The 120,797-nt window shown below is 40.1% G+C and overlaps 2 protein-coding genes and 1 long non-coding RNA gene across 8 annotated transcripts; 1 reads left to right on the top strand and 2 right to left on the bottom strand.

Annotated features, from left to right (window-relative positions):
* Positions 1-4,396: 4,396 nt before the first annotated feature.
* Positions 4,397-6,545, bottom strand: LOC114108665 (growth-regulated alpha protein). The gene is made up of 4 exons (XM_027971073.3): positions 6,388-6,545; positions 6,181-6,304; positions 5,984-6,067; positions 4,397-5,126 (listed from the first exon to the last, which is right to left on the bottom strand). Exons 1-4 carry the CDS (start codon positions 6,473-6,475, stop codon positions 5,111-5,113), a joined length of 312 nt encoding a protein of 103 aa, XP_027826874.1. The 5' UTR covers positions 6,476-6,545; the 3' UTR covers positions 4,397-5,110.
* A 10,294-nt stretch (positions 6,546-16,839) lies between these two features.
* Positions 16,840-18,861, bottom strand: LOC101104661 (growth-regulated protein homolog gamma). 2 transcript variants are annotated; one of them, XM_004009907.5, is made up of 4 exons: positions 18,704-18,861; positions 18,489-18,612; positions 18,296-18,379; positions 16,840-17,512 (listed from the first exon to the last, which is right to left on the bottom strand). In XM_004009907.5, the coding sequence occupies exons 1-4, from the start codon at positions 18,789-18,791 to the stop codon at positions 17,497-17,499; spliced, it is 312 nt and encodes a 103-aa protein (XP_004009956.1). In that variant the 5' UTR covers positions 18,792-18,861; the 3' UTR covers positions 16,840-17,496. The 2 variants fall into 2 exon arrangements, with proteins under 2 accessions (XP_004009956.1, XP_012035535.1); XM_012180145.4 differs by having other exon boundaries at positions 16,840-17,434.
* LOC105615523 (uncharacterized) lies at positions 17,499-89,084 on the top strand. Of its 5 annotated transcripts, XR_009601075.1 has the most exons (7): positions 17,499-17,714; positions 43,278-61,077; positions 63,233-72,921; positions 75,873-75,956; positions 77,356-83,751; positions 86,804-86,886; positions 87,850-89,084. It is a non-coding gene; the product is annotated as an uncharacterized LOC105615523 (long non-coding RNA). The 5 variants fall into 5 exon arrangements; XR_009601072.1 differs by lacking the exon at positions 63,233-72,921 and having other exon boundaries at positions 43,278-43,730; positions 77,356-77,467; XR_009601074.1 differs by lacking the exons at positions 63,233-72,921; positions 77,356-83,751.
* The last annotated feature ends 31,713 nt before the right edge of the window (positions 89,085-120,797 follow it).

Genomic DNA, 120,797 nt, shown 5'->3' with positions numbered 1-120,797 from the left:
GAGGGACTCTTTCTGGAGATTTTATGTCTCAGCATACCACAGAATCTGAGTGCAACCAGGGTGGAGCTGGCCTCACTAAGGCAGATGTAGTGAAAGAAAAGGAAGAGGATGATCCTGGCATGATGTTTTTGCTCTGCCCTTAACAGGCTTTGTAATCTTGGGCAATTCAGTTGATTTCCCTTTTCCTCACTTCTTATCGCTAGCAAAGCAATGTGAAAATAAAATGATAGGCATTGGAACACTTCATTAGCTCATTAACACTTGGAGGGCTCAGGAAGAACCTCCTCCAGGAGGTGATTTCTACACTAAGAGCTGAAAAAAACAAGTAAAAATTAAGCAACTGAATGAGCGAGGAGGTGGGGAGAAGCTGAAAGATGTTCCAGTTAGAGAGAACAGTATTTGTAAGACCCTGAGCCAAAACAGAAGTGGTGTTTTCAGAGAACCAAGAAGTGATCTGGTACATGAGAGCACAGAGTTTCACAGAGATGAAGTGAGAAAATCTAGACTCTAAGCAGTTAAGTAATGTGCTCAAGGTCACATAGCTAGTAAGAGTCTGATCTCTGAATTGAGCATGTTTGCACCAGGACTTGCATTTAAACTACAAATTGTGTACAGGCTCCCTATAGCACCATGCAAACAGAAGACCATAATCAATGGTAATACATGTCTAACATTTCCTGGTGTGTCTGCTGCTGCTGCTGCTGCTGCTAAGTCACTTCAGTCGTGTCCGACTCTGTGTGACCCCTTAGATGGCAGCCCACCAGGCTCCTCGTCCCTGGGATTCTCCAGGCAAGAACACTGGAGTAGGTTGCCATTTCCTTCTCCAGTGCATGAAAGTGAAATGTGAAAGTGAAGTCGCTCAGTCACATCTGACTTTTTGCGACCCCATGGACTGCAGCCTACCAGGCTCCTCTGTCCATGAGATTTTCCAGGCAAGAGTACTGGAGTGAATTGCCATTGCCTTCTCCCGGTGTGTCTAGGAGGTGATAAAATGAATACTCACATGAGCTTAGGTAGAAAAATAAAGATGAGAATGTTAGAATGAAAGTCATTAAGTGTATAAAATTTAGATCACAAAAGTAAGGAAGTAAAATTTAGTCAAATAATTCAACAGATAATCTACCTAACCTTTGTTTCCACTGTAGTCCTCTGAAAATAAAGAAATCATCTCAAAGCAAATTTTGTGACTAACACAAAGCAAAATTTTATTTTTATATTTTAAATTTTATTATTTATTTTTAATTTATAATGTATTAAGTTCTGCTATACAGCAAAGTGATTTAGTTATACATGCATATACATTCTTTCTAAAATTCTTTTCTGTTACACTTTAACACAGAATATTGAATATAGTTCCCTGTACTATACAGTCCTGTATATAGTCCCTGTACTATACTATAGGTTCCTGTAGGACCTTGTTGTTTATCCATTCTATTATAATGGTTTGCATCTGCTGACTCCAAACTTCCATTGGAAGGACTGATGCTGAAGCTGAAACTCCAATACTTTGGCCACCTGATGTGAAGAACTGACTCAATGGAAAGAACCCTGATGCTGGGAAAGATTGAAGGCAGGAAGAGAAGGGGATGACAGAGGATGAGATAGTTGGATGGCATCACTGACTTGATGGATAGGAGTATGAGCAAGCTCCAGGAGTTGGTGATGGACAGGGAAGCCTGGTGTGCTGCAGTCCATGGGGTCACAAAGAGTCAGACAAGACTGAGCAACTGAACTGAAATGATCTATTTTACACATGGTAATGTATATGTTTTAATGATACTCTCTCAATGTGTCCCACTCTCTCCTTCCCCCACTGTATAAGGAGGTGGATGAACCTGAAGCCTGTAATACAGAGTGAAGTAACTCAGAAAGAGAAAAACTAATATAGTATATTAACACATATATAAATGGAATCTAGAAAGATGGTACTGATGAACCTATTTGAGGACAGCAATGGAGATGCAGACATAGAGAACATACTTATGTTATGATCTACATAAGACAACTTATAGCCATTGTAATCATTTACATGTTTAGTAGGCATAACAGACCCCAGACTACATAAAAAGTATAGCAGAGCTTTTGTTTAAATGCCAATCTGTTTAAGAAGGAAAAAATTTTGCTTCAAGATACCTTGGCATGTACTGTACCTCTCTTTTTGATAAAAATCATCACCCATACATTCTCAGGAGCCAAGCAAATTTCCTGTCTTTCACTGTGACTCTTTCTGACTTACTTCACTCTGTATAACTTACTTCAGGTTCATCCACCTCCTTATACAGTGGGGGAAGGAGAGAGTGGGACACATTGAGAGAGTATCATTAAAACATATACATTACCATGTGTAAAATAGATCATTTCAGTTCAGTTGCTCAGTCTTTACACTGATACTATCTGGAGGTAAATACGGAAGCAACAGTATATGTAAGGCTTCCCAGGTGGTACGAGTGGTAAAGAATCCGCTTGCAGTGCAGGAGATGTAGGTTTGATCCCTGGGTCAGGAAGATTACCTGGAGAAGGAAATGGCTACCCACTCCAGTATTCTTGCCTGGAAAATTCCATGAACAGAGGAACCTGGTATGCTCCATGGGGTCACAAAAGTCAGACAGGACTTAGTAACTAAACCCCCCCCCCACCCCCGACCACCACCAAAGATATCCTTGTACTACCAGAACCTGTGAGTATGTTACCTTGCATTGCAAAAGGAACTTTGCAGATAGGATTAAGTTAAGGGTCTTGCAAGGAAAGATCGTCTTGCTTTATCCTGGGTGGCCTGATATAATCACAAAGATTCTCATAAAAAAGGAAGTAGGAGAAGTCAGAATCAGACAGAAGGCAATGTGGCAGAGCAGAAGGACCAAAAGAAACCATCTCGAAACCATCTCAGAGAAAGAAATGTTCCTCTATCTAAGTTTTCCTGACTGGTTTAATAGTTAAATTGACATGAGACAGATTAGCAGGAGTAAATCAAACAAAAGCTTAATAATATATGTACATGGGAGAGACCCAGGAAAACTGAGTAACTCACCAAAGTAGCCAAAGCCCTCACTTTAAATACCATCCTAAGCTAAAGACAAAAGATGTTGGGAGCAATGGTTATGGGACTTTCGGGGAGAGAAGCAATTTGCCTCTGAATAGAAAAGCCAGTGTTTGATAAACAATATTTGCTGCACCATGCAGAGATAATGGGACACGAAGTGGACCCTGATTCTTAGATCCTGCTTAGAGTTTGCCTCACCACCCCTGGCCCATATGCTTTGCAGAGATCTCCTCTAAGTCTATTCTGAAAACAGGTTATTTATCTAAATTCTCTTAGGCAGTTAAGGTTCAGTTCAGTTCAGTCGCTCAGTCGTGTCCGACTCTTTCCGACCCCATGAATTGCAGCACACCAGGCCTCCCTGTCCATCACCAGCTCCCGGAGTTCACTCAGACTCACGTCCATCGAGTCAGTGATGCCATCCAGCCATCTCATTCTCGGTCGTCCCCTTCTCCTCCTGCCCCAAATTTCTCCCAGCATCAGTCTTTTCCAATGAGTCAACTCTTCGCATGAGGTGGCCAAAGTACTGGAGTTTCAGCTTTAGCATCATTCCTTCCAAAGAAATCCCAGGGCTGATCTCCTTCAGAATGGACTGGTTGGATCTCCTTGCAGTCCAAGGGACTCTCAAGAGTCTTCTCCAATACCACAGTTCAAAAGCATCAATTCTTCGGTGCTCAGCCTTCTTCGCAGACCAACTCTCACATCCATACATGACCACAGGAAAAACCATAGCCTTGACTAGACAGACCTTAGTCGGCAAAGTAATGTCTCTGCTTTTGAATATACTGTCTAGATTGGTCATAACTTTTCTTCCAAGGAGTAAGCGTCTTTTAATTTCATGGCTGCAGTCACCATCTGCAGTGATTTTGGAGCCTCCAAAAATAAAGTCTGACACTGTTTCCACTGTTTCCCCATCACAGTTAAGGTAGAGGTTACAAAAAACACCTTTCTGACCCTTCTGCTTATTAAAAATAACCAACAAAGAGACACATTTGGTGGGAGGCAAATTTTGGTGCCCCAGGGAAAGAGATTTGAAGAGGCCATGTTGATGGCTTTAAGATACAGGAAGATGATCATAAGCTACAAAACACAGATGACCTCTGGAAGCTAAAAAGACCAAGGGGATGGATTTTCCCCTAGTGCCTCCAGAATGAGGCAGCAATGCAGACACCTTGGCCTTAGTCCAGTGGAACTAATTTTGGTCTTCTGACTTCCAGAATTGTAAAAGAATAAGAATATTCTTTTAAACTACTGAATTTGTAATAATTTTTTACAACAGCAATAGAAAACCTAAGTGCTGGGTAATCAAGAGGGAGGATAAAAGAGGTCAAGAAATAAAAAAGAAACTTAAGTAAGAAATTTGTGTAAAAAGCTTTATTTTCATGTTATTTATAAAAATACATCAATAAATACTTAAACTTCTCTATTCCAAGACATAGAGAAACATTTAGATAACTCACACTAAACAAGGCATTATGCCTTACAAGGAAGACATAAAATGTCCAAGGGATATTTAGATCATTGTCATTTGTAAAGGTTCAACATCAGAAATGTTGACTACAGACTGTGAAATGTTTCAATAAATAACAACTGACAATTTCTCTATAAAAAGTAAACGTACACACACATTCCCTACATTAACAGTGATCGTGATCTATCTGTTTGCTTGAACCCTCCACTACTGTCTCTAGTCTTTACTATAATGGATAGTACAGTGTGGAATACCCTCTCCCCCAAAATAGTTTAATAAGTGAAGAACACTTAAAACACAAAATCTTCAAATTAAACAGTCAGGATTGAACTAACTTTGAGTTAACATAAAAATAAACTTTGAAACTAACAGTACCGAGAACTGCCAAACACATTCACACCTTTAAATATTAGAATATCAATACACAGGCTTTGAAAAATAAATAAATAAATACAGATGTAAATAAATAGAACTCTCATAAGAAACAGCCAAATACATTAAACACAGTCCAGATGGCCCTGGGAGCCATTTGTTTCTCTTCTTTTACTTCAATTCCACTGAGGCTGCTGCAATAGTCAAGAAGCTCCTTCCATCTCTCTTGATCAGTTGGCACTAGCCCTGCAATAAGAAAATGGTTACTGTTAGTAGGACTCCAAAAACTGACCTCACAGCCCTGCACTATGTGGTTGCTACCTAGACCAGTGCTGCACTGTATGACAGAAAATGCCAGGCTCCTAAATGCTATTTAATTAGGAACATGGAGTCTGTGCTAGCAATCTTACTATTTTCAAAAATCGAGAACATAATGCCACCTTGAGCTAAAAAAAGTACATGCATGACATCACTTAAGCCACATGGTAAACTCCATTAAATACCTATTACTATTATTCCCCATGTTACTGAGACTTAAAGAGATTAAGTACTTTCCCTGGGGTTACAGGAATAGTAAAGGGTGGAATCTAGGCTTGCACTGTGTTGGCAGAGGCCAGGGGGAGGGACGTTCCCCTGAAAAGTCCCTGGCTTCACCACCAAGCCTGAGTTCCAAGGCTCAAGAGTTCCAAGCCCAAGAGTTTTACCTCTCAGGTCTGAAGCTCATGAAAAACTCGAGGTAAAGGGTATTTGTTCCTTAAGAGATAGGAAGCATTTTAGCATCATTGGCTAACTCTGCTTCACCTTTTGGGCTCCTTGGTGGCTCAGATGGTAAAGAATCTGCCTACAATACAGGAGACAGGGATTCAATCCCTGGGGCTTCATCTTTTAGAAACATACATTTACCCACACTCCAATAGCGAGCAGGCCAGGAGGCAGTGGAAGTGTCCTTCTGACACCAGAGCAGATTAATGACCCTAATGGCAAATTTAATTCTGAAATAATGATTTTTTTTCATTCTTTCAGCTTAATCCTAGGTTTCTCTGACATAACTTTCAGCAGGCAGAATGACTCTAGTCACACGATGAATAAAAACCACAACTCACTGGTTTAGCATCTTATCGATGATTTTCTTAACCATGGGGGCGGCGGGGTTGAGACACACTTCCTGACCAGTCTTGAGAGTGGCTCTGCAGAGAGAAGGAAGAATCTACGTGAGGCGGGGGGTCCATTTGAGGGGTGGGGTGGGGGCATCGGCACGGTGGGTGGTGATGACGAGGACAGCAACAGAGGTGACACTTACATGACTTCGGTTTGGCCGCAGTGGGGGCCCGGGGGCGTCACCTTCACGCTCTGCATGTTCTTGAGGTGAATCCCCTGCACGGTCTGCAGGCACTGGCAGCGCAGTTCGTTGACCACGGGCGCCCCTGCGGGAAGGACAGAGTGGGTTAGGGGCTGTCCTCACGGGCACCCGCCCGTCCCCGTCCCGCCCTGGGGATCCGGGTCTCACCTGCTGCGCGCCGGCCGGCGGCCACCAGCAGCAGGAGCAGCATCGCGGCGCCGAGGAGCCGGGGGGCGGGGTTCGCGGCTCGGGCCATGGGTCTCAGCTCTGAGGGTCTGTGTCTGCCGCGGGAAGGCTGGCGGGAGCGCTGGCTGAGCGGACTCTGTGGCTTCCCGAGCCGGGTGAACCCCTTTTATCCTGATCAGAAGGGAGTTGCCAGCCCCGGGGCCAGGGAAATTCCCTGTCCGGAAGGAAGGGGGCCCCGCCCGCCTCACGCGTAATCTGCGCACTCAGAGTGTCATCCACGTACCCAAATCCCCACCGGAGGGTGAGTCGCCTTGCAAGAAGTGTTGTCACATCTTAGAGGAGACAGGCATAGTGACAAACGTTAGTTATTAAGATTGAGGGAATTAAGGCCAGGGAGGAGGGACGGAGAGAGAACTGATTTTCCACGTGTTACTTACACTTAAGTGTCTTGGGACTTGATTTTATCCACGTCTGCATAAATACACTCTTAAAGCACAGGTCATCTCAAATTATGCGTGAGAATGTTCTCTTACTTCCCGGTATTTTACGAGCACAAATAAATCACACCTCATGTCATATTATCCCCGCAGTAGTGAGGGGATGACCAGTATCAGAAGTTTAATTTTGTGTTTACATTGCAACTAAAGTGTCGCAATCCTACAAAGCTTCCTTCCCCGGTGAAATTCTGGAACTTCCAGAGCTCGAGTAGATTCATGAATACCAGCTTTTTTTGCGTAGACTGTGTTGATTAATCCGTGAACTAAGGGAAAAGTGGTCATTTGGACCTATTCCAGGGAGAGAAAGGTGTGTCCCGGTTCAGTTTCTAGTTTTGTTCAAGAACAAAATAAGTCACAGGAATTGGAGTTAGGGGGGGGCGAGGAATGCCTAGTGCCAGTAGTGAGGGTAGCACCCTTCACTCTTCTAACCAAAAAAACAGGTGTTCCTGTGAAGTATCTAAGAGCTAAAATCATGAATGTCATACCATTTACTTGTCTGATGGTCACAAATCTCATTTTATCTTCATCTTATATGGACTATTCTGCTTCCAGTGATTTGATTTCCTTCCAGAGAAATAATTGTTGTCATATTTTATTTGTACTGATTTCTAAAAAGACACTTCAAGCAGTTGATTGAAGACATCATAATTGTGTAGTTTATTTTTCACCCTTAGTTTTAATGTCCTTTGTTGGATTATGCTCAGGTAGGTTTCAGATATTTAGGAGTGATTCTGGATGCAGATCTCTTAAAAGTGAGGGGATAAGCAAGTGGTAAGCAAGAGAGGGGAGGGGAGGTTGGAAGGGTGGGTAAAGACACAGAGCAGGTCTCTGATCCAGGCTGCAAAGCAGGAATTTCAGCTCTCGGAAATACTGATCCATGGCATTTAATTGTCCGTGCCTTAGTTTCTCATCTGTAAAATAGAGATGAACTGTAATATCTACTTTAACCAGCGTTACCGTGAATAAATGTATTAGCATTTGAAAACACCTGTACATATTAAATGCTATAAATAATTTTTTAAAAACTAAAATGGAAATTGCTTTTTCCATATTACTAAGCTGAAATTAATCAGGATAAAATCTTTGCACAAAGAGAAAAGAATTATTGAGAAAAAAACAAAGTAAAAATAAAAACTCTTCCAACATAAAATGTTTGCATATTTTTTAAGAGAAAACAGAGTACATTTTTTGGTATCTAGTTTGTTGAGTAATCTTATAATTCTAGTTTTAGTCATTTCAACTACAAAATGTGAAAAGTGAAGATCTCTCATTTTGATTATTAGAAAAGATTAAGAATAACTAGACTATAATAAAGATTTGTCTTTACATTTTTTTGGTCAGTATAGTCCTAAGATAAAGAACAGGAAATTTAATTTTTTTAAAAAAGAGTAGGGAATGAAAGATGACCTAAAGCTTACTAAATATGAGTCACTTAGCAATAATTGAGAATTTGCGTAGATACTGTTGTTATTTTTATTTTTCTGGGATTCTTAATTGGAAATATACTTGACACTTGACTCAACGAACATGAGTTTGTGCAAACTCTGAGAGATCGTGAAGGACAGGGAAGGGTGTCATGCTGCAGTCCATGGGGCTGCAAAGAGTCAGACATGAGAGCAACCGAACAACAACAATACTTAACACTTGGACAACATGGGCTCAAACTGCATAGGTCCACTTATACACAGACTTGTTTCAATAAACATATTGGAAAAAATTTTGGAGATTTGTGGCAATTTGAAAAAAAAAAACTTGCAGGCTAACCATGTAGCCTAGAAATGTCAAAAAAAACCTAGGAAAAAGTTGCTATGTCATGAATGGATAGAATCCATGTAAATACTAGTCTGTTCTTACATAGATATAAGGTGAGTGATATTTAATATAAACTTAATGTGGTAGCTTTCTTCCTGTTTTATGCATGCCTCTCTATTTCACAATTGGAGAAACTATCATCACAGGTAAATTTTTTAAAAAATGTAACCATGTTTCTAATACTATGTTATGAATATGACTATAATACTGTTGGCCATAAGGTTTTTATAGTGGTTCATTCATTAGAATATAGGCTAAGCTACTGTGAAGCAATTGTATCAATTATACTAAGCTACCACAAAGCAATCATATTGCTTCCTTGTTATCAATGCATTAATCATTATATCTGTAATTAAATATGAATTTTACATTATCTTTCATTTTTGATGAGTCATGTTATTAGTGCATATAACATCTATAGTGTTTTGTATTAAATAAGACCATGTTGGTGGAGATACTGACAGATGATTCATCTTATAAGCATATGACAAACTTAAAGTATCAATAAATACAGTACAGTAATGTAAATGGATTTTTTCTGTTAAAATTTTCCTAATAAAAGTGCCCTAATTTTCTTTACTCTAGCTTTCTTTATTTTAAGAATAAAATATATAATACATATGGGCTTCTCTGGTGACTCAGCGGTATAAAGAGTCCTCCTGCCAACACAGGAGATGCGAGTTCTCTCCCTGAGTTGGGAAGATCCCCTGGAGAAGGAAATAGCCGCCCACTCCAGTATTCTTGCCTGGAAAATCCCCACAGACGAGGAGCCCGGTGGGCTACAGTCCATGAGGTCTCAAGAGTCAGACACAATGTAGTGACTAAATGAGATACGTATTAATTGACTGTTTATGCCATTGGTAAGGCTTCCAGTCAACAGTAGGTGATTAGTAGTTAAGTTTTTGGAAAGTCAAAACTGATACTTGGATTTTCAAACTGTACCCATAACCCCCATGTTTTCAAGGGTCAACTGTATTAGGTTTTCTTGAGATAATCAGTGGCTCAGAGACATAATATCTATTCTTTAAAGGGTAAAAAAATTTTGATTTTATTTTTCTGATTAAAATGTATATCTGCTTATTATAGAAAAAAGTATAAAGGACAGAAAACATGAGATTGTTATTAAGACTTTTAAACTTCTGTTCAAGAAACAAACTTCTGCAGATCTTTCCTTTTTTCTTCAACATCCTAGTAACTGACATGTTTTATGTGTTTATGAGATGCTAAGTAAACAGGAAGTGCTATCATAAATAACACTTTGATGTAATAGGCAATATTCTAAATCTTTTACATATATGTACAACCCACTTAGTCTTAACTGCCTCATGAAATAGTCACCAGTTTATTTTCTTCACAATTTTTCCCCCACAGGGAAACTATTAATAAGTTGCCAAGATCTCAGAGTTAAGATAATTCAGAATTTGAGCTTCAGGTAGTGTAGCTTTAGCCACTCCACAATAAAAAAATTACTTATTTTTCCTGAAACAAATGACACTTAACTTCACAAGGGCAGTTTGTTTTGTTATTCTCATGGTTGAATAGTTCAACTTCGCCTTTCCTAAAACTTGAAAATAGCCAACTACTCGAGTCTCCAGTGTTTTATTTCACTGACAACAAGAATTTTCTTTTGTGTCATGAATATTATATACTTGAATTTAATAAAATCCATATCTATTCATCTAGCAATTTGATTTTCCAAATCAGTGGACTTCAACTCAAAAATCAGGTCAGGAATAATGCCTCCACCCTGAGAGTTTCCCAGAAGCGAACTGAGCAATACCATCAGCTCTTATTTGCTGAAATAAGGATCACAGTTTTCTACTGACTTTGTTTGAGCACTTTGTCATATTTTATTACCTAAAATATTTTGCCTTCAGCATTAATTGGAGACTACCCAGACATTTATTCTCTTTATAACTTAAGAAACCAGAGAATCTTTGCTCTAATGCTTTCCAGATCCAAACCAAAGTATTGGCATAAGCCAATACTCAGGGTGAATGAATAAAGAATCAAAACTGTAGTAGCCAAAAGGATAAACCATATCAAGAAGCAGCATTGTATTTGTAGAATTATCTTCAACTTTATGCCTAAGAATTTGTATATTGTCTTAATAAACATTGCTTAATGAACATTTATTTCTTACAAAATAAAGTGCAAAAGATTTTTTCTACTTTAATATATCAATTCTCAAAATCTAATCCTTAATGGCACTATATTATTTTTCAAATCATTTAAAATGCAATAATGTGGGAATTCCCTGATGGTCTAGTGGTCCACACTTTCATTATGGAGGGTCTGAGTTCCGTCACTGGTTGGGGAAAAAAGATTCTGCAAGCCTCACAACATGGCCAAAAACAAAAGAAAAAAATTAAAAAATAAAAAGCAATAGTATTCTGAAACCTACTAAAGTAACCCAGTTCTTCCCTTCTTGTTTTAAAAAACATCTTCCCTAACTAATTACTCATTTTATGAGCTGAATCACAAATGTATATACACAAACTTTCAACTAAGGCAATCACCAGTTTTAAAAGTATAGAGCCAACCCTATATTAAAAGAATTAGTAGCTAAATTTCATTTTGAGCTACCATATTTACAGCATTATGCAGGTTTGATTGACATTATCTAATCTGCCTTTAAAATCCAGAGTTGTGGGACTTCCCTGGTGTCCAGTGGTTAACACTCCAGGCTCCCAATGCAGGGGGCCTGGGTTCAGTACCTGGTCAGGGAACTAGATCCCACATGCAGCACTTTAAGCCTGGTGCAGCCAAATAAATAAAGATTTTAAAAGTCCAGAGTTGGTGCTGTATCCCCAGATGATGGAGCTTCAGAAATGGTCTGTGCCCTGCTGCTCTCCTCATGCTGGCCTTGGGAAGTTGTGCCCACAATTGCCAACCCTGTCTTGCCACAATGATTACTTTGGGTAGAATGATTCTGGCACAGAGAGGAGAAGAATGAAGATGTTGGAAGCAATAAATGCCTGGATCCATCCACTTCTTCAGTCCAGAGCATTCATCCAGGGTCAGGGTCGGGGTCATGCCCCTGGTCCAGTCTCTAGTATATTTGTCATTTCTGCCTGCCTTGAGCCCTTTCCTCCTGCTTCTGGAGGAGGTTTTGGTGGAGGAAAACCTTGGTTTTCCTGTGGGAAGCATCTTTTCTTTCTCCCAATCTGCGTAGCTCAGGTAGAGTGACCCTGCTTTAAAGCTCCAGGAGTGAAGTGAGGACTGAAGGTGATGTTGGTCAGTCCTTCCAGTCTGGGTCCAACCACAAGCCATTCTATAGGTGCAGGAGTGAATGAGTGACCTAAGCCTAGCCAAGTCAGAAAAAAATCCCTGGAGTCTTTTTGTCAAGAAATGCTCAGAAAAACAAAAAAGCCCTTGCTTCCTGTTGGGTTATATCTAGTAGAACAGAAATTTAAAACTTTGCCTGCGCTTGAGAAGAGCTTGCCTAAAATGAAGCCAGCACAGAGAAAAGCAGCCTGATCCAGAGTGAGACTGTTCTGAAGTTTTGAACTAAGCTTTATTGCATCTACTCATCAGTCTTTTAGTTTCGTAGGTCAAATGAGTCCCTCTTCATTAACCCAATTCGAATTAGGTTTTTTGTTACTGACTCTACTTACTGCTAGAATTATCTCATGAAAAAGGAGGGTGTTTCAACTCAAATGTGATGCCCTTCTCCATTTGTTTCTTCATTTTCAATGGTTATTTTTTCAGCTTTTATAAGGTGGGAATGAAGTTTGGTGCTGGGGATATAAAGAGGAATAAGAGACTCTGCTACCATCTAACCCTCAATGCAGTAGGAAATGAATGTAAAAAAGAAAAGTTTCGGAAAAGCTACCATGGCAAACCATTCCCAAGGTATTGGGAATGAGAAGGGAGACTTGCTGCAACTCTTATAGAGGGTTTATGAGAATTGTCAGACTGAAAGAAGGGCTCACTCATGTGAATCTTAAGGGGCTTTGCAAGTAAATGGGGAACACAGAGGGGTGGAAAACATTCCAGGAGAGGATCAAGTGGGCAAAGACATGGTTATTGAAAAGAGCATGTGAGTACTGAGAGAGCAAGTGTCTTGCATTTAGAGCTCACTCTATGAGCAGGAAGAGGGGGAAAGAGGCTGGAAGAGGTGGCAGGGCTGGGACATTGGAGGCCATGTGCTCATAGGATCCTGCTTCTCCATCAAGACCCAGTTTGGATGTTACCTCCATTGGGAAGTGTCACCTCAAGGTGTTTCTATAGCCTTCTTGCACAGACTACATTGTGACCTTTCTCGGCTGTCTACCATGGGGAGGAGGAAAGGCTAGGGTAACCTAAGATTCACAGTGTGTGCAGAAAAGGAAGGGTGGTAGATATTGTAAAACTAACAATAATAAATAATAATAAGCAGAAACTTCATAGAAACCCAGATAGAACAGAATGACCAGAAGGGGGAGCTCTCACACTCTGGGACAAGAACTGAGCCCAGCAGGAGGAAGACTCCTTTCCTTGCAAAGACTCAATGAAAATCCTTGGACTTTTTGCTTACTGTAGCCCTCCCAACTTCTTGTTCCTTTCTATAAAAATGTTCTTCTTCCCTTACCGCTTGGGGACTTGGATGGAGCTTGCCATGGCTGCAGACTTCAAATTGCAATTCTTTGCTGGTCTTAAATAAACCCCTCTTTACTGGAGAAATACCTGACAATCTATCAGTTTTAGGTCAGAAATATTAAGTCAAAGGGCATTTATAAAGCACATACAATATATTGATGCAAGAGATTGTGGTCAGTTTTGCAAAAGATATGTAGTGGAAAAAGCTGAAACATAAAGTGCTTCTTCATGCGTACTTTCTTCTGCAGTAGAGTTAGTCTTACCTTCTGTTGCTGTTGTAAAGACAGCCTGACAACTTCAAAATCTCTCAATATTTAAATTCATTTCAATTATCTCTGAATACCAAGTAATATGTTAAGTTTGGGCATTATTCCAAGTCTTCTAAAGAATAGATTTCAGTGTAAACTTTGACTTTCCATTTTTTTATGATTGTTTTTTAAACTTTTGCAGAGGTAATTAAAGTACATCACATATGTATAAGCCAAAAAAATACAGAAATGCCAAAATTACCAAAGAATATGTCAAGAAATAGATATAGGAAGTGAGGAAATGTCTCTGTGGAAATATTTTTTATCACTCTTGGCTATAATGGGCATGAAAGCAGCATGATGACTCTGTTTTGATGCTTTCTGTATTGCGGAAGCAAAATTTAGGAAGTTGAGAGATGAGTTATAAATCACAGCAAACATATCACGCACAGTGATATGTTATTACATAGTTCAGCTAGGAAAGTTATAATCATCATAAAAATCTTGATGATCAGAGAATATCCTCTGTAACTTTTCAAGGTTTTAAAATTTGTTGATACATTCTTTATGACTCATATATAATCTTTTTTAGAAAATGTTATCTGTGTGCTGGAAAACCAAACGTGGTTTATGCAGTTGTTAGGTGAAACATGCCCATGTGTTTTTTTCAAGCCAGATTGGTCGGTCATGTTGTTTAACTCTTCTATACTGTTATGATTTTTTTACTGCTTTGTCTATTAAGTATTGAGAGAAGTTTGTTAGAACCTTTAACTGACTGTGGTTTCATATATTGCACCTTTTAGTTTCTCTCCATTTTGCTTTATATATTTTGATAATGTTATTAAGTTCGCTAAGTATTTTTGTCCCTTGTAAAATTGCCACTTTTTAATTTTAAATCAGCCTTCTTTATATCTCAAGTCTTAATGTATTATTTGGTTGTAACTAATATATCAATCAGGGACTTCCCAGGTGGTGCTAGTGGTACAGGACCCACCTGCCAATGCAGAAGAAGTAAGAGATGCAAGTTCAATCCCTGGGTCAGAAAGATCCCCTGGAGGAGGGCCTGGCAACCCACTTCAGTATTCTTGCCTGGAGAATCCCAGAGGAGCCTGGCGGGCTAAAGTCCGTAGGCTCACAAGGAGTTGCAAAGAGATGACAGAAGTCACTTAGCATGCATGCACAATATATCAACCATTAACAAGTATATCAATAATTTATACTAATAATAAATTAATAAGTAATTAATACATCAATATATCCATGCCAGGTTTCTTTCAATTGTTTTTTGCATGATATCATGTTTTAATTCTTTTCATTTCAAATGATCTAGGTCCTAATGTTTAAAGTGTGCCTTTTTTAAGCAACATTAATTCTTTTTGTCTTAATTACACAGCCTAATGGTCTTTGACTTTTGAGTTTTCATCCCATTTCAATATACTATAATTTCTAATATATTTGGATTTAATGTCTTATCTTTTGAAAAATGGACTTTCAATTTGGAATAATTTTCAAAGTTAATTAACTTACCTTTTTTTTTTTTTTTTTTTTGGCTGAGCTGGGTCTTCATTTCTGCTCAGTCTTTTCTCTGGTTGCAGGGAGCGGGGTTACTCTCTAGTCACAGTGCATGGGCTTTTCTTTGCAGTGGCTTCTCTTGTTTCAGAGCACAGACCCTATGCTGAGTGGGTTTCAGGAGCTGCAGCATGGAGTTTGTCGTTGTGGCTCCCAGGCTGGAGAACACAGGCTCCGTAATTGTTGCACATGGGTTTACTTGCTCTGTGGCATGTGGGATCTTCTTGGACCAGGGATCAAAACCACGTCTCCTGTATTGGCAAACATGTTCTTTACCACTGAGCCACCAGGAAAGCCCCAGAATAATTTTAGATTTACTAAACACTTGTATAACACAGCACAAGGAGTTCCTGTGGACCTTGGCCCAGTATCTCCTCTTGTTGATATCCTACATATTTATAATCACTTGTCAAAACTAAGAAATTAGCATTGGCACATTGCTGTTAACTAAACTCCAGCCTCCATTTGGGTCTCACCACTTTCCATTAATGTCTTTTTTCTATTCCTGGATCCAATCCAGCATACCACATGGCATTAAATCATGTGTCTTTTGTCTCCTTAGAGCTGTGACAGATTCTCAGTTTTGTCTTTCATGAATTTGACAGTTTTAAAGCATGCTCATGAGTTATTTTGTAGAATGTTCCTCCATGTGGATTTTTAGGATGATTTTCTGATGATTACACTGGGATTATTGATTTGGGGTAAGAATATCATGAAGATGAAGTGTCCTTCTTATCACATTATATGAGTACATGATGCTCACATGATATCAAGTGATATCAAGTAGTGATAATAACCTTAATCACTTGGTTAAGTGACAGATTCTCTACTGTAAGTTTATTGTTTTTCCTTTTTCCTTACCTCTTTTTTGGAAGTAAGTCACTAAGTCCAGCCCAAACTCAGGTGTGTGTGAGAGGGTTGGAATTAAACCCCACCTTCAAGAGGCTCTACTTATATTATTAGAAATCCTTCCGAAAGGAAGCCATTTCTCCCTGTGCCATCTGTTGTTTTGTCTCTTTATTCTTTAATTTTTGTCTACTTATGTATTATACAGGTATTTTCTTTTATTCCATTTTCTCCCCTTTTTAAATTTTTAAATCTAAAATTTAGCATTTTCTTTTTATTGGTCATCCTAAAAGTTACTATGTTCTTGCCACATTGCAATTTTCTTTAAAGCTTTCTCTAACAATGTATTATATTTTATGATACATTGTATTATAAATCTATTTATCTCCCTATCATTTGTGTTACTTTTGTCATATATTTTACTGTACAGTATGTACTTATTTCTACTGACCATTATTATTGTCATTTTAAACAACACAAACTGCTCCTGTTCTTAGGAATAATCTACTTTTCTATCTTTTTCTCCCAGCTTCATTAAAAGGAAAAGAATGGCATAGCTGTTTGAAAACCATTAATCAAAACAATTTAATAGGAGCCCTTATTAAAATATTAATAAAAATTCAACAGTTTATAAAGAACTAATTTTGAATAACAAATTGGTCAGTGTGAAAAAAATAGGGATTTTTAAAAATAAAACTAGAATTCTCAAAGTGGTTGAGGAGGGTAGTATATCAAATATTCCTTCTCAAGTTAGAGAAAAATAAGGGAATAGTAGCAAGGAGTTGGCATAAAGTTAGGTACAATCTAAGCCTAAGTGTATAATACCTTGAGCACCCAGTAGGAACTAAAGATCAAGAAGAATAAAACAAAACTTAATCATGTTATTTTTTTTGCAAAACTTTTATTTTCATGCCATTTAAAAAATGTAACAGTAGTTTTAACTTCTTTGTTCCAAAACAAAGAGAAACACCACATAGTAAACGTTAAACGAGGCATTATGCCTTACAAGCAAGACATAAAATGTCCAAGGGAAATTTCAACATTAAAATGTTGATCACATAATATGAAATCATTTCAATAAATAACAACTGACATTCTTTAAAAAAAAGTACAGAAATAGAAATGCACATACTTTCCCTGATTCTAGTAGTGATTTCACTGATTATAAGAACTTCCCTCTCCCACTCATCGACTCCGCCTCTCTCTCAGAGCCTAGCACTTTATGGTCTTCCAATAAATATCAGTTGAATAAAACATTTAAAACTCATCATCTTCATATTAAATAACAATCAGGACTGGGTTATGTTTGATTAACATAATCACATCTTTAAACACTAACATGTAAAAGACTAAAATACCAGCTTTGAAAAATAAATACATATATAAATAAATAGAACTCATATAAAATAGTCCAGCACATCACGTCCTTTCTAGTTGTCCCTGGAAACCAGCCGTTCTCGTCTTCATTTTCAGTTCCTGTAAGAGCAGAGACCACTTTTCAGGAACTGTCACCAGTGAATTTCTTACTTCCCTCTAGGTCAGTTGGTGCTGCCCCTACAATGAGAAAAGGGTTAGGGTTACAGGTGCTGAGGAAAGCTATTCTTCTTGTACAGGCCCCAAGGCTGGAGGGACTTCTGCATGGAGACCCTGGCCCAGCTTTGCACTCAGAAAAGGTTTCTGCTAAAAAAGATTTTAAAACTTTCACAGGCATCCTAGAACTCAGGGAGCTTTCACTGCAAAGTCCTGCTCTTCACTGGTAAGTTTCTGAGGTCCTGGTTGCCGGAAACCCGGGTCTCCATTTTTCAGGTAGAAACCATTGAGGAATGGAGGTAAACAACATCTGTTCTTTAATGGGTTGGAAGCATTTTACCATTTCTGGTTAAATTTACTTAGTCTTTTAAAATCGCTCAGTTGTGTCTGATTCTTTGTGACTCTATGGACTGTAGGCTACCAGGCTCCTCTGTCCATGGAATTCTCTAGTCAAGAAGATTGGAGTGGGTAGCCATTCCCTTCTCCAGGGGATCTTCCTGACCCAAGGGTTGAACCTGGGTCGCCTGCATTGCAAGTGAATTCTTTACCTTCTGAGCCACCAGGAGAGCCCTACTTAATCTTTTAGGAACATACAGGTTCATTTGAATGGGGATGGAGAGGAGGGTCAGGACAGAGGGAGCTGGAAACAGCCTTCGGACACTAGAGCAGATCAAATTTAATGGGAAATAATGGTTTTTAGTCCTACAACTAAACTGTGGGTTTATCAAATACTATTTTCAGGAAGTAGATGCCAGTATTTGAGGGCAATGGCTCTAGTTGCAAGTAGGAATAAAATCCATGACTTACTTGTTTAGCATCTTATTGATGATTTTCTTAACCATGGGAGCTTCAGGGTTGAGACAAGCTTCCTGACCATTCTTAAGAGTGGCTCTGCAGAGAGAAGGGAGAATCCACGTGAGGCAGGAGGTCGGGCTGTAAGTCTAGGTTGGGGCATCCGGACTGCCGGGGTGATAAGAACAACAACAATGGCTCTACTTACATGACTTCGGTTTGGCCGCAGTGGGGGCCCGGGGGCGTCACCTTGACGCTCTGGATGTTCTTGAGGTGAATCCCCTGCAAAGTCTGCAGGCAATGGCAGCGCAGTTCATTGACCACGGGCGCCCCTGCGGGAAGGACAGAGTGGGTTAGGGGCTGCCCCCATGGGTACCCGCCCGTCCCCGTCCCGCCCAGTGGATCCCGGGCTCCGGTTCTCACCTGCTGCGCGCCGGCCGGCGGCCACCAGGAGCAGGAGCAGCATCGCGGCGCGGAGGAGGCGGGGAGCGGCGGTCGCGGCTCGGGCCATGGGTCTCAGCTCGGAGGGTCTGTGTCTGCGGCGGGAAGGCTGGCGGGAGCGCTGGCTGAGCGGGCTCTGTGGCTCTCGGAGCCTAGCGAACCCCTTTTATCCATGGTTGGGGCGGGAGTTGGCAGCCCCGGGCCCGGGAAATTCCCGGACGCGCGGGTCATTCCCGGGTCCGGAAGGAAGGCTTGGCCCCGCCTGCCTCCCGGGGAGTCCACGCACGCGGGGTGTCCTCTTTGTGCCCAAATCCCCACGTGGGGAATGAGTGGCCGCCAGGCTGGGGCTACCTAAGGTCGAGAGGGGTGCCGTGGGCGCCCGGACACCCCTGGTTGTCAGCGGACGTTGTCAGACTAGTATAGGGACTGCACCACAGTTTAGGGGGGAGTTAATTTCTTTCAAAGACACTTCCATTTTGGAGATTGAACGAGTTGAGGCTAGAATGGCAGCCTTTGTTTGTTTGTTTTGTCTATCTTTCCTTTTTCTTTAATTTGCATTTTGTAGACTTTATGAATCCCTGACATAAATGCACTTTTTAAAATAACATATCATCTCAGTTTATATGTAAGAACCTTTGTCTAATACCTGATGTTCTAGGATCAAAAATAAATCACACTAGTGCCATTGTTTTGTTTTGTTTTGTTTGAGATATGAACTGGGGGCGAGGGCCAGGGACCTGACTATTAAATGGGTTGATTCCCTGTTTATTTTAGGATACTGTGTTGTAATCTGTTATCTGTCCTCTCTTCGAAATTCTGGAACTTAGTGATTCCAAGAGCACCACTTTTTGTTACACAGAAGGCTGTGTTTTCACTCACCGCAGATATAAGGTATTATAAAGGGCCAAGTTGGGCTCAGGAGGTCCCTTCACCTTTCCTAGGCCTGTCTGTGGGCAGAAAAGATCTTAAGATCAGAAAGTGAGTGCCTAAGATTCCTGACTTTAAACAGCAGATATGGCTTTGGACACAAATACTAGATTACTAATACATTTCACTCCATGTTATTTGAATTTGCCTATTTCTTTGAACTAATTCCTCCTGGGAATCAACTATCAATGTACTTACATTTCAAATTCTATGTAACTGAGGCCTTCTCACTTGCAGCATCAGTTTCAATATCCCTTTTTAGATTAAACTGTAGTTGGTCTAAGTTGACCCTCCAGAGTAGGTAAGGACTTTGGGGATGTGTGTGATGTTCTGTGGATGCTGTGAGAAGGATTGGGGAGTGGAGGAAGAGGGTCTGCCTCAGGAACAGAGGGATTTTGTCAATCAGGCTGTCAAGGCTGAAATCTCAACTGTACATTTACCTGCCACCATGGGATCATGGGCAGTTTATTTAATCTGTCCCTGTTCTTGCTCTTCCTCTGTTAAAGCGAGCTAATGATAGTGTCTACCTCACAGAATTGTTATGAATATGAAATGTGTTAACATTTCTAGAAGAGTGTGTGCTCAGTAGTATCCAAAGGGTAGCACATATTAAGTGCTATATAAATATTTGCTAAATAAAATAGAAATGTTTACAGCCTTACTGTTATGCATTAAATGTTAGTGCCCTCCAAAAATTCCTATGTTGAAGCCCTATACCTCACTGAGATGGTATATGACTGTGGAGACTTTTGGTGATTAGGTTTATTTGAGGTCATCAGGATGGGGTCATCACAGTAGGATTAGTGCCTTTATAGCAAAAGGTCGTCTCTCTTAGTGATGTGAGAATAAAGCAAGGTGATTTCACCACCTGCAAACCAGAAGAAGATTCTCACCAGATATCAAATCTGCAGACACTTTGATCTTGCTTCCCAGTCTCCAGAAATGTGAGAAATTTGTTGTTATTCAGTCCCTAAGTTGTGGCTGACTCTTTGCGACCCCATGGACTGCAGCATGCCAGGCTTTCCTGTCCTTCACTATATCCTGGAGTTTGCTCAAACTTCTGTCCATTGAATCAATGCTGCTATCGAACCATCTCATCCTCTGTCGTCCCCTTCTCCTCCTGCCTTCAATCTTTCCCAGCATCAGGATCTTTCCCAATGAGTTAGCTCTTTCTATCAGGTGGCCAAAGTATTGGAGCTTCAGCTTCGGCATTAGTCCTTCCAATGAACACTCAGGACTGATCTCCCTTAGGATGGACTGGTTGGATCTCCTTGCAGTCCAAGGGACTCTCAAGAGTCTTTTTCAGCACCACAATTTCAAAGTATCAATTCTTCAGTGCTCAGTCTTTGCTTATGGTCTGACTCTCTCATCTGTACATGACTCCTGGAAAAATCATAGCTTTGACTGTACGGACCTTTGTCGGCAAAGTGATGTCTCTGCTTTTTAATATGCTGTCTAGATTTGTCATAGCTTTTCTTCCAAGGAGCAAGTGTCTTTTAACTTCATGGTTGCAGTCACCATCCACAGTACTTTTGGAGCCCAGGAAAATAAAGCCTGCTATTGTTTCCATTTTTTTTCCCATTTATTTGACATAAGTTGATGGGACTGGATGCCATGATGTTAGTTTTTTGAATGTTGAGTTTTAAAGCAGCTTTTTCACTCTCCTCTTTTACCTTCATCAAGAGGTTCATGTTTGTTATTTAAGCCTAGTCAACCCAGGAGAAGGGAAAGGATACCCACTTCAGTATTCTGGCCTGGAGAATTCAGTCCATGGACTATACAGTCCATGGGGTCACAATGAGTCAGACACGACTGAGTGACTTTCACTCACTCGGTGTATGACATTTTGTTATAGCAGCCTGACCTGATTAAGTTACTTGCATAAATACAACATGGTGATCCATCCCAGTATTCTTGCCTGGAGAATCCCATGGACAGAAGAGCCTGGTGGGCTACAGTCCATGGTGTTGCAAAGAGTCAGAGTGATTGAGCAACTAAACAACAACCACAATAAACACAACAACCCATGTTGTAAAGAGAATATATATATATATATATATTTATTTATTTCAGAGAAACATATCGTAATTTATCTTTAAATTTTTTTAGCATTAGAAATTTCGTAAGGGGGAATGCACTCATATTCTTTGAGAATCTTAGAATAGATTTTTTAAATCCACTGGTTGCTTTCAGTTACTTCTCAGATAAAATAGGAATAAGAGTAAAAAAAATTTCCCAATTCATTTATGAGAAAATATTTAAGAAATGACTGTCTATCTGCCTTGGGCATTAACAGTTAGTTGCTCAAACAATGAAAAGTATTAGCTGTAATGGTTCCCAGACCCAACCCAAAGTAGTGACCTGAATAAATACCAAGGAAGAGCAGAATTTCAGCTTACTTACAACATCAGCCAAAAGGATGAGACATGTCAAGAATCAACTCTTTATCTGTAGAATTATCTATAACATGACCTCTGGAACTTTGTTAAATTAAAATCATTTACTTTCAGGAAGAAATAAAAAAGGATTGTTTTTCTTTTAATAATGTACTGCTTTCCATTATTTAATTCAGGTCAGCCCCAGAGTTAGTTTTAGAAAATTTTAAATGAAACTCATCAGGATAAGCAAATTATTTCTTGTTTTTAATGTGTCCTGAATGCCGCTTTTATATGCGCAAGCCATAAATCAATGCAATCATGAATTCAGTGGAGTCAGCTCAATTTCCTAAATTCCATTTTATTCTGTAATTGTAAGGGTATCTTTGAGATTTGATTAATACAGGGTAACATGCCTGCAGAGTCTAAGGTCACTGTTCCATGCTGAACACTGACCTTGCTCATTGGCCAGCATGAATGAGTGGTGTGGCTCTGCTGTGTCCTAGCTGACCTTGAGAGCTCTGTTGGCATAACTGCCACTGCTACCATCCCCATTTCCTCACAGCTATGGTTTGTGTAGAACAGTTCTACACTTAAGGGAGAAAATGAAGATGGCTGAACAGGTTACTAGATCCCAAGATCTCCCATCCTTCTAAGAATGCTCAGTTGAACGACAGTGTTAACCTCCCCTTCCGAGCTCTACTATGAGTACGTCTGCTGCTTTCTCTACCTGTCTCCTGATTGGCACCCACATTTCTTCTTTTCCTTCTTTTTTTGGGGGAGGAAGGGGTTCACACAGGTGCAGCAGGGACCTTACTTCTCTATCGATCTGACACTCTCGACAGTGAAAGTGTGTAGTCCTAATCACTGGATCACCAGAGAATTCACCTTCTTTCTTCTTAAAACAGAACCTTGGTTTTCCTTTGGAAATCCCTGCCTTTGCCCTTGGCAGTCCATGTGATTAAAGTGACTTCAATTCTGAAGACAAAGTTTGTGACCCAAGGACACTGTTGCTCCCTGCTTCCTACCTATGTCCTTGCCCACGTCTACATGGGTTCACAATGGAGCTAATGAGTTAAGGTTGGCTAATAAGACTGTCAATTGTGCAGGAGCATAGGGAATTAAGAGGCTCTGAGAGGCTCTTGCTTCTAGCTGGGATTGCTAAACTGGTAAGATGGAAATCTGCCGTGTTGTCATGACTTAGGGAGTGCTTGCCTGAAAATATAATGTCACAGAGGAAAAACTCAGACATAGCTTACACAGACAAGATTATTGGAGATGCTGTTTGTGAACTTGAGTCTAGCTTTGTCCTACCTAATCCTTTATGGGCATGAGTTTGAGAAAACTCAGGGAGATAGTGATGGACAGAGAAGCCTGGCGTGCTGCAGTTAATGGGATCACAAAGAGTGGGACATGACTGAGCCACTGAAATGCAACAACAAATCCTTTGACTTTCACTGTCATATACAATAGATTCTCTTCCCTTGTTTAGCCAATTTGGGTTGTGATTACACCACATGCAGGTAAAGAGTCCTGAAAAATACCTCCATCTTTCATACTGCTTCTAAAGTTATCTTTTTAACAGACTGAATTCTTCACTATTTAAATCCTTCCTTCCCTTTTTCTCTCCATCTATTCACTTTAAACTTAACATTTATGAGTTTGGAAACGTGTTAGCTTCAAGGAATATAAAAAAAAATAAGATTGATTCCATTATCACAAAACTTTCAGTCTAATAAGAGAAGCAGATTTATAGACAGACAATTATGAAGTACCCTAGTATATCACCTGAAAAGTATGCCTAGACTATGGTAGGTGCCTAGAGGTGGGATACCAAGTCTTGTTTCTGAAGAGGGTGGGCCAATTTCTCAGAGAAGAACTTCAGAGCAGCTTATGTGTAGGGAAGGTACTTATTGAGTTGAGTCATAAATGATGGATGAAATTTTCTCATGTGAATCAGGAGATCAGAGGATAGGGGAAACATTCCAGAAGGTGATGTCAAATGTACAAAAGCATTGATGTTAGAATGAGTATCATGTCTACTTGGAACAGACAGCAACTCATATATCTGGAGCTTAATCTGTGAGTCAGGGAGAGAGGAGAGAAGGAGGCAAAATCTAGTCACTGAAGGCTATGTGTAGCTCCCACTTGTTACTCAGAAACCAGTGCAGGTGTTAATTCTAATTCCATTAGAATGCTTTTCAGTCCATCTCAAAGTGTTTCCTTGACCTATGTGCACAAATTTCCTAAGTATGAAGTATGTAAGGGAAGGTCAGATTAAATAAAAGGTTCAGGATAAGACAAAAAAAATGGAGACTTTTATTAACTCCTTACTGTGTGTAACATGTTAGGACATGATTTATAAGAGATACAAAACTGGATAGACTCCAAACTCTTAACCTGACATTCTCCACTGTTAAATTGACATTCCTTAATATCTGTCCAGTATACTCCCCTCTGTATATTAGGTAACTTCTGTTGTTGTATCTGTAGTAAAGCCTTGGATGAGTTGAGCAATTTGCAATGATCTCAAATCATTTCAAGTTACACTGAAAGTGAGTGAAAGTGAAGTCACTCAGTCGTGTCTGACTCTTTGCAACCCCATGGATGGTAGCCTACCAGGCTCCGCAGTCCATGGGATTCTCCAGGCAAGAATACTGGAGTGGGCTGCCATTTCCTTCTCCAGGGAATCTTCCCAACCCAGGGATCGAACCCGGGTCTCCTGCATTGCAGACAGACGCTTTACCGTCTGAGCCACTAGGGAAGCCCCAAGTTACACTAAATCAACTTTAAAAACATTGGCTTTGGGCAATTTTAAAAAGATTTTAAGAAATTGCTTCAAGTTAGTTTTTCATCTTTATTTTCTTAAAATTGTTTATAATGTTTATGGAAGAAGCCTCTATTAAATAAATGCCACCATGATCATATAAAGCAATATGAAGAAACGGTGCTATGACAAGCTTTAAAAAGGGAACTCAACACAGGGAAAGGGCAAACGTCTCCATGGAAATGCATAGTTTATGCTATAAAATTTTTTTTGGAGAATAAAACCATGATGACTGTGGTTTCACGGAAGCAAAATTTAGGAAGTCAATAGATGAGTGTTGTTCAATCACTAAGTCATGTCCAGCTCTTTGTGACCTCATGGGCTGCTGCACACCAGTTTCTGTTGTCTTCCACTATTTCCTGGAGTTTGCACAAATTCATGTCCAGGTAGTCAGTGATGCCATATATGTGTGTGTGTGTGTATAAATATATATGTATATATATGTGTCTGTGTATATGTATATATATGTATTAAAGATGAGTATACATACATATATATATGATTGTGTGTGCTAAGTCACTTTAGTTGTGTCTGACTCTGTGCGACCCTAGGGACTGCAGCCTGCCAGGCTCCTCTGTCCATGGGATTCTCCAGGTCAGAATACTGTAGTGGGTTGCCATTTCCTTCTCCAGGGGATCTTCCTGACCCAGGGATGGAACCCGAGTCTCTTACATCTACCTGCGTTGGCAAGTGGGTTCTTTACCACTAGTGCCACCCGGGAAGCCCGCATATATATACATATGAGTGTACATAGATAAGTGTATAAACCACAAATGAAAGTATCACACGCATGGTGTCACAAGTTTTAGCTAGAATTAGAATAAAGAATCACAAACTTGATTTTTGAATGTTGTCCATAGTGCATTTTCCAGTGTTTTTTTTTTTTTTTTACTAAATTCCACATATTTTGGACCAGAAATACTTTTATTTTTGTTTTTATTCCTCTTGACTCTGTCCATTTGTACATACATTTTTTAAATAGAGACACACACAGCATGTGTTATAAGTAATCAAAGTCTTATCAAACAAACAAAGCAAGATAAAAGCTCTGCGTGAGGGGATGGTGATGGCATTAGCGTTTATCTGGTACTTACACGAGGCCAGTAAGGAAGGTGATAGATGTTCTGGACAGGAAATAGAAAGATTCATTATTTGGGGCTGGAATGGAGTTTATCCCCTGTTTTTCCTACACCATGTGATCTCTCATTACAGCCTTTTTTTTTTTTTTGTATCTGCTTTATTTTTTGTCCATTCTGCATTCCACCAGCTTATAGCCAACCTAAACATTTTTACTTCTTTTAAAGTGCTGAAAATAGTTCATAGGATTATTATGAAAATCAATTAAGTTCACATTTGCAAAATGTGCTTGAAAGTAAAATAAAATATTGTTAAATAAAGAAAAATAATGAAATGGCTTAAATTAAGAATAGCCTTTAAAAGTCAAAAGAAAATATCATGCATGAATTTGTACTTAGTTGAGATTAAGCAATCAGTTTTATTGACTGTTTGTATTTAGCAAATGGGTTCAGGGTGGCATAATTATTTCTCAATATCAAGGAAGTAGAAGGAGAAAAGGTGAAGGCACAGAGAGATTTTGAGGATGAAGGGAGATGAGTTTAGGGGTTATCACAATAAAGTGGGACTAAGCAGGCACTGAGTCGTCAGGGCTAAGGACAGGGCTGGGTGTTTGAGGGAAATGGTGAGGATTTGGAACAACAGTTGCTAAAAGTACAGAGGTAGTTGATCTTAATGAACAAAAAGACTGTAAAATATCAGGGAAAGATCACTTAGGACTAAAAAGCATTAAAATACACCGATACCAACACACATGATTTCATTTCTTCATGTAACTCAGGGACAAAGATAAATAGTAAAACTGAGCAAGACCATGGGGTTAGCCCAGCGTAAACCATGAAGACCTTAATTTGCAGAAATGACTAACCACAGAATCTAGGCTGAGATGGAAAGTGCAGGAAGCAGGATAAGGTATGATAGACTGAAAAATGGTGGTGGGGGGGGATAATCTTTGAGGGACTTTCAGGTCCCTGGGGAATGTTGGGTATGTTCAATGTATGTTTGAAACTAGGAGTTTGGACAAAAAGTTACTCTTGGAAAGTGTCTGTAATCTCATTGCTCCATTCTAAAGAGAATAATGTCAAAAGTGAGGTTCTGCTTGGGGGTGACCAAGATAGTGTGTCATTTGAAGGTTCTGATGTAGAGGAGATTAAAGAACCATGAGATTCAGTTAGGACAGGTGGGTGGGACGTATGGAAGAAAAGGGAGACAGGATGCTTCGGTTATGTATCTCATGTGATACAGTCTATCTAAATATGAATCTATGCAATTAAATAGTATTTCTTGAGCACATGCTGTGATACTTTGTGATTGTGATTGGGGGTGTGGATGGATAGATGAGGGGAAATGTTGGCATGACCCTGAAAGTTCTTGGGCATACTTCAAACTGAAAATAAAGACTAGAAACACTGTTGATGGTAATGACCTGGTGGGGGATTATCATATTTGTAAATTATTTTAATAGAGTTGAAAACCATGTTAGGTATTGATTGGCATTACTTTTCTTAATTAACTTTTGGTTGGTTGAGTTGCTTATGCCAGTAACTTACCAAAAACATTAACCACATTTTTTAGCATTTACTGTGGCTAACGTTTTCTTGGAATGTAGCTATACTAGGAAGGACAAAATTTTCTTCTCTAGAGGAAGCGATGAGAAGGACAAAAAAATAATGACAATAGATTTTAGAATAGCAGCCGATGGAGGTTGGGAAACTGTCCTTTAAAATTACAGAGTAGAAATTAGATTAGGGATTCTCAGGTGGTACAGTGGTAAAGAATCTGCCTGCCAATACAGGAGACACGGGTTCGATCCCTAAGTTGGGAAGATACCTTGGAGAAGGAAATGGCAACCTGCTCCAGTATTCTTACCTGGAGAATTCCGTGGACAGAGGAGCCTGGTCGGCCACAGTCCATGGAGTTGCAAAGAGTTGGACACGACTAAACAACTGAGCACAGCACAAAGATTAGCTGAGGCTGTTGATAATTAAGACTTGATAGTTCTCACTCAGTTTGCGGTTGGTGACCCCTTTGGCTTCAAGCTTTCCTGTCCTCTATAAAAACTGGACACAGGTGCAATCTCTTTGTTGTGTCTGACTCAATGAACTAATAAATAATTGATATGGTTACATATTATGCTTATTTCTTATGTTTTTTTCCACTGAAGAAAAAAGGTAAAAAAAAATAAAGATAGCTTCTCAATTACCAGATATACTTTATAGTCTTATAAACTTGGTGGTTGGCAGACTTAATAGACTTTTCAATTTCATTTGGGGGAAAATGCAGCTTATATTCAGTGTGCTAAACTTTTCTTTTTTGACCGTAACACCCAGGCTTTGGGATGCAGTTCTACCAAAGAAAAATTCTTGCTTATCTGTGCTGTATTTAGTGGGTTGCTTGTTAGCTCAGGGATTGGACTGTTTGGAAATAATAGATGTTCTAGATGTAAGGAACCAAAGGAAGAGGAGAAGAGTAAAATTTATTAGGTCCCAACTCTATGTCAGATGCAGTAACTGAGCTTTACAAAATATCATTTTCATAATTTCAAGAATGCTATGAAGTTGATATCATTATTCTCATTTTATCAATAAAGAAAGTGGCACAAAGGATCTTAAAGGCAGAGTTAAAATTAAAACAAAACTAATTCAGAAGCCCATTGGCTCAAAGTCAAGTCTTTCTCTGGATAAGGAAAGAAAGACAGGGAAGAAAGACATCATATAAATCTTAAGTCTACTGAGTGCACTTCATTTTTTAAGCCCTCCTAGGAAATAATGCATTTAAAAATTTTTTCAATTTAGTTTGTCCTAGGAATCAAATGAAAATGTATGAGTAATGACAGCTTCTAGGCGCCAGAATGTCAACAGCCCAGAGATCCCCTGGCTTGTGCCAACTCAGCTCTAAACACTTCATTCCATGGAAATCTCAAAGACCTCCTACACTGATAATCAGATTAAGTGCATGAAGTCACTCAGTCCTATTTGCAACCCCATGGATAGTAGCCTGCACCAAGCTCCTCCGCCCATGGGATTTTCAAGGCAAGAGTACTGGAGTGGGTTGCCATTTCCTTCTCCAGGGAATCTTCCCAACCCAGGGATCAAACCCAGGTCTCTCACATTGTAGACAGATGCTTTACTGTCTGAGCCACCAGGGAAGTCAGATTAAAGGATCTGATAATTACACTGAAGGTGGATGACAGGCAGGGTGTGTGAAGGGCCTAACTGGTCTAAGCAAACTATCTCTACTAATTCTCCAAGTATCTTGGAAGGTGTTAATAAGGATTAGACTCTGTCACAGACTGTCTAAGCTTGGCTGTCATAGGAGACTAAAACAATGCTGTTAAACTACAGGTTGTGATGCATTAGTAGGTCATATAATCAAGTTTGTGGGTTGTAACTATCATTTTAATATATAATAGAATAAAAATAAAATATACTATAATATATCACAAATAAAGTATTATCTTGTGAAAATGTTTTTCGAAAGTACACGGGTAACTATGTGAAATTAAACCCTTGAATGTAGAAAAAGAACTTCCACAAGCAAAAATACTCTTTTGATGATTTGCTTTTATTGATCAAAGTTATGACTGTGTTATAAGTTCCTAGATTGTAGATATCACCTGCTGAGAATTTCTAGGCAGGCAGAAAAAAAAAAATTGAAGTCATGCCATTTTGATTTCATCACTCCCTGCAAGTTTGCACAATGGGTATCCCCATTAAATTTCCGTACAACCTGTGCTTTTCCTGACAGGAACGCCTGCTTCTGATGCTTTTACAGATAAGGGTGACAGCTTCACAATGTTCTGAGTGGAGTTAATCTAAAATAAACGTTAACATGGAGCAAAATTTATTTTGTTTCTTCGGGCTGTTGGGTCACACTAGGGAAATTGTTTGTAGCAAGCATAAGAAAGGAAATAAAGAAAAGAAGCAAAACCAGAAGATCCTACCACATGCACTCCACTCCCTAACATGTTAAGTTAAAAAAAAAAAAAAGCAGTTGAAGTACTTGTATTTCAACTTGATATTCTTTATTTTTATCAAGATATCTCTGCTAAATGTCTGATTCAGCCCATTATACTATGATAGCACAAAGAATAGCAATAATAATAATAGCTATTGTTCCTAATCACTAACATTTAGTAAAAACATGCCATTTTTATGTTGTTATGAAAAACAGGACTGAGACTCGTGTGTGTGTGTGTGTGTGTGTGTGTGTGTGTGTGTGTGTGTAAAATCTCCTTATAATAACCGAGGAAATAGATATTCAAAATACACCCATTTCAGAGATTGGAAAAACAAGCCACATGTGCCATGAAAGTTAGACCTTACACCAGGGGACACAAAAGAAACCTTGGATGTTTGTACATAGATGAGTGACATGGTTGTATTTTAACAGGATAATTCTTGTGGCATTGAAGGTTAAATGTGAGGGGGAAATTCAGAAAAGGAGCAAAACTCTCAGAGAAATCATTATCTACTCTCTCGTTAATGCATATCTGCTCCATCCCTCACCTATATTCTGCTTTTACAGAATAAACCCTTCTCTAAACATGCAACAATCATTCAGATTTTGATGTGTTTGCACCCATTTCTCCTTTTTTTCAGTTTAGTTCTTTGCTTGACTGTTAGTAACTCTCTCTCTTTGTTTTTATTTTTTCAAGATCAAGCTCATCTATTGGTACCTCCAGGAAGTAATTACTTACATGTCATTTCCTTTTACAAGAAGCATGCTATGGTAGAAAGACAGAATTGGAAATCAAGCAGCTTAAGGTTGCCTCTTTGAACAAGTTTCTTAAAGTTTTTGAAATTGCTTCCTTAAGTATAAAGTGGGGATATTACCTGCCTTGAAGTGTTACTGGGAGGGTTAGAAATGATTCTTGACATCTAATAGGAACCTATGAGATGATACCATTTATAATTGTGTTTTTCCACAGCCCCCCCAGACATTCTTGTCTCTATCTTCTTAGGGCACTTCATCCCATCTATGCAAACATTTGCTGTATAAGATTGGAATTATCTTAGCTTGTGAGCAACGGCAGAGACTTCTGGGTTCAGTCCCTGGTCTGGAAACTAAGATCTGGCAAGCTGCCCAGTGAGGCCAAAAATAAAAATGCCCTTTCAGTTCAGTTAAGTCACTCAGTTGTGTCCGACTCTGTGACCCCATGAACAGCAGCACGCCAGGCTTCCCTGTCTATCACCAACTCCCAGAGCTTGCTCAAACTCATGTCTATCGAGTCAGTGATGCCATCCAACCATCTCATCCTCTGTCGTCCCCTTCTCCACCTGCCTTCAATCTTTCCCAGCATCAGGGTCTTTCCAAAGAGTCAGTTCTTCGCATCAGGTGGCCAAATACTGTTTAGGCAAGGATTAATTTGACCCCACTACTGAGGCAATACCTTTCTGAGAACACTACAATTGAGCCTGAAGTGTGCTTTGAATCAAGAGAATTTTCAATCCCATAAGATAACAGATTGATGATATTCACTATTTTTGTAACAAAATTTTGTTAAATTCAATATAATTATATGTTAGCTGGTTATTAAACAGATTAAAAAATTTTAAATTACAAAGGAATTTCTTTAGTAATATGTTTATCCAGGGTGTAATCTTTTTCTCAAATCTTTATAGCCACTTTTTTTCTCTATCTTGCATAAAAGTCCAGTATGAAAAAATAAATAAAAATAGGCAAAGCTTTATGAAAGAGGCAGTCAGATCCTTATATACCTTGTAATAGTTACAGTTAAAACAAAATCAATGTCAGTGGCTATGTTTTAAATTCTGAGCTTTCAACCTGCCTTGATAAAAATTCATTCTCTTAAAAAAAATGTTCATTCTCTGCTGTGGTCACTTTTTTGAGTCTTCAAATACTGAGTGCTGCTGCTGCTGCTAAGTCGCTTCAGTCGTGTCTGACTCTGTGCGACCCTGTACACAGCAGCCCACCAGGCTCCTCCATCCACAGGAATCTCCAGGCAAGAATACTGGAGTGGGTTGCCATTTCCTTCTCCCAATACTGAGTAGTGAGTCTGAATTTTGCTCCACAAATTTGAGCCTGCAGGAAAATGTAAATTTCTTCATTTTCTTTAAAACAGATTAAACTTTGATTCTATTCCACCAGAAGGAAAATTATGCAATTTCAATAATTATTGTGGTTCCCTGACCACACCCCTTGGTAGAGCAAAGGTCTTGAGGGATTTTTGCAGAGCAAAACATCCAGGAATATCCCTCTGAACTTTGGCTTAAACCTGTTTTCTGTAAAAAGGATAAACATTGGCACGGTCATTTGAAGCTCAATACCATGCAGCTTTTTCCTGTTCTGGAACACAGAAACTGTTGCTATGGTTGGTAATGCCAATGCTTAAGTGTCTTCTAAGTACTGAATGCAGGCTTCCTTTCATAGTCTTGTTACTTCCCTGGGAAGAGGGAACTGAGGAAAAAATAAAAATTGTTCATCTTGGCAGTGTGGGCAGTGTGCGTAACTCTGTGATAGCCATCTTTCCCTTTCCACTCTTCCTATCTGTGGTATCCAGCAGGGAACTAGGTAAAGATAAAGGGTGGATCATGAGTTCAAAAAGAAGGGGAGACCTACAGAGCCGTGAGAAAAAATGGCCTAAAAGAATGAAGATCCTTGAAAGAGGGAAAAGAGAAGTAAATCCAAGGGATATGAAGTTTTTTTTTTTTTTAAGTTATGTCATTAATTGATCTTATTTTTATCTGTCCTGGGTCTTCATCGCTGCATGAACTTTTCTCTAGTTGGGGTGAGCAGGGGCTACTGTCTGGCTGCAGGGCTCAGGCTTCTCACTGTGGTGGCTTCTCTTGCTGTGGAGCAGGGGCTCTAGGCACACGGGCTGCAGTAGCTGTGGTCCCCAGGTTCTAGAGCACAGGCTCAGTAGTTGTGGCACACAGGCTTAGTTGCTCCGGGTCATGTGCAATCTTCCCAGACCAGGGATCAAACCCATGTCTTCTGCATCAGCAGGTGGAGTCTTTACCACCGAGCCACCAGGGAAACCTGGATATGAAGTTCTTCAGTCAACTTTGAGGCTTTGGCCAACTGGTGGCCCAAGATTCATGAATGGAGACTGAAACAGAAAGTAAAATTAGGGGTAGCCATAAGGGCACAATGGAGACAGAAGCCAGTTCTGTGTTTTAATGACCTTCCTGTTTTATACACTGGGCTTCTTTTGTAGCTCAGTTGGTAAAACATTTGCCTGCAATGCAGGAGAGACTTGGGTTCAATTCCTGGGTTGGGAAGTTCCCCTGGAGAAGCAAATGGCAACCTACTCCAGTATTCTTGCCTGGAGAATCCCGTGGACAGAGGAGCCTGGTAGGCTACAGTTCATGGGATCGCAAGAGTCAGACACAGCTTTTCCTTTTTTCTATTTTCTTCTTGCTCCTTTTTGATGTTTACCAAACTAGCATTAGGATGGTGTGGAACATGGACTATATTGTTTCCTCTTTTCCATAGTCAGGGTAGAGTTCTAAAGATGTTGTTGCTATTGTTGTTCAAGTGCCCTTTAATATTCCAAAAATCCTGAAACTTAACTGTCTATTTTCTTGTCTAACAAAGTCCAGTCCCAAGGCTGAATTGCCCCAAAATAACACAGTGGTGGAGGGAGTGTTAATTAATAATAAATGTGGAGGCTGGATTCCCTTCCATTTTCTTCTGCCTTGGAATGCCCATGGAGAGCTGGAAGTGTGCATTAAAAAAAGAAAAAAAAAAAACAGAATTTTCACAGAAGATGACCTAGTGCATTAAAAAAAGAAAAAAGAAAAAAAAAACCAGAATTTTCACAGAAGATGACCTAAAAAGCTTGTGAGAACTCAAAAGAGTTATGCACCCTTTTGACCAACAATTTCCCCATCCTTTCAATAAATACAGCCTGAAGGCATCTGTCCACTGTATGTTTTCTCATTTATTCTGGAAGCTCAGTGTCTAGGTAATGTATTGTAAGCATCCCATTATAATGTAATATAAACATGATGTAAAATTAATGGTTCATTTTTGAATCTAACAGTCTTTAGAAATCTCGTTGAAAATTCACTTAGCAGAGTAAAACTTCTAATTAAAATTAGTAATGCAGTTATCTAAGGATTAATAATTCAGGTAACATCTAATTTGACATGACTGTCTGAGAACACAAACCAGGTGAAAATTTCAATCATAAGAACTTAATAGGGACTTTCCTGGTGATCCAGAGGGTAAGATTCCAAGCTTCTAATGCAAGGAGGCCCAGGTTCAGTCCCTGGTCAGGGAACTAGAACCCACATGCCAAAACTAAGAGTTTGCATGCCGCAACCTAAAGATCCTGCATGCTGCAACAAAGATCAAAGACCCAGCATGCTGCAACTAATAAATATTTTAAAAACTTAAGAATAAATTCTGCTAAAATGTAGCCAAAAAAATAAATTTCAAGCCATTAATATTGCATAACTGATAAATTACATATCTTTATTTTGTATGCATGCTAACATGATTGGTACAATTACAGAATACCCAGGCTTGTGAAATAATAAAATTCAGTTATCTTTGCTATTTTTCTGACTCTCATCATGTAAAATCCATAAGTTTTATTTACTTTAAGACTCTGATGCTGGAGGGATTGGGGGCAGGAGGAGAAGGGGACAACAGAGGATGAGATGGCTGGATGGCATCATGGACCTGATGAATGTGAGTCTGAGTGAACTCCGGGAGTTGGTAATGGACAGGGAGGCCTGGCGTGCTGCAATTCATGGGGTTGCAAATAGTCAGACACAACTGAGCAACTGAACTGAACTAAACTGAACTGAAAATGCTTTTGGTATATATTTGCCAAGGTATATTTGTCAAGGTAGGAGGATAAAACTATTTTATTTAACATTCTGTTAACTTCTTTAGAAAGCTTCAAATATTTAGGCAGGGGAATGTGGGACCTCCTTTGAACCTTCCCCCAAGACCCTACAATTATTAGAGATGGGCTCAAGTGTATAGATAATTTGGGGAAGGATTTCAAACGCATCCTAGAGCAGATAATTGAAGAAATGAATTTTGGACAAAAACTTGAATATTATAATCATGTATTCAAATTTGTGCTCATGTTGATGCCCCCTTAGAGGACTTATTGCTCTTTGGAAACAATAATTGCTCATTTTCTATTTACATTTTTATTGACACAGAGTTCATTTTATAGTGCTTGGACTGCAACAGTGCTTAATGACTTGAAATAGGGCATTCTTGGGAAGGAAGAGGAATGGAAACAGATAAGTTTTATTGGCTAAGACTTCAGATGAGAAAGTTATACTAAGGGATGTAATAAGTATCTGTCTTTAAATATAATTTCTTGGTCAATTATTAAGTGCTATTTTAACTATAATCAACTCTTGATAATATAACACAGTAAGAAGGGAAAAGCAGAATTGCTATCTCACTTTCAGTGATTCCTCAAACTATCCTTAAAAACTTGTGCAATGGGAGACAGACTTACTTTTTAGCTTTTTAAGAATCTAACCTACACTGTACACTTATCCTATTTTAATTTGGCCTCGTTTTAAGCATACCTCTTTCATAATTAAATTTAAAATGCTGGTCTGTTCCATTTATTGAAGTACTGCAAGTTGTAGAAATCTCAACAGCAGGAAGGAAGTTTATTTCGCAATTTGCTCTTATTACTCAAGAGACATCAAATTGCTCATAAATAAATAGCAGGGTGGCAATTGTCATTTCCTGATGTAAGACTATCACAGTTAGGGCAGAATGTCTTGGGAATACATTCTCAGACAGCTGCGCCTCATGTTCAGTTTATAGAAGCAATGTGACTCTATTAAATGGAGGGAAATCCAGATCTTAGAACAAGGATGTGAAGTCAGAGTGTCTTGTCAAGTACGTCTTTGGAGTGTAACTTTGGCTAAAGCTTCTCATTGACTGGCATTGCCACAGGAAATGCTGTTTTGTGGTTTACATAACTTGTAGGAATCATTGCTCAGCAATCTAAAATATCAGCAAAATGAAATAGTATTGCGCAATGTGGTTTACTTAGAACACACAATATTGGGGGAAAAAAATATCAGCAGGACTCAGCCTGCAGCTTCATGTTTGTTAACCTAGAGTCCACTAAAAGGAACAGAAATGAAATAAGAGGAGGAACAGTCTGATCTTGGGAGGAAAGGCGTCAAGATGCCTGCAGACTCAGGGTCATGTTATTTACCCTCTTCTATTGTAACAGTGAAACCAAGCAGGACTCTGTGGAGCTCCTGGGCATGGAAGCCTTTCTGTGCCCTCCATTTCTTGTTTGTGAGAAACAGGCTTCAGCGTCCATGACCTTCACTCAGTTCCAAAGGGCAGATTCAAAAAGCTGCTAATCAGGGAAGGATGGGGGTACAGAGACAAGGGAGGAACAGGCAAGAAACAATAGTGCAGAATTCCCTGGCTGTTCAGTGGTTACAACTTCCTGCTTTCACTGCCCAGGGCCTGGGTTCAATCCCTGGTTGAGAAACTAAGATCCTACAAGTGGTGCAGTGTGGCCAAAAAAGAAAAAAGAAACAATAGCATAGCCGTGGGTCAGGATCCTGGTTCTGTCTCAAAGAATACAGTATCTTTGAGCTCTTCTGCAAAACTAAAACTCCCAACAAATGGAAGATGTTAATTGCTTGATGGTTTTCAGTCTGTCTGTCCTCTGATTATCTGCCCTCTGAATTCTTAAAAAGATGGGAATACCAGACCACCTGACTTGCCTTCTGAGAAATCTGTATACACGTCAAGAAGCAACAGTTAGAAATGGACATGGAACAACAGACTGGTTCCAAATCGGGCAAGGAGTATGTCAAGGCTGTATATTGTCACCCTGATTATTTAACTTACATGCAGAGTACATCATGAGAAATGCTGGACTGGATGAAGCGCAAGCTAGAATCAAGATTGGTGGGAGAAATATCAGTAACCTCAGATATGCAGATGACACCACCCTTATGGCAGAAAGCAAAGAACTAAACAACCTCTTGATGAAAGTGAAAGAGGAGAGTGAAAAAGTTGGCTTGAAGCTCAACATTCAGAAAACTAAGATCATGGCATCTGGTCCCATCACTTCATGGGAAATAGATGGGGTAACAGTGGAAACAGTGACAGACTTTATTTTTGGGAGTTTCAAAATCAGTTCAGATGGTGACTGCAGCCATGAAATTAAAAGATTCTTGCTCCTTGGAAGAAAAGTTATGACCAACCTAGACAGCATATTAAAAAGCAGACATTACTTTGTCAACAAAGATCTGTCTAGTCAAGGCTATGGTTTGTCCAGTAGTCATGTATGGATGTGAGAGTTGGACTATAAAGAAAGCTGAGTATTGAAGAATTGATGCTTTTGAACTGTGTTGTTGGAGAAGACTCTTGAGAGTCCCTTGGACTGCAAGGAGATCCAACCAGCCCATCCTAAAGTTAAATCAGTCTTGAATATTCATTGGAAGGACTGATGCTGAAGCTGAAACTCCAATACATTGGCCACCTGATGTAAAGAGCTGACTCATTTGAAAAGACCTTGATGCTGGGAAAGATTGAAGGTGGGAGGAGAAGGGGATGACAGAGTATGAGATGGTTGGATGGTATCACCAACTCAACGGACATGAATTTGAGCAAATTCAGGGAGTTGGAGATAGACAGGGAGGCTTGGTGTGCTCAGTCCATGGGGTCACAAAGAGTCAGACATGACTGAGCAACTGAACTGAACTCAACTGATTTGCTTAATGAAGCATTCTTCATTCCACAGAGAGATCATGATTTGGTAACCTAAAGAACCACAGGAAATGGCCTGAGGCCAAATTAAATGAATGCAGGCCTTGCACACACCCTAATCTTATCAGAAGGCCCACCCTTGAACCATTATTACATACCTCCTCACCAACTCCTCTGGGTTGGGACACACAGTTTTGAGGGTATTAGCCATCTGCATTCTGTCTAGTCAAGGCTATGGTTTTTCCAGTGGTCATGTATGGATGTGAGAGTTGGAATGTGAAGAAAGCTGAGCACCAAAGAATTGATGCTTTTGAACTGTGATGTTGGAGAAGACTCTTGAGAGTCCCTTGGATTGCAAGGAGATCCAACCAGTCCATTCTAAGGGAGATCAGTTCTGGGTGTTCTTTGGAAGGAATGATGCTGAAGCCGAAACTCCAGTACTTTGGCCACCTCATGCGAAGAGTTGACTCATTGGAAAAAACTCTGATGCTGGGAGGAATTGGGGGCAGAAGGAAAAGGGATGGGATGAGATCCTCAACAGAGGATGAGATGGCTGGATGGCATCACTGACTCGATGGATGTGAATCTGAGTGAACTCCAGGAGTTGGTGATGGACAGGGAGGCCTGGCGTGCTGCGATTCATGGGGTCACAAAGAGTCGGACACGACTGAGGGACTGAACTGAACTTGCCTGACAAAGCAATAAACCTATTTTTTTCTACCTCACCCAAAACTCTGTTCCCAAGATTGAACTTGGTACCAGGGCCTGGAGGCTGAATTTTGGCATCAATGGCAGGCCCATGACAAATGTACGCAAAAATAGCATGGGAAAAAATGTCTTCAAGACAACTTTGTGGCAAATATTTTCTTGATTTTCTTTGGCCTAAACTATGAATAAGTTAACTTATTTTAGATAAGTTAAAATAAGTTAACTAATTTTAGAGTCTAGCTCTTCCAGTTTTCCTCCAAAGTAGGGCATTCCACAAAGCACTGGAAGAGAGGCCAGAGGGCAGGGTGAGAATACAGGACAGTGATCCTAATACTCCATTCCGTTTTCCCCTCCTCCTACTAGAAAGTTAACTGGAGGAACAGTGATTGTCATCTGAACCAACGAAGAGAGATGCCTGTCATGTGAGATGTAAAACCACTTCATTTTACACAAGGCCTTACTCAACAATCTCCTCTTGAAGAATAGGATATGTGCACCAATACCCTAAAGCATAGTCATAGTTTCATTAAATGAAAAACACAGAAGAAGTAAATTTTCAGGCCACTGAAAAATTACTATCCCAAAGGGATTATTTCCTGGCATTGCTTAGGATCATTGCTGAGCTCAAGTCAGCTCATCCCATTGCAAGAACTGAGTGCTAAACTAGTGATTCTGTTGTTTAGTCACTAAGTTGTGACTGACACTTTTGAGACCCCATGGACTGTACCCTGCCAGGCTCCTCTGTCCATGGGGTTTTCCAGCTAGAATATTGCAGTGGGTTACCATTTCCTTCCCCAAGGGATCTTCTCCACCCAGGGAAGGTGGATTTTTAACCTCTGAGCCATCAGGGAAGTAGCAGTAGTTCTGTTATCAGTTATTAAGTCTTCATAGAATACATTGGGCCACGGAGGAAGGCTTATAGCATGAAAATCAGCAAATGCTATAAATCTCGGCTTGTTTTTTGAAACTTACTTTACCAATGTGCTACTACATACATATATCCCCTCTCAGATCTGCATGAACATAATCCCCTATACATCTCCTTTCTATAGCCTCTGTCTTTTGCTCTAGGTCTTCTACTCAGATCCTTAGGATATTTCTTATTTTCCTTAGCTCTCATTTCCTCTTTCAGTTTTGATTTTTTTCGTAGGTTTTTCCATCCAGATGACTTGCATGCACAGATGCTTGGAAGTTTGTTCTGGACTGATCAGAGAAAACCACTTTTTGTTACTGGCACAGGCAAAAAGCTCAGAAATGAAATGTTAGAAGATGAAGGATTTATTTCCCTGGGATCATAAACCTGTGCACCCTGCTTTCATGTCCTGCGGATGTTGAGTTCTGTTAGCCCCAAATTACTATTAATATTAATAGACGTGGAACAACAACTGGTTCAAAATTGGGAAAGGAGTATGTCAAAACTGTACACTGTCACCCTGCTTATTTGCAGGGTACATCAGGGTGCTTATATGCAGAGTACATCATGTGAAATGCTGGACTGGATGAAGCACAAGCTGGAGTCAAGATTGCTGGGAGAAATATCAATAACCTTAGATATGTGGGTGATATCACCCTTATAGAAGAAAGCAAAGAGAACCTAAGGAGCCTCTTGATGAAAGTGAAAGAGGAGAGTGAATTGCCTTAAAACTCAACCTCACAAAACTAAGATCATGGTATCTGGTCCCATCACTCCATAGCAAATAAATGGGGAAATAATGGAAACAGTGACAAACTTTATTTCTTTGGGTCCCAAAATCACTGCAGATGGTGACTGCAGCCATGAAATTAAAAGACAATTGCTCCTTGGAAGAAAAGTTATGACCAACTTAGAAAGCATATAAAAAAGCAGAGACATTACTTTGCCAACAAAGGTCCATCTAGTCAAAGCTATGGTTTTTCCAGTAGTCATGTATGGATGTGAGAGCTGGACCATAAATAAAGCTGAGTATTGAAGAATTGATGCTTTTGAACTCTGCTGTTGGAGAAGACTCTTGAGAGTGCCTTGGACTGTAAGGAGATCCAACCAGTCCATCCTAAAGGAAATCAGTCCTGAATATTCACTGGAAGGATTGATATTGAAGCTGAAGCTCCAATACTTTGGACCTCTGATGGGAAGAACTAACTCATTGGAAAAGACCCTGTTGTTAGGAAAGATTGAAGGCAGGAGAAGGGGATGACAGAGGATGAGATGGTTGGATGGCATCACTGACTCGATGGACATGAGTTTGAGCAAGCTCTGGGAGTTGGTGATGGACAGGAAAGACTGGTGTGCTGCAGTCCATGGGATTGCAAAGTCAGACGTGACTGAGCATCTGAACTGAGACACTAAGTTTGAATTCTCAATGACTAGCTCTCCTGATCAGCCTCAGTGCCAGAACATAATCATTTTTTCTAAGTAACAGCTAAAGTCTGTATGCCCTAGGTGGGGTGAGGGGAGGGGTAAAGTGTATATTTGTGGATGGGGCTCAGACGGTAAAGCGTCTGTCTACATATGCGGGAGACCCGGCTTCGATCCCTGGGTCGGGAAGATCCCCTGGAGAAGGAAATGGCAATCCACTCCAGTACTATTGCCTGGAAAATCCCATGGACAGAGGAGCCTGGTAGGCTACAGTCCATGGGGTCACAAAGAGTCAGACATGACTGAGCGACTTCACTCATAAGTATTCCTAAGTGAATGTGGAGAATGTGTTTCAGACTTGAAGGAACCTTAGACATAATCTTGTCTAACTTGCTTTTTAATGTGGTGAGTAAACAGAGGCACAGATGGATAGTGGTAGAGCGAGGACTGGGATTCAGAACCCTGACTCCCATTTCTGGGAACTTTCAAGTCTACAACAGTGTCTATTTTTTTAAAAAATATATTATAATTAGCACCAAGATAATGTTAGGGAAACCACTGACCAACACCTCCCACCTTGGCCAGGCAAGATAGTAACCACTTGCACAAATTATCTTACATCAGGAGGTCCTGGTAAGGAATGTGGAACTAACAAGCTACCATCTAACTGAAGAATTTATGAAAGGTCAAAAGGAGAGAGGAAGCTCCGGTCCATATGTCCCACCAATCTCCCAGAATCCTTCTCATAGGAAGCCACCTTGGCTGAGCCATGTGTGCACAACCAGGAAGGACCCTGAGTTAGAGGGATCGGCCAGAGAGAGCCCAGAAACCAACCCCCTCACCGCAAAACCCACGACTTTGAGCCCCATGCCAGAGCAGTTCTCCTGGGTTCCCTTACTCTGTTGTTCCCCGCCCGGCATCCACTCCCAATACAGTCTCTTGCTTTGTCAACACGTGTGTCTCCTTACACAATTTATTTCCAAATGTTAGATAACAGCTGACTCTTTGGCCCTGGACAGGACCCCCCTTCATGTAGCAATAACGTTTATTCTACTCAAGAAATGCTTTTTTGGACTATGAGATATATATCTATGTGCACATACTTATCCTAGGCATTGTACCAAGAGTTGGGGCTATAGACCTGTTCCCTACTTTCTTCCGAGAATCAAGATTATTTGTGTTAGTACAACTTAGTAACCCTGTGTTCCAGGAAATTCTTAACTTAGAAGAGAAAACTGCCATCTGATGGAGAACTTTATTGTTTGCTTCAGGAAATTCTTGTAAGTTAGTTTATCCGGGTCAGTAATCTGCTCATCTCAGCTATTAGCTCTTGAATTAGAAAATAGGCTGTTTATCAAGATTCCTGTGCAGACTCTCATCTCATTTGTCCACCAATCTAAATTTATTATGTCAGCAAAGTTTGCCCAGTTCCAGGCAATTCCCTACCATGATAACATGTTTTAAATGTTTTGATCCCAGTCCCACTCATATCCTCCTTCTGAGACACTATGATTCTGTCAAAATGCTTTTTTCTATGTTGAATAAATCTAACACTTACCTTTTTCTGATCAAAACATTTTTTGTTGTTGGTATTTCTGAGGAGGTAACTGTGGATACATTGTACAGGAGGACAGGATATAAGAATGAGGAATATATATTTATCATGATCTGTTTGGGTATAGCAGAGACCTGCACTTGTCACATTCTTTAGCAAGGTATTTGCCCTGAAAATGTTTGGCTGGATGTTGCTTTACAAATTTATTATGCACCAGTTCAGTTCAGTTCAGTCGCTCAGTCGTGTCCGACTCTTTGGACCCCATGAATCGCAGCACGCCAGGCCTCCCTGTCCATGAACATATCCCGGAGTTCACTCAGACTCACATCCATTGAGTCTGTGATGCCATCCAGCCATCTCATCCTCGGTCGTCCCCTTCTCCTCCTGCCCCCAATCCCTTCCAGCATCAGAGTCTTTTCCAATGAGTCAACTCTTTGCATGAGGTGTCCAAAGTACTGCAGTTTCAGCTTTAGCATCAGTCCTTCCAAAGAAATCCCAGGACTGATCTCCTTCAGAATGGACTGGTTGGATCTCCTTGCAGTCCAAGGGACTCTCAAGAGTCTTCTCCAACACCACAGTTCAAAAGCATCAATTCTTCGGCGCTCAGCCTTCTTCACAGTCCAACTCTCACATCCATACGTGACCACAGGAAAAACCATAGCCTTGACTAGACGGACCTTAGTCAGCAAAATAATGTCTCTGCTTTTGAATATACTATCTAGGTTGGTCATAACTTTTCTTCCAAGGAGTAAGTGTCTTTTAATTTCATGGCTGCAGTCACCATCTGCAGTGATTTTGGAGCCCCCAAAAATAAAATCTAACACTGTCTACTGTTTCCCCATCTATTTCCCATGAAGTGATGGATGACCAACTTAGGGTCCTGTAAATCCTGCCCTTGGTATTTTACTGCTTGTGGTTACTATATTTCATGCTGCAGATAGTATTTTCAGTGGAGTGCTGAGAGGGGGCAGAATTTTACACAAAACGGCTATTTAGAGAAAACAGTGATGTAAACTCTAAGCAAAATAAATAAAAACAATAATTTTGTTTTGTTTTGTTTTCAGTCCATTCTGAAGGAGATCAGTCCTGGGTGTTCTTTGGAAGGAATGATGCTAAAGCTGAAACTCCAGTACTTTGGCCACCTCATGACTCATTGGAAAAGACTCTAATGCTGGGAGGGATTGGGGGCAGGAGGAGAAGGGGACGACAGAGGATGAGATAGCTGGATGGCATCACTGGCTCGATGGACGTGAGTCTGAGTGAACTCTGGGAATTGGTGATGGACAGGGAGGCCTGGTGTGCTGTGATTCATGGAGTCACAGAGTCAGACACAACTGAGCGACTGAACTGAACTGAACTGAAGTTGGTCACTGGCTGATAGGAGCAAACCCACCTCCAAGGAATGGTGGCTGCGCTGGTGCAGGAGGGCTGAGAGGAGCTACTCCACGTTCAAGGTCAGGAGGGATGGCGGTGTGGAGACACCCCTCGTCCAACGTAAGAGAAACCCAAGTAAGACGGTAGGTGTTGTGAGAGGGCATCAGAGGGCAGACACACTGAAACCATAATCAGAGAAAAGTAGTCAGTCTAATCACATGGACCATACCTTGTTGACATCACCAGATGGTCAACACCAAAATCAGATTGATTATATTCTTTGCAGCCAAAGATGGAGAAGCTCTAGACAGTCAGCAAAAACAAGACCGGGAGCTGACTGTGGCTCAGATCATGAACTCCTTATTGCCAAATTCAGACTTAAATTGAAAAATGTAGGGAAAACCACTAGACCATTCAGGTAGGACCTAAATCAAATCCCTTATGATTATACAGTGGAAGTGAGAAATAGATTTAAGGGCCTAGATCTGATAGCTAGAGTGCCTGATGAACTATGGAATCAGGTTTGTGACATTGCAAAGGAGACAGGGATCAAGACCATCCCCATGGAAAAGAAATGCAAAAAAGCAAAATGGTTGTCTGGGGAGGCCTTACAAATAGCTGTGAAAAGAAGAGTAGTGAAATGCAAAGGAGAAAAGGAAAGATATAAGCATCTGAATGCAGAGTTTCAAATAATGGCAAGGAGAGATAAGAAAGCCTTCCTCAGTGACCAGTGCAAAGAAATAGAGGAAAAGAACAGAATGGGAAAGACTAGAGATCTCTTCAAGAAAATTAGAGATACCAAGGGAACATTTCATGCAAAGATGGGCTCGATAAAGGACAGAAATGGTATGGACCTAACAGAAGCAGAAGATATTAAGAAGAGGTGGCAAGAATACACAGAAGAACTGTACAAAAAGATCTTCATGACCCGGATAATCACCATAGTGAGATCACTCATCTAGAGCCAGACATCCTGGAGTGTGAAGTCAAGTGGGCCTTAGGAAGCATCACTACGAACAAAGCTAGTGGGGGTGATGGAATTCCAGTGGAGCTCTTTCAAATCCTGAAAGATGATGCTGTGAAAGTGCTGCATTCAATATGCCAGCAAATTTGGAAAACTCAGAAGTGGCCACAGGACTGAAAAAGGCAAATTTTCATTCCAATCCCAAGAAAGGCAATGCCAAAGAATGCTCAAACTATCACACAATTGCACTCATCTCACATGCTAGTAAAGTAATGCTCAAAATTCTCCAAGCCAGGCTTCAGCAATATGTGAACCATGAACTTCCAGATGCTCAAGCTGGTTTTAGAAAAGGCAGAGGAACCAGAGATCAAATTGCCAACATCTGCTGGATCATTGAAAAAGCAAGAGAATTCCAGAAAAACATCTACTTCTGCTTTATTGACTATGCCAAAGCCTTTGACTGTGTGGATCACAATAAACTGGAAAATTTTGAAAGAGATGGGAATACAGACCACCTGACCTGCCTCTTGAGAAACCTATATGCAGGTCAGGAAGCAACAGTTAGAAGTGGACATGGAACAACACACTGGTTCCAAATAGGAAAAGGAGTACATCAAAGCTGTGTATTGTCCCCCTGCTTATTTAACTTCTATGCAGAGTACCTCATGAGAAATGCTGGGCTGGAAGAAACACAAGCTGGAATCAAGATTGCCCGGAGAAATATCAATAACCTCAGATATGCAGATGACACCACCCTTATGGCAGAAAGTAAAGAGGAATTAAACAGCCTCTTGATGAAAGTGAGAGTGAAAAAGTTGGCTTAAAGCTCAACATTCAGACAATGAAGATCATAGTATCTGGTCCCATCACTTTATGGCAAATATTTGGGGAAACAGTGGAAACAGTGTCAGACTTTATTTTTGGGGGGCTCCAAAATCACTGCAGATGGTGACTGCAGCCATGAAATTAAAAGACGCTTACTCCTTGGAAGAAAAGTTATGACCAACCTAGGTAGCATATTCAAAAGCAGAGACATTACTCTGTCAACAAAGGTCCGTCTAGTCAAGGCTGTGGTTTTTCTCTTTAAAAAAATTTTTTTTTTAATTTTTTATTTTTTTTAAATTTTAATTTTTACTTTATTTTACTTTACAATACTGTATTGGTTTTGCCATACATTGACATGAATCCACCACGGGTGTACATGTGATCCCAAACATGAACCCCCTTCCCACCCCACCCCCCCATAACATCTCTCTGGGTCATCCCCGTGCACCAGCCCCAAGCATGCTGTATCCTGCATCGGACATAGACTGGCGATTCGATTCTTACATGAGAGTATACATGTTTCAATGCCATTCTCCCAAATCATCCCACACTCTCCCTCTCCCTCTGAGTCCAAAAGTCTGCTATACACATCTGTGTCTTTTTTGCTGTGTTGCATACAGGGTCATCATTGCCACCTTTCTAAATTCCATATATATGTGTTAGTATACTGTATCGGTGTTTTTCTTTATGGCTTACTTTGCTCTGCACAATCAGCTCCAGTTTCATCCATCTCATCAGAACTGATTCAAATGTATTCTTTTTAACGACTGAGTAATACTCCATTGTGTATATGTACCACAGCTTTCTTATCCATTCATCTGCTGATGGACATCTAGGTTGTTTCCATGTCCTGGCTATTATAAACAGTGCTACGATGAACATTGGGGTACATGTGTCTCTTTCAATTCTGGTTTCCTCGGTGTGTATGCCCAGAAGTGGGATTGTTGGGTCATAAGGCAGTTCTATTTGCAATTTTTTAAGGAATCTCCACACTGTTCTCCATATTGGCTGCACTAGTTTGCATTCCCACCAACGGTGTAGGAGGGTTCCCTTTTCTCCACACCCTCTCCAGCATTTATTGCTTGCAGATTTTTGGATCGCAGACATTCTGACTGGTGTGAAATGGCTGTGGTTTTTCAAGTGGTCATGTATGGATGTGAGAGTTGGACTATGAAGAAAGCTGAATGCGGAAGAATTGATGCTTTTGAACTCTGGTGTTGGAGAAGACTCCTGAGAGTCCCTTGGACTTTAAGGAGATCCAACCAGTCCATTCTAAAGGAGATCAGTCCTGGGTGTTCTTTGGAAGGAATGATGCTAAAGCTGAAACTCCAGTACTTTGGCCACCTCATGTGAAGTGTTGACTCATTGGAAAAGACTCTGATGCTGGAAGGGATTGGGGGCAGGAAGAGAAGGGGACGACCGAGGATGAGATGGCTGGATGGCATCACTGACCTGATGGACATGAGTTTGAGTGAATTCTGGGAGTTGGTGATGGACAGGGAGGCCTGCAGTTCATGGGGTTGCAAAGAGTTGGACACGACTGAGCGACTGAACTGAACTGAAGTTGGTCACAAGGGAATGGTCTCTGAGAAACCTCATCATAGCCTGGATCGCACAGCCCTCAAAGCTTTCCATGTCCTTTGATTTTAAATGCCATCTGATCTTTGATTATTCAGGTATTTAGCAGAAAGAACCTTCTGGTTAGAGGATAGTAACAGAGTGGTTAGATTAAGGTTACAATGAGTAGAAATATCAGTTTCTCAGAGAGGAATTATTTATTTATATTTGTATGTTTATTATGCATCTACTGGGGTTTAGCACTGTGCTATGTACATTTGCCTTCAAAAACAAGGTCCAGCTTTTGTTCCAGAGTTTAGCTGTAGGTAGGAAACCAAGTGACACCTCACCTGATGCCTGACAGAAATTCCAGATACAATGTCCTAAGTGTGGCAATAATTCATACTAAGCGCTTACCACACAGCTGCCCAAAATTCCTTGTGAGGTCGGAAGTCAGAATTTCATTCTTGTTAAGCAGAATTCACTCATTCAACAAGTATATACTGAACATCTACTATGTCACAGGTAGTATTATAGGAACTTTGGACTAAAGGGTGAATAAAACAGACAGCAACCCCTGTCGTCATGGAGCTTACATCCTGGTAGGAGTTTGGTTTTTCTGCTTTGGTACTGGGTTTGAGTTCCCCACACATGGCTACATCCCATGATGTTTCGCAGCACTCAAGATAAGCAGAATGGCTGAAGCAAGCAGGATGAGTCACCAGAACCCATTCTGAGAAAAGTAAAGAACAAAATAAGGAAGCAGAAATTATTTCCTCTTTTAGCTTTACATCTTGCCTCAAGCATGTCCTTGAAAATTTCCAGTCCGAAGTAATAATGCATGGACTCAGGACACTTTCCATTTCTATAAAAAGTCCTGCTTGTTGGATGTACCAGCTGAAAGCTATATGACAGGATCTGTGGGGAGAGTGGAGAATGAGGGGCTCTGCTAAGCCTAGAGTCTGGAAAACTGGGTCCATAGGTCTCCACCGTGTATTGAATTGAACTGTGTAATGAATTGACCGCAGGAAATGGGTTAGCATCTCTGTTACTCGTGACAGATCATTCTGAAAACTCCAAAGCGTTTCACAAATGTGTGAGATCATTGATATACATATTAATGTCTAAATTGATGGATCCTGAGGCCATAGCAGAGGTCACAATAAAGAACAACAGCTTGGCTGCCAATAGAGAGGGGATTAAAATGTAAATTAAGTATCTTCCTCAGTGTGCTTCAGGGAACTGGATTTTTCCTGTGGATTAGTTTGTTGGATTCTCACCCCACCCAGCCTTGAAGCAGAAAACGGCCTTTGTATCCCAGCACAGAAGTAAACCTAGGAGTCAGAGTTTGGGGTGAAGTGGAAAAGAATAGTTTTACTGCTTTGCTGGGCAAATTGGGCCACAGTGGCCTATTGCCCTCACAGTTATGTGTCCCAAACTGGAGGTTAGTGAAGAGCTGCAGAAAGAGTGTGGTCAGCTCATGGACGTTCTTCTGATTGATTGGTGGTTAGGTAAATGGGAGTCTTCTGATTCCAACCAGTCTAGGGTCTACAACTGTGGGGAGCATACAGTTCTCCTGCCTGGTGGGGGTTTCAGTATCTGCAAAACAGCTCAAAGATTTATATTCCTTGATGGGGAATCAGAATCTTGCCCCAAGGCTGCACTATTGCTTTTCTGTTTTGGCCATACCACGAGAGAAGTGTGCTGAACTTTCCCGTTTGGGGATTGAACCTACATCCCAGGAGTGGAAGCAGTGGAGTCTTAACCACTGGACCACCAGGAAAGCCCTGTTGTTTCTCTTGGCTGTTTCTCCCTTATTTCCACATCCCCTCCCATCCCTAAATAGCAACTGTTTGAACCTACTCATTGGAACTCAGGAAAGGTCATAGAGGCTGAATGAAGCTTACCTCCTGTAATTTCCTGTAATCAAGAAGTGGGGGACACCTTAAAACCCATTCTGATCTCTGCATCAGGAAAATGGATCTGTAGGCACGGTAAGTACAGGGTTATTTCTAGAAGCTAGTCTTACACCAGGATAGTAAAAACAGAACCATTGATAATGTAACTGTGAACCAGTAAAATATATATCACTAAATCTAAACTTGACCATCTTTGGCTCAACTTCTCAGCCACATCTCAAAAGCACAGCTATATCAACAGCCTCCAGTATAAGCAGAAGTGTAAAGAAGGAAAGTGGGAGTGAAAAAAATAAGCAGTCGTAACTAATTTGGTTAAAATACATGACTTCAGCAAATTTTATAAAAATATATGACTGTTGTTAGCTCCCATCACCTAAACATTGAAAAAAGACTAAACTAGTGAGGGTCCTAAAACTTCAACTGATTAGCTTTGTAATACATCTGCCTATGGCTGTGATGAATTTCTTATCTATCTGAATGGCATCATTGCTTACAACATGGAAAATGTTCATTCTTATGTTTAGGTTAGTAAATATGACCTTAGTAACTAGTAAGAGTGATAAATATATGAAGATTCTGTTGTATGGTCAAAATGGTGAATCAGATCCAAGTCACTGAAATATTTTTATGAAAAATATTTTCATAAATATTTCATAAACTTATATAAGGGTAGGATTAAAGAGATTTTTTTTCTTGGTTAGGATTTTGAACTAGTCACAAAGGTTTCTTTCTGTCTTTCTGAATGTCCATCCAGACCACTCACATCCATTATATTAAAATTTGCATATTAAATTTTAACTTGGCAAATTCACAAACTAACTCTCACTTGGTTTCCTCTTTCGTAATTCCTAATAGCAAAGTTAATGTAGGAGATTTTTTCAGTGGCTGATTTACCCTCAGGGTAATAATGCCCTATTACTCTTTTTCTGGAGGCGCCTATGGTAGAAATGTGGAGGGAAAGGGATTTTAAAGGGAGATTCTGAAATCGTTGGGAAATTCCGCAACTGTTCTTCGTAGCCATGTCAACAAATGACATTGTCCAGGATCCATGATTCATGTACCAGGCATGCTGTTGTTGGAATGGAGTCAACAGAAGGAAGTTGGCTTCAGACACAGGGACTCTCAGCTGCTGCGCTAGAATGGCTATGAAAGATTTCTATTTTCATCAGACTTTTCTTGAACCTTCACTCTGTGTGAGGTGGGTGGGGTTCCAATTCAGCTCCCAGGGTTAAGAGGAAAGAAACCAGGAAGTCACTTAGGGAGAGGTACAGTTTGGGCTATAGGAAGGCTCAGAGATAGGAGAGGACAGACCTTGAGATCTTAACTCTTATGGGTGAGGGGGAGATTGCAAGAATGAGCTCTTAGGAAGTGCCCAAACAGTGGTGTGACCTGGCTTGAATTTCAAAAGTTGCGTTGATTTTGTCATGTAAAAAGGGGAAAGACACTCCAGACAGAGAAAATAGTATGGGCAGAAGGTACAAGGTACAAGAATTTAAAAGACTGAAGCTAAAGATGGGAGGAGAGAGAAATTGAGAGAGGAGACTGGGGAGGTCTGACAGAGTCAAGCAGAGAAAAACTTCCATCAGGTGAAGAACGTGAACTATCCTGAAGACCATGGCAAGTGGCAGACACTGATGATTAAGCCTGAGAAAAAATATGGCCAGACTCATGTTTTTGAAAGTTCTCTTGGTAAAGCAAGTGAATGGTGAGGGAGAAGACTTGGGTTAGGCCATTTAGGAGATTTCTATGGAATCTGGGGAAGAGAAAGGAGGACCAGTCTATTGTAGTGGAGATAGGAAGAGGGAAGAAATTTACTAAGAAATTATTTGAAAATTTTAAAAGACTAGGTACCGTTACATGTTGGAATACTTCAGAGATGCAAGTAGAACTAATGGCCAGACAATTGTGAAATAGAAGTACTAACTGATATAAAGAAATGCTGACAACACAAGAGAAGGTGAAATAACCAAGATATAAAGTCATGGCATACACAACATTCAAGATTAAAACAAAATATATTAAAACCTTAAAAGCCATAATCTCTGGATGATGAGGTGATAGATGATAATTCTCTTCTGTTTTATATTTTTATATATTCAAAGTGAATCATATTTGTAATGTAGAACTATGACAAAAGTTAAGGAGAAAATAAGGATGAAAGGAAGTAAGCGAAAACAGGGAAAAGGATGAAAGGAGAAAGATTTTATGTAAAAGAGATACACTCAGTGGTATATGGGAAGTAAGAATGGCTCAATAGAGAGATACAGTTATGATTTCTACATGGGCATCTTTAATGTAAGCTATCTAGAAGTTTCTACAAAGCAAGCATTATAGGCTAAAGGACTATATAGTTTCTTTGAGAGGTGATTAGGTCATGAGGGTGGAGCCTTCACAAATGGGATTATAAGCATGCCTCGGAGATATGTGGGTTCTGTTCTAGAAAATCCCAATAAAGAGACTAGCTTGATAAAATGAGTCACAATTTTTTTGGTTTCCTAGTGATATAAAAATTATGTTCCCAATTTGTTATAGTATACTAAGTATGCCACAGCATTATGTCTTAAAAAAACAATGTACATAACATATTAAAAAACACTTTATTGCTAAAAAATGCTAACTGACATCTGAACCTTTGCAAATCCTAAACTTTTGGCTGCTAGAAGGTCTCGCCTCAATGTTAATGGCTGCTGACTGAATAGGGTTGAGGTTGCTGAAGGTTTGGCTCTAGCAATTTCATAAAATAACTATGAATTTTGCATCATCATTTGACTCTTCCTTTCACAAACAGTTTCTCTGCAGCATACAATGATGTTTGACAACACTACTCACAGTAGAACTTTTCTTCAAAACTGAAGTCAATCTTTTCAAACCCGGCCACTTCTGTATTAACTGAGTTTACATATATTCTAAATCCTTAGCTGTCATTACAACAAGCCCCAAAACATCTTTACTAGGAGTAGATTCCTTCTCAAGAAGCCACTTTCTTTGTCCACCATAACAAACAAGTCTTCATCCATTAAAATTTTATCATGAGTTGAAATTTAGTCACAACTCCAGGCTTCACGTTTAATTCTAGTTCTCTTGCTATTTCTAACACATCTTCAGTTACTTCCTCCAATGAAGTCTTGAGCCCTCCAAGTCATCCATGAAGGTTGGAATCAATTTCTTTCAAACTCCTGTTAATGCTGATAATTTGATCTCTTCCCACGAGTCACAGAAGTTCTTAATGGCATCTAGAATGGTGAATTTTTTCCAGAAGCTTTTCAATTGGCTTTGCCCAAATCTACCAGAAGAATCACTATCTATGAATAAAGATAAAGCCTTATGAAATATATTTCTTATAGAATAAGACTTGAAAGCTGAAATGACTCCTTGATCTATGGGACGCAGAATGGATGTTCTGTTCTGTTCAGTTCAGCTCAGTTCAGTCGCTCAGTTGTTTCCGACTCTTTGCGACCCCATAAATTGCAGCACACCTGGCCTCCCTGTCCATCACCAATGCCCGGAGTTCACTCAGACTCACATCCACTGAGTCGGTGATGCCATCCAGCCATCTCATCATCTGTCATCCCCTTCTCCTCCTGCCCCCAATCCCTCCCAGCATCAGTCTTTTCCAATGAGTCAACTCTGCATGAGGTGGCCAAAGTACTGCAGTTTCAGCTTTAGCATCATTCCTTCCAAAGAACACTCAGGGCTGATCTCCTTTAGAATGGACTGGTTGGATCTCCTTGCAGTCCAAGGGAGTCTCAGGAGTCTTCTCCAACACCACAGTTCAAAAGCATCAATTCTTTGGCGCTCAGCTTTCTTCACAGTCCAACTCTCACATACATACATGACTACTGGAAAAACCATAGCCTTAACTAGACAGACCTTTGTTGGCAAAGTACTGTCTCTGCTTTTGAATATGCTATCTAGGTTGGTCATAACTTTTCTTCCAAGGAGTCTTTTAATTTCATGGCTGCAGTCACCATCTGCAGTGATTTTGAAGCCCCCAAAATAAAGTCTGACGCTGTTTCCACTGTTTCCCCATCTATTTGCCATGAAGTGATGGGACCAGATGCCATGATCTTCATTTTCTGAATGTTGAGCTTTAAGCCAACTTTTTTGACTCTCCACTTTCACTTTCATCAAGAGGCTTTTTAGTTCCTCTTCACTTTCTGCCATAAGGGTGGTGCCATCTGCATATCTGAGGTGATTGATATTTCTCCTGGCAATCTTGATTCCAGCTTGTGTTTCTTCCAGTCCAGCGTTTCTCATGATGTACTCTGCATAGAAGTTAAATAAGCAGGGGGACAATATATAGCCTTGATGTACTCCTTTTCTTATTTGGAACCAGTCTGTTGTTCCATGTCCACTTCTAACTGTTGCTTCTTGACCTGCGTATAGGTTTTTCAAGAGGCAGATTAAGTGGTCTGGTATTCCCATCTCTTTCAGAATTTTCCACAGTTTATTGTGATCCATACAGTCAAAGGCTTTGGCGTAGTCAATAAAGCAGAAATAGATGTTTTTCTGGTACTCTCTTGCTTTTTCCATGATCCAGCGGATGTTGGCAATTTGATCTCTGGTTCCTCTGCCTTTTCTAAAACCAGCTTGAACCTCTGGAAGTTCATAGTTCACGTATTGCTGAAGCCTGGCTTGGAGAATTTTGATCATTACTTTACTAGTGTTTGAGATGAGTGCAATTGTGTGGTAGTTTGAGCATTCTTTGGCATCGGGGTCCAGCCCTGGTGGATCCAGGGTAATTTGAAGTGGGGACGGAGTTGGCGATTAGGAAAGATTTATTTATTTAGAGATATAAAGAGAGATTAGAAGAGACTAGTGTAGGAGAAAAAAGGGAGCTGAGATTCCTTGGTTTACACAAGAAGCTAATAAAGTTCTGAGACAAGGAGCTTGCACCGTCTACGTTAGGCCACAGGCGCCCTCCTGGTCTCCCGAAGGAGTGGAGATGCAAAGCACCTCCCCGTTTTAGTCTTAGAAGCCCAGGCAAAATTAGTAGACACTGCGAGCCTTTGTGTTCCAGACGGGAATTCAGCCTGAAAAGGAAAGGGAGGGAGAGGGAGAGAGAGAGAGAATTGACATGGGGGGAGCCAGATTTCCGAGAAATTGTTTTTTCCTTTATTTTCCAGAAAAACTGTTATACTTTAAGTTGTACATAGAGATCAATGGATAATACAAAGTCATGCAAGGTCAGCAGCCCTGACCCTTATCGAGACAAGCCTTTTTTCTGCATACCTTTCCCACAAACAATGTTGTGTATATTATCTTCTGGCCTTGGAGGCCTGTGGACATTTTATGACCCTCTTTTGATAAAGACTGCTCAACCAGAAAACTTATTTTCCCTTGAAGTGTTTTTTCTTTATATTTCTTATCTACGTTAACCTCAGAAAGTATCAAACAGAGTTGCGTTTTCATGAAGCAAAGGTGCAGCGAGTTACAACAAAGAAAGAACCAATTAGCTCAAAGGTCTGATGTGGTTAGTTTCAAGGCTACACTTGTTTTTCTTGCATTCCAACTATGTTAACTAATGCACTCCCTGGTGCACAGTGGATAAGGGATATGGGAACTTGGCAGCAAGCATTGGCTCAACAGTGAACTCTTACCAGCACTATTCCAACAGCTTTTAACTCTTTGAAAGGCTCTATGTTTTAGGCTGGAGCAGCCATGAAGAGATACCCCACGCCCAAGGTAAGAGAAACCCAAGTAAGATGGTAGGTGTTGCGAGAGGGCATCAGAGGGCAGACACACTGAAACCATACTCACAGAAAACTAGTCAATCTATTCACACTAGGACCACAGCCTTGTCTAACTCAATCAAACTAAGCCATGCCTGTGGGGTAACCCAAGATGGGCCGATCATGGTGGAGAGGTCTGACAGAATGTGGTCCACTGGAGAAGGGAATGGCAAACCATTTCAGTATTCTTGCCTTGAGAACCCCAGGAACAGTATGAAAAGGCAAAATGATAGGATACTGAAAGAGGACCTCCCCAGGTCAGTAGGTGCCGAATATGCTACTGGAGATCAGTGGAGAAACAACTCTAGAAAGAATGAAGGGATGGAGCCAAAGCAAAAACAATACCCAGCAGTGGATGTGACTGGTGATAGAAGCAAGATCTGATGCTGTAAAGAGCAATATTGCACAGGAACCTGGAATGTCAGGTCCATGAATCAAGGCAAATTAGAAGTGGTCAAACAAGAGATGGCAAGAGTGAACGTCGACATTCTAGGAATCAGTGAACTAAAATGGATTGGCATGGGTGTTTTAACTCAGATGATCATTATATCTACTACTGCGGGCAGGAATCCCTCAGAAGAAATAGAGTAGCCATCATGGTCAACAAAAGAATCTGAAATGCAGTACTTGGATGCAATCTCAAAAACGAAAGAATGATCTTTGTTACTCTCCAAGGCAAACCATTCAATATCACAGTAATCCAAGTCTATGCCCCAGCCAGTAATGCTGAAGAAGCTGAAGTTAAATGGTTTTATGAAGACCTACAAGACCTTTTAGAACTAACATCTGAAAAGATGTCCTTTTCATTCTAGGGGACTGGAATGCAAAAGTAGGAAGTCAAGAAACACCTGGAGTAACAGGCAAATTTGGCCTTGAAATGCAGAATGAAGCAGGCCAAAGACTAATAGAGTTTTTCCAAGAAAACACACTGGTCATAGCAAACACCCTCTTCCAACAACACAAGAGAAGACTGTACACATGGACATCACCAGATGGTTAACACCGAAATCAGATTGATTATATTCTTTGCAGCCAAAGATGGAGAAGCTCTATACAGTCAACAGAAACAAGACCAGGAGCTGACTGTGGCTCAGATCATGAACTCCTTATTACCAAATTCAAACTCAAATTGAAGATAGTAAGGAAAACCGCTAGACCATTCAGGTACGACCTCAATCAAATGCCTTACGATTATACAGTGGAAGTGAGAAATAGATTTAAGGGCCTAGATCTGATAGATAGAGGGCCTGATGAACTATGGACTGAGGTTCATGACATTGTACAGGTGACAGGGATCAAGATCATCCCGATGGAAAAGAAATGCAAAAAAGCAAAATGGCTGTCTGGGGAGGCCTTACAAATAGCTGTGAAAAGAAAAGTGAAAAGCAAAGGAGAAAAGGAAAGATATAAGCATCTGAATGCAGAATTCCAAAGAATAGCAAGAAGAGATAAGAAAGCCTTCTTCAGCAATCAATGCAAAGAAATAGAGGAAAGGCAACAGAATGGGAAAGACTAGAGATCTCTTCAAGAAAATTAGAGATACCAAGGGAACATTTCCTGCAAAGATGGGCTCGATAAAGGACAGAAATTGTATGGCCCTAACAGAAGCAGAAGATATTAAGAAGAGGTGACAAGAATACACAGAACTGTACAAAAAAGATCTTCACGACCCAGATAATCACGATGGTGTGATCACTCATCTAGAGCCAGACATCCTGGAATGTGAAGTAAAATGGGCCTTAGAAAACATCACTATGAACAAAGCTAGTGGATGTGATGGAATTCCAGTGGAGCTCTTTCAAATCCTGAAAGATGATGCTGTGAAAGTGCTGCACTCAATATGCCAGCAAATTTGGAAAACTCAGAAGTGGCCACAGGACTGGAAAAGGTTAATTTCATTCCAATCCCAAGAAAGGCAATGCCAAAGAATGCTCAACCTACCACACAATTGCACTCATCTCACATGCTAGCAAAGTAATGCTCAAAATTCTCCAAGCCAGGCTTCAGCAATACGTAAACCGTGAACTTCCTAATGTTCAAGCTGATTTTAGAAAAAGCAGAGGAACCAGAGATCAAATTGCCAACATCTGTTGGATCATGGAAAAAAACAAGAGAGTTCCAGAAAAACATCTATTTCTGCTTTATTGATTATGCCAAAGCCTTTGACTGTGTGGATCCCAATAAACTGTGGAAAATTCTGAGAGAGATGGGAATACCAGACCACCTTACCTGCCTCTTGAGAAATCTGTGTGCAGGTCAGGAAGCAACAGTTAGAACTGGACATGGAACAACAGACTGGTTCCAAATAGGAAAAGGAGTCCGTCAAGGCTGTATATTGTCCCCCTGCTTATTTAACTTCTATGCAGAGTACATCATGAGAAACGCTGGACTGGAAGAAACACAAGCTGGAATCAAGATTGCCAGGAGAAATATCAATCACCTCAGATATGCAGAAGACACTACCCTTATGGCAGAAAGTGAAGAGGAACTAAAAATCTTCTTGATGAAAGTGAAAGAGGAGAGCAAAAAAGTTAACTTAAAGCTCAACATTCAGAAAATGAAGATCATGGCATCCGTTCCCATCACTTCATGGGAAATAGATGGGGAGACAGTGGAAACAGCATCAGACTTTATTTTGGGGGGCTCCAAAATCACTGCAGATGGTGACTGCAGCCATGAAATTAAAAGACGCTTACTCCTTGGAAGAAAAGTTATGACCAACCTAGATAGCATACTCAAAAGCAGAGACAGTACTTTGCCGACTAATGTCTGTCTAGTCAAGGCTATGGTTTTTCCAGTAGTCATGTATGAATGTGAGAGTTGGACCGTGAAGAAGGCTGAGCACTGAAGAATTGATGGTTTTGAACTGCGGTGTTGGAGAAGACTCTTGAGAGTCCCTTGGACTGCAAGGAGATCCAACCAGTCCATTCTGAAGGAGATCAGCCCTGGGTGTTCTTTGGAAGGAATGATGCTGAAGCTGAAACTCCAGTACTTTGGCCACATCATGTGAAGAGTTGACTCATTGGAAAAGACTCTGATGCTGGGAGGGATTGGGGGCAGGAGGAGAAGGGGACGACAGAGGATGAGATGGCTGGATGGCATCACTGACTCGATGGACGTGAATCTGAGTGAACTCTGGGAGTTGGTGATGGACAGGGAGGCCAGGCATGCTGCGATTCATGGGGTCGCAAAGAGTCGGACACGACTGAGATACTTAACTGAAACAACATGCATAGTTGTAAAAGTCCTGGTAAACCTGACCAGCAAGTTAGAGAGCCGTCAGAGGGGTTTGAATTGAGACACTCCTTTTATATGCAGGAGACTATTAACTAGAGCTCTAAGTTAACTTTTTCCAGAGAAAGGTGGTTGGGGATAGCCCCCCTGTAATGTCAGAAGAATAAGTGGAAAGCATAATGCAGTAAGGCAGGCAGACTCTGGTTTTAGGGGTGTATGCTTGAGAAAGTCCAGGGGGACCCCTGAGGCCTGATCCCACCTTTGCATTTTGTCAGGCCCCTTTCCTCATGACCTTTGCCACGGACGGGATTCCCCACACTGGCTTCCGGCACTTTGGCATTGCCTTTCTTTGGGATTGGAATGAAAACTGACCTTTTTCAGTCCTGTGGCCACTTCTGAGTTTTCCAAATTTGCTGGCATATTGAGTGCAGCACTTTCACAGCATCATCTTTCAGGATTTGAAACAGCTCAACTGGAATTCCATCACCTCCACTAGCTTTGTTCGTAGTGATGCTTTATAAGGCCCACTTGACTTCATACTCCAGGATGTCTGGCTCTAGATGAATGATCACACCATCGTGATTATCTGGGTCGTGAAGATCTTTTTGTACAGTTCTTCTTATTCTTGCCACCTCTTCTTAATATCTTCTGCTTCTGTTAGGTCCATACCATTTCTGTCCTTTATCAAGCCCATCTTTGCATGAAATATTCCCTTGGTATCTCTAATTTTCTTGAAGAGATCTCTAGTGTTCCCCATTCTGTTGTTTTTCCTCTATTTCTTTGCATTGATCACTGAGGAAGGCTTTCTTATCTCTCCTTGTTAGCAAGCACTAAAAAACATTAATTCCATCATACATGTCATCAGATATCTGAGTGCATTGTTGTTGAGCATTAACATTTTGAAAATATTCTTTTTTCCTTTGCAGTGGATCTCAAGTTGATTTTTAACATATTCAGTACACCATGTTGTAAACAAATATGCTCTCATCCATACTTTGTTATTCTGTTTATAGAGCTCAGGCAGAGTAGATTTAGCATAATTCTTAAGGGCCCTAGAATTTTCAGAATGGTAAATGAGCATTGGCTTAGAGTTATCAGCCAACTTAGAGTCATCAGCTGCATTAGCCATTAGACTCAAGAGTCAGAATGTCCTTGAAACTTTAAAGCCAGGCATTGACTTCTCTCTAGCAGTGATGGTCTTAGATGGCATCTTCCTCCAATAGAAGCCTGTCTCATCTACACTGAAAATCTGTGAGGATGGTTTTAGAGTGTATGCGTGCATGTTCAGTCGACTTAGTGATATCTGATTCTTTTCGACCCTATGGACTGTAGCCCACTAGGCTCCTCTGTCCATGGAAATCTCCAGGCAAGAATACTGGAATGGGTTGCCATACCCTTCTCTAGGGGAATCTTCCTGACCCAGGGATCAAACCCAGGTCTCCTGCACTGCAGGAAGATTCTTAACCACTGAGCCACCAGGGAAGTCTGGTGTTAGTGTAACTGCCATTAGTTATCTTAGCTAGATCTTCTCTATAAGTTACGGCAGCTTCTACATCAGCACCTGCTGCTTCACTTTGCACTTTTATGTTATGGAGACAGCTGCTTTCATTAAACCTCATGAAACAACCTCTGCTAGCTTCACCTTTCCTCTGCAGCTTCTTCACCTCTCTCAGCCCTTAGAGAATGAGGAGAGTTGGGGCTTTGCTCTGGATAGGCTTCAACTTAAGGGAATATTGTGGCTGGTTTAATCACCTATCTAGACACTGTAACTTTCTCCATATCAGTAATAAGACTGTTTCACTTTCTTATCATTTGTGTGTTCACTGGAGTAGCACTTTTAATTTCCTTCTCTTTTTCTTTGCATTCACAATTTGGCTGTGTTTGGCACAAGAAGCTTAGCTTCCAACCTACCCTAGCTTTCAACATGCCTTCTTCCCTGAACTGAACTGACCTCTTCCCTAAACTATATCATTTCTGATTTATGATTTAAAGGGAGAGATGAACACTTGGGGTTATCGTAAGGTTATTAATTGACCTAATTTCAATGTTGTTGTGTCTCAGGGAATAGAAAGGCCCAAGGAGAGGAAGAGAGATGGGGGAATAGTGTTTGGTGAAGCAATTAGAACATATATATTTATTAATTAAACTCAATTTTATATGGACAGAGTTCATGATGTCCCAAAACAATTACAATAATTAAATCAAAGATCACTGATAACAGATCACCATAACAAATTGACATGCACATTTGCTATATTTAAAATGGATAACCAGCAAGGACCTAATGTGTAGCACATGGAACTCTGCTTAATGTTATGTGGCAGCCTGGATGGAAAAGGAGCTCGGGGGAGGATGGACACGTGTATATGTATGGCTGAGTCCCTTCTGCTGTTCACTTAAAATGATCAAAATATTGTTAATTGGCTATACCCCAGTAAGAAATAAATTTTTTAAAGCAATTGAATAATAATGAAAACATTAGAAATATTACCAAAATTACCAAAATATGATACAGAGACACAAATCAAGCAAATGCTATTGGAAAAAATGATGCCAATAGACTTGTTTGATGTAGGGTTGCCACAAACTTTCAATTTATATATATAAAAAAAGCAGTGTCTGCAAATAAGCAAAGCACAATTAAATAAGGTATGCCTGTAGAATTCTTATAAAAGAGATCCTAGATACCTCTATCACCTTTCCTGCTTTAGGAAGACACAGTGAGAAAAAGGCTGCTTATAACCAGGAAATGGGTTCTCACCAGACACCTAATCTGCTGGCTCTTTGATCCTGGAATTCTTTGTCTCCAGAATTCTGAGAAATAAGTGATTCTTGTTTAAGCTGCAAGCCTATGTGGTATTTTCGGTACAGCAGCCCTAACAGAGAAAGAGCTGGACATTATACAAAATAGTTCTTATACCAAATCAGTTAAACTTTAAGCATGCTGAGAATTTGTTGAGACCTAAGAGTGTTTGCCTCTCTCAGGGTTAGTTTCAAAGTGCAGGGAGACAGACTGGATTTTGTGTAATTTCCAGTAATGTAGTACAGGATGAGAACCCATGTACCTTTAGTGTTGCAATAATATAAAAAGCCTCAGGAGCACCCCAGCCAACACAAGTCCTCAGAGACAGTCAAGCAAATGGTGTCTGGGGCTGCAGAAACCTGGAGAGAGAGGATCCAGGGTAAACATGCCTTCCAAGCTGACCATTGCTCTTTTGCTTTCTTGGCAGTTTCATGCTCTCCGTAGCATCGGGCAAAGGTAGGTAGATACTTCTGATTACTAGAGCTTTCTTTTATCTAATTATGATCCTCAGAAAGTAAGGCTTTAAGAACAAAATGCTTTAAGAACAAACATTTATTTTCAAAACAAAAAAAAAATTTCATTTAATGTGAACAGGGATGCAAAATGACTTCCATAGTCCTTGGACAACTTTACCTTTACTAACACTTTCTTTGGCTCTAAATATTTATGTTTTCTTTTGATTTTAAAAGAAACTGAAATATTTTCACAGGCCCCTAAAATTATTGTGGTCCTTAGGCACTGCATCTACTATGCCTCATGTATAAGTCAGCTGTGATTGAATCAGACTTTGAATTATTTAGGCTCTATCTCTATTCCTCTAAGGAAGTTGTGATATTTGGATTGGTATAAACATCCAGTTGCTAAGAATCAAATCTTGTTTTATAACACATTTATTTACATGTCTGAATATGAGTTGAATTTTAAAGACCAATGTATGGGACTTCCCCATAGCTCAGATGGTAAAGAATCTGCCTGCGATGCAGAAGACCTGGGTTCAATCCTTGGGTCAGGAAGATCCTCTGGAGAAAGGAATGGCAAGCCACTCCAGTATTCTTGCCTGGAGAATCCCATGGACAGAGAAGCCTGGTGGGCTACAGTACATAGTATCACAAAGAGTTGGACACAACTGAGCGACTCACAACTACTACTGTCACTATATATAAATACATATATACCCAAACCCAGTTACAATTTATATTATATTCCTTGGGATCCACAGTTGATAAACATTGGTCATTAACATTGAACTAGGCTGCAGTCCATGGGGTCGCTAGAGTTGGACATGAGTGATCGACTTCACTTTCACTTTTCACTTTCATGCATTGGAGAAGGAAATGGCAACCCACTCCAGTGTTCTTGCCTGGAGAATCCCAGGGACAGAGGAGCCTGGTGGGCTGCCCTTTATGGGGTCGCACAGAGTCAGACATGACTGAAGCGACTTAGCAGCAGCAGCAGCAGGTAACCCATATGTTTTAATTATAATTCTGTTGATGAAGATTCAGACAATAATCATTTCCTATCTGTTTTGAAGACCCCATGAGGGATCCTAGACCCTTCTGACAATCTGTTCTACAACCAGTAACATCTTGTTTTTAACATGTGGTTTCTGCACTTGAATTTTTCCTTTCATCTTTCATTAGCATTAAAGAATTTTTTAAAAACACATCTGTGTGAATTAGACATAAGTTTCTATTCTTTCTAAAGATGGTTTCTTTGTTGATGTTATTATAGCTGACCTCTTGCAAATACCACTATGGTTTCACAGAGGATTCTGCAAAATCAGGTGGAAGAAAAAGTGTCACATGGAGGTTCAACATTAATTTTAAGAACTATAAATATTAGTCTTCACAGAGAAAGTTACTCAAAGCAGTCAGCAAAAACATTTTCAGTTCAGTTCAGTTGCTCAGTCGTGTCTGACTCTTTGCAACCCCATGAACTGCAGCACGCCAGGCCTCCCTGAAAGAAAGCAAATGGAAGTCAAAGGATGGCCAAAAAGTAGTCTTATTTGCAGCAATCTTCTTCTTAAGATTAAGACTTGTGTGTGTGTGTGTGTGTGTGATCCTTAACTCATCATGTTAGAGTTTAAAGAGATGCAGCGAAGTAGTTCCTTTTAATGAAACCGGGGCCTATTCCTTTATTATTTTCACTGCTCCCATTGTGCCAAGTCTGAGTGCATTGCTTCAGTGCCAGTGGATGATAGCATGTCCCATTCCTTTCCATTCAAAATGAGTCAAATAATGAAGAATGGTTCAGAATAGATCACACTGTAAAAGTTTAGAAATCATGTAATTGCTTTTAAAAGTGCTGAGTTATTTTGCATCTGCCACTGAAGAGGAACGAGGTTCTGGGTGTTCAGTGGTAAACAAAAATAAGAAATATCTCCGTCTTTATGAAACTTAATGTGGTGCAGATGTCTGTTTAGTTTTGGCTTGTGTTCTGTAGCTTCTAAATCCTAGAGCAGTAGTTCCACTTATTTGATATAAACAGATTCCAAATCACCGCCTGGGGAGCTGGCTAACCTCCATCCTTTAAAGTAATTGGAGAAGCAGGACAGAGTTTCTGAAATAATAAGTTTGAATTGGGAATGATTATGGCTTCCCTGGTTACTCAGCAGTAAAGAATCCGCCTGCAATGCAGGAGAATTGCTGAAGACACCGGTTCAATCCCTGAGTTGGGAAGATCCTCTGGAGAAGGAAATGGCAACTCACTCCAGTATTCTTGCCTGGATGTCCCCATGGACAGAGGAGCCTGGCAAGCTACAGTCCATGAGGTCACAAAGAGTGGGACACAAACGACTGAACACAGCAGTGATTAAAGCAACTCTTGGTTCATCCCGGTTAACTTTAGCAACCTGCCTCCAGATTACCCGGGAATTCCCTTTACTCTGACTGTTGGGTCCAATGGCCTTTTGCAACGTAAGTGAAGTGCTGCTGTGGCTACTGGAAAATTGTGAAGAAATCCTGTCCGGACCATTTCAGTTAACCACTGAACTCAAAGGACCATGATTTCAATGCCAAAAGAATACCTAAAAACAGGTGAATCCAATCTCCCAATTTTTTTTTTTTTTAGCTCATTCACAAACAGACCTCTGCTGAGACTTTAGAAAAAGTGGGTGCAGACAGTAGTTGTATAGATCATTTTGAGAAGAGTTGGTTTGATTTTTTGCAATTAAAATTTTCATTTATTGTGGAACTGCTAAGGAGAACTCAGAAAATCAGCTCCTCAATTACCTGATGGAATCTTACTAACTCCAACCCACCACCTTTTCTGTTGCTGCTCTTATATGATTATTTGCCTCTTCAGTGAAAGAAAAAAAACAGCAAAAGCAATTTTGCTTTTTTAATTACTGAAAATGTAGAGTAAAACAGTAAACTTAATACTATTAATTTCTCAAAAAAAAAAAAAAGCACAACAAAAAAGTTCCTTTGCTCTTACCTAATTCAATGCTGAGCACTGAAAAATTGATGCTTTTGAACTGTGGTGTTGGAGAAGACTCTTGAGAGTCCCTTGGACTGCAAGGAGATCCAACCAGTCCATCCTAAAGGAGATCAGTCCTGGGTTTTCATTGGAAGGACTGATGTTGAAGCTGAAACTCCAATTCTTTGGCCACCTGATGCGAAGAGCTGACTCATTTGAAAAGGCCCTGAACCTGGGAAAGATTGAGGGCAGGAGGAGAAGGGGATGACAGGATGAGATGGTTGAATGGCATCACTGACTCAGTAGGGGTCAGTGATGGACAGGGAGCTCTGGCGTGCTGTGGTCCATGGGGTCATGAAGAGTCGGACACAACTGAGTGACTGAACTGAACTGAACTGATAGATTGTCATTATTTTATTCAAATAAGTGTTTGTCATTACTATTTTATTTTTTAAGCTTTTAAAAATATATTTATTCCTATGCTCCCCCAAAATATTCCCACCATTTTGGTAGTTGGTAATATATATGTTTACTCCATTCTCTTTACTTCCTTTTCTTTCTCCCTCTCTCCCCTCTTTCCTTCGTTTTTCTTCCCTCCCTTCTTTCCTTGTAAGTAAAATTTTTAGAAAGTTTTTGTTTATTTTATGAATCACATTTTGACCTAGAAAATTAAAATTTTCCTTTGGAAACTGTTATACTTTTATTTTTAACATGTAGAGCTTATTCCACAGAGGATTTATACACTTGAATCTTTTAGTTTGGGAATTTTGTCTTAAGTCCTTATAAGGAGTTATTTGAAAAAATCCTTAGAATTTAGATACTTGTTCCCAGGCTGACTTCAGACTATCCGTAAACCAATGACTACACTTACCAAGCACTACACTTCTTAGGCTTTTAGCAGAAGGGGAGAAGAAATAGAATTGATGATGAGATTATCAGTCAGCTAAGGAAATGAAATTTGCACATATGAAGAAAAAAATAACCCTCTGATTCTATGATCCTGGGCATAAAATTTACTAGCTCTTATTGTGTATCTAGTTTGTGCCATATTGTTGTTTTTCAGTCACAAAATAATGTCTGATTCTCTACTACCCAGTGAACTGCAGCATGCCAGGCTTCCCTGTCCTTCACTATTTCTCTGAGTTTGCTCATCACAAACTCATGTCCATTGAGTTAGTGGTGCCATCCAATCATCTTTTCCTCTGTCAGCCTCTTCTCCTCTTGCCCTCAATCTTTTTCAGTTTCAGGGTCTTTTCCAGTCAATCAGCTGTTTGAATCAGGTAGCCAAAGTTTTGGAGCTTCAGCTTCAGTCCTTACAATGAATATTCAGGGTTGATACACTTTAGGATTGACTGGTTTGATCTTATTAACTGTCCATAATAATTCCATAAAATGGATGAAATCTCTATGAGAAAACTGAGGCTCTAAGAGGTTTAATATCTTGTAGAATTTATCTAAGTAGCAACAGGACAATAAAGCCAGGTGGATGCTCAAATGAAAGATAACCTGGTTGGATCTAGTCAGGATGTTTAGTTCCAACTACTATGCTCTGTTACCATTCTATCTTCAGGATACCTGGACTAAATTATAATATGTTTTACAGATCATAAGGTATAATGTAGACATTATAAGGTTTGGATTAGCCAGGGTATTGATTGTGTTAGAAGTTCTAATTATCTTGGATACATTGCGCTTGAAGAGTTTGTTTTCACCTTTGCTGATTCTTGCTGTTGTTTGTTTCAAGACAGCTTTGTGAAATTACATCTATAGTTAACTGAGGTTTGAAAATATAACCATGTGACTTCTGCTAACAACAGGGCTTCAAACAAATGGCTTCTTCTTCCTTAGGTCCAGTTTCTCTTAATTTTGAATCTACAGTGCATCCAAAGCTAGCCATACTGTCCAATTGGAGTGATTATTAGCATTAGGAGAAGGTCTGATTATTATCCATTTTCTCCCACATAAAAGACTGGCTTGACAAGTGAGTTGGCAGTAGACAATAAGAGGAATATCTATTTTAATAATTGCTTTCAGAAGCCAAAATGCTTTTCTTCATAAAAGCTTTCCATATCCTGATGAGAAATGAACTTTTTTCAAGGGTTATAAGAATGAATAAAGTCATACTGTGAGGAAATAAGGCACACAACTATGGGCTTGAAACATAAATCTGTAGACTTCTTTTTCCACCGATGGAATAGGTAGTAGATGGACTCCTAAAGATAATTTTCAAGGCTGTATTAAATATTATTTTAAACCACCTTTGAGTCTGTCAATAAACTGCTAAAAACACAAGGCAAACAAGCAAAAGAATGAGTAGAAGTTGGAATGCTCTTTGTGTGTTATGTACTTTTGTCTAATTATCATTGTTCTCTATCTTGTCTGCATATGTGCAATCCTCATAGTAACTCAAAATAGGTGGTATCATTTTTAAATTTAACAGATGAGGGAACCAGGGCACAAAGAAGTTAAGTGATATGCTTGTGGTTACATAGCTAGGAGGCTCAAGGCTGGATAAAAATTTAGGTATTCTTATATGTCTACAGACTTACAGGCACATTAGAGTTGATGAGAGTAGTCTGGTGCAATAGTTAGGAGAAAGATTGAAAACTCTGAATAAAGGTGGAGCAGATTGAAAATTGTTCCTATTAAGACCTAGTAAAGTCAGAGATTGCCGGGAGAAATATCAATAACCCTGAGGTTATTGCAGGTTATGCAGATGACACCACTCTTATGGCAGAAAGTGAAGAGGAAATCAAAGCCTCTTGATGAAAGTGAAAGAGGAGAGTGAAAAAGTTGGCTCAAAGCTCAACATTCAGAAAATGAAGATCATGGCATCTGGTCCCATCACTTCATGGCAAATAGATGGGGAAACAGTGGAAACAGTGTCAGACTTTATTTTTTTGGGCTCCAAAATCACTGCAGATGGTGACTGCAGCCATGAAATTAAAAGATGCTTACTCCATGGAAAACAAGTAATGAGCAACCTAGATAGCATATTCAAAAGCAGAGACATTACTTTGCCAATAAAGGTCCATCTAGTCAAGGCTATGGTTTTTCCAGCGGTCATGTATGGATGTGAGACTTGCACTGTGAAGAAAGCTGAGCAGCAAAGAATTGATGCTTTTGAACTGTGGTGTTGGAGAAGACTCCTGAGAGTCCCCTGGACTGCAAGGAGATCCAACCAGTCCATTCTGAAGGAGATCAACCCTGGGATTTCTTTGGACTGATTTTGAAGCTGAAACTGCAGTACTTTGGCCACCTCATGCGAAGAGTTGACTCATTGGAAAAGACTCTGATGCTGGGAGGGATTGGGGGCAGGAGGAGAAGGGGATGACAGAGGATGAGATGGCTGGAAGGCATCACTGACTCGATGGATGTGAGTCTGGGTGAACTCCAGGAGTTCGTGATGGACAGGGAGGCCTGGTGTGCTGCGATTCATGGGGTCGCAAAGAGTCAGACATGACTGAGCGACTGAACTCAACTGAACTGAAAGTCAGAGATAATTTAGGTGCATCTGAAATATGTCACCAACATCAATTTAAAACATGATAAAAATTTCATTTTTCCACAATGAGTTTTTAGCTTATTCAATTAATTAAAGCAAGAAGAAAAAGACCATCTATTATAAAATGTGGGAGAATAAATTTAAATGAGAAGATGCTAATGCTTTCTGCCTAACAGAGATGCAAATTGAACCACAATGAGGTACTAAGAAACAATATATCAAACAACTCTGAGCATTAGTATACGGAAAAAGGTGAACACATACATTGCCCAAAGAGAAATGTAAATTCATATAACCACTCTGCAGATGATTAAGTAGCTTTCTAAATTACTTTCTACCAGCAACAGATCATCTGGATACATAGACAAGATATACTTGACAGAGAATAAGGGGTACTGGGCTTCATGGGAACTGTCTAAGATGGTAAGAAGTTGGCATCTATGAATGCTTACTTTCAAAGCACTTTTAAAAAGATTGTATTATCCTGAATCTAGAAGCTGGAATTTGCAACTGTGTGATAATGTACATGTTATAACTTTTGAGGTCCCCAAAACAAGGTGTAGTATTGAGAAGATAAAATTCCTTGAATAATCTATAGAATTAAAGAAAGGAATCTGGTGACCCTGGTCATACAGATCTAAAATTTATAGTAGAAGAAGGCACATTGACAAGACTATTTTTACTCTCTTTAAAGTACAGGTATATTAGTGCCACAGCATGCTAATGAAAACTATCTCAATACAAGGGAAAGATGGGGAAAAAATAAAGCATACTCCTTTTCTCTCCTGGGCGTCATTATAGAAACCCCCATGATTTGGATCTAAAAAGCTTTTATATAGGAGAAGCTCAAGTAATCAGCAAATAGAAAGATAAAATAGAGGGGAAGATTTGTGCTGGGGTTTAGGTATACTCTGTAGATGAAAAGTACACTAGATATATGAAAGGGAAGCAAGTAATGGTAACATTGAGTAACTGAAGTATATTAAACAATTTTGGATAATTATTTTTGGTAGAGACCAATGGTCTAAGAACCTCTATTAAAGAAAAGTTGACCAACACAATTACTTTGAAATCTCCTCATATATACATTTTGAGTTATAGTGAAAAAGAGTCCCAGGAAAAACTTGACTGACAGAGGGTTTCTGTACTTTTATTGGTCAACAAAAGTTGGCTGTTAAGTATTTATTTTCCAAACCCTGTTATGAACTCTTTAGCTTGTTGTGAAGCCCTGGTTTCAGAGTGAGATTATGAGATGGTAATACTAGGTACCAAAACCTATTGAAAGGAAGGAAAAAACCACATTTTCCTCCTCAAAAAGATTTTTAATGAACTTTAATAGATGCTTCTGGGCTGATCTGAGTACTCCCAATAGGATTTAATACCTAAGAAGATAATCTGTGTTGAAACTCACCCGGAAGAACTAGTGTAACTGGCAATGGGTGGCAGCCGAAGAAGAAGGTGCCTCTCTTTTCAGATGCAGCACCAGAAACAAACACTTTCATTAGAGCAATCATTTTTTTTTTTTAGTTCAGGGGATCAGTGGTGTGATCTGTGGTGTTCCTATCCAGTGAGGAATAGTTATGTTGCCTTTGCCAGCTTCATTCTATTGTGAAATTCAGTTGCCTTTTTATTCCAACTGAGTCCTCTGGGCCAGACTTTCTGGCGCCTGAGGAAATTCTTTGAGATAACCAATTTCTATCTCTCTTTGCAACTTTAATGAAGCGTACTTTTCCTACAAAAACTGTACATATTTAAAATGAACAACTTTATGGTCTTTGGTATACATATATGTTTATGAAATCATCACCAGATTGTTCCATCATCAAAAACATCCATCTTAGTAAGTAAAATATCCATCACCCTCAAAAGTTTCCTCATTCCTCATCTGTCCCTCTAACCTTACCTCTCAAGTCCTGAGGAAAACACTAGTCTGCTCAGAGACTCCTAAGAAGAGTGGTCCCTACGGATTAAGGTGAAGCTGCAAGATCTAGTTCAAAGGTCATGCCATATCACTTGTGTCATATCCTATTTGTCAAGGAAGTCACTGATGCCAACTCAGATTCAGAGGAGGGTAATTAGATTCTACCTCTCAATGGAAGAAGTCGCAAAAAAATTCTTAGCCACCTTTAAATTACTGCAACAGTACTGAAAACCACTACAATAGCCTAACCTATTTTAGTGTTAGAGTTACCAAAGTACAAAGTTTTGATGTGACATCAACTTTGAATAAACATAATTAACTCTAAAATCCCAAATGGGATGCTCAGGACTGAAAACTTTGAGTCAAAACCTTTGTTAGATACCTGCCACGTTGTTTGGGCCTCTCAATAAAAATAATTACCTTTCACTGTCTTCTTAAAACTTCCAAGGAGAAAGTCTTCCAGTTTTTATCCACTTCTTATGCAGGCTAGAAAAAGGAAAAACATAATCTTCAAGGTGCATGGGAAACATTCACTGACCCCGTTTTTAAAAGGGATGTGATCATTGCAGATCCTCTGCGTTATGTGGATTCTGCCATCTTTCAGTCTCAGAATTTCATGTTGCAAACCTGTTTAGGATATTACCAAGAAAGAAGAACTACACTTCAAAACATCCTGAAAAGATTTAGAGCATTAGAGAAAGTGTGGTCACGGATTGACTTTTCAGGAAGCAGATATTCATGAAAAAGTTCTCGATATCTATTGAACAACAAGTGCCTGCAGTTAACTCTACTGTACTGTACGCTTAAGCATGGTTAAGGGAGTAAAACTGATGTCATGTGCTTTTCATCACAGTTTAAAAAAACAGGAGGCAAATTCCAAGATGATCTTGGAGTCTAAGACATACATTAAGGATCAGAACCTAAGAAAAAAGGGGGAGGGAGCAGAATTGGACAGAAGAAAACAGTTGAATTGTTCTGCAAGCCCTACATAGACTTAGCCCAGAGAACAAGCCCCAGGGCAAATAATGTCACCCCACCTGAAGCTGAGATGACCCACCTTTACACTCTCACCGAGCCACAGAATGCAGGCTGACCCAGGAAGGCCATGATCTTGCTCAAAGCGGCTCCCTGCCCCCAGACAGGAAAGTTCTTCCATGAAGTGGGGATTGGGTTATGGAACCCCATGTCTACACCAACACTGGACACACGAAATTCAAACAACAAAGGGAGCCGTTTCTAAAGTAGCGTTTCTATTTTTAAGGATGTTGTCTGTGATCCCTGAAGGAAAAATACAGGATGCATAATTCAGTGAAAATTCCAGCACACTGTAAATAGAATTCAAGAGTATTTAACACTAATTTTAGCTTGAAAAATGTGTGTTCCTCAGTTCCACACACACACACACACACACACACACGCACAAATTATCTTTTAACATGACTGAAAGGTCAAAAATAGATCATAGGGGAATAAGTACCAGGCATGTCATTATTTATGCTTTGTAATTTCTATACTGTTGAGTTTGTTCATAATATTATCAGTTCTTTGGTTTTCTTCCAGGATTATTGCCTTTTTATGTTATTTTGTCCATTTAGAAATACAGAGTCTCTAATCCAAAATATGCTAGTAACATACAATTTGAAGCTTTAAAATGTTCCTAAACGGTGATACATTGATTTACTTCATGTCATTTTTCACTTGCACATAGAACAGCTTTTTTCATATCTTCAACCAGAATATTTTGAGGCTTCTTAAGACCTCACTTGCTCTCTGCAGGGACTTAGATAAATTATTTATTTCTTCTAAACCTTGGCTGCCTCATCTGTAAAGTGGTGATATGATGGCATTGACTTCATAGGATTCTTGTGAGCATAAAATGATTTACTATATTAATATATAGATGTTTATGGCAGTGGCTGGGACATAGAAACAAGTCAACTTAGTATAACACTGACAATCATGCTTTCACTAGTAAACATTAGCCATTACCATATGGAACCCCTTTGCAAAATATATTTGTTGAAAGGTAACAATTTAGTAATTGAAATAAAATTTCTGACCCCAGGTTTCAGCCTCCAGGACTTTTCTAAATCCGTCACAAGGTGGCCCCAAATCCATATCTCTTCAAGGCTCTGTATTCATGGAAAATGATTCAAACAGTACGAATTTACTACAGCAAACGTTTATGGTAATAATAACAATTGAAAGTGTAGGTGGTCTCCTTAATAATCAACTGCCCCCTGGTTGGAACAAGATAGAAAAACAAGCCTCATATGTTTGAAATGGTCAAGAAGGCTGTTAAATGTGTCTATATATTTTTCTTCAAGGCTAGTCTCAATAAAAGTGGTTAATGAATTATACTTGACATTGAACACTTCAAATAGTGTATGGCCTAGCCTGCCTGGATGAGAAAAATCTCTAATCTTTACTTTTTTCCTCTTTTATAAGTTGGTTAGTTAGCAATTATTTATTTTTTGGTTTTTACCAAAAATACTTGCAAAGCAGTTTCAGAACCCTTTCCTCTTTATTTTCTTCTACCTGAAACACAGAGAAAAGCTGTAAATTATAAATCATGTAAGATCCTGTCAGGAAAGCCACAGATTAAAGGTTTTATAAGATCATGACTAATTCATTATTTCTACCTCTTATTTCCTTAAGGTCTTAAGATAGAGCCTCAAAGACTTCCTTCAAGACAGTGAAAAATGCTTTCCAGGCTAGATAATGTAATTCTAGGAGAAATGCTTGGCAATTGATTGCAACTGGTAGATATTTGAATAAAACATAAAATAATTGATACAGTGACCATTTAAGAACTACCTTGGGCTTCCATGGTGGCTCAGACAGTAAAGCATTTGCCTGCAATGAGGGAGACCTAGGTTTGATCCCTGGAGAAGGAAATGGCAACCCACGCCAGTACTCTTGCCTGGAAAATTCCGTGGATGGCGGAGCCTGGTAGGTTACAGACCATGGGATCACAAAGAGTCGGACATGACTAAGCAACTTCACTGATTCACTGGTTATTGTGGTATAGAGGTTAAAAATATCCATCACCCTCAAAAGTTATAGATAAGAATCAGAACTTTGGTATTCTAATTTAATTCAATAGTGGCATAGCTTGAATAAGTCACTTCAAGATAATCAAACTTTCTTCATGGAGGTTTTTATGAGATTTGAAGTAGGTCACATGTGCTTGTAAAGTGCTGAACATTTTGCCTGGAATATGAAAGAAAAAGTGAAAATGTTTAGTCAATCAGTCATGTCCAACTCTTTGTGACCCCATGAACTGTGGCCCACCTGGCTCCTCTGTCCATGGAATTCTCCAGGCAAGAATACTGGAGTCGGTTGCCGTTTCCTTCTCCAGGGGATCTTCCTGACCCAGGGATTGAAGCTGGGTCTCCTGCACTGCAGGCAGATTTTCTACTGTCTGAGCCACCAGGGAAGCCCTGCCTGGAACATGGTAAGGACCTAATAGTACTTCTGGTTACCATCTTCACTCGTGATACCATGGGATAATGGAAAGAATTAATTTAATCTTCAGTGGAAAGATCCAAACACATCTCAACTGATTCTGAATTCAGCTTCAAAACCCAGCTCTAAATGGTGCACCATCTTCCATGTCCGTTGGTTTGCTTTTGCAGAGCAAGAAGGGGTCAGCAGTGTAGATAGCCCAGCATTGCTAGGGAGTGTGCAGCCCAGAATTTAGCAAGGTGGTCTGAGTATACACTTCAGATAAAAATATAGAAAACCATATTTTCCTGAGTGAGCGTATAGACTTTTCAGAATAACTGAGAAAGATTTGATGTGCATGCTCTCCTACATATTTGATTTTTGGCTCAGGAAAATAAGCAGAAATAAGATGAAACTGTTGAACTTATTAATCTACAGAAGTTTTTTTCCTTTATCCTGCAAGAAAGTAATTTAGACAGTCTAGTTGTAGTGTAGGTAAATAACAATTAGTAATTAAATGTGACTCACCATATGTCCAGGATTTCCAACTAAATGTCTTATGTGAGTTGTTAAAATTGTATTCTTAATTGCTTTATGGCTAGGGCTTGCAGGCAGTCATCAAGACAAAGACATTAAACAGCATTTGCAATACTAGACGGAGGACACATGTTTCATATTCTCTCTACACTTTAGAGAAAGCTGTTCAGTTAAGACATGGTCACTTTCATCAAAAATGTACTTGTACACCTAAAGCATTTCAAGATGAACTCAAATGCAATATTCATACATAAAATCTTTTGAAACTTACCAAAACTAAAGTGCACTTTCAAAGACCAATTTTAAAATTGGAACAAAGATTAGCATAAATGGTTATATATGTTGCACACATATACCAGGCATTCTGTTGTATATTTCATCTAACTGAAATGATAATTTTATAAGTATTATCCCGATTTAACATATGAAGTAACCAAGAGCTTGATACACTAGATTAGTAGTTTCCAAAATGTTGACTATATGCTATTTTATTATGCAACAATTGATAAATAAAAATAAATCTTTACAAGATGAAAAATATAAAACATTATGAAAAGCATAACAAAAACACTCATGAATACACACTGTGAGCAGCAAAACTAGAACCTCATCACTACTATTAAATCTATGTGCTTCTTCACCGATCTGTGTCCCTCTGTTTCCCAAGAAAGTCAATTATAATTCTAAACTTTGATTCATTCTTACAGCTAGAAGTGTAACTATTTTCTGAAACTAGTCTAGGCATTAATTTATTTATAGATTCTTTTGGTTTGCATAAAACTGCAGCAATGTTCAGGCAGTTATAAGTTTATTGTAAACATGGTAAACATAATTTTCAGATTTTGTACTTTTCACTTTGGATTCATCTATTGGTTTTATGGTTTCAATTTAGTACTTAAACATGCTTTCTGGACAATCACTTACTTTACAATGATTTGATCAGAAAACTCAATTTACCATTGTCCTTTAAAATAGCTTTCTTAAAATTGTTCAAAATTTGAGGCTGAACAAGAGGAGCATCAAATGCACATTTTCATAATTTCTTTTACTTGTTTATTATGTTGTCAAAGGGAATGTTGAGAATGAGGTAAATCAAAATAATTATTTTCTGTTGTTTATGTGCCAGAACCATCAGATTACAGAAACAGCTCAGCTTTTACTTTGGTTACTCTCAGTAGACCTTCTATTTGCCAGGCATTGGCTACAGGCCTTATGCATAATATAGCATTTAATATTTCTGCCTGAATTGTTAATAATATTGATAAGATGGGCCTTCCTTCCTTCCTCTGATCAAATATTTATTAAGAATCTTCCAAGTGGTGAAAGCTATCCTGAAATCTGGAGATTCAAATATGCAAGGATATGATCCAGGATGTAAGAGACTACACAATACTAAGAGGATATGAGTATGTTTATTTTTAAATTCATTTAATAAATCATTTACAAAAACCAATGGAATCTGGAATATAATGGAGTCCTAAAGAAATGTACGCAGGCACTATGGGTGTCTGGAATTGTGGATTGTGACCCTTGGTGATAGGCAGCTGCTGCTCTGAGCAAGTGTCAGCAAAAGGGAGGATGGTGGACACTTCCTCTGTCCCATGTCATCACCAGCAATGCTCACACTGAAGAATATAAGCTACTCCATTTTGTTAACAGAAAAACTCCATTTTGTAAGGTTCCGGGAAAAGAGCCTTTGGATATCCAAGAGCCTTTGGAAATCCCCTGACCTCACCCCACCACCAACGAGTCAATCGGACCCCAGACCAGAATCTCCTGACTTAACGTTCAGGAACTCGTGGTCTACCTAGGTAATAGGGACCAATCAAGAACCAACACACAACCCTGCGAAAGAAAGTGACCAATCAGACGTCCCCCTACCTAGAAATTCTTTTTTTTTTCCATGAACACTCCCTATATAAGCAATGTAATCCAAAACCCGGGGCTCCTCCCTATAGCCTCTGTGTCGGTATCGGTGGGAGCCCCAGCTCGAGCTTGGTAATAAAAACTCTCTTGCTTTTGCATCAGATATCTGCTCCCTGGTGGTCATTGGGAGATTTCGCGACTTGGTCCTAACAACACACTGAATTATAAGGGGGTAGCTGCAGAGCACTTTAACGAAGGCTTGAGAGCAGCCAAAGGGAACGTATGAGATAAGCCTGAAATAGCCTCTCAAACTAGATAGTAAGGAGATGTTCGGAAACTGAGAGGGATATGTCACAAGAATCCTTTCTTCATGTACTGTATGATAATTATAAAGGATCATATTTTAGGATTTGAATCCTAATATTTTTAATATACTGGTAATTAAATATGGAGGGGGTATGTGTTCAAACATTCATGAGTGTGTTTGAGTATGTAGTAATAAAGAGAGTTTTTGTTTTTTACAGCTTTTTAAATTAACCTTTTTCTCTCTTTTTCTAGGCAGGGACCAGACTCTATTGGGAAAACTGGGATGAGCTGATGGGAGGAATTTTGTCATCTTTGTGCTAACCTAGACATATCATTGTGAGTTCATCAGGGAAAATTGCAAAGTCATGATTGTTAAGCAGTTTTTCTTTTTGGTACCATCCCACCTTCATGCCCAAGCTTCTTTGCTTCTCCCTTGTTCTTGCTTCTTGGCACCTACAGCTTTATCAATGCTCTCTGGCAAACCAGAGCCTGCTCTCCAGAGCCTCCTGTCTCTCCTTCCAAATAAAAATTACCTCGACTCCTCCTCCATATCCACCCCTACTTCCGTGTTGCAGATAAAATAGTCATTGATCTGATTATAGAGCTTGATGATAAGATAAATGAATGGGCCATAGCTTTTATCAATGAACATTAAAGAGAATTTGCAGAACTATAAGCCATCTCTATTACAAAAATGTGCTCAATCATTAAGTCATGTCTGACTCTTGTGACCCCATGGGCTGTAGCCCACCAGGTTCCTCTGTCCATGGGATTCTCCAGGCAAAAATACTGGAGTGGGTTGCCATTTCCTCCTCTAGGGGATCTCCCTACCCACTCCTTCCCCAGCCACCAGGGATGGAACCCATGTCTCCCTCCACTCCACACATACACTCCCATGCTGAAAGTAAAATGAAAGAAAGGAGCTTTCCCATCACATACAATTCCTTGCTTCCACTCATCTCCCTTCTCGGACATATATTTTCATGCACAGAGTTTTAACGTGGGAGAGGTTTGTGTGTGTGTTCTAACAAAGTACTCTTAAATGCCAAGTTCCATTTCCCAGAAGTGTCCTGTAGATTGATGCATTGTTTTATGCAAAAGAATGAAACCTTGCTATTAGAAGGGAATATGATATTGACTTGGCCAGAATGAGGTTTAGAAAATGATGTAAATAACTAATATGTTATTCAGTATTTTAAATGTTTTTGTTTCTCTCAGTTATAAATAATTTAATCACCCTGCATCAGAATTCAATGATTAAACAGAAGGATGAAACATCAGTCTTACTTCTTTTGTAGGCAAAGCATATTTCCAACCACATCAAAATAAAACAACTCACAGAAATACTTTTGATTTTAAACACAGGACGGTGCAGTGGAATTAGCTTAATTCTAATTTAAGCTTCTAAAAGGCTCCTAGAGCTAACTCTATCACGCTTAGTCTGGCATACAGTTGGGTGGCTCCATTACCGATGGAAAAACTGCCCAGAGAGGGTAGAAGGTTACTCAACATGGTAAGTAGAATCATAAAAAGGAACCAAGGGTCTCTGACTCACAGTCTAGTGTTTTCTAAAGGCAGACCACACTTAGATCTTTAGATTCATTGCCAACAAACACAACTAGCCGTAGGATCTGAGATCAGGCCACTTGGGAAAAGTATACAAGAGTTGTAATTTCTTGAGCAAGCATAAAGCATATCCCAGAAATACAGTGACTCATTTTGTTTGGCTTCCCAGGTGGCTCAGTGGTAAACAATCTGCCTACCAGTGCAAGAGATGCGGGAGAATCAGCAATGCAGGAGATACAGGAGACGTGGGTTTGATCCCTGGATCAAGAAGATCCCCTGGAGTAAGAAATGACAACCCACTCCTGTATTTTTGCCTGGGAAATCCCATGGACAGAGGGGACTGGTGGGCTACAGTCTATGGGTCACAAAAGAGTCAGACACTGTTGAGTGACTGAGCACGCACACACACAGATCTGTTCATTGCAACCTAACTCTAAGGGGAGGTGAGGGGCAGAGCATCAGGGGTTGCATTATCACCATCCTGCAACCAGACTAGGATGCAGGATGTTGATGGTTGTCTCCAAAAAGAGAAAACAACATAAGACTAAAGGAATGCAAACCAAGGAACTTTAATGTGGACAACTGGGCTATGGAAAGATAAACAGCTTTACAATCTATGGAACTCCCAGAGTGTTTCTTTTCTTTATGTGTTTTTTAAACCTTTTTATTTAATATTGGAATATAGTCAATTTGCAAAGCTATGATAGTTTCAAGTGCACAGAAGAGCAGCTGAACTGTACATGTATTCATTCTACCCCAAACTCTCTTCCCATCCAGCCTGCCACATAATACTGGGCAGAGTTCACGTACTATTAAGTAGGTCCTTGTTGGCTATCCATTGTAAGCATAACAGTGTACATGTGGATGAAAGAGATGTATTTTTGTAGACAAAATAATTTAAAAATTTTTTTCTCTCTCTCTTTTTAAAAGAATTGCCATAGTTTTTGCTTTCCTAAGATCAGAATCTAAACAAGGCTTTGGGTCCTGGTAGTTCATCTGTGAAGAGATGCAGGACACCAGAGAAAAGAAACAGAGAAACGGAACAGGGAAGTGTGTAAAGTCAGTCTGAGCAAGCATCCCTCATTGAGTTGCTGCTGTGGACAACAGGGTCTCCATTTTGGAGTTTCCAGGAAGCAGACAATGTTGGGGGATTGAGAATATTCTCCTTTAAAAGTCTGGAGTAGATAACCATCAGTTCTCCTCATCCAGCCAGTGGTTGAGGATAGCTCCCAGGGGCACAGGTGCGTTATCCTGTCTTCCTCTCCCCACCACCCCCCCCCCCCCCAGCTCCGGGCCACCTGTTCTTGCACACTAGTCAGGCACACTCCTACTACCTTAGTGAAAGTGGAATGAAGAGAGATGCCAGCTTTTGATGTGGAAGTTCCCAGTGCAAGGTGCTGCTGAGATTATTGTCTGGTGCTCTTCCCCACTGTAGTGACCGAAATCAGAGGAACACTGAGGGGTTTGTGACATAGAAAACAATAAAGGTATACGCCTTCCAGCTTTCAACCTAAGATGTTTTTTTCCATTGGAAGGTAGCTGGAATAATAGGGTTGTAAATAAGATCAGGAGAATGGAACAGAGACTGACTCGATCTCAAAGACGCATCTAGCAATTTGAACTAAATTATTTTTGAGTGGCTAGTTTCTGCTATTTTGAGTTGCTATTCTTGGTTTTATCAGAATATCAGCAAATTTTTACTATAAGTTCCAGCTCATTATCCTAATTCTCTCTGAACATTTTTTACTTTGAAACCTTCTACTGCCAATAGTCAGATCCAAAGCATTGACTATCAAAGTACCTCTATAGGTCATCAATGTCATGAACCTCATTCCATAGTTCATCAGGCACTCTAGCCATCAGATCTATCCCTTAAATCAATGTCTCACTTCCACTGTATAATCATAAGGGATTTGATTTAGGTCATACCTGAATGGTCTAGTGGTTTTCCCTACTTTCTTCAATTTAAGCCTGAATTTGGCAATGAGGAAGGAGTTCATGATCTAAGCCACAGTCAGCTCCTGGTCTTGGTTTTGTTGACTGTATACAGCTTCTCCATCTTTGGCTACAAAGAATATAATCAATCTGATTTTGATGTTGACCATCTGGTGATGTTCCTGTGTAGTGTCTTCTCTTACGTTGTTGGAAGAGGGTGTTTGCTATGACCAGTGCATTTTCTTGGCAAAACCTATTAGTCTTTGCCCTGCTTCATTCTGCATTCCAAGGCCAAATTTGCCTGTTACCCCAGGTGTTTCTTGACTTCCTACTTTTGCATTCCAGTCCCCTAGAATGAAAAGGACATCTTTTTGGGTATTAGTTCTAAAAGGTCTTGTAGGTCTTCATAGAACCGTTCAAATTCAGCTTCTTCAGCGTTACTAGTTGGGGCATAGACTTGAATTACCGTGATATTGAATGGTTCGCCTTGGAGACGGACAGAGATCATTCTGTCGTTTTTGGGATTGCATCCAAGTACTGCATTTCAGACTCTTGTTGACCATGATGGCTATTCCATTTCTTCTGAGGGATTCCTGCCTGTGGTAGTAGATATAATGGTTATCTGAGTTAAATTCACCCATTCCAGTCCATTTTAGTTTGCTGATTCTTAGAATGTTGACATTCACTCTAGCCATCTCTTGTTTGACCACTTCCAATTTGCCTTGATTCATTGACCTGACATTCCAGGTTCCTATGCAATATTGCTCTTTACAGCATCTGACCTTGCTTCTATCACTGGTCACATCCACAATTGGGTATTGGTTTTGCTTCTCTCCATCCCTTCATTCTTTCTAGAGCTATTTCTCCACTGACCTCCAGTAGCATATTGGGTACCTACTGACCTGGGGAGTTCCTCTTTCAGTATCCTATCATTTTGCCTTTTCATACTGTTCCTGGAGTTCTCAAGGGAAGAACACTTTGAAGTGGCTTGCCATTCCCTTCTCCAGTGGACCACATTCTGTCAGACCTCTCCATCATGACCCACCCATCTTGGGTTACCCCATGGGCATGGCTTGGTTTCATTGAGTTAGACAAGGCTGTGGTCCTAGTGTGATTAGATTGACTAGTTTTCTGTGAGTATGGTTTCAGTGAGTCTGCCCTCTGATGCCCTCTTGCAACACCTACCATCTTACTTGGGTTTCTCTTACCTTGGGCATGGGGTATCTCTTCACAGCTACTCTAGCAAAGCGCAGCTGCTGCTCCTTACCTTGGATGAGGGGTGTCTCCTCACTGCTGCCCTTCCTGATCTTCAACGTGTGATGGCTCCTCTAGGCCCTCCTGCACCCAGGCACCCACCGCTCCTTAGACGTGGGGGGGATCCTCCCAGCTGCCATCCCTGACCTCGGATGGGGGTAGCTCCTCTGGGACGTTCCTGCGCCATCGCAGCCTGGCACTCTCGGCTTCTGCCCCTGACCTCGGACATGGGGTAACTCCTCTCGGCCGTGCTTAGTGTGCCTGCCGGTTGCAGTCGCCTGAGCTTAGAATAGCACGAAGAGATAAGAAAGCCTTCTTTAGTGATCAATGCAAAGAAATAGAGGAAAACAACAGAATGGGAAAGACTAAAGGTCTCATCAAGAAAATTAGAGATACCAAGGGAATATTTCATGCAAAGATGGGCCCAATAAAGGACAGAAATGGTATGGACTTAACAGAAGCAGAAGATATTAAGAACAGGTGGCAAGAATACACAGAAGAACTGTACAAAAAAGATCTTCACGACCCGGATAATCACGATGGTGTGATCACTCATCTAGAGCCAGACATCCTGGAATGTGAAGTCAAGTGAGCCTTAGAAAGCATCACTACAAACAAAGCTAGTAGAGGTGGTGGAATTCCAGTTGAGCTGTTTCAAATCCTGAAAGATGATGCTGTGAAAGTGCTGCATTCAATATGCCAGCAAATTTGAAAAACTCAGAAGTGGCCACAGGACTGGAAAAGGTCAGTTTTCATTCCAATCCCAAAGAAAGGCAATGCCAAAGAATGCCCAAACTACCGCACAATTGCACTCATCTCACATACTAGTAAAGTAATGCTCAAAATTCTCCAAGCCAGGCTTCAGCAATACGTGAACCGTAAACTCCCTGATGTTCAAGCTGGTTTTAGGAAAGGCAGAGGAACCAGAGATCAAATTGCCAACATCTGCTGGATCATGGAAAAAGCAAGAGAATTCCAGAAAAACATCTATTTCTGCTTTATTGACTTAAAGGCTTTATATGCCAAAGCCTTTGACTGTGTGGATCATAATAAACTGTGGAAAATCCTGAAAGAGATGGGAATACCAGACCACCTTACCTGCCTCTTGAGAAATCTGTATGCAGGTCAGGAAGCAACAGTTAGAACCAAACATGGAACAACAGACTGGTTCCAAATAGGAAAAGGAGTATGTCAAGGCTGTATATAGTCACCCTGCTTATTTAACTTCTTTGCAGAGTACATCATGAGAAACGCTGGACTGGAAGAAACACAAGCTGGAATCAAGATTGCCGGGAGAAATATCAATAACCTCAGATATGCAGAAGACACCACCCTTATGGCAGAAAATGAAGAGAAACTTAAAATCCTCTTGATGAAAGTGAAAGAGGAGAGTGAAAAAGTTGGCTTAAAGCTCAACATTCAGAAAACGAAGATCATGGCATCTGGTCCCATCACTTCATGGGAAATAGATGGGAAAACAGTGGAAACAGTGTCAAACTTTATTTGGGGGGGGCTCCAGAATCACTGCAGATGGTGATTGCATCCATAAAATTAAAAGATGCTTACTCCATGGAAAAAAAGTCATGACCAACCTAGATAACATATTCAAAAACAGAGACATTACTTTGCCAACAAAGGTCTGCCTAGTCAAGGCTATGGTTTTTCCAGCAGTCATGTATGGATGTGAGACTTGCACTGTGAAGAAGGCTGAGCACTGAAGAATTGATGGTTTTGAAGTGTGGTGTTGGAGAAGACTCTTGAGAGTCCCTTGGACTGCAAGGAGACCCAACCAGTCCATTCTGAAGGAGATCAACCCTGGGATTTCTTTGGACTGATTTTGAAGCTGAAACTGCAGTACTTTGACCACCTCATGCGAAGAGTTGACTTATTGGAAAAGACTCTGATGCTGGGAGGGATTGGGGGCAGGAGAAGAAGGGGACGACAGAGGATGAGATGGCTGGATGGCATCACTGACTCAATGGACGTGAGTTTGAGTGAACTCTGGGAGTTGGTGATGGGCAGGGAGGCCTGGAGTGCTGCGATTCATGGGGTCACAAAGAGTCGGACACGACTGAGTGACTGAACTGAACTGATAGGTCATCAGCACTTCCCTGATAGCTCAGTTGGTAAAGAATCCACTTGCAATGCAGGAAACCCCAGTTTGATTCCTGGGTCAGGAAGATATGCTGGAGAAGGGATAGTATTCTTGGCTTTCCCTTATGGCTCAGCTGGTAAAGAATTCACCTGCAATGTGGGAGACCTGGGTTCCATCCCTGGGTTGGGAACATCCCCTGGAGAAGGGAAAGGCTACCTACTCCAGTATTCTGCCTGGAGAATTCCATGGACTCTATAGTCCATGGGGTTACAAAGCACTGGACAGGACTGAAAGATTTTCACTTACTGACTTTATAGGTCATCACGGTTGCCCAAAAGAAAGAACTTCCAGGTGATTCTGCACATTTCATCATCAAATTCAAAACAGGGGCAACTCCTAGAGTTGCATTCAAGGAGCATCTACAGGGACTTCAACTGTGGTATAAATTTTATTTCCTAAAGCGGAACAACTATTTACTAGATAATTTTTACACCATTCTTAACTTCTAAAATATTTTATAATAATTTTTAAGCTACTCAATTGAAAAGAAAGAAAGGATTATATGCTTCTTTATGATTATTTACCTGTCAAGACTGAGAATGTCTTATTAACTCTACAGACACCTATAAATGGTAATCAGTAGAACAATAGAATAGATCATGCAGAGATTTCATGCAAGTTCTTTTGTTCACTTACTTAACAGGAAAGAATAATTACATGATTGAGAAGCAGTGATGAATATTCTTCCAAAAGAAGTTTTTGCAGAATCTATGTCCTCTCTTTAAACTTCTGCCTGGCTGAGACTCTACACCATACTTTTCTTCACCATTAGATGTACACATCTCTCCTTCCAGAGAAGGTCATCAACCTACCTTTGGCTTTGCCTTGATATTTTCCTTTTTCCTTCTTATTTACTAATCAGTTCAATTCAGTTGCTCAGTCATGTCTGACACTTTGTGACCCCACGGACTGCAGCACAACAGGCTTCCCTGTCTATCACTGTTTACTCATAGTCGAACCTTTTTTTTCTTTTTAATATATTTTAAAATTTATTTTAATTTTGGCTGTGCTGGGTCTTCAGTGGTGTGTGGGCTTTGCTCCAGTTGCAGTGAGCAGGGGTTCCTCTTGGTTGCAGTGCTCTTCAATGGGGTGGCTCCTCTTGTTTCAGAGCACCGGCTGTAGGTGCGTGGGCTTCTAGTCGTGGCACACGGACCCAATTGCTCTGCAGCATGTGAAATCCTCCCAGACCAGAGATCGAACCTGTGTCCCCTGCATTGGCAGGTGGGTTCTTATCCACTGTACCACCAGGGCATTCTGAACTTGTATTTTTAGATTGCCAGGAGAGGCATGCTTATATTCAATTTGATATTGTCTTTGTTAATATACTCATAACCTTACCAGTCAATTTTACTTGCCTCCAGTTATGTCCTATAAATCATAATCTTTTGCTGACATGTTCAGCACTGTCTAATTTCTGAGCATTCACTAATTCACTAATCTCTGAGAATTTACTTTAGAAGGTGGGACTGATGCTCTAGAATTTGCAATACTACTGCCTACTTAGCTTGTTTTGAAATTTTCAGGAGGGTAATACATTAATTTTGAAGCATTCTAACATGACATAGATATTTTATATCATAGATATAAATAAATATCATAGATATTTTATATCATCTCACTCACTGCATCCTCAATTTCTATTATAGTGTTGGAATCAATATTTGACTAACATTTATTTCAAAGTTATGTGAGACTCTTGAAACACCTCTGCAGGAAGAAAGAGATAAAAACACTAACAGGGCCTGCAAATAGCAATCAATATTGCTCTTTTTAAAAAATTGCATGCTTATTTCTAAGGAGATGGCAACCATTAGTATAGGTAGTTGCATCTTTAAATAAGTATCATCGTGTATTACTGGTGAGTAAAATTTTAAAGGAAATTATGGGCTTTTCAGACTTCTCCATGTCCCTATTGGAATATAAAAACACATTCCTGGATAACCATAGGATTTCCATAAGCCGATGAAAAGGTTACTCAGTAGGTGAAATACTCTAGACTACAAACCACTTACATATGACTGCCTTAAAATTATGTAAATGTCCTATTTTAAAAGCACTCATATCATCAAGAAAATAAACTTATTGTGCAAAAGTCATTTAATCCCTGACTCTTCCCTGAAATGTCTGCAGGCAATTCACTGAATTCAATTTCATGAAATACTGTTCTGAAGGAGATTCGTAGATTTCAAACAGATTTATTATAATGACTGTAAACATTCTTTTGGGTTCATTTTCTTTGATGTCCTCATGCAGAAATGAATCATATGTCAATATAAGGACTTTTTCCTAGTGTGCATTCTATTGATTGCTTGCATTCTCTGATGAGCAAATCCCAGTGTATCTGACTCCAGCTATGTTTGTGGCCACTTAACCAGACTCTGTAGATTGCAACCTGGTCCCTGGTTATTTCTATGGTCTAAAGACTGGTCCAAATTTTTACACACTTGGTTCCATTAATTATGTGGACACAGGCCTTGAGCAAAGAGTATCACCAGATGAAATGAATGGACTATATTGCGGTTAACTTGATGGGCCCAGCAGAAGGTGATGAAAACACTGAATTGGCAACAGATCTCCAAAAGCAGCGATATACAGCACTCCACCCTGAATAACATCTCTATTGAGCTGTTACTCAATACAAACTGATGAATGATGTTGACAATTACCATAAAACTCTGATCTTTAAATGTGCAAATATGTATTGTGAATGACAAAGATGCAATTAGTCCATTCCTTTGAGAAAGTGAACGTTGTTCAGTTGCGTCTGACTCTTTGCAAGTGTATAGTCCATGGAATACTCCAAGCCTGAATACTGGAGTGGGTAGCCTTTCCTTTCTCCAGGGGTTCTTCCCAATCTAGGGATGGAACCCAGGTCTCCCGCATTACAGGCAGATTCTTTACCAGCTGAGCCAGGAGTGAAGCCCAAGAATACTGGAGTGGGTAGCCTTTACCTTCTCTAGCATATCTTGCTGACCCAGGAATCGAAACAAGGTCTCCTGTATTGCAGGAGGATTCTTTACCAACTGAGCTATCAGGCAAGCCCACTCATTCCTGTGGGGCTCCTAAAATCTTAGATGAAATTAATTTCTATGCTGAACACAGTACTTAGTGCTTAGTTCCCAACCTCAGAGGCAAATAGCTTAACCTTAGAATACTATATAAACAAGGAAAAAACTGGGAATACAAAGATCTAGTTTGTGTCATTGATGAGTTCATAACCTAGAGCAAGAGAGATACTTTATAATATAAATATTAATAGAGTTGCAAGGAGCTTCAAAGTGCATTTCATGCTATCTAAAAACAGAGAAAAGTTAATATTATATTAATTAATATTGGGTAAATTGATACTATTATCCAACTCTAAAGGCTGTTATGAGGACTAACTGCAGAGGACTGTTATAGGAAGAGTGTTCAAAATAATTCTTGGTACATGTTATATGTTAGCAATTATTTGCACTTGTTATCATTATGGAAATTCCACACTTCCTTGTGTTTAGTTCCTGCATGGTAGCAGCTATCATTTAATGGATGCCTACTACATATGATACATCTTATTCCAAATAATAATTGTTAATCCTTTTAATAACTCTCTGAAATATCTGTTATAGATCCTGATCTATAAATTGAAAATTCAACATTCTGAAATTAAATAATTTTCCCAATTTTAGCTGCAGTAAATCTAGATTGAACATTCAGCCTATACTTTTCTACTAAACTACACAGTCCCATGGATAGAGATCACTAATGGAGAATTGGGATTCAACTGCTTAGTTCTCCAGCAGTTGTTCTCTGAGAGATTGGCTTTCTTTAAACATTGTTTATTTACTGTATTTGTTTTTGGCCATGCTGGGTCTTCGTTGCTGCCCACCAGCTTTCTCTAGTTGCACTGAGCAGGGGCAACACTATTGTGGAGCACTGGCTTCTCATTGCTGTGGTTTCTCTCATTATGGAGCATGAGGAAGCTCTGGGTGTATGGGCTTCAGTAATTGCAGCATGCAGGCTCAGTAGCTGCAACTTGTGGGCTGAGTTACTCTGCAGCATGTGGGATCTTCCTGGACTAGGGATCAAAACCGTGTCCACTGCACTGGCAGATGGATTCTTAACCGCTGAACCACAGGGAAGTCTGGGATTGTCTCTTTCAATCCACCCTTTGTTCCCTTTTGAAGCAAAGACAGACACTTGAGATAGTGAACTATTATAACTTATAGGGAACTGGCAAATATATAAAAACTAAACTTAGTACATTTTTTTAACACTTCCTCTCTTTTTACAGGTGGCCTGTGAAGAAGATGGAGTCTGTAATCCTCCATGAGTGGGAAAAAAAAGCATTTGAACATTAAACTTCCATATCCAATGGTTTGTAGGAAAATTTATATTTCTAGGTGTATCATGTCATGTTCATAAGACAGTATTAATAATCTCAATTCATCCCAAAGTACTGAGCAATCAGGAGAGAACTGGATAAACATGATCCATGAGGAATAGAGCTGAATGAAGCCATAGGGAAGAAACGTGCTTTGCTTAGGCAGGACTTGCACTGATGACCTGACCAGCCTACTCTTTGTCTGTTTCCATGCTATGTCCTTCTCAAAGTAAACTAAGTAGGCAAAATAAACTGATTAAACTGGGTTTTTGACAATACTCTACTGTCTTTTAGAATGGGCAGCTGTGTTTATTTTCAAGTTTTAAAACTTAGATATGTATGTGTGTGCATGTGCATTTTCCTTTCTTAAAAGGTAATAAATGGTTAAAATTTATTAAAATGGTAACTGTGGGTCAGGACTGTCTATTGCTTTACATTATTTCATTTAATCTTTGCAACAGTTCTATTGGTTAAGTATTATTATCCCATTTTCACAAATGAGGAAACTGAGGCCCAAAATAACAAGGCCTGGTAGTGTATATGAGATCATAGAGCTAGTAAAAATGATAAGCTAGACAGCCAAATGCAGACCTTGAGTTTTTAAGTGTAATGTTAGACCACTTTTTATGTTCTTTAGAATATTTGAAAAATAATTGAAAATGTCACATAATTGCATTGCTAAGATATAGCTATGCCAAAGCCTTTGACTGTGTGGATCACAATACACTGTGGAAAGTTCTGAAAGAGGTGGGAATACCAGACCACCTGACCTGCCTCTTGAGAAATCTGTATGCAGGTCAGGAAGCAACTGTTAGAACTGGACATGGAATAGATAGGAAAAGACTGGTTCCAAATAGGAAAAGACTGGTTCCAAATAGGAAAAGATTGGTTCCAAATAGGAAAAGGAGTCTGTCAAGGCTGTATATTGTCACCCTGCTTATTTAACTTTTATTCAGGGTACATCATGAGAAACACTGGGCTGGAAGAAGCACAAGCTGGGATCAAGATTGCTGGGAGAAATATCAATAACCTCAGATATGCAGATGACACCACCCTTACGGCAGAAAGTGAAGAAGAACTAAAGAGCCTCTTGATGAAAGTGAAAGAGGAGAGTGAAAAAGTTGGCTTAAAGCTCAACATTTAGAAAACGAAGATCATGGTATCTGGTCCCATCACTTCATAGCAAATAGATGGGGAAACAGTGGAAACAGTGTCAGACTTTATTTTTTTGGGCTCCAAAATCACTGCAGATGGTGATTGCAGCAGTGATATTAAAAGATACTTACTCCTTGGAAGGAAAGTTATGACGAACCTAGACAGCATATTAAAAAGTAGAGAAGTTACTTTGCCAACAAAGGTCCATGTAGTCAAGGCTATGGTTTTTCCAGTAGCCATGTATGGATGTGAGAGTTGGACTATAAAGAAGGCTGAGCACCAAAGAATTGATGCTTTTGAACTGTGGTGTTGGAGAAGACTCTTGAGAGTCCCTTGGACTGCAGGGAGATCCAATCAGTCCATCCTAAAGGAAATCAGTCCTAGGTGTTTATTGGAAGGACTGATGTTGAAGCTGAAACTCCAGTACTTTGGCCACCTGATGTGAAGAGCCAACTCATTTGAAAAGACCCTGATGCTGGGAAAGACTGAGGGTAGGAGGAGAAGGGGATGACAGAGGACGAGATGGTTGGATGGCATCACCGACTCGATGGACATGGGTTTGGGTGGACTCTGGGAGTTGGTGATGGACAGGGAGGCCTGGCATGCTGTGGTTCATGGGATCGCAAAGAGTCTGACATGGCTGAGCGACTGAAATGAACTGAAGATATAGTCAGTCTGTATTTTGAAACTTTTGTGTACATAGCGAATACTTTCCCAAGGCAAAGTTTTCACATTTTTCACTTAATGTATCATAATGCACAATTTAAGGTATTTTAAATTGTTTGAACACGATGACTTCTTCATTTACCATGAAGAAAATCATTTATTTAACAACTTTCATGTTTTTAACAATTTATGGTACATTCATTTTTATCATAAAAATCTTACATTTATATCTTTGTGTTTAAAGTTTATAATGCAGATATGTAAGATGAATTCTTAGAATATATTCTTGGAAGTCTAATTCCTATCCCAAAGACATGATTTTGTTTTAATGCTCCAGATTTTTTTTAATAAAAAATAATTTAAAACTTCCCATGAGACTTTTTGTTGACCCCTTATTTGCCCTTTTGCAATGGCTTTACCTCCCAAAGAATTTCTAATCATTTAGAGTTAGAAGACAAGTTCATTTCAAAATAAAGGCCACTGTTTACTTTAGCTGATATTAATTTAACAAGTTAGTGTTTGCAATTCTTGAAATGTATTTTCTCCCATCATTTTACTCATTAAATGCAGGCTTTGTTTTCTTGAGTACTTCTGGATCAAGTGCCACTTACCCCAGAAAGTCTGGCTTTCCAGTCTCTCTCTTCCAAGCTTTCACATTCTGTCTGTCTCACAATATTACTCAACCATGACTTCTATCTCTTGGTTCAAGCTAGATCTACTGCTTTCTTAGCTTTTCTGGTGGCTGACGGCTTGCTTTCAGTGGGGACAGAGGTCTGGACATGGGCTTTGCATATGAGGATGTCTGCTTGTCCTCCCAAGTCCTCTGACTTCCCCTGGGGGTTGGGCTGTATGGTCAGACTTTTACGTGGAGTTGTTCTGTAACATATCATGTCTAGGCAGGTGGGAAAGGAAAAATCTTCCAACCCACAAAAAATCTCATAAGCATGACCAGAGTGTAATTCAAAAGCCTGGAGATAAGTAGAACTATGATTATTCTCAATACCATAATTCAGCACTTAACAAATTCACCGTGAAGAGATAAGCTCCACTCAAACCCAGGTCTCCGCAATTGCAGGCAGATTCTTTACTGTCTAAGCCACCAGGGAAGCCCTTTCAATTGCACACTTAGTGCTAAATACACATTGCCAACAAAAGATAGAATAACACAAGTTAACTGGCAAATAAGTCTAAACCTTTTAATGAAAGGACTGGGAAGAGCTCAAAAAGTTGCAAAAATGATGGCCATGGGAGCTTGCAGAAGATCATTAGAGACCAAATGTACTGTCCATGACAGCTTCCTGTTTAGATATTGGTATCAGCCTTATAGAAATAGAGATCAGAAGGAGTAGAATCCTGTGAATCAAGCTCAGGACTAGGACTAGGAGATAAGAATTAGAAAACCTGGGCTCTAATCCTAGCCTTGACAATTACTTTATATATTTGAACAAATTATTTAACTTTTGTTTCTCAATAGCAAGTGCTAACTATGAGAGAAATTACAATAACAAGTACTAACTATAAGAAAAATGACAAAGCAATCCTTTTAGGTAAAATTCATCTGAAGAAGATGTAGGAATAGAAGTCACTGTTCAGCTTTCAGTTCATATCATCTTTTAAATGTGTGTACGTGTTTTAATGTCATTATTGACAAAGTCTTATGAAAAAATGGAAACGGTTGCCACATTCCAGTATTTAATAGTTTAAATCATTCTAAAATGTTGGCCAACTGGTGGAGGCATTAACAGAGATCAAAGCCTCATGAAGATATTAACTGAGCATCACATGTCTTCAATTATTCATTTCCCAAAAGAAGGAAAATACAGACTCATTTTGTTAAACATATGTTGACAGATTCTTGGAACCACAGAAAAGGGAATAGACAATCTTTTTCAAAACCTTTTTAGACATTTATCTCTAATTCTTGGTGAAAATTCTTAGCAAAAAATGTATCCTGGCTGAGGCATGGGAGGTCAGGGAACATAGCAGAGAGGTAATGGTATAATCTAGGGATAGACAGCCAAGAGCTTGGAATACTTACAAATTCACTGAAACAAACATGGCTTGAGTGTCTCTGACCAAAATCTTGATCTTAGATAGGAAAAACTAGAAAATAAAATGGAATATAGTGTGGAATGCATTTTCATTTAAAGCCAAACAGTCTAAGTAATGGGATATGTAGCAAAAAGTTCCTCGGAAACTACTGCATTACACAGCTTATCAGAGAAGCATATTATTATTCTTTTTTGTTTTGTTTTTTTGGCCACATGGTGCAGCCATGGCCCACATGGTATCCTAGTTCCCCAATCAGGGTTTGAACCATACCCCCTGAAGTGGAAATGCAGAGTCTTAACCGACAGACCTTCAGGAAAGTCTCAGAAGTCTGTTGTTATTGATAAAGGGGATCCTTTCATTTCTAGCATGATTATTTATTCTAATGTGAGAGAGGAAAATAGACCTATATTAGTATATCTCCAAGGATCTCGTCAATCAGTACTTGGAAAACTATGCTGAAAAGGAAATCCACATCTTTTTGCTTGACAGAAAAATAAGATAGTAAAATGCTAGGCTGGAGGCCCACATTTATATTTTCTGTCGTCAGTTTGCAATTTATAAGTGGGTTATATTCAAAAATTTTAAATCCAGGTTGGGTTGTTAGTATTTGACATGTTTTCCCTATAGAAATAGCGTGCTGAATGCTGGATTGCTTCACAGAATAATCCCTTTTCTGACACAGCATCAACACACACACACACGCACATGCATATATACATAAATCCATGACCTTTCTAATCTCAAATATCAGGCAGTATGACATAGTACAGATTTTAGTGATGGAACACAGTAACACCCACCAGTAATCATTTGGGGCTAAATTAGTGGCCTTATGAAATATATTTAATTTCTGTCAATTTTATTTTACTCATTTTGAAGATGGAAATCATAACTTCCTTATAGAGTGGTTAATTGTCAGCCTTGAGTAAGGCAAGGTAAGCAAAAGTTCTTTTTACATTGCATTATCCTCCAAAATGTTAATTATTAATGTTCTCTAGTACTCTATGGTTTAGCTCCTCTTTGGATTGAATCACCCTTGGTGATTCAAAGTTGATAACTAAGCACTGTTTATAATGTCTCCATAGAGAAAAGTGCATTGTGTGCCTAGAAAAGGCCGCAGCAGGTTGAGAAGTATGGTGTCCTCAGCTGTGGTGCTGCCAGTCAGCCGTCTGGCCTCTAGAAATATTTTTTCACTGTACCCTCTCCTTTTCCTGGCTCTAATGATCACTGTTTCCCAGAAAGCGATGTGTATCTATTCTCATCCCTCTGGTGAGGCCCTGTCCTGTGTTTGCCATATTATCCTTTTTTTTTTTTTTCATAACTGCCTTGGCTCTATTCTCTAGCTGTCCCATGCATCTGAGATTTATTAAGATTCTACTGAGTGACTTCACCTTGACTTTTCACTTTCATGCATTGGAGAAGGAAATGGCAACCCACTCCAGTATTCTTGCCTAGAGAATCCCAGGGATGGGGGAGCCTGGTGGGCTGCCGTCCATGGGATCACACAGAGTCAGACACGACTGAAGCGACTTAGCAGCAGCAGCAGCAGCAGCAAACTGTTAGGAGGCAAGACCCAAATTTTGCACCTGTACACTCAGGGTACCTAGTACAGCTTTAGGAACAAAATTGGCACTTGATCAATGCTAAGTAGAGACCAGGAGGGCACTTTCTAAGTAAAGTTAATGCTATCATAGAGTGAGAAGGTGAAAATAGCCCTGTTGTCTCTAAGAAGTATTCGGTTGGCCAAAAATTTGGGTTTTTCTGTAAGATGGTATGGAAAAACCCAAATGAAAATTTTGGCCAATCCAATATTATAAAGATTGAAGGAAAGGCAATAAATCCAAACCACATGGCTTAGTGGTAGTGATGCATAAAAGATTTATGAGCCATGGCCAAGCCTGAAGATATTTGAGAAGCAAATCACTTGATAAAAATGCTTAGTAAGAGTATTTACTCAAGAAACAGAGAAGTTCCTCAGATCCAGAAGTTTAGAAAGATAATTTTTTAATGGGAAAAGAGAAAAGAATTTATTAGGAAGTCATTTGCAGGGGAATCAATTTAGGTTCATTCTATACTGACTAAATCTAAGAAATTATATCATTCAGGCTGTAAAGTAGATATTTAACTCTGACTTGTCATTTGCACCACCTACAACAGATAGATAATTACCTCTCCTTTATATATTTTGAGCTGTGTTGACTTAACTAAAAGCTTAAATCATAAATACAATAGTTAATATTTTAAACATATGCTGCTTTGTGCCAAGACTATTTCACCTGCTTTGTATGGATTATGATATTTAATCATTGCACTAATGTAATGATTTAGGCACCACTGAGAGACATTACTTTGCCAACAAAGGTCCATCTAGTCAAGGCTATGATTTTTCCAGTGGTCATGTATGATGTGAGAGTTGGACTGTAAATAAAGCTGAGTGCCAAAGAACTGATGCTTTTGAACTGTGGTGTTGGAGAAGACTCTTGAGAGTCCCTTGGACTGCAAGGAGATTCAACCAGTCCATTCTGAAGGAGATCAGCCCTGGGATTTCTTTGAAAGGAATGATGCTGAAGCTGAAACTCCAGTACTTTGGCCACTTCATGTGAAGATTTGACTCATTGGAAAAGACTCTGATGCTGGGAGGGATTGAGGGCAGGAGGAGAAGGGGACGACAGAAGATGAGATGGCTGGATGGCATCACTGACTCGATGGATGTGAGTCTGAGTGAACTCCAGGAGTTGGTGATGGACAGGGAGGCCTGGCGTGCTGCAATTCATGGGGTCGCAAAGAGTCGGACATGACTGAGTGACGGAACTGAACTGAACTAAGGAAACTGTTGCAGGTTTGATCCCTGGGTCGGGAAGATCTGGAAAAGAAAATGGCCACCCACTCCAATATTCTTCCTTGGAGAATCCCATGGACAGAGGAGCCTGGTGGGCTAGAGTCCACAGGGTCACAAGGAGTCGGACACAACTGAAGTGACTTAGCACGGCATGAGAAAACTGTAGCTGAGAAATTTTAAATATCTTGCCAAGGCTGAACAAGTGGTGAAACCAGGGTTGAACTCAACAATCCGTATTTCCAAACCATGTTTCTCAACCACTATGACATAACACCATCTAAATATGAAGAACACTTATTTACTTATGTGGGCTAATTCTGTGTATTGATGGGGGAAAAAATCTCACCTCCCTCTATGTTAATGCATAGATGCATAATGTAATGCTCCAGATGCATTACAATCATTCTTTATATTGGGTTAGCTTGTAAGTTTGTTCAGATTTTTCCCTAAGAAGTAACTGAAAAACCCAAAAGAACTGTTTGGCCAACCCAATACTTTCAACTCCCAACTGCCCTGTCTGTTGGTCTTTCCTTCTTGCCTCATTTCCCACGCTTTATCCAGTTGAAAATATTGCACAAGGGCTCATCTGTCCATTGGTGGTCTGTGGCTAATCCAGGTTATGTGTTAGTGGGAAACAGAGAGCAAGCGGTCTGGCAAGCAAGCGGTCTGGCAAGTAAAGAGTTTCATTCTATTCTCGTCCTTTTCTAAAACCCTCAAGTCATGATCCAAAACAGTGCCTAATCTTCTGCCTGGCTTCTCACCAGGACTGTCTTTGAGGCTAGGCATACTGAGGCTGAGGTCATGGTGTGTGACTTTTCATCTTTCACAGCGTATATAAGGAGAAGCTCAAAACTGATGGGGAGGCAACTTCTACTGTGTGCCCACTTTGTACCAGTCTAGCTACTCTCTATAAACTGTTTCCTGTGACCTTTACAACAGCCTTTGGAAGTGGGAAGTACTCTAATTATCTCAGAGGGAAACGAGGTGGTCCCAGTTCTAGAAAAATGTCCACATTCACACCACTTGTTTAAATATTTATTTATCAGCTGCACTGGGTCTTCATTGCTGCACACGGGCTTTTTCTACTTTTGGCGCATGGGAGCTTCTCTCTAGTTGCAGCAGGCGGGCTTCTTGTTATAGTGTGTAGGCTTCCCTTGTTGCAGAGCGCGATCTCTTTAGTTGTGGTGTATGTGGGTTTAGTTGTTTCCTGGCCTGAGTGAGTGAGTGAAGTTGCTCAGTCCTGTCCGACTCTTTGCGACCCCATGGACTGTAGCCCAGCAGGCTTCTCTGTCCATGGGATTCTCCCACCAGGCTTCTCTGTCCATGGGATTCTCCAAGCAAGAATACTGGAGTGGGTTGCCATTTCCTTCTCCAGGGGATCTTCCCAATCCAGGGATCAAACCCAGGTCTCCTGCATTGTAGGCAGACGCTTTAACCTCTGAGCCATCAAGGAAGCCCTGGGAAGTTTCCTGGCATGGGGGATCTTCATTCCCCAACCAGGGATCAAACCCAGATCCTCTGCATTGGAAATCAGATTCTCAGCCACTGGACTACCAGGGAAGTCCCTCATATCACTTTAAATGGCAGAACAAGCATCAAACTTACTTGATTCCAAAGCCTGTGCTCTTTTTTGCTATGTCAGTTACATCCCCAGGGCTAGGAGTTATTCAAGGGTAAAGAGCTATGGGATTACAAACTCTCTGCATGAGTACCTTTTGATAATAAAACCTGTTCTTTTGTGAGCAATTGCTAAGTGCACGCATGCTCAGGCACTTCAGTCGTGTCCAACTCTTTTGTGACCCCATGGACTGTGGCCTGCCAGGCTCCTCTGTCCATGGGATTATCCTGGCAAGAATATCAGAGTGGGTTGTCATTTCCTCCTCCAGCATTTTCCTGACCCAGGGATCGAATGCAGTCTCCTGCATTGGCAGGCAGATTCTTTACGACTGAGCCATCTCGGAAGCCCACAGTTACTAAGTGCCAGGCTCTTTGCTGAGAGCTTTGCATGTGTCTGCTTAATTTAATACCTCACAAGTCTATGAGATAGGTACTGTCATGCTTACTAAGTATCAGGCACTGTTCTAAAATCTTGACAGGAATTACTTCATTTAATCTTCATGACAACCCTGTAAAGTAGCCATCATTATCATCCTGTTTTACAGATGAAGAAAATAAGGCACCGAGAGGGTGAATCACTCGCTTAGTATCACACAACAATCACAGGGCAAGATGCACTGCAGAGACCACCCTTCTGTGCTCACTGAGCTCAGCTACCTCTTACCATTTGTGTTCTCACCAGAGCCCTCTTCCTAAAATATGGATCCAGTTGTATCTATCCTCCTCCTAAAGATCTGCAATAATTTCCCATTATTTCTGAAATAAATTTCAAAAATATTTGCTCTGCATTCAAGGCTCTTAACACTTTCACTTGCTATATTCTATTCTATTTCTCCTTTTGATTAGCTGTTACATCTACTCTAGACTAACCGCCACTCCTAAGCTAGCTAGCCATACTCAGAAATTTGTGTATTGTTTTTTTCTCCACAGACTGGAAGACTCTTCTTCAGGTTTCAGAATCCAAATCAATATTCGAGCTTCCCACAATGCCTTTCTTGTTTCTTTTCACAGAGCAACCCTCGCCTTCTTCTGCACTTGTGCATACCTATATAATATCATGTCTTTGACCCTGCTCTGCATTACATTGTAATGTTTGTTCCTCTCCCATTCTTATGAGATCCAGTATCTCTTGAGGTCAAGAACTGTCTCTTATTCACATTCCAGTGACTAGCAGTTATATAGAATTTTTACATTCATGAACATTCTTGAATGAACAAGTCTATGAGCAAGTGTATGAAGGTCTGAATATGTTTTTAACTTTGAGAGAAAAACAGAATTTCTAAGTGTTATTGAAGTAAAATTCATAATAAGTAAACAAAAATTAATTCTGCATTGTGTGTGTGTTACTGATAAGAGTACAGCGATATTTTATCTTTTTGATAAAACTGACACATCAGAAGTATTCACTTGTTCGACAAGATTTTGATGCAAAGGAGTTCTTCCTTAGTTGGAGAGATGAATAAAGGGGGCCTATGATATTAGGCCAGGGGTGGCAGCCGGGAGGAGCCACCCCATGCTGGACGCCAGGGGCGGCGCCCCAGGCCAGGGGTGGTGGCTGGGAGGAGCAACCCAACGAGCAATGGCTGCACGGACGCAGGAGGGCCTAGAGGAGACATCCCACACTGAAGGTCAGGAAAGGCGGCAGTAAGGAGATACCCTTCGTCCAAAGTAAGGAGCAGTGGTTGCCCTTTGCTGGAGTAGCTGTGAAAAGATACCCCACGTCCAAGGTAAGAGAAACCCAAGTAAGATGGTAGGTGTTGCAAGAGGGCATCAGAGGGCAGACACACTGAAACCATACTCACAGAAAACTAGTCAATCTAATCACACTAGGACCACAGCCTTGTCTAACTAAATGAAACCAAGCCATGCCCGTGGGGCCACCCAAGACGGGCGGGTCATGGTGGAGAGGTCTGACAGAATGTGGTCCACTGGAGAAGGGAGTGGCAAACCACTTCAGTATTCTTGCCTTGAGAACCCCATGAACAGTATGAAAAGGCAAAATGATAGGATACCAAAAGAGGAACTCCCCAGGTCAGTAGGTGCCCAAAACGCTACTGGAGATCAGTGGAGAAATAACTCCAGAAAGAATGAAGGGATGGAGCCAAAGCAAAAACAATACCCAGCTGTGGATGTGACTGGTGATAGAAGCAAGATCCGATGCTGTAGAGAGCAATATTGCATAGGAACCTAGAATGTCAGGTCAATGAATCAAGGCAAATTGGAAGTGGTCAAACAAGAGATGGCAAGAGTGAACATAGACATTCTAGGAATCAGTGAACTAAAATGGACTGGAATGGGTGAATTTAACTCAGATGACCATTATATCTACTACCACAGGCAGGAATCCCTCAGAAGAAATGGAATAGCCATCACGGTCACCAAAAGAGTCTGAAATACAGTACTTGGATGCAATCTCAAAAACGAAAGAATGCTCTCTGTCCGTCTCCAAGGCAAACCATTCAATATCACAGTTATCCAAGTCTATGCCCCAACCAGTAATGCTGAAGAAACTGAAGTTGAACGGTTCTATGAAGACCTACAAGACCTTTTAGAACTAACACCCAAAAAGATGTCCTTTTCATTCTAGGGGACTGGAATGCAAAAGTAGGAAGTCAAGAAACACCTGGGGTAACAGGCAAATTTGGCCTTGGAATGCAGAATGAAGCAGGGCAAAGACTAAGAAAGTTTTGCCAGGAAAATGCACTGGTCATAGCAAATACCCTCTTCCAACAACACAAGAGAAGACTCTACACACGGACATCACCAGATGATCAACAGCGAAATCAGACTGATTATATTCTTTGCAGCCAAAGATAGAGAAGCTCTATAGAGTCAACAAAACCAAGACCAGGAGCTGACTGTGGCTCAGATCATGAACTCCTTATTATCAAATTCAGACTGAAATTGAAGAAAGTAGGGAAAACTGCTAGACCATTCAGGTATGACCTCAATCAAATCCCTTATGATTATACAGTGGAAGTGAGAAATAGATTTAAGGGCCTAGATTTGATAGCTAGAGTGCCTGATGAACTATGGAATGAGGATCGTGACATAGTACAGGAGACATGGATCAAGACCATCCCCATGGAAAAGAAATGCAAAAAAGCAAAATGGCTGTCTGAGGAGGCCTTACAAATAGCTGTGAAAAGAAGAGAAGCGAAAGCAAAGGAGAAAAGGAAAGATATAAGCAAAAATGCAGAGTTCCAAAGAATAGCAAGAAGAGATAAGAAAGCCTTCTTCAGTGATCAGTGCAAAGAAATAGAGGAAAAGAACAGAATGGGAAAGACTAGAGATCTCTTCAAGAAAATTAGAGATACCAAGGGAACATTCCTGCAAAGATGGGCTCAATAAAGGACAGAAATGGTATGGACCTAACAGAAGCAGAAGATATTAAGAAGAGGTGGCAAGAATACACAGAAGAACTGTACAAAAAAGATCTTCATGACCCAGATAATCATGATGCTGTGATCACTAACCTAGAGCCAGACATTCTGGAATGTGAAGTCAAGTGGGCCTTAGGAAGCATCACTATGAACAAAGCTAGTGGAGGTGATGGAATTCCAGTTGAGCTATTTCAAATCCTGAAAGATGATGCTGTGAAAGTGCTGCACTCAATATGCCAGCAAGTTTGGAAAACTCAGCAGTGGCTGCAGGACTGGAAAAGGTCAGTTTTCATTCCAATCCCAAAGAAAGGCAATGCCAAAGAATGCTTAAACTACTGCACAATTGCACTCATCTCACATGCTAGTAAAGTAATGCTCAAAATTCTCCAAGTCAGGCTTCAGCAATATGGGAACCATGAACTTCCAAATGTTCAAGCTGGTTTTAGAAAAGGCAGAGGAACCAGAGATCAAATTGCCAACATCCACTGGATCATGGAAAAAGCAAGAGAGTTCCAGAAAAACATATATTTCTACTTTATTGACTATGCCAAAACCTTTGACTGTGTGGGTCACAATAAACTGTGGAAAATACTGAGAGAGATGGGAATACCAGACCACCTGACCTGCCTCCTGAGAAATCTGTATGCAGGTCAGGAAGCAACAGTTAGAACCGAACATGGAACAACAGACTGGTTCCAAATAGGAAAAGGAGTGCATCAAGGCTGTATATTGTCACCCTGCTTATTTAACTTCTATGCAGAGTACATCATGAGAAACGCTGGACTGGAAGAAACACAAGCTGGAATCAAGATTGCAGAGAGAAATATCAGTAACCTCAGATATGCAGGTGACACCACCCTTATGGTAGAAAGTGAAGAGGAATTCAAAAGCCTCTTGATGAAAGTGAAAGTGGAGAGTGAAAAAGTTGGCCTAAAGCTCAACATTCAGAAAACGAAGATCATGGCATCCAGTCCCATCACTTCATGGGAAATAGATGGGGAAACAGTGGAAAGAGTGTCAGACTTTATTTTTGGGGGCTCCAAAATCACTGCAGATGGTGATTGCAGCCATGAAATGAAAAGACACTTACTCCTTGGAAGAAAAGTTATGACCCACCTAGATAGCGTATTCAAAAGCAGAGAAATTACTTTGCTGACTAAGGTCTGTCTAGTCAAGGCTATGGTTTTTCCTGTGGTCATGTATGGATATGATAGTTGGACTGTGAAGAAGGCTGAGTGCCGAAGAATTGATGCTTTTGAACTGTGGTGTTGAAGAAGACTCTTGAGAGTCCCTTGGACTGCAAGGAGATCCAACCAGTCCATTCTGAAGGAGATCAGTCCTGGGATTTCTTTGGAAGGAATGATGCTAAGGCGGAAGCTCCAATACTTTGGCCACCTCATGGGAAGAGTTGACTCATTGGAAAAGACTCTGATGCTGGGAGGGATTGTGGGCAGGAGGAGAAGGGGACGACAGAGGGTGAGATGGCTTGATGGCATCACTGACTCGATGGACGTGAGTCTGAATGAACTCCGGGATTTGGTGATGGACAGGGAGGCCTGGCATGCTGCAATTCATGGGGCCGGAAAGAGTCAGACCCAATCAGCGACTGAACTGAAGTGAACTATGATATTAGATGAAGACAGAGAGCACTGTTTTCTCAAACATTTTTGAACATAACTCAAGAAACTGACATTACATCTTGATTCCATGATTTTGTTGTTGTTATAATACTTCCTATCTGTATTACTGAGCTTCCCTGGTGGCCTAGATGGTAAAAAATCTGCCTGTGATGCAGGAGACCTGGATTTGATCCCTGGGTTAGAATGATTCCCTGGAGGAGGAACTGGCAACCCACTCCAGTGTTCTTTCCTGGAGAATTCCCATGGACAGAGGAGCCTGGGTGGGCTACAGTCCATGCGGTCTCAAAGAGTTTGACACGACTGAGCAACTAAACACAACACACAGCTGTAATAATGGTGCAGAATTTCTCCTTAGCGGCTAGGCAAATTCTCTTTCTGACCATGTTTTAAACCACAGTCCTTGCACTCTTAGAATTTACCCTGAAATTTCCTGGCTCCTTGCCTTTGCTTTTGTTCTGTACAAATGCCTGTCTTCCTTCCCATGACTCCACCTGTCACCTTGCACCCAAATTCTTTGCCACAGAGGTCCATCTAAAATGTCCCATTCTCCACAAACTCCTGAGGGAAAACAATGTCCTCATTCTCTGATACCAATGCATGGTGTTTATTTGTGTTTATAATAGCGTTAATCATGTTTGCTTATTTCTGTCTCTCCGGAAAGAAAATGAAAGTCGCTTAATAGTGCCTGACTCTTTTCAACCCCACGGACTGTGGCCTGCCAGGCTCTTCTACCCATGGAATTCTCCAGGGAAAATAATAGAGTGGGTAGCCATTCCTTTGTCCAGGGGATCTTCCCAACCCAGATCAAACCTGGGCCTCCTTCATTGCAGGTGAAATTTTTTACTCCCTGAGCCACCAGGGAAGTCACTGTCTGTGCCTCTAATGGATTATAAATTGATTGCAGAAGAGGATCTGAAATTTAGCTTCATGTTCATACCACTTTCCCTAATCCACCCTAGTCTCCACTTTGTTCCTTTAGTGTGCCAAGCTCTTTCCAGTATTACAGCTTTTGGTTTCCTCTGCCTGTGTAGTAGACCTCAATTGTAGAAACCACAATCAATTTTCCCTTTTACTCAGAATATGACTGTTTTGTGAGAGACTACATTTCCTAGTTGCCCTTTCATCTAGCTGTAGCCTTATAACAAGCCATCTGACAGCAGTAGCATATGAGTGCAAGGGATTATCTCATTCAACTCTCTCAACAACATATAGACAAGGCAGTAATATTATCATTATGTGACTTCACAAGGAAGAAATAGGCTTAGAAAATTTCAGTAACTCAATTAAAAACTTATACTTCTAAAGATGCTCTTGTACGCTCATATATCTCTTGTGAGTTTGGTTTGCAAGAATCAGGTACACAAAATCCACACTGTTCTAGAATTTCTCTAATTGGGATCCAGGTCCTAGTGAATGACAATGATTGCACTGAGGCAGGTTAGGTTCAGTAATAGCTTTTCTGAACATCCAGATGACCTTTCCTTTAAGTGCAATGTTCAGGCCATTTGTTTAAAGTTCTTCCTATATATCCATCTCCCTTCCCTTCCTGCTGGCTGGAAATGATAATGGGGAGCAACTCTGATCATCACAATGAGATGACAGAGTTGCCTTTCTAGCCTGGATCCCCAGGTTACTTTACAGAGCAGAGCCTGACAACCCATCCTGTATTAAATTGTGAAGGAGAAATGAGCTTCTGTCTTGTTTAGTCATTGAATTTAAGCCTATTATTAACCATTATCCTGAACTGACACGCCTTGAAACATCTTTCAACCAGTAAATCCTACTGGTATTTCAGATCTCAGTTTAAATACACTTCACGTCAAGAGGTCTTTCTGGGCCTCTCCATCTAAATGGTTTTCTCTTATACATCCTATTGATGACTCGGTTATTCTCTTAGAAAGTTCAGCACCAGCTAGAACTCCTCTTTATTTACGTAACTGTTTGTCCCTCTCCCTTACTAAATGTAAACTCCATGATGCTGACATGCTGCCCAGCACATCATTGGCTCTCAGTGAAGATGTGCTATGTAAATACAGCTAATAGCCATGATTTGGGCAACAACTGCCACTTGTTGAATATTTACAGTTTTTAGGAGTTGTACGAAGTGTTTTACATACATTATCTCATTTGATTCTCTCAATTAATACTATCAGTACCCTATGTTCCTTGGGAAAAAATAGGTTTAGAGAGATTTAGTAACTCATACAGTCACACAATTCAAAGCTTATATTGTCAAGCTAACTCTGTGATTAGTAACAGCCAGGTGCACAATATCCAGACAGTTCTACTAATTGAGAAATCCAGGATTTCTGCTAATTGAGATCCAGATGCTAGTGAATGATGACCACACCAACGCAGGCCAGTTTAACAATAACATGTCTGAACACTCAGCTAACCTTATGTAACCAAGCATGGACCTTCCTGTGTCTGTGCAACTGCAACAAAAACAAAGCCCCAAACATTGTTTATAATTTAAAAGCTATCATCTGAAGCCTATGCAGTTAACTCAAGATGAGGCATGAACAAACATTATTTTGAAGTCTGTGTAACTCAAAGGGGCAACTACAAGCTTTAGAACGTTTTTCTTTATTTTTTAGAGTCAAAGATTTGAGTTGGAATTTATTCATATTTCAGAGGTACACAGGATGATTCTGTTATTGCGTGTTTGTTGTTAAATATTCCTTTACATACCAGATAAACCAAGCCAAGAGTTTGATAGTTAGCAGAAGGAAAAACTGTAAAAACACTTGTGCAAAAGACTGGTAAGTAAGTAAGTAAGTGTTAGTCGTTTCAGTCACGTCTGACTCTTTGCGACCCCCTGGACCATAGCGCACCAGGCTCCTCTGTCCATGGGATTCTCCAGGCAAGAACACTGGAATAGGTTGCCATTTCTTTCTCCAGGGGATCCTCTCAACCAGAGATCAAACCTGGGTCACTGCATTGCAGGTTCTTTACCATCTGAGGCACCAGGGAAGCCAAGAAAGTATTAAGTCAGGAGTCAGGGAACTGATGGTCTATGTCTGCACTGCTCAGTATCATAGCCATCACTCACAGTGGCAATTTACATTTAAATTTAAACTCAAAAAATTTAAAACTCAGTTCTTCAGTTGCACCAGCCACTAGCCACATCTTAGGTGTCATCAGTCTCATATGTCTAATGGCTATTATCTGAGAGTGTGCAGTTTGATAGAATATTTCCATTGTGCTGTGCTGCGTGCTGTGCTAAGTTGCTTCAGTCACGTCCAACTCTTTGTGACCTTTTGGACTATAGCCTGCCAGGCGCCTCTGTCCATGGGATTCTCCAGGCAAGAATACTGGAAGGGGTTGCCACACCCTCCTCCAGAAGACCTTCCTGACTCAGAGATTGAACTCACATCTCTTACATCTCCTGCACTGGTGGGCAGGTTCTTTACCATTAGTGCCACCCATGGAAGCTCTATATATTTCCATTATGGCAATAAATTCTACTGGACAGCATTGTTCTAGAACAGTAAATTTTTGGTCTCAAGATACTTTTAAACCGTTAAAATTATTGAGGGTCCTAAAGAGTTTTCTTTAAGATATGGATTATAACCATTGATATTTACTGTATTAGAAATTACAACATAAAGTTTAAAATACCGACTCATATTCCATTAGCCCCAAGGGCAATGATATCATCACATATCACGTAGTCACTGAAACTTCCACTGAACACTCAGAGAGAATTGGTGGGAGGGTGGTGAGGCATACACATTCTAATGTGATGAAGTCTTTTGACCTCACAGACACCCTGGCAGTGTCTCAAGAACTCCTAAGTGTCCCCAGACCACATGTGGAAAACCGCTGGTCCAGACCCCACTTTAGTGACCCTACTTTGTCACTACCCAATTTCTTCTTATGTCCAATCAATGGTCAGGGTTGTGCCAAGTGTTAAGCATTTGGCTGACAAAGGTCTGTATAGTCAAAGTTATGGTTTTTCCAGTAGTCATGTATGGATGTAGGAGTTGAACCATAAACAAGGCTGAGTGTCAAAGAACTGATGCTTTCAAATTGTGGTGCTGGAGAAGACTCTTGAAGGTCCCTTAGACTGCAATGAGATCAAACCAGTCAATCTTAAAGGAAATCAACCCTGAATATACATTGGAAGTACTGATGTTGAAGCTGAAACTAATACTTTTGAAACCTGATGCAAAGAGCCAACTCATTGGAAAAGATCCTGATGCTGGGAAAGATTGAGGGCAAGAGGAGAAGGGGGTGACAGAGGTTGAGATGGTTGGATGGCATCACCAACTGAGTTTGAGCAAACTCCAGGAGATAGAGAAGGACAGGGAAGCCTGGCGTGCTGCAGTCCATGGGGTTGCAAACAGTCAGACATGACTGAGTGACTGAACAACAATAAAAAAGTAAAACTAATCTGAATTTTTTGTCAAACTAGGCTTTTTTGAGGGGAAGGAAATGAAGACACTCTCATCCATAGACTATTTCTGGCTGAACTGAGGCCTAACTGCCTCCTCTAATGAGTACATTAGGGTTTGAAGTGATTTTTCTGCTTTGGTTCCAGTAGGTTTTCCACTGTGCTAAGAAGTCACAGTGGTTCAGGTTGCACAGCCTCAGTCAACAGCTTGATATTTACACTTCCAATTCTCCCAATACCTTTTGTGTTCATCGTGGTGTCACCGTGTTAGAAAGGATCTCTTAAAAGATCATTATGATGTTGCAAATGAATACAATTATGGAATTATTATGCTGAACACCTGAAACAATATAATGTTATATGTCAGTTATTCAATTTAAAAAGATCAGTATGCAGTACAAGTGATAAGTTCAAAAAGTATCAAAGTCCTGAATCTGACCTGAGCACGACTGAAATTATCTGAGAGTATTTGGTTTTAGACTAAGCAGTCACGGGTCCATCCCATCCGGTCCTAAAGTGTGAAAATGCTCCACAATGTCATTCCACATCTTGAACTTCAGAGCTGATACTTTCTCTGCAAAGGCACTATTTCTAAAAGTAAAAATTGATTTGCTGATAAAACACATTGTCGTTGGTTAACCAAAATAGAATTTTCAAAAATGCATCTAATGAAAATATGGCTCTTTGCTGGGAATTCATGAATGTCCTGTCTGGTAATGATCTGAATTTGAATGATTTTAATGACAAAAACTCAAGAAAGATTCTGTAGATTTTATTACTGTCAAGATCCAATTTACCCCTTTCTAGAGTGTCTTTTTAGAAGGTACATGATGTTTGAAATACATAGTGAATGAGACAGGAATGGAAGAATTCCCATTGCAGTAGACCCAACTTGGTGAAACACTTCATCAAAGGAAATTGTTGCCTCTTCTCTTCTGAAGATTCTTTGCTAGTCATTGGCAACAGAAGTAACTCACAAATAATCTCTTTATTCCAGGAGTGACAAAGTCCTATTTCTTCTTTCTAGGTCATATTATTTCATCCTTCAAACTTTCAAAAAAATAAAAAAATTTTTTTTTCTTCAGTGAATCCAGTGTGTCTACCTTAAGCAAGTGGGACCCCTGAGGCCACCAAAACAAAGATTCTAAGGGATTCTATTTGGCTGGGATACTAGATTGATCTGCTTTTATTCCAACTTCTTTCAGTATTTAAACCAGGTCTACAATTGAAGGCAGTGATTGGTATAAGGAGGATCTTTGTCATGTATAACCCAAAGAAAAAGAAGTTATCTCTGCAGATTATAAGAAGCCTGACTTCTTCTCCACTGTAAGCCTGAGCTTAGAAAGAAGAAAAAAAAGGAATGGGCACAATTCGATTATTGTTCTTGTTCTGTACTCAGTGAGTTGCTTCTCCAGCTTTGTTTTGGAAATGTCTCACTTACAAATATCTGACAAATACATAATCTGTAATTGTGTTGGAAACACATTGGGCTTGGCATCATGTGCTAGTTTGATCATCTTGATTTGAAAAAAGAGAACAGGCTTTGTAAAATAAGTTCTCTCTCTTTAGTCGCTAAGTCGTGTCCGACTCTTGAGACCCCATGGACTGTAGCCTGCCAAGCTCCTCTGTTCATGGGATTTTCCAGGCAAGAATACTGGAGTGGGTTGCCATTTCCTTCTCCAGGGGATCTTTCCGACCCAGGAATCGAACCCAGCTCTCCTGCACTGCAGGCAGATTCTTTACCAACTGAGCTATGAGGGAAGCCCAAGTTATCTATATTTAATAACTGTATCACTGCAAATTGTAACGTCTATGTAGCATGTTATAAAGGATTAGATCTATCCAAAATACTGTAAGTCTTCCAAAGAACTCTAAAATAGTATTTTTTAAAATCATTATGAGAAGCGTTGGCCTTAAGGTTAAAATTTGTATACACTGAGCACCAAGTCTCACTTTTGCTTCTGGACTTCATTCTTGCTCTCTTTCTAATGGGTGATCAAAAACTCTCTTTCTGTTAAGAGATCATTATCAATTTCTTCCATTAGGGCCAGTGCCTTTCTCTTGCAAGGGTGGAAGGTCAAGGTGTAGTACAAACTTGTTTGACCATTGCCCTCTGCATTGCTCCAAACTCACTAGCTCAAAATTACCCTTTTAAGGAAGTTCATGTTGTATTGTACATCTGATCTTTAGGGATAGAAACTCTACAATTCACTCCAGGCGCAGAGACAGTGATCGTACCCAAAGTAGATGTGTCTCTGTATTATCTGCCTTAGGGATAGAAGGGGGGAGAGTTTACCCTCCAGTATTGCCCAATATCCACCAAGAGGATTAACTGCCTTTCACTTCTAGCTGCTCCTGTGTCGTAGAAGTTCCAGGATACAAATTGAGAGACATGGTATATAGCCAAAGCCAAGTGCTATCAGGTTATACCTGTGTAGAGCTGTCTGCTGCATAAATGGTGAGCCAGGGGAAATGAGGCAGGACATAACTGAATAAAATAATTACAGATTGTTATAAGTAACATGAAAGTCTGTGGAATGTATGGGGATAGTTTCCTTTGATGCAAAAAACAAAACAAAACAAAACAAAACATCACACAAAAAAATGCACGCATTGTGGCTGAATTTTCTTGGAAAAAAATACAATTTACTTGCTTGGTACAGAATCTATGCAAGGAAATAAGATGAGCACAGAGCTGGGCAACATTATGCCCATCCAATATTCTGGCTACCCTCAGATCTCAATTTCTTGATATTCCTGCATAGCTACATTTAGTCCTAGCTTGTTGGGCTCTGAGAATATGACCAAGCAAAGTAGGTTGTGGTTTTATTGGTGGAGTTCCTTATGATCCTAATTTGATGGCTCACAGTGAGTCAATATATGGTCTTTGCTGTCAGCTCAATAGACTGCAGCTGCCTGCCCTTTAGTTGGTTTGGATCAGTGCCTGGGTTCCTTCTGTTGGATAATGGCAAAGAGAGGACAGCCAAGTTCATCACAGGCCAGAGATAAAGCTTTAGATAGCACTGATGATGGAAGGAAGCTAAGAGAAGCCAGAGAGGAGGGAGAAGAAAGGAGTGGCTCCCCTCTGCAGCAGATAAGAAATAGCACACTCAGATGTGGGCTGGGGTTGTATTCATGACTATGTAGACAGGGTGAGGAAAGAAAGGCTACATAATGAACTGAATCTCCCAATGACATCTTCTTTTTTTAAAGTATTTATTTTTATTTGTTGGGCTGTACCAGGTTATGGCAGAAAGTGAAGAGGAACTAAAAAGCCTCTTGATGAAAGTGAAAGAGGAGGGTGAAAAAGTTGGCTTAAAGCTCAACATTCAGAAAACAAAGATCATGGCAGCTCGTCCCATCACTTCATGGGAAATAGATGGGGAAACAGTGGAAACAGTGTCAGACTTTATGTTTTGGGGCTCCAAAATCACTGCAGATTGCGATTGCAGCCATGAAATTAAAAGACACTTACTCCTTGGAAGAAAAGTTATGACCAACCTAGATAGCATATTCAAAAGCAGAAACATTACTTTGCCGACTAAGGTCCATCTAGTCAAGGGTATGGTTTTCCTGTGGTCATGTATGGATGTGAGAGTTGGACTGTAAAGAAAGCTGAGTGCCGAAGAATTGATACTTTTGAACTGTGGTGTTGGAGAAGACTCTTGAGAGTCCCTTGGACTGCAAGGAGATCCAACCAGTCCATTCTAAAGGAGATCAGTCCTGGGTGTTCTTTGGAAGGACTGATGCTAAAGCTGAAACTCCAGTACTTTGGCCACCTCATGAGAAGAGTTGACTCATTGGAAAACACTCCGATGCTGGGAGGGATTGAGGGCAGGAGGAGAAGGGGACGACAGAGGGTGAGATGGCTGGATGGCATCACCGACTCGATGGACATGAGTTTGAGTGAACTCTGGGAGTTGGTGATGGACAGGGAGGCCTGGCGTGCTGTGATTCATGGGGTCGCAAAGAGTCGGACATGACTGAGGGACTGGACTTAATGCCAGATTCTTTATCTTTATGCTATGACTCATTCTATTGCTATAGATTTTGACTCTCTTGGGTCAGTGTTGAGATTAATAAAGAAAACATAACAAGGAATAATATTTACATAGAAAACAATTTTTAGAGTATAATATAAACTTGCTTGATAAAATGGCAGAAGGATTTTTTAATTGGAGTATAGTTGATTTGAAGAAAGTATTTTTATACCTATTTGCTCACTGAATTAAAGAATGGAGCTTTAAAGACGTTAAGATCTGTGTGTGTGTGTGCATGGGCTTGGTTGTGCCCTACTCTTTGTGGTTCTGTGGACTGTAGCCCACCAGACTCCTTTGTCTATGGGATTTTCCAGGCAAGAATATTCAACTGGGTTGCCATGCCCTCCTCCAGGGGGATCTTCCTGACCCAGGGATCGAACCTGTGTCTCTTGCATCTCCTGCATTGGCAGGTGGGTTCTTTATCACTAGCACTACCTGGGAAGCCACTTTAAGATCTATACTATACTCCAATGATTCTAAGACACCTCTTTTACCATCCCTGAACTCACAATATGCATACCGCTAATGGGAAGCCTAGATTATTATTTGACTGATTTTTCCCTTTCTAAATGATTTCCATATAATGATTTCTTGTTGTTTCATGGTATTTCAGATTCAACAAGTAACAAATAAATGACAAGCCTAGAATTTGTCCTCTGGGTTGTGTGATTTCAAATTTTATTTTCTGGCAACAACAGTTTCCTCATGAAATACACAAGCAAGTAAGATAACACATGTTTCCTATTCTTGCCCCACATAATTTCATTTATTGTCATGCAGTTTGGCACTCGGTCTTACTTGACTCCATCTGTACAGCATTATGTTCTTTGGGAGTCAAATTCCTTCTTTCTCTGTGAACTGAGGCTACTTAGTAAGTTCTGTGAAGTAGACTGGTGAAACATGTTTGTTATCACAAGTTCAACTAATAGTGGTTGAATGTTCTAGCAGCTGGGTCTTGTTAGAAGATGAATAAACTTGGGCTGTCATATTACTTTATGTAAACTCTGCTTAAGTGGAATGTGAGGGAAAAGACTTGGGAACTTTTTTTATTGCGCAAGACTATTCCTCGTTGCAATTGAGAAATGTGGGAAATAACTGAAGTGAGTGTATTATGGTTGCTTTCTCAAGCAATTCTTTGCAATCTTTTTCACTTAAATAAATCTAAGTGTCTGCTTTGTGCAAAGCGTGAACTAGTGGCTTCAGGAGATAAGATATGCCACCTGCCATTAAGAATGTGCATGAAATACAAAAGGAACCACCGAAGGCGCTCATGACTAATAGATAAGGAGAATAAGAGAAGGTCAGAGATCTGTGATTTTGAAGGCGGAAGAAATCACATGTGTATGAAAAAATGAAGAAGAGTGTTGTGGAAACAACGGAAGAGCTTTGAAAACTTGGGTCAAATTTTCTCAAGTAGTTATGGGAATGAGACTTCTGGTTTCCAAGAAGAGCAGGCTAGGTTATTTAGATGACAATCCCCAACGGCTCAGCAGGTAAAGAATCCACCTGCCAATGCAGGAGACGCAGGAGATGCTGGTTCGATTCCTGGGTTGGAAAAATAACCTGGAGAAGGAAATGGCAACCTGTTCTGGTGTTCTTGCCTGAGAAACCCCATGGACAGAGAAGCCTGGCAAGCTATAGCCGAAAGGCTTGCAAAAAGTCGGATACAACTGAGAGACTAAGCAAGCACACACTCAGAGAAAAAGCAAATAAAAATAGTAGATTAAGCATTTGAGAAAACCTTTTAAAAGTTGAATAGTCAAAAAAGAAAAGAATTAATGGACCAAAATTTGAAGAGCATCAGGAACTTGAATAAATAGAGCATGAAAGGAGTATCTTTTTGTCCTTAAGGAGATTTGTTTATTTCCCTATATCTGAACTACCTACCAGTATAATAAAGACTGCCTTCAGTAAGTTCATAACCTAGGAGACCGCATAGATAGGATAAAGAAGAACCATATGTAAACTAGCTTTTGACCATATTTCATATTGGATGATGAAGTCTAGGCGATATCAAACCTCAAACTTTAAGATTTAAGGTGGTCCTGGACAGGTAGCAACTTGGAGCACAAATCAGTTTTCAGAAAGGCAATGAACAGCATATGGGCATGCACCATCAAGTTCAGTACTTTATTTCCTGCTGGTAAGAGTAAGACCACATCAATGCAAAAACTAAGAGCATGTAAGGGTGTGTATGTGAGTGTGTGTGTGCATGTCTGTGTATGTGTTTGTGACACTATAGACTGACCCTTTACTTATAGCTATTACTTCTTTCTTTTTCCAAGCTGGTACCTTTAATGATGAGGAATCTGCCTGCATTTGTAATTTTCTCAAACTAAGATACTGTGTGAATATTTAAATAAAAATACCTAGTTTAAGGTTTTATCGGTATCACACATCTTTCTTGACACAAATAGTTTCTCTTATTCTAATAGTGGGGCTTCCCTGATAGCTCAGTTGATAAAGAATCCACCTGTAATGCGGGAGACCCCGATTCAACTTCTGGGTTGGGAAGATCCTCTGGAGAAGGGAATAGGCTACCCACTCCAGTATTCTTGGGTTTCCTTTATGGCTCAGCTGGTAAAGAATCCACCTGAAATATGGGAGACCTGGGTTCGATCCCTGGATTGGGAAGATTCCCTGGAGAAGGGAAAGGCTAGCCACTCCACTATTCTGGCCTGGAGAATTCCAGGGAGTGTACAATCCATGGGATTGAAAAGAGTCCGACAGGACTGAAAGACTTTCACTTTCATTCTAATAGTGGGCTTACTTGGTGGCTCCTATTGAGTCATTTCAAATAATTTTTGTCTTCAAAATATAGTAATCATGGATCAATATCTTTTGAGAATTTGTAATCAAAAAAAGCAACTTTTCTTACAGTGTATGGCAGACATTTTCTCTCAATTATTTGGACTATTGCTGCTGCCACAAATTCAGTGCATTCATGGTGGGGAGCAGGATTATTAGTTATTTGAAATACAAGTATAAACATTTGTTTTCCTTTCAGTCTCCACCATTGGATCATCTTCAGTTTTCTTTCTTTCTTTGGCTGCACTGCACATAGGATCTTAATTCCCTTATCAGGAACGGAACCAAGGCCCACACCAGTGAAAGTGCTGTCTTGACACCTGCACCTCAAGGGAATTCCCAATCGTCAGTTTTTAGACCCCTAAAAGCTGGCATATACCCAGGCCCATCCTATGTGACCTTTTTCTCAATTTTATCTACAATCATGACCTACATCAACTGATCTCTTTCCATGACTGTAATTACCACTCACATGCACAATGTGCTTGTCCAAAAAAGAACTTGTGTTACTCTGCAAGATGAACTTACTTATTCTTCATCTTTATTTCACAAATATCACTACTATTCACTCAATCACTAGGACCAAAACTGTGTTGCCTGTTTGGATTTTTCACTTTTTTTTTTTCCTTCAAACTCTGCATCGAGTCCATCAGCAAATCTTATCTCTCTTCATAATATATCATTAATTCAACATTCTCACTTCCCCTACTGTGATCTCCTGAGTCCAAGCCACCATTCACTGTCTCAGATGAACTGCTGAAACAGCCACCAAGCTTGTCTCTTTGCCTGCCCTCTTGCTCCCTATCCTCACCCCCTGTTCTCCACTCTGTTGCCCGGGTGATATTTCACAAAGAAACAAAACATTTCACTCTCTTGTTCTTAGGCCTTCAGTGGCTTCTCACCTGTACTACATGGAAAGTCTAAAATATTTTCCATGGCTTCAAAGTCCTTTATTTTAGTTCCTGGCTACTGTTTCATTTATTCTATAATTTCAACTCTTTTTTCATTATTCTTCCTAGAACTTGCCACTCAGGTTTCACTTCACGAATTTTGCTCTTCCACCTGCCAGAAATGTTTCTCCACCAGAAATTCACACAACCTTTTCCTTCATTTTATTCAGCTTTCTGTTCAAACGTCCCCTTCTTAAAAAAGCCTTTCTGGAGCATTCTAGCAATTTCCTTGACTGTTTATTTTTCTTCCTTGCCCTATCTCATTTCTTTCTGATATAAAAATCAGAATAATTCTAATATAACCTGATATTATGTGATGTATTTGTTTATTTGCTGTGGTCTTGTCTCCCCCATTATGGTATAAGCTCCACGAAGACAGTTTGTATCTTACGCAACTATTCATGGTTGTGCTGTGCGATACTGTGCTAAGTTGCTTTAGTCGTGTCTGACTCTTTGTGACCCAATAGACTGTAGCCCACTAGGTTCTTCAGTCTATGGGATTCTCCAGGCAAGAACACTGGAGTGGGTTGCCATGCCCTCCTTTAAGGGATTTTCCTGACCCAAGGATTGAAGCCAAGATTCTTATGTCTCCTGCGTTTGTAGGTGGGTTCTTTACCACTAACACCACCTGGGAAGCCCTATTCATGGTTACTATAACTGAAATTAGACCCTTTTGAGGGATTGGAGTTATTGGGTTGACCAAACATTTTGTTCAGTTTTTTCTGTAAGATATTATAAAAAGCTTGAATGAGCTTTTTGGCCAACCCAGTGTATAATTAAACTATACAAACTGACCATTGCACCACCAAAGAAATCCCAGAAATGGCTTCTTCTGACATACAGTTCTGATAAACAATGCAACAACTTGTATTTGACTAACATACTGGCAGTCTTTGCTGTGCATGCTTCCAGTTTTGACTGAAATCTGTGCATTTTGAAATTGGAGGCGTACTAGTATTTGACTAAAATACTGGAAGTCTTTGCTGTGCATGCTTCCAGTTTCAACTGAAATTTGTGCATATTGAAACTGGAAGCATGCACAACAAAGACTGACAGTATTTTAGTCAAATACTAGTTATTGCGTTGTTTATTAGAATTGTAAGTCAGAAGAAGCCATTTCTGGGATTTCCTTGGTGGTGCAGTGATCAGTTAGTATAGTTTAATTATATACTGGGTTGGCCGAAAAGCTCATTCAAGCTTTTTATTAGACCATACTAAATGAAGTAAGTCAGACAGAGAAAGAGAAATATCATAGGATATCATTTATATGTAGAATGTAAAATATGATGCAAAGGAACTAGTTTACAAAACAGAACAGATTCACAAAGAAAACAAACGTATGCTTACCAAACAGGAAGTGGTAGGGATAAATTCAGAGTTTGGGATTAGTAGATACAAGCTATCAATACTATATATAAAATGGGCATTATAAATTGATTATTGATTCTTCATCATTTAAAGCAGTGTTTCTCAATGTTGTTCCTGTGATGACGGTGATGGTTATTGCCCTCTCTCCTGCAAAGAGACTTTCTAAACATGATTTTCCTAATCAACTTCTATTCCTCCATGAAATTTTAAAACCAGAGATACATCTGTTCATCTACTATGGCTCTCTGGAAAGTCATGAGGCAATGTATTATCTAAGACCATTCTACTTTCCACACATTAACTTTCTGTCTGTTTAAGGGCACTATAACCCTCGTTGAGATTGCATATTTTAATGCAACTCTAAATTATTGGCTCAGTGGTAAAGATGTTCGATCCCTGGGTCAGGAAAATCCCCTGGAGAAGGAAATGGCAACTCACTCCAGTATTCTTGCCTGAAAAATCCCATGGAGAGAGTTATCTGGCAGGCTACAGTCCATGGGGTCTCAAGAGCAACTGAGCATACACATACACAAGTTATTATATTCAGTTCCCTTTAGAAACATCTATAAATTTTAAGCCATATAAAGGAGTGTTGACTTAAAAAAGTATTCGCAACCTAAAAGTCAAGAGTTGTATTTTATTTGGTGGGAATTTTTAAGACTTCAAGTCTGGGAAGCAGCATCTCAAATAATACTAAGATAACCACTCTGAGGTGACATGTAGGGGGAGCTAGGTTATACAGGAGTTTTGCAATAAAGGGCAGGTAGTCGGAACATCAGAAGATGATTATTAACGAAAGAAAACCAAATATCCCAAATTAAGGAACTTAGTACCTTCTTATGTGTGAGAAGATTCAAATCTGGGCTCACTGATTCATTTCTTTGATAGGCACCTCAACTTTTGGGGCCAGTATTTGGTGTTTTCACACTGAGTTTCCTCAGGGCTCACCATAGGGAGTGACTGTAGGGAGTAGTTGCAGTCTGATGGCTGCTAGATGGCAGGTATTCTTTTCCTTGCTGAGTTCCCCTAGGTCTCACCAGCTCACCAGCAGTGAGCTACAGTCACTGCAGACTGTGATATCTTTTGCTTTCTGATATAGCAAGAAATATGGCTTCCTAGGTGGTGCAGTGGTAAAGAATCTGCCTGCCAATGCAGGAGAAACTTGGTTTGATTCTGGGTTGGGAGAATCCCCTGGAAAGGAAATGGCAACCTACTGAGTATGAGGTGAGGTGAGGTGAAGTCGCTCAGTCGTGTCCCACTCTTTGCGACCCTGTGGACTGTAACCTACTAGGCTTCTCTGTCCATGGGATTCTCCAGGCAAGAATACTGGAGTGGATTGCCATTTCCTTCTCCAGGGGATCTTCCCAACCCAGGCATCGAACCCAGGTCTCCCACATTGGAGGCAGATGCTTTAACCTCTGAGCCACCAGGGTATAGTTGCCTGGAAAATTCCATGGACAGAGGAGCTCTACCACCCGTACTGGGCTACCATCCATGGGTTCACAAAGAGTTGGACATGACTGAGCATGCATACACATGGCAAGAAATATTCCCTCTCTCAGGAGAGAAGTTGGCAATAGCATAGTCAGATGAGCGTGACACTCTATTATTTAAGCAAACAGGCTGGGAACACAACTTCTTGAAATAGTCAAGTCAGAACCCTATCTGCTCAGTAGAAAAGGATCCACCTTCTCCCTATTTGTCCACCTTCCTTCACATTTCTTCCCTCTGTCTTATCATAATGCCTGTGATTGTACTGAATTCATTCTTGGGGGCTCAGCTCTTGTGTGGTCTCAACTCTGAACCACTCTTCCCCAACCCCATCCCTGCCCTGCTCTCTGGGTCAGTTACAGCCATTCTCATCAGGCTCTTGTTACCCTTCCCTATCTGTTTGAGTCTCCACTGTATGTCCAGCTCCTTGTAAAGTATCTTAGAAGGTTGGGTGGAGCAACAAAAGAGAGAGCAAGCTAAGGAGACCAAGGGTGCTGGTGAGGGTTGTTAGCAATTGTAAATAGGCTGAAGGGTAGACTTAATTGAGAAGTTAGCATTTGAACAAAGATGTGAAGAGTGAGGGAGTTTTCCATGGGGCTACTAAAAGCAATATACTCCAGGGAGAGGAAGAAGCCTGTGCAAAGACTCTAAAGCAGGCATGTGTATGGATTGTTCAAGGTCATCAACCAGTCAATGAGGATGGAGAGAGTAAGCAAGGGGCACTTAGCAGGAGATAAACTCTTATTGTTAGTAAAGGTATTATGGACTGAAAGTGTGTGGTCCATCCCCTCAAAAAAATGCATGTTGAATCCCTAACCCCTGATGTGACTGTATTTGGAGACAGTACCTTAATCAATGCAATAAAGTTAATTGAAGTCATAAGGGTAAGACTCTGATCCAATAGGGTTAGTGTCTCCATACGAAGAGACACCAGAGAGCTCATTTGTCTCTCCCTCTCCCTGCCATGTGAGGATACAGCAAGAAGGTGACCATCAGCAAGTCAGCAAGAGCACTCTCACCAGAATCTGACCATGCTGGCAGTCTGATCCAGCGTCCAGAACTGTGAGAAAATAGCTTCTGTTGTTTGAGCCACCGTTCTATGGTATTTTGTTATGGTAGACTTGAAAGGATGAGATGGAGGAAATGAGAGGGGGAAGATAGCATAAGGCCTTGCTGGCCATTGTAAGAACTTTGGCTTTTCTCAAAGTGAGATGGAAAATGATTAGAAAGTTTTGAGTTGAAGAAAGAAAAGCAAATATCGCATATTAAGGTATATATGTGGAATCTAGAAAAATGATAAAATTTTATTTTCAAAGCAGAAATAGAGACACAGACAAAAAGAGCAAACATATGGACACCCGGTGGGGAGGGGTGGGATGAACAGGGAGATTTGGACTGACATATATACAGTATTGATACTGCATATATAATAGGTAACTAATGAGAACCTCCTATACAGCACAGCAAACTCTACTCAGTGCTCTGTGGTGACCAAAATGGGAAGGAAATCCAAAAGAGAAGGGATATATGTAAACATATAGCAGCTTCCCTGGTGGTTCAGACAGTAAGAGTCTGCCTGCAATGTAGGAGACCCAGGTTCAATCCCTGGGTTGGAAAAATCCCCTGGAGAAGAGAACGGCAACCTACTCCAGTACTCTTGCCTGGAAAATCCCACGGACAGAGAAGTCTGGTGGGCTACAGTCCATTAGGTCGCAAAGAGTCAGACATGACTGGGTGACTTTCACTTTCATAGCTGATTTACTTGGCTGTACAGTAGAAACTAACACAGCATTGCAAAGCAACTAGACTCCAATAGAAATTAATTTAATAAAAGAAAAAAGAAGAATACCAATCTGATTTGTGCTTTTCAAACAGTTATTGCTGCTATTTTGAAATAGGTGATGGAAGTGACAGAGGCAAGTATAGAAGCAGGAGGTCTGTTTGGAGTTCGGGGCTTCTCCAAGTGAAAGATGATGCTAACTCTAATCAGGCAGGTAGTAGTTGAGGTGGTGAGAAATGGTCAGATTCCATACATATGTTTTAAAGTTAGATTCCACAAGATTTTCTGACCAAAAATTAATATGCAATGTGTGGATAAAGAGAAGTCAAGTAAAACTCCAAGATTTTTGGTCAGAACAGTTGGAAGGATGAAGTTGCCATCAACTGTAATGGATAGAGTTTGCAAGTAGATCAGTTCTTTGGGGGTGATCGAGTGTTCTGTTTTGGACATGTTAACTCTGAGGCATCTATAACATGGAGATGTTCAGTGGGATTTTTGATATGCAAGTCATGTTCAGGAGAGATTCAAGGTTGGAGCTATAAGTTTGAGAGTCACTGGCATATAGATGACATCTAAAGTCATAAGCCTGGATGAAATCATGGAGGTCTGTTCTTTTTCTCTTCCTCTACTTTCAATTTCCTCTTTACATCCTCTACTCATTCTGTTGCTTCTGCATTTTCTAGGGTCAGAGCAGGGGTAGAGGGATATAGTGGAATAGGCCAAATTTTTTTGTTTGTTTAGCTGGTACTATTTGCAGTACTTTTTGGCTGACACTGACTGATTATACATTATTTTTTAGCATAATGTTTTTATATACATGTTAGCTTTTTATGGGTATGTTGGTTAGTTCTCCAAGTACACTTACACAAAATACCATGCATTTTTCCACTTCCTGACTGGGGTGGAGTGGGATTGGATGGGATGCAGGCCCCACCCAAATTCTTATAAACTCTTCCCTCCAACTTCGGCTTCCAAGGCACTGTCCCTCCAGCTTCTTCCTGCTTTTGTTATCTTGATCTAATAGGAGACACCTTTATAGTGTCCCTTAAAGATGACCTGTGCCATTAGACATAACTCAAATAGGAAAACAGACTGAAAGGAAATACACTATAATGATGCATACTCAGTCACTTCAGTCGTGCCTGACTCTTTGTGACCCTATGGACTGTAGCCCTCCAGGCTTCTCTGTCCATGGGCTTTTCCAGGCCAGAATACTGGAGTGGGTTGCCATGCCTTTCTCCAGAGGATCTTCCTGACCCAGGGATCAAATCTGTGTCTTCTCCATTGCAGGTAGATTCTTACCCACTGAGTCACCTGGAAAATCAAAATGATGGCAGTAATTATATTAACATAGTGAGACTTGGGTAATAACTTCCTCATCTATTACTCAAAATACATTATAATGTGGTTAAATATCTTTTTCAGTTAAAAACTATATGTATATAGCATTTTATATGTATGCATGCATATACAAAAATACAGTATTTTTGTCTTAAATGTATGTATATAGGTATAGTGTTACAGTTGTGTCTGACTCTTTGTGACTCCATGGACTGAAATCCACCAGGCTCCTCTGTCTGTGGAATTCTCCAGGCAAGAATATTGGAGTGGGTTGCCATTTCCTCCTCCAGGGAATCTTCCCAACCCAGGGATCAAAGCCAGGTCTTGCACATTGTGGGCATATTCTTTACTGTCTGAGTCAGCAGGGAATACGGGTATATAAATATGTATAAATATGTAAAAGTATATATTTATATTTATGAATATCTACATATATAGTTTTACTATATATGTAGACAAAACACTACATATATAGTTTTTACCAAATATATATACATACAGAAAGATACACACGGACTCTACTAAGGAAACATTTAATGAATTAACCATACCAAAATAATAGTTTCTACATAAAGAAAATTGAAATAAAATAAAAATACAAATGAAAAGTATAAAATAAATATTTTGCAATTTATTTGCAGAAAAAATGGTATTTTCCCAATGTATAAACATCTCTTTTAAAAATTTATAAGGCCTATAACCAACAGAATAAAAAGTCCCAGACAGTAAAATGTAAACAGCTTGGGGGAAAAGGGATAGAAAAAGATGCAAAGAACAAAATGCCACTCAGAATTAGAGAAATACAGACTCAAACAATGAAATGGCAATTTTCACCTATCAATCTGGTAAAGGTCAAAAAGTTTGATATGAGCGTGATTACCAGATTGTTGTGACATAAGCATTTTCTCAGTTTAAGAGGGAGTTTACTACTGCAAATTCTTTGGGAGTGTTTTTGACACTATTGATCAAAATATCCTTTGACTCAGAAATTCCTGTTCTATGAATTCATCCTACAGATAAACTTGCATAATCTGTATGCATACACAGTACATAAATGTTCACTATAATATGATTTGCTATATTAAAAACATTCTGGAAATACCTGAATGTCCATCAGAATGGATTGGTAAACTAAAAATGGCACATACTGCAATAAAACATACTGCCCCCACTCCCCATCCTGAGGAAATCAGTAAATAGATGCCCTGAAATGAAACAATGCTTCCAGTTTTGTCCTCAAATACGATGATGCATGCAGAGAACATTTCTGAGGATATATACCCACCAAATTGCTAAAAATCAATACTTCTAGGGTTGGAAACCAGGCAATACAGAAAGATTAATATCTTCCCTTTAAAAAGGACCAATTCCTTACCTTGAGTTTTTACCATGTACATGTTTTCTTTCAGTAAATGTAGCACATGTCCCTATTTGTGGATGTAAATTTGACCCATGGATTGGAAATAGCAGCTTGAATAAAATGATACTGCAGTAGAAGTATGGTATAGGGTAGAGTTATCATGAGTTACCCAGTTACCCAGAGTTATCATGATTTGAATGACTCCAAGAGAGCTGGGTCAGAACTGCGTCCATTTAGTGTGTTTTGAGATGAAAATTAAGGCTGATAGATAGCTTTCATAAAGAATCTGGTTAATGGTCTTTCCTAATTATTGACCTGCCTTATAGATGAGGAATCTATCCCATTTGGTGAGATTTGCATGTTAAAACAATCTTTTTGCAGGGAATAAGAGTCCCGCGATGGCACCCCACTCCAGTACTCTTGCCTGGAGAATCCCATGGACGGAGGAGCCTGGTGGGCTGCAGTCCATGGGGTCGCTAAGAGTCAGACACGACTGAGCGACTTCACTTTCACTTTTCACTTTCATGCATTGGAGAAGGAAATGGCAACCCACTCCAGTGTTCTTGCCTGGAGAATCCCAGGGACTGGGGAGCCTGGTGGGCTGCCGTCTATGGCGTCACACAGAGTCAGACATGACTGAAGCGACTTAGCAGTAGCAAGAACAGGGACATACTGGTGAAAATATGAGATATCCAGGACTAAGTCAGTCACAGAAGGAAGAGAAAAGAGGGCTACATGAATGCTAGAAAGGGTGTAGAAATGGTAGCACCTAGAGCCTGGCTGGAGGCAGAGAGAGAAGATCAGTAAATGATGACCCTCAGTCCAGGCTTGTGTGTGTGTGTGCTCAGTCACTCAGTCATGTCCAACTCTTTGCAACCCCGTGTGCTGTAGCCCACGAGGATCTTCTGTCCATGGGATTTTCCAGGTAAGAATACTGGAGTGGATTGCCATTTCCTTCTCCAGGGGATCTTCCTGACCAAGGGATAGAACTTGAGCCTCTTACATCTCCTGCTTTGGC

This window comes from Ovis aries, chromosome 6, assembly GCF_016772045.2.
Source record: "Ovis aries strain OAR_USU_Benz2616 breed Rambouillet chromosome 6, ARS-UI_Ramb_v3.0, whole genome shotgun sequence".
NCBI classification, from domain to species: domain Eukaryota; kingdom Metazoa; phylum Chordata; class Mammalia; order Artiodactyla; family Bovidae; genus Ovis; species Ovis aries.
Note: the sequence above shows the minus strand (reverse complement) of the source record. Positions and strands in the feature narration are given on the sequence as shown.

Excerpts from the sequence above, each read along its gene's own strand:
- LOC114108665 (XM_027971073.3), bottom strand. The coding sequence starts at position 6,475 with ATGGCCCGAGCCGCGAACCCCGCCCCCCGGCTCCTCGGCGCCGCGATG. Across the intron at positions 6,305-6,387 it reads CGCCGGCCGGCGCGCAGCAG|GGGCGCCCGTGGTCAACGAA; the intron begins GTGAGACCCGGA and ends TCCTTCCCGCAG. Across the intron at positions 6,068-6,180 it reads TGCGGCCAAACCGAAGTCAT|AGCCACTCTCAAGACTGGTC; the intron begins GTAAGTGTCACC and ends TTCTCTCTGCAG.
- LOC101104661 (XM_004009907.5), bottom strand. The coding sequence starts at position 18,791 with ATGGCCCGAGCCGCGACCGCCGCTCCCCGCCTCCTCCGCGCCGCGATG. Across the intron at positions 18,613-18,703 it reads CGCCGGCCGGCGCGCAGCAG|GGGCGCCCGTGGTCAATGAA; the intron begins GTGAGAACCGGA and ends TCCTTCCCGCAG. Across the intron at positions 18,380-18,488 it reads TGCGGCCAAACCGAAGTCAT|AGCCACTCTTAAGAATGGTC; the intron begins GTAAGTAGAGCC and ends TTCTCTCTGCAG.